The 144,179-nt window shown below is 33.1% G+C and overlaps 7 protein-coding genes across 15 annotated transcripts; 1 reads left to right on the forward strand and 6 right to left on the reverse strand.

Annotated features, from left to right (window-relative positions):
• Positions 1 to 21,243: 21,243 nt before the first annotated feature.
• On the forward strand, positions 21,244 to 28,888 carry LOC18040677 (diacylglycerol kinase 2). 7 transcript variants are annotated; one of them, XM_024184245.1, is made up of 10 exons: positions 21,244 to 21,499; positions 21,757 to 22,880; positions 24,773 to 25,148; positions 25,228 to 25,304; positions 25,811 to 25,930; positions 26,752 to 26,916; positions 27,883 to 28,020; positions 28,099 to 28,191; positions 28,388 to 28,497; positions 28,634 to 28,888. In XM_024184245.1, exons 2-10 carry the CDS (start codon positions 21,786 to 21,788, stop codon positions 28,743 to 28,745), a joined length of 2,286 nt encoding a protein of 761 aa, XP_024040013.1. In that variant the 5' UTR covers positions 21,244 to 21,499; positions 21,757 to 21,785; the 3' UTR covers positions 28,746 to 28,888. The 7 variants fall into 7 exon arrangements, 6 of the variants coding, with proteins under 6 accessions (XP_024040013.1, XP_024040015.1, XP_024040016.1 ...); XM_024184247.1 differs by having other exon boundaries at positions 21,780 to 22,880; XR_002905386.1 differs by lacking the exon at positions 28,634 to 28,888 and having other exon boundaries at positions 28,094 to 28,191; positions 28,388 to 28,472.
• A 190-nt stretch (positions 28,889 to 29,078) lies between these two features.
• LOC112098364 (protein KOKOPELLI) lies at positions 29,079 to 36,391 on the reverse strand. Its single transcript, XM_024184514.1, has 4 exons — positions 36,159 to 36,391; positions 30,865 to 30,973; positions 30,694 to 30,771; positions 29,079 to 30,584 (listed from the first exon to the last, which is right to left on the reverse strand). The coding sequence occupies exons 1-4, from the start codon at positions 36,269 to 36,271 to the stop codon at positions 29,265 to 29,267; spliced, it is 1,620 nt and encodes a 539-aa protein (XP_024040282.1). The 5' UTR covers positions 36,272 to 36,391; the 3' UTR covers positions 29,079 to 29,264.
• Positions 36,392 to 36,748: 357 nt separating this feature from the next.
• On the reverse strand, positions 36,749 to 49,010 carry LOC18040678 (CBS domain-containing protein CBSCBSPB3). The gene is made up of 12 exons (XM_006432009.2): positions 48,316 to 49,010; positions 47,746 to 47,916; positions 46,136 to 46,214; positions 45,899 to 46,012; positions 45,693 to 45,759; positions 44,119 to 44,224; positions 43,976 to 44,034; positions 41,082 to 41,188; positions 40,867 to 40,997; positions 40,042 to 40,124; positions 39,837 to 39,926; positions 36,749 to 37,337 (listed from the first exon to the last, which is right to left on the reverse strand). Exons 1-12 carry the CDS (start codon positions 48,749 to 48,751, stop codon positions 37,158 to 37,160), a joined length of 1,623 nt encoding a protein of 540 aa, XP_006432072.1. The 5' UTR covers positions 48,752 to 49,010; the 3' UTR covers positions 36,749 to 37,157.
• Positions 49,011 to 51,563: 2,553 nt separating this feature from the next.
• Positions 51,564 to 57,534, reverse strand: LOC18040382 (filament-like plant protein 3). Its single transcript, XM_006432010.2, has 4 exons — positions 56,929 to 57,534; positions 56,550 to 56,721; positions 54,353 to 55,809; positions 51,564 to 52,162 (listed from the first exon to the last, which is right to left on the reverse strand). The coding sequence occupies exons 1-4, from the start codon at positions 57,040 to 57,042 to the stop codon at positions 51,962 to 51,964; spliced, it is 1,944 nt and encodes a 647-aa protein (XP_006432073.1). The 5' UTR covers positions 57,043 to 57,534; the 3' UTR covers positions 51,564 to 51,961.
• Positions 57,535 to 63,292: 5,758 nt separating this feature from the next.
• Positions 63,293 to 73,068, reverse strand: LOC18040383 (fatty acid amide hydrolase). Its single transcript, XM_006432012.2, has 20 exons — positions 72,780 to 73,068; positions 72,309 to 72,418; positions 67,261 to 67,327; positions 66,797 to 66,969; positions 66,546 to 66,675; positions 66,230 to 66,307; positions 65,990 to 66,137; positions 65,738 to 65,850; positions 65,484 to 65,559; positions 65,315 to 65,386; positions 65,186 to 65,237; positions 64,981 to 65,052; positions 64,764 to 64,844; positions 64,547 to 64,650; positions 64,356 to 64,448; positions 64,192 to 64,260; positions 64,010 to 64,074; positions 63,828 to 63,889; positions 63,640 to 63,735; positions 63,293 to 63,461 (listed from the first exon to the last, which is right to left on the reverse strand). The coding sequence occupies exons 1-20, from the start codon at positions 72,889 to 72,891 to the stop codon at positions 63,399 to 63,401; spliced, it is 1,836 nt and encodes a 611-aa protein (XP_006432075.2). The 5' UTR covers positions 72,892 to 73,068; the 3' UTR covers positions 63,293 to 63,398.
• Positions 73,069 to 80,610: 7,542 nt separating this feature from the next.
• Positions 80,611 to 87,361, reverse strand: LOC18040309 (alternative NAD(P)H-ubiquinone oxidoreductase C1, chloroplastic/mitochondrial). 3 transcript variants are annotated; one of them, XM_006432015.2, is made up of 11 exons: positions 87,138 to 87,361; positions 86,829 to 87,013; positions 85,746 to 85,841; positions 84,335 to 84,401; positions 84,025 to 84,208; positions 83,553 to 83,646; positions 83,218 to 83,430; positions 81,793 to 82,200; positions 81,571 to 81,647; positions 81,101 to 81,204; positions 80,611 to 81,013 (listed from the first exon to the last, which is right to left on the reverse strand). In XM_006432015.2, exons 1-11 carry the CDS (start codon positions 87,184 to 87,186, stop codon positions 80,874 to 80,876), a joined length of 1,617 nt encoding a protein of 538 aa, XP_006432078.1. In that variant the 5' UTR covers positions 87,187 to 87,361; the 3' UTR covers positions 80,611 to 80,873. The 3 variants fall into 3 exon arrangements, 1 of the variants encoding a protein (XP_006432078.1); XR_002905589.1 differs by having other exon boundaries at positions 80,876 to 81,013; positions 81,101 to 81,367; XR_002905588.1 differs by having other exon boundaries at positions 80,921 to 81,013; positions 81,101 to 81,256.
• Positions 87,362 to 129,547: 42,186 nt separating this feature from the next.
• On the reverse strand, positions 129,548 to 130,737 carry LOC18041259 (protein DOG1-like 2). Its single transcript, XM_006432017.2, has one exon. The coding sequence runs from the start codon at positions 130,551 to 130,553 to the stop codon at positions 129,690 to 129,692; it is 864 nt and encodes a 287-aa protein (XP_006432080.1). The 5' UTR covers positions 130,554 to 130,737; the 3' UTR covers positions 129,548 to 129,689.
• Positions 130,738 to 144,179: the final 13,442 nt, after the last annotated feature.

A 144,179-nucleotide genomic window follows, 5' to 3' on the forward strand; every position in this document is an offset into this window, starting at 1 on the left:
ATAGACCCCAAACTTATTGTCATTATTTTCACAATTACAATTATAAAATCACCATCATGTCATCAAAAGGCATATACCCTATTGTTGTGCAAATTTAATGTACTCGCAAGCGCACGAATCTATTGTAGTATAGATCAATGGTGACGAGTGTCGATCCCACGAGGAGGTGGATTTTAATTATATGTAGAATTAATTTTATAAATGGGTGGTTGAAATTGTGGTGGAAGTGATTTAAATTATCCTAAAATTGGAATTGAGATTCTAAAATTAGAATTGCAATGGCGAGAATAAATTGAAGCGAAATCTATTGAAATGACGTACTTGGGTATCTGGATCCGTATCAACATGCATCATGGGCTAAATAATCCGTATTAATGCCAATTAAATCATGAGGGGGGAATCCACACCTCATGAACCACGCTCTAATCAATATAGTGCTAAGGGCTTATCGTGCCAAATAATAATAACCTTGTACTAGAGGGCCGGTGAAACCAAGGCGGTACTAGACAAGATTAGTATTATTTGTCGACGAGAAGTCAAAACATCCACAAAAACTAGAGAGGAAGAGAAAATAAATTTACCAAATAAAGCCCATGACACATGTTGAGACTTCACCTTCAACCCAAGCTTGAAAGAAAATTAGCCACTCATAATTGAACTAGGGGCAAAATGGGAATTTATTAAAATACGAAGAAAATACAAGATGGAGAGGGAATTACAGAAAATGGATCTCAAAAATGGATTCAGAGATGTCAAATTAGGGGGGGAGGCCCCCTTTTTATAGATACATAGAGTAAATCATGGCCATCGGATTAAAAATAGTTTGGACGCTCAGGATTGCGCCACGTCATCAGTCAACAGTCCACGGTTTGACCATGCGGATGAACAGTAACGCGGTTTGACTCGGATGAACAGTAACGCAGTTTGGTTGAAAATAATCCTGTGTGATGCATGTACCTTACGCGAGATTTTTCATCCACTGATATGCTGCCACGTCACCATCAACAGTACATAAGAATTTTAGCCCAACAGGATCGTGACACCTCATCAGTCAATGCCACATCATCAGTCAATGCCACGTCATCGATCCGTCTATGTGAACAGTGTTGTGAACAGTAACGTAGATAGTACCATACACGTGAATAGTACCGTACATATGAATAGTGCCATTTTTCCTTTTATGCTCCTCCTAAGGTTTTCGACCGTCCTGAGTTCAAAAGTGATGTCTGTTTTGCCGTCTGATCTCTCCTTTATTGTGAAATGACTATAATGCCCGTAAAATACATAAAATACTTAATTAAAATAAAACACATGTAATTAAATCACAAGAAGGTTAAATACATAAAAGTAAGGGTTGTTAGTAAGACTTGAAATGTAAAATGACAGCTTTCTCCTTTATAAATATGCATTTTTTAATACTCAACACACCCCCCAACCAGCTTATTGCTAGTCCCTAGCAAATAAAGCGAAAATAAAATTCAAATTCAAAATAATTTTTTTTTAATAAAAACACTCGTATTTATTCCATCAGATTAATGATAGCAATCAAACAAAAGTATAAGCATTATCTCCAGTCTAAAGCAACATCACACCCACATCAACCATCCACATGAATCAGCCCAGTAGACTTTGTTATAGCTACTTTCAAGAATGACATGTCAAACCCCAAAATCTCACTGGAAGTAGTGACACTCTCACAAATAAATTAAACCCAATAAAAATAGTCACTCCAATGAATGGTAATTGAGAGAGAAAATAATAAAGAAGTGATATCACATGCTCTCACCAAGATGAAATAAATATGCCCTCGGCTTAGAAATAATACGATCTCAAGTCAAATAAAATGTTAGTCAACCCACTTTATTTATCTTTCTTTTTTTTTTTAATTATGCATCACTACATCTTTTTAGCCCATATAACTAGCTTCTACTTCGGACTATAGTTCCCTAAAATCAAGAATGACTTTTATTAGGACGTAACGTAGGCTAGGGACATGGTTAACAAAGAAGGAAAATAAGGAAAACAAAGTGTATGTTTGAGAAAAATGCAGAGATTTTTTTTTTTTTAAGAAGATGCGAGGTGGATTTCACCTATTGTTGTTATTTTTATTCTTTTGAAACAACAACTTTTGTTTTGTTTTATTTTTTTTTTTTTTTTGCTTTTATTTGGCATAACTTCACTGAACAAAATAATTATTTACATTTTCTCAAACATAAATAGGTGATGGAACTTATAAGGCATCGGGTAATACTCCAAATCAGAGTAGGTCAAGATGATAAGTTGAAAAAGAAAAGGTTTTTTTTTCTTTTTTTTTTAAAGGCTCAAAAGGGTTAACTATGGATATTTAATAAAAGGGATGGCTTGAAAGGCTCAAACGGATCAAAGATGGCCTCTCCATCGTCTTTTAGGGCTCTAAATAATCATCCATATCACTAGTTAGATGGGCCTCCCAATGTAGCAACACACTTTTTTTTCTTTTTTTTCTTTTTTTTTAATTAAGGGTTAACTCAAAAAAAATCTAGAGATCGTGTATACAATAATAAACTGTTAAGCTGTATAAAGAATGGGCAAAAGGATTACTCTCCAAGAAAAATGATAGGCTCAAAAACTCACTTGGTACTTATTATGACATGTTCATTCCTTCAAGCAACTCATATATGTCTCCGACATCAACATGTAGAGTAGCAAACATAATGTAACATCACTTAAGACCAAAGATAATACAAATACTAAAATTTGAAATTAATCATGTCATCCAATGTTAAAACAAATCACACAATTTTTATTTATTTTTTATTTTTTTATTTTTTTAAACAACATTCTACCCCCCAACCTATTCTAAACATGAAAGGAAAAATATGCATGTAGGAATGTGAAAATGATGCATAAAAACTAATTAGAAAAGTTACACTTAAAATGATAGAAAACGAAAATGGTTTTTTTTTTTTTAACTTAGAAGATGTGTTTCTAGAGGCACTACTCTCTATATTCAGCCATCTTCGACTCAAAATTTTGAAAATATATATTTATAAGGAGAAATTAAAAAGAAGAAGAAAAATAAACATCAAAACATAATAAAGAAAAAGAAAATGTCTGAATTTTTTTTTTTTTAGTTTTTTAGTTTTTTTTTAATTTTTTTTTTAAAACGATGAAGATGCGTTTCTAGAGTCACTACACTCCATATTCAGCCATCTTCAACACAAAAGTTAGCAACAGTTAGTTTCTACAACAAAAAATTAGTAAAAACTTAACCAAAATTCCACAATTGTCGACTATTTCCTCCCCCCAACCAGAACGAAACATTGTCCTCAATGTTTGAAACGAAAGAAGTAGAGTTTAGAAGACATCACCTGGGTGGTGCAACACAGAAGAAAATATTTACAGGCGGAGAGTTAAATCTAATTTGTACTTCTTACTGCCGCTACTGTTACCATCATTATTTGGACGCTCCAACACAAAGGTCCAGGGGTCTGGCTCCGGTTTATAAGCTTGTAACAGATCAAGTAGCTCATTAGCAGTGTGAGCACAAATAAAAAGTTTTTTCACATTAGAAGGAATGAAATAGTTTTTTATTGCATGGTTAAGAAATGCGATAGAGCCATCATAAAAGTTATTGACATTTAACAAACCGATGGGTTTCTGGTGAATGTGCAGATGGGCCCAAGATGCTAGTGTGATAAGTGCCTCTAGTGTTGCAAGATCTCCTGGAAGGAAAATAAAAGCATCAGCATGATTAAGCATTTCAGTGATTCTTTCTTGCATACTTGAGACGACTAACTCTTCTCCAGTTGATGAGTCAGACGAACTGCCCAATGGTTTTAGGACTCTTGGGATGATGCCTAACACTTGACTTCCTCTGATAAAAGCTACTTCTGAGACCATTTTTAATAACCCTCGGTTACCTCCTCCATACACCAAGTGTAATTTTCTCGCTGCTATGCTTCGACCAAGATCTATGGCTTCCTCAACGAACTCTTTATGTTTGCCATAGGTAAATCCGGAAAGCACACAAATGTTCTTGAATTGTCTATTGGGAGTAGCTGCCATTGCGATACTTCTCAAAAACAATTTGTGAGTGCTTGACAAAAGATATCACATTTAAGAGTCTTGGTGATAGTGGGTCATGGTTGTGTATGAGGTAATATGTCAGTGTCAAATAACGCGTAAAGCACGTGGCTCGCAAGTCAAAAAGAAAACAGTAAAAAGGAAAAAGCAAACAGTAATAAAATTATTAAAGACAATAATGCAAACAATAAGACAATAGTGAAATAAAATAACAATAAAGTAAAAGGATATTTATAGGTAGTTGCGACTTTGGCTCACATCTTCCTCTGGTTTTACGTCCAAAAACAGCTTGAACGCCCTCTATGGGTCGAGGATAGGCTTCCTATCCAGTTTTCGTATAAACTGGCAAACAGGGTCGTTTATAGTCAGATTCCCGAGACTATATCGTACATGCTCTTTCTGGAATAATGGCCATAACTGGAGAATCGCTCCTTGCACATATCCACTGGGATACGTTTCAAGAGACAAAAGGATATCATCTAATGACTCCTTATTCAAGCCATCCCTAATGAATTGAATCTTATCTTCCCTGTTATCAAACATCATTCCTAAAGAACATGGGTTTTTATTGTAACTCATTCTGGCACACTTATGACAAGCAACAGAAATTCTTCGAGCTCGTCGTTTTCTTGCATAATTTCCTTTACCACAACCAGGCATGTATGCAATAAATTTTGGAGGTAACTCACCTGCAGATCGTACTTTCGCCTCAATTAACCAACGGATATCAGCAGGTATGTTATTCCTCATGAGCAATTGCATGCGTTCGGACCGAGCTTTATAGATCGTAAGGAGGGCATTTTGAGGAAGTGAAGGGAATCGCTTGTGAAGCTTCGCTAGAATCTCGTTTCTGTCCATACCTTCGCCTTAGAATATCAGTTATTATGGGAAACTGAAGTAACCGACTTGATTGTCACGGAGTACCATTATTCGCCACTTCACCGGAGTAACAAACTAAAGCACACAAACAGAAAAACAAATTAAAACACACAAAGAAAATTAAAATCGTCCTCTTATTGAATTTACCTCAAGCTCCAACTGGATGTCGCAAACACTTCTCTCAATGTCTCTGAGTTGGCTTTCTAAACCCTCAACATAGGCTACTAACTCTGGTGGTTGTAGAGCCCAAATGCGATGTGTTTTACAAAATTGAATCTGCCTTTTGAGATGAGTTTTGACACGTTGAAGTGGTTTAAGAATGTTCAGGAGGAACGGTCTAAGTAAGGTACTCATGATTAAAAACGATAAAAGATTAATAGTTAAACAAACACACTTATGCAAAAATAATTTCAATTACCAGAAGAATAATATAAAGAAAGAAAAAAAAATCAAATCAACGAAAAGAAAAAAAAATCAATTCAAATCTGGTGGGTCACTCAAATTTATTTCGGTGTCCTCTCCATGTGGTTGGTATTCTAGATATGGCTTTAATCTTTGACCAATAACTTTAAACGCGACACCATTCTTCGGGTCCTTAATTTCAATTGCCTCATGTGGAAAAACAGTATGAACAATAAATGGGCCAGACCAACGAGAGCGTAACTTACCTGGGAATAGGTGCAAGCGAGAATTGAATAAAAGCACTTTCTGACCTAGAGTGAATGATTTTCTCATAATTTGCTTATCATGGAAGACTTTCATTCGTTGCTTGTAAATCTTGGCATTTTCGTATGCATCATTGCGAATTTCTTCAAGTTCTGCCAGCTGTAATCTTCTTTCTGAGCTGGCTTGCTGCATGTCAAAATTAAATTTCTTGATGGCCCAATATGCACGATGCTCGAGTTCCACAGGTAGGTGGCAAGCTTTTCCATACACTAGCCTGTAGGGTGACATCCCAATCAAGGTCTTGAAAGCCGTTCTATATGCCCATAAGGCATCATCAAGTCTTAATGACCAATCTTTTCTGTCCGGCCTCACCGTCTTTTCTAATTTGTGCTTTATTTCTCGATTGGAGATCTCAACTTGGCCACTGGTTTGGGGATGATACGGGGTCGCCACTTTGTGTGTGATTGAATACTTTGTCAAAAGAGCTTTGAATGCTTTGTTACAAAAGTGGGCACCACCATCACTAATTATTGCTCGAGGGAATCCAAAGCGTGAAACAATGTTGCTTTTCAAAAATCCTATCACCACCTTGTGATCATTGGTCCTACATGGAATTGCTTCTACCCATTTCGATACGTAGTCAACAGCAACCAATATGTATTGATGGCCAAAAGAAGGAGGAAAGGGTCCCATGAAGTCGATACCCCATACGTCAAAAATTTCAACCACTAAAATTGGATTTAATGGCATCATGTTCCTTCGTGTAATGCTCTCCATTCGTTGACACCTATCACATGAAGAACAAAAAGTGTAAGCATCTCGAAATATAGTTGGCCAATAGAAACCACATTGTAAAACTTTAGTCGCTGTTTTCTTAGCGCTGAAATGGCCTCCACAAGCTTGTTCATGGCAGAATGAAAGGATATTCGGAATTTCACTTTCTGGGACGCATCGTCTAACAATTTGGTCTGCACAATACTTGAACAAATACGGGTCATCCCAAAAGAAATTCTTTTTTTCTGCAAAGAATTTAGCCTTGTCTTGCTCGGTCCAATGCTCTGGAAGTTTACCTGTAACAAGATAATTAACTATATCAGCATACCAAGGTAATACTTCCACATTCATTAATTGTTCATCTGGAAATGACTCATTCAATGGTAATGATTCTGTAATTGTGTCAAAATGGAGACGAGAGAGGTGGTCCGCCACAACATTCTTTGTGCCTTTCTTATCTTTGAATTCTAAGTCAAACTCCTGCAAAAGTAACACCCAACGAATTAGTCTGGCTTTTGCATCTTTCTTTGTGAGAAGATATTTAAGAGCAGCATGATCCGTGAATATAATTATTTTACAACCAATGAGATATGATCAAAATTTTTTCAATGCAAACACTACTGCTAGCATTTCTTTTTCAGTAGTTGAATAGTTCAACTGTGCATCATTTAATGTCATACTAGCATAGTAAATAACGTGGGGAATTCGATCAACTCTTTCTCCTAATACTGCTCCTACTGTATAATCAGATGCATCACACATTAGCTCAAATGGTAAGCTCCAGTTTGGGGCCTGAATGATGGGTGATGATGTCAACAACTGTTTTAATTTTTCAAACGCCATAAGACATGAATCACTAAAGATAAAAGGTACATCCTTAGCAAGTAAATTGCATAAGGGTCTAGAAACTTTGCTAAAATCTTTAATGAAACGTCTATACAAACCAGCATGCCCAAGGAAAGATCTTACTTCTCTGACTGTTTTGGGTGGAGGAAGATTAGAAATGAGATCCACCTTGGCTTTGTCAACCTCAATACCTTGGCTCGAAATGATGTGACCGAGAACAATACCTTGTTTTACCATAAAATGACATTTCTCCCAATTTAAGATCAAGTTCTTCTCGATACATCTCTGCAGAACTAGTGTTAGATGATGTAAACATTGATCAAACGAGTCACCAAAGACAGAAAAGTCATCCATAAAGACTTCAAGGAATCGTTCAACCATATTAGAAAAAATGCTCAACATGCATCGTTGAAATGTAGCAGGTGCATTGCATAATCCAAATGGCATTCTCCTATATGCAAATATGCCAAAAGGGCAAGTGAAAGTAGTTTTCTCCTGATCTTTTGGTGCTATGGGGATCTGATTGTATCCTGAGTAGTCATCTAGAAAGCAATAAAATTCATGACCTGCTAATCTATCAAACATTTGATCAATAAATGGTAAAGGAAAATAGTCTTTACGTGTGACAGAATTCAACTTCCTATAATCAATGTATACACGCCATCCTGTAGTCACTCTAGTGGGTATCAATTCATTATCGGCATTGGTAACTACTGTGATTCCTGACTTTTTGGGGACGACTTGTACAAGACTGACCCATGAACTATCAGAAATTGGGTAAATGATACCTGCATCTAATAGCTTAAGGACTTCTGTTCTAACAACTTCTTTCATGTTAGGATTTAACCGACGTTGCATCTCCCTAGTAGTTTTAGCATTTTCATCAAGGTGAATGTAATGCATGCAGTCTACTAGGTTTATACCTTTAATGTCTGCTATGGTCCATCCTAATGCCCCTTTGTGCTCTTTCAAAACATCCAACAACTTACTTTTTTGTTCGTCATTTAGGGATGATGAGATGATTACCGGCAGAGTACTTTCTTCTCCCAAAAATGCATATTCCAGAGTGTTGGGTAATAGTTTGAGCTCGAGTTTCGGTGGTGATTCTGATGATGGGATGAGTTTCTTCTCTGATGGTGCTAGTTGCTCAACTCTTGACTTCCATTTATTAGTGTCCATAAATGGTGCTGAGTCAAGCAGGGCGTTGACCTCATCGACCGATCTGTCAATATCAAAATTCAAACCAAAGTGAGTTAAACATGTTTATAAAGGATCATCACTAAGGTTTGAAACAAAAGTATCATCAACTAATGCTTCAATTAAATCCACATCAACAATTCCATCATCTGCACTGTGAGGTTGTTTGGCAATGTTGAAGATGTTCAGCTCCATAGTCATGTTGCCGAAAGACAACTGCATATTTCCAGTCCTGCATTGAATGTGAGCATTCGCAGTTGCCAAGAAAGGTCGGCCTAGAATAATGGGGATGTGCTTCCTTGAATCCTGTATTGGTTGAGTGTCAATTACAATGAAATCAACAGGAAAATAAAACTTGTCTACCTGGATAAGCACGTCCTCCACAATGCCACGAGGTATTTTCGTGGACCGATCTGCAAGTTGTAACACCACTGGAGTTGGGTGTAATTCTCCAAGTCCAAGTTTCACAAATACTGAATAAGGCAACAAATTTACACTAGCTCCTAAATCCAACAAAGCATTCTCAATTGTGTGGTTCCCTATGCTACATGAAATAGTAGGGGAGCCTGGGTCTTTGCATTTTAAAGGAATTTTATGTTGGAGGATAGAACTAACATTTTCTGTTAAAAATGCCTTCTTTTGAACATGCATATTTCTCTTTTTAGTACAAAGGTCTTTAAGAAACTTGGCATAAGATGGAACTTATTTAATAGCATCAAGTAAAGGGATGTTAACACTTACCTATTTAAAGATTTCAAGAATCTCACCTGTGGATTTTCCCTTCTTTCCTTTCGCTAACCTCTGAGGAAATGGAGCTTTCAGAATGTATTCTTGTGGGTTGGTTTCTTCTTTCTCCTCCGGTGATGAGTCGTCAACCTTTACAGGTACAATTTGATTTTCTTTTGTCACCGGCATCTCCACTTTGTTGTCGACTTCTTTTCCTTTTCGCAAGGTCATGATTGCTTTGACCTTTCCATACTGCTGTGGTGAACTAGTACTTGCTTCATGTACTCTTTTAGGATTAGGCACTAGTTGACTTGGAAATTTGCCTTTCTCAACAGTCATTGCCAAGGTTTGAACTGAAGAGGCAAGTTGTCCCACCATCTTCTCGAGGCTTGAAACTGATTGGGCTTGTGAATTGAAGCCTGCTCTCAACTCATTTCGTAGTCCATCAATGGTGTGGTTTTGTTGCTCAATTGTGGAGTGAGTAACATTCTTGAGATTCTGGAATGCATCCTCCCATGGTCTGGGTTGAGAGTAGTTCTGATTCTGATTGAATGGTCTAAATGGGGGCTGAGAGGCTTGAGGAATTTGTTGCATTGGTGGAGCTGGAGCTGTTGGTCCATTCTGTTGGAATCCTTGAGACCATGAAAAATTGGGGTGGTCTCTCCATCCAGGGTTATATGTGTTGGAGTATGGGTTGTAGTTTGATGGCTTTCTCATTATACCTATGGCATTGGCTTGGTCTGGATATGAGTCATGGTCATGTGGTTCTGTTGATTTTGCAGTCGATAACGATGTTATTTGTCGAGCAAGACCTTCAACCATCTCCTTAACTTCTTTAATTCCCGAAGTTGACTCGCCAATTTGAACCTCATTCACTCCTTTAATTCTTCTAGTAGTCCTGAGTGATCGACTCCATTGTTGGGAATTATCTGCTTGTCGCTAGAAGAATTCCCAAATCTCTGATGCACTTTTTGACATTAGCTCTCCTCCACTCGTTGCCATTAGCCATTCTTGCACATTCGGCAATAATCCCTCCAAAAAGTATTGGCATTGGTGCCATTTCTCGTACCCATAATGTGGACACTTCAAGAGTAGCCCATTGAATCGCTCCCATGTTTCGAAAAATTGCTCGTCCTCTCTCTGGGTAAACTCCGAGATTTCCCTGCGAATAGCATTGGTCTTATGCACTGGGAAATATTTATTCAAAAATTTAGTTACCATTTGTTCCCATGATGAAATGCTATTAGCAGGTAATGTATTAAGCCATGAGCGAGCTCTATCCTTTAAAGAGAATGGGAATAGTCTAAGTTTAACATCATCGTCTGAAAAATTCTCGTATTTAAAAGTTTGATAAATAGCATGAAAATCATTCAGATGATTATATGGATCCTCATTTTCTAGGCCATAGAATGTTGGGAGACAATTTAGCACACTAGGTTTTAATTCAAAACTCCTAGCAGCTACATTTGGGTATCTTATGCATGATGTGCTCAAATTAGCTAAAGGACTGAAATAATCCTTAAATGGCCTCTCTTGTGGTGCTTGTAAATCCATTCCAAATTTATTTTTAATGTGCTTTTGTGTGCGAAGTGTTTTTTCTAGTTCAAGGTCTATAGGTTCAAGATTAGGAAATAATGACCTACGACCATGCATGCAAAACAAATAAAATAAAAATAAAGATGGGAACAAAATAAATAAAAATAAAGAAGAGGGAGAAATTACGATACTAACCTTATTGCGCTATTAAAACCTTTCTATAAAAATACACAAAAACAAATATGTGAAATAAATTAACTAAAAATAAATTAATAAGATAAACAAAAAAAAATTCCAAAGAAAAATAAATTGAAAATTAAATTACAGAATTTTAAAGAAGAGAAAAAGAAAAGAAATACTAACCTTTAAATATAGATTCACTTTTTTTCTTTTTTTTTTAAATAAAAAAATACAAGAAAACAATTAAATGGAAATATTCACAAAAATTAATTCTATGAATTAAAATTACTTACCTCCCCAGCAACGGCGCCAAAAACTTGTTGTGCAAATTTAATGTACTCGCAAGCGCACAAATCTATTGTAGTATAGATCAATGGTGACGAGTGTCGATCCCACGAGGAGGTGGATTTTAATTATATGTAGAATTAATTTTATAAATGGGTGGTTGAAATTGTGGTGGAAGTGATTTAAATTATCCTAAAATTGGAATTGAGATTCTAAAATTAGAATTGCAATGGCGAGAATAAATTGAAGCGAAATCTATTGAAATGACGTACTTGGGTATCTGGATCCGTATCAACATGCATCATGGGCTAAATAATCCGTATTAATGCCAATTAAATCATGAGGGGGGAATCCACACCTCATGAACCACGCTCTAATCAATATGGTGCTAAGGGCTTATCGTGCCAAATAATAATAACCTTGTACTAGAGGGCCGGTGAAACCAAGGCGGTACTAGACAAGATTAGTATTATTTGTCGACGAGAAGTCAAAACATCCACAAAAACTAGAGAGGAAGAGAAAATAAATTTACCAAATAAAGCCCATGACACATGTTGAGACTTCACCTTCAACCCAAGCTTGAAAGAAAATTAGCCACTCATAATTGAACTAGGGGCAAAATGGGAATTTATTAAAATACGAAGAAAATACAAGATGGAGAGGGAATTACAGAAAATGGATCCCAAAAATGGATTCAGAGATATCAAATTAGGGGGGGAGGCCCCCTTTTTATAGATACATAGAGTAAATCATGGCAATCGGATTAAAAACAGTTTGGACGCTCAGGATTGCGCCACGTCATCAGTCAACAGTCCACGGTTTGACCACGCGGATGAACAGTAACGCGGTTTGACTCGGATGAACAGTAATGCGGTTTGACTCAGATGAACAGTAACGCAGTTTGGTTGAAAATAATCATGTGTGATGCATGTACCTTACGCGAGATTTTTCATCCACTGATATGCTGCCACGTCACCATCAACAGTACATAAGAATTTTAGCCCAACAGGATCGTGACACCTCATCAGTCAATGCCACATCATCAGTCAATGCCACGTCATCGATCCGTCTATGTGAACAGTGTTGTGAATAGTAACGTAGATAGTACCATACACGTGAATAGTACCGTACATATGAATAGTGCCATTTTTCCTTTTATGCTCCTCCTAAGGTTTTCGACCGTCCTGAGTTCAAAAGTGATGTCCGTTTTGCCGTCTGATCTCTCCTTTATTGTGAAATGACTATAATGCCCGTAAAATACATAAAATACTTAATTAAAATAAAACACATGTAATTAAATCACAAGAAGGTTAAATACATAAAAGTAAGGGTTGTTAGTAAGACTTGAAATATAAAATGACGGTTTTCTCCTTTATAAATATGCATTTTCTAACACTCAACACCTATGATAGTTGTGACATTAGGTTTAGTATTAGCAGCCTTTAACTTGTTGTCATCTTCATCACTATTAGTTTGACTAAAAACATTATCCTATGAGTCATTATCTGGAGGTATTGTTGCATTGGTGATAGGAATATAATTAGTATTTGAGGAATTGAGCAAAAGATTAAAAGCTAGATACAATTATGATTTTAGGTTAGGTTCTGTATTGTTGGTTTTGATGGCATTCCAAGTAGGATGGGAGATGAATAAGGCTACTTTTGATGGATTGCCACATGCTCAATCAAAATTGGAGAAATGTCATGAGACAGAACAAAGTTTTACTTTTTTTATCATTTTAAGTATGGCATTGTTATACAAATCTCCATCATCAATAACATAAGTTCAAGTGTGTCTATTGTAGTGATATAGTTAGATGAGTTTTGCTAACAAGTTGGAGTTCTAAAGTAGCTATCAAGGAAATCCTCAAATAAATCACAATTGGTTGTATTATGGTTCTTAATGCTGGGGTTTTGAGTATGGTTCGAAGCTTCAACTTTAACTATTGTTGACTATTATTTGGTGTAACCAATTTCACAATGATGGTAATGTTGGCATTTAAGTGTAGTATCAGTTTGTAAAAGGGTATGTATAGCAGGGTTTGATTTGTTTTATAATGGCAGGTGGTGGTAGTGCAATAGGGTTATTGAGATTTACGGTACTTGGGATGGTGGGTTATGGGTTAGCAAATATGTTTAGTTCTGAAGTGTCTGAAGACTCGAATAAGGCTCTCTTTTTTTTTTAATGATTCATATGATGTGTTAGTTGATCAAGATGGAACTGCATATAGTGGAATATCAACTTGTGATGCTCTTTCAATTGGAAAAATAGATCTTTGTTATCAAAGATTTCAACATTTGTAATCACCAAGGCACTCAAACAGTGAGTTGAAACTGCTCATCAAACTTCATCTTTCTTCCATACAGTCTCACAAGTACTTTGTTGATTAAGGATACCCTATTGAATCTATCTGGATATAGAACACCAAGATTATGTGTGGTGTTCTTAAAAGTGAAATACACGATTGTATCATCTTCATCATTCATTTTCGCTAGAACTATATATTTATTACCAAATTTTCTACTATGACAGTTAGAGCAAGAGAATGTACTTCATTCTCAAATATTGATCATAATACAACACTTAATAAATAGTGAAATAATACTTTTCCACCGAAGTCCATTTTTCCTGGATTTTATGCTTAAAAAACATAAGCTTCTCTAAAAAGCCTAAATCTTAGCAAATAATATCCACATGCATGCCAACCAAATGCCTAATCGAGGCATCTAGGCATAATTTTACACAAGAAATTAATGGTGTGTTTACTTCATGGAAAAAGGAATGGGAATGAAACTCATGTTTACTTGGAAAAATGTAATTTGGGAATGAGAATAAAATGTGTGGGTCCCACACAATTTGGGAATAAATATGAGAGAATGTTAATGAAATATATGTTTACTTTTGTATCCCTCTACTTTTTTCATATTTCCCAAATTACCCCATTCAAATCACAATTAATTTTATTATTTTAAATGTCATTAATAATAATAATAATTATTATTATTATTATTAAATTTTATTAACTTTATTATTTTAGCTATTATTAATTACTGTTAATAAAATTTAATAATAAATGTTAATAATGATAATATTAATAAAAATAATATTAACAGTAATTAATAGTAACTAAAATAATAAAGTTAATAAAATTTAATAATAATAATAATAAATGTTAATAATTATAATATTAATAAAAATAATATTAACAGTAATTAATAATAAATAAAATAATAAAGTTAATAAAATTTAATAATATTAATAATAATAATAAATGTTAATAATGATAATATTAATAAAAATAATAATAACAATAATTAATAATAACTAAAATAATAAAGTTAATAAAATTTAATAATAATAATAAATTTTAATAATGATAATATCAATAAAAATGATATTAACAATAATTAATAATAACAACAACAGTAATGATAATATTGTTAATAATGATAAATTAATTATTTTTATTAATTATTAATACTTAGGGTATTTTGGTAAATTGATTCTCATTCCTCATTCCCATTTATTTTGCCAAGTAAACATTGAAATCTCATTCTCATTCCTCATTCTCATTCCAGCCCATTCTCATTCCCAGCCCATTCTTATTCCCAACCCATTCACATTCCACCCCATTCTCATTCACATGAAGTAAACGCACCATTAGATCAATATAGAAACTAAAAAAGTATTTACCCTTACTTTAAATACAAAATTCGCATTTTAATCATTGATATAATTGTAACATTACTTTTCTAAAAATTAAATTGATGTACTTTTTAGTATGATTTTCTTCCTATAAATTAAACTTTTCATTTTGACAAGAACGAAAAGGCAAAGGCATATGCTAATATTATGTTTTTTTTTATGCAATTTGTAAATTGTGTTTCTTTAATTTATCGATTAAATTCCAACTGTAGCTAGGACCTTAAGGGAATGCTATAAGACAGTGGTAACACGATACTAGAAGGAAGCGCTGGATGAAAACAACTTTCGAATAGCGATGGTAATGGGACATATATGGTTTGGATCTACTCTGCTCTAAATCTAGATCCATAGTAAAAATTGAGCTTCGTATATGCTCTAGATCCACCATAGATCGATGTTTTTTGCTCCATATCCAAATTCCCCAAAAAGGAAAAAGAACAAGAATTATATCTCCTCCGAATCTAAAAAAATAAAAGCCAAATCTCTTCTAGATCTGTCATTAATTCTAAAACTAAATAACAAAAGAGCCATAAATTTTTAGAAAGAAAATTAAAGACTAAAACTATAGAATTTATCTAAAAAATCGAACACATACATCAACGTCTGTAAAATCAAGAGATCCAAAAATCTGATTTAGATATGTGACCTAAGTGCTTGTGCCATAATGAGGCCGAATTTTCTTTCTCTAATTTACTCTTTGTACCTCTAGAACTAAAATGCGGGTTTTCATTGTAACTTGAAATGGTTTCTAGCAAATATGGATTGTCATAAGCATTAAGCAAACCAATTCCAACAACATTAGAATTGATAGATAAACTAAATTGTCAGTTTACAAATGAACAATAATAACCAAATTTGTCCAAAACAGAAACTGAAATCAAATTCCATCTAAAAGACGACACAACAAAAGTATGTAACAAATCCAAATAACAATCAGTTTTCATAAGCAATCTAAAATGTCTAATTGTTTCAACTTATACCGACTTGCCATCTCTGACATAAATACATGTTTCAGCATCACTTGGCGGCCGGTAGCTCAGGCAACCCTACATTGAAACACAAATGTGAGCAGTAGCCCCCGAATCTATCCACCACGTGTTTCTTGGTATCGAAGCTAAATTAATTTCAGAACAAACCAAAGTAAAAAATGCACCTTTCTTCACGCGCCATGCGTGATATTTTTTACATTCCTTCTTCACATGTCCAGGCTTACCGCAGAAGTAAACTTTGATAAACCTGCTGAACGAGGCCACACAAAAAAAAAACATCTTATTAAATCGCATGCACAGTAAAGTTCTGAATACAACTTTAATTGTACTGCTACATTTTTCCTACTGTTTAGCTATTTTGCGGATTTAAAATTGTTGTTTTTGTGGCTTGTTTGGGTTTGCATTTACTATTTTCAATTCCCTAATATCGTAAGAATTAAAGAAAAATTTTGAGTTAGCATCAGTTAAAAAAATAAGGGTACCATTTAATTTCATTAATGACACATGTCAACGGATCCTTAAAAGCGTAGGATGGCTGGGAGAGAAAATGTCTAAGAGAGAATTATTCATTATATAGCATTACTGCCCATGAGAACTATATTCTGCGCCAATTATCGAACAAAAGAGAAAATAAATTGTTTATTTAAATTAAAAAGTGGTTCATTAATTCCACAACTTAAAGAAATATACTTATTCCATTCTCACAATAGACATTCTAAATTTTATTATCTAGGAAGTTTTAGAAAAGCTGGTAAGAATAGTAGTAACATCATGAATATAAATTCTTTATCTATGTAGTACCCTTCCTATTTTGTTTATATATAAAAATAAAGTACGTATTTTCAGTCCTTATTACAAGCCACCAAAGGGGCGTGGCATATTATGACCTACTCCAGGGCTAGGCGCAAATTCATCATCGGTTTCTTCCATGTTATGAATTGCATTACTTGTTTCCATAGGGCTAGGAATACCATGACCTTCTCCAGGGCTTGGCCCAGATTCCTCATCTTTGTTTACCTCGTTATGAGTTGCACGGCTTCTTCTAAGAAGGCTTGGCACGCCATGGCCTTCTCCCGGGCTTGGCCCAGATTCGGCATCAATGTCTTCCTCGTGAATTGCATTGCTTGTTCTTATAGGGTTCGGCACACCATGACCTTCTCCGGGGCTGGGCCCAGATTCAACTTCAGTATCTTCCGCGTTATGAATAGTATTTTTTATTCTACGATGGGTTGGCGCATCGTCACCTTTTCCAGGATTAGCTCAGATCGATCGACACTTTCATTTTTGTTAGGACTTAAACTGTTTGCAGTGGTTAAAGCAGCAAGTATTGCGATGATAAAGAAGAAAGATGAGTACTGCTTGAATGTGACGAAGGCCATTGCGACAAGTGAGAGTCGATGACTTGATGAGGACATGGAGTGCATGCATGCATGCATCATTTATAGTCTCCAGTTTTTTCCATTTATAACTAATTCTATTTGTATAATAATTTCAATTGGATTTTGGCTACAGCTGAGGAACAGATTTGTTAGTTCACCGAAAAATATGCATTTAATTGTAATAATCAAGTAACGTTAAACTAAAAGCATTAGGTTTGTCTCTCTTTTTTTTCTTCTTCTGTTCCGTAGTTATATATATTGGAAAATACCGATTCAATAATAATAAAACTGTCAAACAACATTTTCAAAACATAAAGTCTTGTTAATGATAAATTAAAAATTTTAATTAGTAGAATTATATTATCCACCAATTTTGTCTTTTTTTGTTACATATTTGTTATTTAAAATTGAAATTACATTGTATTGTCGTACAAGATTAAATATGCCATGCCTTAAGAAAATCAATGTCTACGTCCCTGATGGCTGTGACAGTTTTTGTATTATCATTAATGTAATAAAACATACATATATATCAGTTGACACATTATTTTAAAGGGTAAGTATTCGTTTGGGGACTACATTTTGAGTTAAGTATTCATTTAGACCCTATATTAAAAAACAAAACTCAAAATACTTTTGTGGTTAAATATGCTACATTCTTTTTCTTTGGTTTTACAAAAATACCCTACAGCAATGTTCTCAGGAACAATAATGCAAGGAAAAATATGATAATTTAAAAAATTAACCTCGAAATTAACATGTAAATTTACTCAATTTGTTATATTATTTTTTTACTTTTAGGATTAATTATGTATATTAATTTTTTATAAAATAATTATTAATAAGATTGTTGTAAACACATTAAACATTACTTTAACTTACATGATACCAATTTATTTATAAGTAATAATATAGCAAGATTGTTGCACAAGTTCAAAAATCACAAGTTCTTTTACACTGATAATTATTGATTAATTTGCTAATTAGCTTCTTTATAGTTAAAATAATTAATGTTAAGAATATAGTTACAAGGATAATATCATAGAAGAAAGAAAAAAGTACAGTTAAGAATCTAAAAAATTCAATTACGGGTGTGTTTTCAGTTATTTTTAAAATATCAAAGTTAAACAAACACTTAGATCAATATAGAAACTAAACAAGTATTTACCCTTACTTTAAATACAAAATTCGCATTTTAATCATTGATATAATTGTAGCATTACTTTTCTAAAGATTAAATTGATTTACTTTTTAGTATGATTTTCTTCCTATAAATTAAACTTTTCATTTTGACAAGAACGAAAAGTCAAAGGCATATGCTAATATTATTATTTTTTATGCAATTTGTAAATTGTGTTTCTTTAATTTATCGATTAAATTCCAACTGTAGCTAGGACCTTAAGGGAGTGCTATAAGACGGTGGTAACACGATACTAGAAGGAAGCGCTGGATGAAAACAACTTTCGAATAGCAATGGTAATGGGACATATATGGGTTAGATCTACTCTGCTCTAAATCTAGATCCATAGTAAAAATTGAGCTTCGTATATGCTCTAGATCCACCATGGATCGATGTTTTTCGCTCCATATCCAAATTCCCCAAAAAGGAAAAAGAACAAGAATTATATCTCCTTCGAATCTAAAAAAAATAAAAGTCAAATATGTTCTAAATCTGTCATTAATTCTAAAACTAAATAACAAAAGAGCCATAAATTTTTAGAAAGAAAATTAAAGAGTAAAATTATAGAATTTATCTCAAAAATCTAACACATACATCAACGTCTGTAAAATTAAGAGATCCAAAAATCTGATACCAATTTATTTATAAGTAATAATATAGCAAGATTGTTGCACAAGTTCTTTTACACTGATAATTATTGATTAATTTGCTAATTAGCTTCTTTATAGTTAAATTAATTAATGTTAAGAATATAGTTACAAGGATAATATCATAGAAGAAAAGAAAAAGTACGGTTAAGAATGTAAAAAATTTAATTACAGGGGTGTTTTCAGTTATTTTTAAAATATCAAAGCTAAACAAAATTGTTAAAATAATAGTCATCCAAAAAGCAACAAATGTTATTTACAAGATCATGAATCCCAAAATCACGAGCTAAATTAAAGCATGCTAATAGTATCAACATAAATCTTCAAAAAACAATTCAAAAAAAATTATTGAAATAAACCTAGAATAGAATGAGCAAATAAAATTAAAATAAAGATTTCTTTTCTTCAAATAAATAAGATCTAACACACAGCATATTAATTCAAAGTATCTAAAGTTTAGGCACTTGAATAGGAAAGCACCGACATAGTGTTCTCTTTCTCTTTACAAACAAAATCTTTATCATTCAAGCATCCTTATATTACAGATATTTTTGTGGTGGTAGTGATGAAGGTAAGAAAAGGCACCAAAACCAAATCCTAAGGTTACTGTCAAAGTTTGGTTTTAACTCCAAACTAGAGAAGCTGTTGCTATTTTTAAAAGAAATCTCAGTGAAATGATGCATGCTATAGTAACCATCATTAGCACGCATCTTGAAATCTTTTTTTTTTTTTTTTTTAGTATGGATGAAATTTCAAATTTACCTTGGCATCGTTACATTTGACAATTAAATTTATGGTTTGGGATTTTAGATTGAAAATGTTGAAACAAGTGGGTGTGCAGCAAAAAATGTCAAAAGATTTGAGGGTAGGATAGAAATACAAAAAAAAAAAATTAGGGCTGGCCATGGAGGGTGGAGAACTAGAGAAGTAATGGCTGAGAGAAGAGAAAGAAAGAGTGGAAATGAAGAGGTACAAAAATTAGAGCCGATGTGCCCTAATTTTTGTTATTAAATGAATCTTAGACCAATGAATTGTATTCGATTTGTTTATGACTCGTTTATTAAACAAATCCTAAAAGAATAAATAAATCAATGTCCTTAAACTCAAGCTCAATTTATTTATTTAGCGAATCGAATCGAATTCAATTCATTTAAATTAATTAATTTTTTGGAATCCAAACCCGTTTATTCGCATTGAATCAAATCAAATAAGCAAATCATAACCCAGATTGTCACTCATAATTAAAACCACATTTGCATTAACTTGTAATTTGTTATTACATTAAATTTTGTAAAATTATTTTTGTTATTTATTTTTACTAATTATTATCTTGAAACTAATGGTCAACAAATGCAACTCCAATTCAACATTGTTGTTATAGCCACCGCTGTCCGCTGGATTAACGTGTCCATTAGAGTTGATTTTAGTATTTTTAGAATCATCATCGATTAAGCGTTGCAAAGATCATGTTTCATAAACAATGGTTCCACTCACTGTAGATCTATTTAAAATTTTGACCAAAAATATATGGTGAACAGAAGCTCGGTTACTAGTGAAACATGTACTCTTGCGAAGCTCTATCAATGAGCATTTTAGGTGTACGAAATATAATGTCAAATAACGCTTAATCTTATGCCGGCGACATCTCATGATGGTTGATGGTGACTGTGGCAACCATTGGTAAATATTGTAGTCTTATTTTATAAATTTAATTAATAAATTAATGTATTTAAACCTCATACCATTAATAAACATATGCAATATATAAGGTAATAACTACTTTGCAGCTGCTCTAAAGTAAAGTACAAATCACAATTACACACGCAAAGTAATAAATAATAAAAGAATGATGATACAACCACAAATTCTTGTACAAACTTATCTTATACAAATTGACGTAGCATTAATCATTGATTGAATGAAAATATAAAATAATAAAAATAAATCATGTAAGCCAAGTGATATTTAATTCAACTAATCTTATCATACCATTATGAGTAATGATAGAACTATAAATTTATATAAAAATTTATAGTTCTATCATTACTCATAATAAAAAATACATTATAATTTTAATCATATTATTACGAAGGCGTCCTATACTTTAAAGTGATTTCAACGTAACTGCACCTAATATATTATACAATATATCCAACATTAAATAATATAATACTTGAGTCAGCCTTAAATAAACAGAGGACAGTTCGGTAATTAGAGGGAGAACAAACAGAGACATGAGGTACGATCATTCCAAAAAGCAAGGCGTGTATATTTATTCCAAGGAAAATCCCGCCCATTTTCCTTTTTGTTGTCTCTGAATTGGATTGCTGAGTCAATCAATCCATCCCCCATTGATCTCCCTTCGTCTCTCGTTTCAAATGCCGGTTTTCAATTGCTAGGGCTTCTCTTTCAGATCTACAATTCTGCTTTTTTTTTTAAATTAAGGTCAGATCTCAAGTTTGTCTTTTTTATTTCTCTTTTCAGCTTTATTTCAATTAGCAAATGTTTGTTGCGCCTAGGCTAAGAAAGGAGAGAGAGGTTTAAAAACCTGAAACGTAGATATAATAGAAGAGGTTTTCATATTAGAATTGAGCTAATAAATGTTTATGGAATTGATTGGGATTGCTTAAAAACTGACTTTATATTGTTATTATTATTATTATTTGGTGTACTTCCATTATTAATATATTTGATTTTTGTAGACATAATGAACAAAATTTAATAGGTAGCAATGATTGAATTGAGCACTTCACTCCTAAGATTGCTAACAAGCTCCAATGTCTACGGCTATGGTCCTTTCTTTTTTGGATCTTTTGGGCTACTGGCAATCTTGTATGCATCTTTTAAGTGGCAAAGAAGAACATCTCTAAATTGGATTAAAGATGCTGCTAGAGCAAAGAAGAAATTCTGGAAAAAACTTAATGTCCCTCTTTCTCATCATACGTGGATGGAGGATTTTTCTAACGGCGAACAACCGTCCACATGTTGTGTTTGCTTGACTTCTTTGGTTTTACCTCAAAGTGTAGGAGCTCATTTTCCTGTTCATCGCTGCGCTGTTTGTGGAGTTGCAGCTCATTTTTTTTGTTCTGAGTTCACAGCAAAGGATTGCAAGTGTGTGGCTCAAGCTTGCTTTAGTCATGTTAAACATCACTGGTCAGAGAGATGGGTTAATATGGATGATAATGCGGAGTTGTCTGCCTTCTGTTTCTACTGTGATGAACCATGTGGTGTTCCTTTTATCAATGATTGCCCTACATGGCATTGTTTGTGGTGTCAGCGTCGTATACATGTCAAGTGTCATGCTATAATGTCAAAAGAATCTGGTGATGTTTGTGATTTGGGTCCTCACAGAAGGCTTATCCTTTCTCCACTATGTGTGAAAGAAAATGAAGAGAATATTGGAGGTCGAATGTTAAGTTCTATCAAGGAGGGAATCAGAGCTTCTTCTGTTCGTGGGAAGATAAAAAGAAAGCGTCATCAGGGTAAGGCTGGAAAAAGCCATTCTGTGAATGAAAAGTTGCAAGATACCACATCAACCAATTCTGCCCTAAAATACATGTTCAATGGGTTTGTTGGATTGAAGTCTAATAATGAGAAGAATATTGAATGTTCAAAGGTGGATGGCAGCATACACAGTAATAGCACCCACAATGAGTCTATACAAAAAACTGGTGGAACTGTCATCTGTGGTCAAGTGAAGAAGTACAGTCTGGTTGATGTGCCACAGGATGCCAGGCCGCTTTTGGTGTTCATTAACGCTAAGAGTGGGGGTCAACTTGGGCATTATCTTCGGAGGAGACTAAACATGCTTTTGAATCCTGCCCAGGTGATGATAAGAGTTTATTAGAAGCAATGACAGGTTATATGAATTATAGTTACCCATAAGTTTTAGAACTAATAATTGAAATTCCTAATTTTCCCTAGTATTTTTGTTGTTAAACTACTTTGTTGCTCCTGCCAGTTGTAGTCCATGACACATATTATAGTTAATTAGCTAAATTGAAAAATTGATGAGTGAATAAATTATAGGTCAAGTTTGGATGTATTTCAAGGTTTGCCTGTTATATTCAACTGTCTTTTCACGCTAAAAATTTTGGCTTTCTTTTAGTCCATTATTCTCAACTGTCTATTTAAGCACTAAATATGACTTTAAACGTTTTTAATTCATTTTCATTTTTCCTTCATCTTTTCTGTTACATTAAGGACTGATTTTTTTTTTTTTGGTCTTTTACTTGGGTAAGCTTACGGAAAATCGCTTGACTGCTACTTGATGACACTTTTTCCTATGGAATGCTTTTACCTTCTGTCCCACTCCTCTTTCCAACCCCATAAACAAGTGCACACTGACAAAATAGTTATAGGATCCAAATTTGAAAATTAATAATTAGTCAATTCGAAGAAATGAAAAGATAAGTCATTGATTGCTCTAATGGGAGCTTAAATGGAATACAAATTTTTTGGTTGTTTGATCATGGTGTTAATATACTTCCAGAAAATGGTGATCAGCTCGGATTATTGTCAATTTGCTGACTTTAGCAGTTCTTGTTTTCAGATTAATTATTCTAATTTGGGCCTGTAAATTTTCCATTTTGTCAACTGATTGTCTGCTTCATAATTTATTGAAAGCTTCAGTATTGCTAATGGAGTTGGATTAGCATAGAAATCTTGTGCGTGCTAATTTGTGATTAAGAATCCTACAATTGTCACATTTTTTTCTAGATGCAAATTTGATGACCTTGAGTTTTCTATCTTTCACTATCTTGTCGGTATACAGAAGTATTAACAACGAGTCAAGAAGAGCTGAGCGGCAGCTTTTGCTTTGGTTTTCCTCTGGTCTGTTTTATTTTTTTCAATTTTTTTCTGTTTTTTTTTTTTTCTCTCTTTCCTTATTTGCATGGAAACAAAATTCAGGTTTGTTTGCAACTCCACTGGATGTTGTTGAAACTGAATAGGCCATCTAGATTATCAGACTTTGGGTCAGTTAAAGTCCAATCCATATTAATATTCCAATCCACTGGAAAGCCAAAGGATATTAGAACTTTAGTAAGAACACTAAGCGAAGGGATAACTTTTCACTAGCTAGGCATCCCCAGAAGGAGAGATCCCATGGAGTTCTTCCCCCAAAATGTCAATCCCACAAGCTTCCCATTCTGGTTTGAATTATATTCTTTTTCTGACCAAATTTAGGCTCTAGTTCAGTTCATTACTTACTTGACTTAATTGACTGGTGCAATTTATCCTTTTATGTGCATCCGCTCCTCTCCCTTTCTACAGAGGCTGGCATTGTGCAAGTATCTTCAAACAGCCTAAGTGTGGCTATGTTAAGTTGATAAACTATATGTATAAGACTGCAGATTCTAATTTAGATCTCCCCTTTCTAGGAATGATTCCAGAAAATAGATGTTTGAATTTATTGATTTATTCACCTTACCTGCTCTGCTATTTTTATCCGAATGCTTTACATGCTTTTGAAACTATTGTCATTACTTCTTATGACTGCTTTTGGACTTGTATCATGCTTCAAAACTGTCGTGCTAATTAAAGAAAATTATTCAGTATAATGAAGAAAATCCTCATCTTCTCTTTCCCTTTTCTTAATTGTCAATGACTGCAATCTTGTGTTCAGAGGCCAATGAGAATATTTGGTATTGCTGTATTTTCTTTGACCATAACTTCTTTCATGTGTGTTTGGCTGAATATAGTAATTTACCTCTGCAGGTTTTTGAACTCAGTGCGTCCCAGGGTCCTGAGGTTGGTTTGGAGTTATTTAGTAACTTCCAATATTTTAGAGTTTTGGTTTGTGGTGGAGATGGCACTGTTGCATGGGTCCTTAACGCGATTGAAAAGCGTAATTTCGAATCTCCTCCACCAGTAGCTGTTCTCCCACTTGGCACAGGAAATGATATGTCAAGGGTTTTGCAGTGGGGAAGAGGTTTCTCAATGGTTGATGGACATGGTGGCTTAAGCACAATTTTGAATGACATCGAGCATGCAGCAGTTACAATGCTAGATCGCTGGAAAGTAAATATCAGAGAAGAAAACTCAGAATATGATCAAAGAAAAGAACAATCCAAGTTCATGTTGAACTATTTAGGTATATATTTTTTTGGAAGTTATTGATGCTAGTGATTGTTTCCAGGAACCATTAACCATCACTGTTTTTTATTTCATAGGGATCGGATGCGATGCAAAGGTTGCATATGAATTTCATGTTACTCGGCAGGAGAATCCTCAAAAATTCTCTAGTCGGGTACTTATTTTTCTTTCTGGTCATTCTATTTGTTAAAGCCTTTTGTCCATGCCAGAATAATTATAGTTATTTGCAATATATGTTTGTTTTATGCTGGAATCATTTTCCAACCTATAGTTATTTGATTGCATTTCTATTGTTTCATCTCATTTCTTATAAAAAAATAATTAAATAATTGTCTTATTCCAGAATCCTTTTTCCAGTTTTTAGACAATCATGTTTTTCATCTACTTAATTTTTGTACTTCCACTGACTCACACAATCAAAGCATTTCTTGTTTCATTACTGAGTGGTGGAAGTGGCTAATGGTCATTGAGAGAAAATTCTGGCCTAATTTTACTAGTTTTAGAATTTAATCAAATGCTAACATGTTTTCAGAATTAGATCCATTAAAATCTCACTTCTAGATATAGAAGTGCATATATATGTGTGTGTACAAGGTAGTTTAGGAATCGCATGCTTTCCTGGATTTTCCTTTTACGATTTCGGCATTCTGTTAACTGTAGTTTGTGAACAAATTGCTATATGCTAAAGAAGGTGCTAGGGATATAGTGGATAGAACATGTGCCGAGTTACCATGGCAAGTTTGGCTTGAAGTTGATGGAAAAGGCATCGAGATTCCCAAGGTAGGATAAGTATAATACTTCATTATTCACCACCAATTTTTGTATTTAAATTGCTGGTTATGCTTGGGTTAATTCACCCCATCATTTATTCACAAACCTCAACATGCCCCAACTTTTCTGTATGTCTACAATGCACTCCTACTGTTATTCTCTATTATAAATTTAATTAGTTTAGGAGTAGTAGTCCCTGTATTACTTTGTTAGGGAAAGTATTTTTAACTAACATTTTATTGTTTACAAGATATTTCGGTTTTGTTTCCTATCAGTTATTACAAAAATGAAAAATACCATTGCAAAACCATTTCATTTCGCCTGCAGCTGCACTTGTCCACCATTGACCGTTATTGACCGTCATCATTTAATGTCACCATTGACCCGCATCATTTGAGGTTGCTATTGGCACCTTTGGATTCCTTGTTGGCTACTCTTCTCAACCATGCAAATATTAGTTGATGACCTCAATCAAAGACAGTCAATTGAAGCTAGTGCTCGTCAATGACAGCTTCTGTGAAATGATGTTGTCTAATAACATTTGATTAACAAGTAGAGGATATATATTTCTAGTTTTCTACATCGAGCTTATATCACATCATGGGAAAAAATGTTCTATAAATGGTCATCCTTGGAAAACTATCCTTTTTAATGGCAGAGCAACAGTGTAAACATTTTGATACATTGGTGGCACTATAAGGTGTGTCAAAAATGATGGGGCACCCTGTAATTAACCTGTTAATTTTGATGTTTTAAATGCATTTTTTATTTTGTTTCATCATTAAATGCTTTTTTAAATTTTCTTTCTTTTTTATTTTCTATGCCTCCAGGATTCTGAGGGATTAATTGTCCTGAACATTGGCAGCTACATGGGTGGAGTAGATCTTTGGCAAAACGACTCTGAGCATGATGATGATTTTAGCCCTCAGTCTATGCATGATAAGGTGCTTGAGGTTGTATGCGTCTGTGGAGCATGGCACCTTGGCAAACTTCAGGTTTAAGATTTTCTGCAACTTTTCTTTTCTCTGCCTGTTTTAATGCTTTGATTTTTTGTTGTGATTTTCTTTCTGACTTAACTATTTGAAGAAGTCAATATCCACTGCCAACTTGTTAATAAACACCATAGGATAGAAAAAAAGAAGAGTCAATTAAAGTGGAATATAGGTACTTTCCCTAGATCCTCTTCCTTTAGGCGAAAAAGTTCTTAAGAGATGCAAAAATGAAAATCTTGAGGTTCTACTCTTTTTTGTTCCTTTTTTTTTTTTTTCAAGAAAGCTCCATTACCTATATATTTTTCTTTTGATTCTGTGCAAATTTATTAACTTAAATAGGACAATCCTGAAGATGATTGATCATTGTTCCTTATATTGGAAAAAAATTGGAGGTGGTGGCATTTACATGTTGTGTTTTGTTGAAGCTCCAATTTTTTTTTATTGGTGGTGGATTTATCTCTTAATTATACATCTATATTTAGTCCCCATGGGGCTGTGCCCTTTGTATAAATTAATAAATTATTAATTTATTTATTCCATAGAAGAGCACGTGATTTAGTCAAGTTTGTAGTCTCAAGGCTATAATCAAAGTATTTGACCAGCATTAAAAGATAGTCAATGTGCTTCATATTGTTGGCATGTAAATATTGCATATATTTATATTCTTGGCATAATCTTTTTATTTTAGGCTAGAATTGTTCATGCTTATATTAGTGTAATATATTGTGCACAATTCATAAATAGTAAATCATCCTTTGCACTTAGGTTTTGTTGTATCATGAGATACTACATGCTTCACTCAATCTAGCTTATCATGTTGGCCTATTGCTCATGTACCTGCAATACGGTGGGGGAGTTTTTCTCAAGTCTTAAAGATCATCTCCACACACACCCCCCCCCCCCCCACCACCACCACACAACCCATACTGGCAATTGGGAATTTTAGTTTAATGCTTGATTTTTGTGCAGGTTGGACTTTCACAGGCTAGAAGGCTAGCCCAGGGTAAAGTAATAAGAATACATTCTTCCAGTCCTTTCCCAGTTCAAATAGATGGGGAACCATTTATACAACAGGCTGGATGTCTAGACATAACACATCATGGGCAGGTATTTTACTCATTGTTTTCTATACGATCTGAATTGTTATGACACATTATATATATATTAGTGCTTATCTCAGAATAGTTGTTTGCTGCTGCTTGTACTTTAATGATGAGTGCACGTACACCGAAGAAACTAACATTTTTACGATCGAAAGTTAAAGAAGAAAAAACAGAGGTAAAAGAGAAAAACGACATTATTTACTTAAAAAAGAAAAAAAAAGGAGAAAAAAAACTCGCATTTATACAATGGAAATGGTTTCATCTCCATGCTGCAGCAACACTAGTCAACTCATAGTATGTTGCAACCAAACTTTCAAACTAACTAGTGAAATATTAAGTTTTTGTTTGTTTGGTTTGCTTTGTTCGTTCAGGTGTTCACATTGCGTAGAGCGCCAGAGGAGCCCAGAGGACATGCTACTGCAATTATGACAGAGGTCTTACTAGATGCTGAGTGCAAAGGAATTATCAATGCATCTCAAAGGAAAGTCCTTCTGCAGCAAATTGCCCTCCAGCTTTCATGATTTTAATTCTCGAAACAGTTCTGTTTTTCTCTCATATCCACAAATCTATCACAACTAACATTATTCATTTTTCTTCTTATTCCTGGGTCCTTGCAGGCGCCTTTGCAGTTGTGTCCATAAGTTTTCTGATTCTGTAACTCAATATTCTTATCATTCTTGTGAATTACGAGATAGACTAATAGAGAATGAATTACACGAGAGCCACTAACATAGGACTAAGGGATTTTGTAGAGAGGTATTATGTGATTGTCAGGGATGATTGGTTCAATACTTAGATGGGTGTGATTTGGGTCTAAATTTCCACTGTTAAGCACTTAATTTTCTATATAGCAACCACATTATTACTGATTACTGGAGTCTCTCTGTTTTTTTTTTAATTATAACTTATTTATTGAATGAAATTAGAGAAATTCTTCAAGTTTATTTCATTGAAGGTGTGCTAGAGAGTTTTTCTTTCTTTTCTTTTCTTTTGTAATTCGTTCTAAAATTATAAAATTAACAACTAACTCTACTTGAAACTAAATTTTTTTTTAAATAACATAACATTGATTGCCCTCTCATATGTTTATTTAAATTACTAGATTTTATGTAAAAGGAATGGGGCTCCCCTAAGTTAGTAGTTTCATGAAACCACATACCAAACCACTAAAGGGTAGCTAACTGTCATTTATTTCAACCAAATAAAAGAATGAGTGAGAAAGTGTTAATCGACTCAACCAGAAGAGTATTACTTCATCTTAATTGTTCTAGTTTTAGGACCCAACTTTAGTCCACGACGGCGCTTAAACATGTGCCACCAATGCAACTTCTTTACCACAATCCCTCCCTTTGGCAGCTTTGATTTCTTGGAATGTCTAGCTTGCCTTCTCAGTAACCCTTGCACAAGTGTACGAAAATAATTAGCTTGCTGCTGCTGCTGTGTACACCTAGTCGCCGCGAAGTATTGTTTTCCACAAATCTCATTTTTGTGTCTCTTATTTTTATGATGTAACATATTCTTCTGTATGTGCTTCCACATAGTATGACTGTGGCGTACCTTTGAGAAGTCACGGTCATGATCATAGTGATGGTGATGGTGATGATGATGATGATGATGAAAGATGAGAGCCAGCTTGTTCTTGAATCTCCTCAGCCTTCCTATTGCTGGTTTATCTTCTTTAGGATTTAATCTGCTACGGCTAGTCACAAAAGAAGAAGAAGGAGAAGAAGGAGAAGAGTTGCCGCTTCTCTTAGTGTCAGTTTCCGAGTTACTCCCATAGTCTCCATTCTGTCCATATGCAAAACTTGCTCCTGACAATGACTTTGCCTCAGTACTGTCAGTGTCCGTGGTGTTCGTATGCTGAGTTGTCCAGCTTGCTGAAGCTGAACTACCATTTCTTTCATCCGACTCTGATTCTGATTCTGATTCTGGCTCCAGCAAAGTAGGCCTCACAATTACTTGGCGGCGTGGTGGTGGCAGCCTTTTCTTCGCGGATGGTACAGGCCTGAGCCTACTAAGCCTGACTGTCTCTTTTTGAGCCATTTTCATGGAAAGTTGATCGACTAGCTGCTGCTCTTTATTATTCTTCTTCTTGTTGTTGTTGTTGTTGTTATTATTATTATTATGGCAAGGTGAGCATTCACTAGCTGTCGCAACCCCAACCCCCTTCCCACGTCTCGAATTAGCACGATCCACATCCGAAGCACCGCACGCAATCCTTCTGATTGCCATTGCATTACCCACACGCGAACCAGGTGCAGCTGCAATGTGATTGACATCCCTACTTTGAACATGATTGATTCTTTTCCCCCGCCCGCTACTTTTTACTGACTCTCTCATTTTTTCATTTTCTTTCACGCATCCATTAAAACGATCGCGTCGCTGTTGCCCATCATGTGCACCACTTTTGCTTGGTGCAGTCCCTGAGCCCTGCTGCTTCGTGCCCCTTCGCAAATCATCTCTTGAAGTGAACTTGTTATGGCAATTGGTGGCGTCTTTTTTCATGTTTGGGGCAATGTTGAATTGTTGTTGTGCCATAGACACACTTGATTGTGCTGCTGTAATGATCTGTGAGTTGAAGAACAAGATGATGCACTGAAATGAAATGCTTAAAAATTGGAAAATTAATCACTAATGATACTTCATCAATTAAAAAAAAAACTTTAATTGACATTACCTTCGTATGAGTTTCTAAAGCCTTCTCCGTAGCGCCATCGAGTAAATTCTTTAATACAATCTTCGCTCTCTCATCCAACTGCAAGTTTTACCAGCAAATTACTGATATAAAAATTTCACAAATTAAATATATATATATATAAGAATCAAACTTTGCTTGAAATTTTCTTACTTCTTGTGTGCCATCCTCGCTGCTATTTTGAAGGAGGCCATATAATTTTCTTAAGGCCTCGAGATCGGCATGTACATCTACAAGTTCCGTAGCCATTCGTTGGGACAGCCTGCAAGTATCAATTCAAATTTAGAATGGAAATTTAAGCTTAAAGTCCAATATCATCTTCCACTATTATCATGAACAAAATCTCTACATATTAAAAATGAAAATTAATATACGTGTGTGTGTGCGTGCGCCAATGATTTTGTAAATAGAGATCAGATTATGGAATAAATACAGAGATGAAATTCTTTTGCTGATAAACATCACTAGGTTTGTTAATTACAATAAAATTTGCATTATGGAATGAACCTGTCTCTTCCAATATGAATGAATAACATATAAATTTTGCTTTTATTTTTGGTTTTTTCCCCTCCTACTTGTCTAGTTTTTGGATTTCTTCACAAACGAACCAAAGTCTCACAGAGATCTGTACGAGTAATTGGTTTTGAGGAGTTTCGGAATACACTGTAAATGAATAAAATCAATTCTTTTTTATCTTTTATTTTTTTTAAAAAAAACACTGTTTCATAATCTATAATAACCGTTTATAACGATTTCCTATAACTACTTGTGCTTAAAAGTAAATAACAAGTAATAAAATTTTAAAAATAAAAAATTCACGACAATCAACAAATTTAGATATGCACGAGCAGGAGCGAATGGGAAACTTTCAAAGGCCATCCGGATTTTGGAGAATTTTCAATTTTACTTGACGGGTTTCACATTTTCACTTTCGAAGAAGAGAGAAAATATTAAATGTAAAGAAAGATGAGAGAAATAAAGATGAAAAAGGAAGAGAGAGAGAGAGGGTAGGGATGGCAAACAACATGTTTGGGCCAGGCTTTTTCAAGTCCAAGTTCAGGCTCATTGTCAGTTAAGCGTACGGGCTTGGGTCGGGCTCAGGCCGGATTTGGACTTTATTTATTTATTTTAAATTTTTTAAATTATTGTAAATTTGAAATAAATTAATAATCAACAAGCTATTACAATAATAGATAAATTAAAGAAAATGAATATTTTAAATTAAAATAATAAATAAAGCAAATAAAATCTCATAACTTTAATTTCTTTAATACTGGATTTTCTAATTCAAACGCTCTCTTAATTAATTGATACAAAAGAGAGAATTTAGTATCATAATTTTAACTTTTTTGAATCATAATTGATTTATAAGTTAAGAATTTAAGTTTTTTTTTAAATTACTTTTCAATTTTAATTATATTATTCTAATTTATAAAATTATTTTTTTAAAAAAAGTAGTGGACCTGAACTTTGTCCAAGTGTTTTTTTCTTGGGCCCTTGTTCAGGCCCTCATGTGTGAGGGCCAGGCCTAAGCCCGCAGGCCGGGCTTTTTTGCCACCCCTAAGAGCGTGGATACAGAGAAGACAAATTCTCTCATCTCTCTACATCAAGCACAAGTCATTAATGATTTTGTAAGTTACATAATTGACTTTTTTAATACATAATTGACTTTTTTAATACTTAGAAGAGGACGGCTACGGTGCAAGGACTCAAAGTTCTTGTATCATAGATTGAGCCCTCATTGGCAGCAACTGGTTTTCGAAACCGGTTGTTGCCATTAATTTGTATTTTTAATTAAAATAATTAAAATAAAAATTTTATAAGACAAATAATTTTTTTTAAATATTAATAAGAAGAAAAAAGACAAGTAAAAATGAAAAAATATTTTTTATTTATAAATATTATGAAAATAAAATAAAATGAGTGTTCACAAAAAGACAAAAGTTTAATTCATGTTCTATAAAATGTGTCTCATATTTAACATTTAAAGTTTCATATATTTTGTTATATTTTTCATGTAGCATATTCTAAATGCCCTCAAAAAAAAATTTTCCCCGTTTCATGTTTAGATTTAAGTTTCATTTTGTCAGTTTAGAGTTTCATGTTAAATGTTAAATGTTTTATGTTTAATGTTACAAAAGTACTCATATTTTATATTCATTATTGCATATTTTAAGTAAAGTATTTCATGTTTATTATTCTATCTTCATGTAAGCCCGCGGGCCGGGCTTTTTTGCCACCCCTAAGAGAGTGGATACAGAGAAGACAAATTCTCTCATCTCTCTACATCAATCACAAGTCATTAATGATTTTGTAAGTTACATAATTGACTTTTTTAATACATAATTGACTTTTTTAATACTTAGAAGAGGATGGCTACAGTGCAAGGACTCAAAGTTCTTGTATTATAGATTGAGCCCTCACTGGCAGCAACTGGTTTTCGCAACCGGTTGTTGCCATTAATTTGTATTTTTAATTAAAATAATTAAAATAAAAATTTTATAAGACAAATAATTTTTTTAAATATTAATAAGAAGAAAAAAGACAAGTAAAAATGAAAAAATATTTTTTATTTATAAATATTATGAAAATAAAATAAAATGAGTGTTCACAAAAAGACAAAAGTTTAATTCATGTTCTATAAAATGTGCCTCATATTTAACATTTAAAGTTTCATATATTTTGTTATATATTTCATGTAGCATATTCTAAATGCCCTCAAAAAAAAATTTTCCCCGTTTCATGTTTAGATTTAAGTTTCATTTTGTCAGTTTAGAGTTTCATGTTAAATGTTAAATGTTAAATGTTTTATGTTTAATGTTACAAAAGTACTCATATTTTATATTCATTATTGTATATTTTAAGTAAAGTATTTCATGTTTATTATTCTATTTTCATGTAATTATTATCCAAATACTTCGAAATTTTTATTTTTTCCCCTCGTTTCATGTTTACGCTTAAGTTTCATATTAAAAGTTCTGAGTTTTATGTTTAATGTTACAAAAGTACTCATATTTTATATTTATTGTTGCATATTTTAGGTAAACTATTTCATGCTTATTGTTCTATATTTTATATCATTATTATCCAAATACTCATAAATATTTCCCCCCATTTCATGTTTGGGTTTAAGTTTCATATCACAATTTCAGAGTTTAATATTTAATATTTTATGTCTAGTGTTACAAAGTACTCACATTTGATTGTTACATATTTTAAGTAAGCATTTCATGTTTATTGTTTTATGTTTCATGTAATTATTATTTATTGACCCCCAAATTTTTCCTTTTTTCCCCTGCTTCATTTTTCTGTTCAAGTTTCATATTACAAGTTCAAAGTTTTATGTTTAATGTTTTATATTTAATATTACAAAGTACTCATATTTTATGTTAATTGTTGCATATTTTAAGTAAAGTATTTCATATTTATTGTTCTATATTTCATGTAATTATTATCTAAATACTCTTAAATTTTTTCACCAACTTGAATAGTACATTTATTACTGTATTTATAACTCACTTTCTCTTTTTCAATTAATGTCATTGTCCCTTCATAAATTAAGGTATTTATTTTTTCATTTTTCATTTTAATTATTATTAAAATCATTATTTCAATGAATGCCCCCTTCCCACCATAACTCACTCACCTTGGACCAAGTTTCTGTTTTGCCTCCATTGTTGATGCAAGTGCAACTAAACGTTGGTGAAAGATTCTAGTGTTGTTCCTGATGTAAGTGTTTTACAGTAAAATACTTGCTTTTTTCTTTACACTTAAGTTCTGTTTTTATTTTTTTGTCATGTAAATTAGATTTTCATTTTTCTATACACTAGTAGGACACTATGCTATAAATAGAACAAGTAGAGCAGTTGTGCATCAATGACAAAGTATGTAATAAATTGAAATAGCTTAAATGTAAGAAACAAGTAAAAAAAATATTACATTTTTTCCAATTAAACATACTTTTAAGAAAAACATGCAGCCACTAAAAAAGCTCACTTTATTTTCTTTAAACTTTTGCACACCTTCCCATAAAAAATAAAGCACAAACTAACACAATTTTTTTCTCCAATAGAATTTATATCTTTCAGTATACGAAGATACAATGGATTAATGTTTGTTGCACTTACGGGACATAATATGGTTCGCAACACAAAAAGACTAAAAAATATCTTAAATTCATCATCAGAACTTGTACTACTCATAAGCCTTTTTTTCACCTCTAGGTCCATTGTTATACATAACACACAAATCAGTTATATCAATAGCTTGGTCATTTAAATCCACACGTGTGCCTCCATTTCTAACCCCCATTGTGGTTGTAAAAGTTGTAGGACTTAAATTGTATTATTTCCCATGCAGGATTATGTTTTTCCTAGCTATATCACATTATTCAATTAATGCTGCACATAACTCTTGTCTTAGACGCCCTCATTTTAGATCGAGTGGACTTTCAAAGCCAATTTATTTTACTGTTGCTTGTTAATCAATTGAGAAAGATGAAACTACCACTGAGAAAGAAGCTATAAGACAACGAGCATCAGACTTGTCCTCATCAAATTCCTCAATATTTTTACTCACACCACTATTTTAACCAATCATTGAAGTAGAGATCTCATTCATATTACTAAGCATCCATTGATGTCTCTCCTTAGGAGTTAGTTTCTTGTGATGATAATATATATATGTTCAGTGGCATATTTTTTTAAGTAAGAGAAAATGAAATATCTAGAAGGTCATAATTAGATTACATATAGTTTTATCCACCTTTTCAACCCTTAATAACCTTAGTCGTTTAGTTTCTGCCTTACTGTAATTAATATTGAAAGTTACATTAATAAAAAAAATTAAACCTTTAAATATAATGGGTATATAAATACATATAATTTATATTTTCAAATAGTATATCCATGATTTTTTATCCATTCCTTGCTTTTTCTGTCATATTGATTTTTCTTTCGATTTTTTTGTCTTGCCATCAATAGATTCCATGTCTTTCTGTAAAAGTTACAAGAAAGCAGTTAATAAAGAACACAATTACTGTCCATCACATTTGTGTTTAGTGCGACAGGTGTCTATCGCACCAGAGCATAGCCCATAGGTGCAATAGATATCAATCGATAAGCATCTAAACAAAGGCACGCATGATGTCTATCGCACCACATGAATTTATACACCAACCCACACAAAACTACCACACTCAAACGACCAAATCTAATTTCTATTCATTATAAAATTATTATTAAAAAAAAAACACAGGTGCAACATTTTTTCAAACAAAAAGAAGGCAACCTAGAACCTTAAAAGAAGAAACCAAATAATTTTTTGTGGCATTTCATCAACATTGTGTGTGCATTATATTTCTACACTATATCATTAACAAATCATTTTCTCCATACACAAATCTAATAACTTTGATAATTATAAGATTAAGTTTAAAGCTGAGTAACCTTAATGAGAAGAGCGAAAGTGAGAGTCGGGAGTAAGAGCAAGAGTGAGAGCGAGGTAGAGCGTGAGTGTGAGTTTGGACCAAGAGCAAGAGCAACAGTAAGAGTAGAAGCATGAACGGGAGTGTGAGCAAGAGCAGGAGAGTGAGAAAGAGCAAGAGCAAGGCAAGGTGTGGGCGATCGAGAGGGAGAGAGGAGGCTTTTGTTTTATGACCCAAAGGGAGAGAGAAGACGATTTTGTGGTTATGATCCAGAGCGAGGGACAATTTTTTTTTTTTTTACTTTTATCCATTTTTTTTATTTTGTTAAATTTAAAACCCCAACCGTTGGATTCCAATAAGCTAAATCTAACGGCTTAAGGGCACCTTCTGCACCATAGAGGGGTTTTTAATCCCTGCATTGTAGCCACAGTCTACTTAGAAAGTGTAACATCATTCACTTCTAATTGATAAAACGGAACATAACTAAATAGTGTTAATATATAATTTAAGAAATTTTGACTAAGGACAAGAACTTGCCCTCAACAATAAAGTAGAAAAAAATAAGTCTTTAATTTTAAAAAAAAAAGGAACAGATTAAGATAAAACTACTGATTTTAAGAAGGAAAAATTATTATTATTATTAATGATGATGAAGAACAGATGAAGGACATCATATAAATCAGAAGATATCCAGTCTACTCCAAGATTGAATAGCTTCGGCTTTTTGTCTCATCAAAGTTCTCTTAAATGAGAATTCAGTTACAGTACATCTGAAACACAGATACAATATATGTTAATCCCTTTTCAGCTAAGACATGACATTCATTCTGCTACCGTAATTGTACTCATTTATCATTTGTATATACCACTTCAGGTCTCTATGGTCATTTGAAATGAATTAGTTTTTCAGCTTCAGCTTTCCAAAAGCTCGGCCCAGCAAAAATCTCCAAATGGAAGTGGAGACCTTGATAAGTCAACTTGATGACCTAAATATCTTTCCTTTTAGAAAAGCAGCATGACCTCATACCCTAGAGCGCTTCATGTAGACCAACAGCCCGATACTTGTCAGAGCAACTGCACCTACCAAGATACCAGTGTGGAAAGATGACCATCCTGTTCGCTGGACAGTGGCTGTACTCAAACTCGACTTGGATTTGTTTTGCTGGCTTGATTCAGAATTGTCCAGGTGCAGCCTTAAAACCTAAAACATGAGAAACAGAAAGAATAACATATAATATCAGCCACATAGGATAATCTAGCATTAAATCTCAATAATGAGTTCAACCCAGATTCAGCTCTTATAAATCATATCCCATACATGTGCTTTCTGTGATAGTTGGAAATCTAAAAGATAGCCAAATATGAAATTTACGAGATAAATTTTAAAAGAGAATAATCAATGGAACTGTTATATAATGCTTTCGAATATCAGCCACATAGGATAATCTAGTATTAAATCTCAATAATGAGTTCAACCCAGATTCAGCTCTTATAAATCATAATATCCCATACATGTGCTTTCTGTGATAGTTGGAAATCTAAAAGATAGCCAAATATGAAATTTACGAGATAAATTCTAAAAGAGAATAATCAATGGAACTGTTATATAATGCTTTCAACTTATTTCAGATGACTGATAGAGTTTGTAGGATCATCACTCAACACCCCTTTTATAAAAAAGTCTCATTTGTTTGAGAAATTATCAAACACAGTTGTTTGATATAAAATTTGCATTTTAGTACAACAGCAAAACTTTTTGTTTTTTCACTTTCCAAATAAATGCGGATAAAGAGCAAAATTCTGTTTCCTGTTTGTCACATTCTGTAAAAGGGGCGTGAATTTAGCAACCGTATAAACTTGGAAGGGACTAGGGCTGCCATCCAACTATTAATATGAAAAACCAGAGCATTATGTGCTCTTATTAATATGTGCTTTTAGTTAAAATATTACTCGTTCAACCATGGCACAAGGATGGTTAAAATAAGGATGTCAAAATCCTCCATGGATTTGGAGTCCCATGGGCCCCACCCCAAATGGGGTGAATTCTGAATATTTTTTAGAGAATAGGGTGGGTAATGAGGGAAAAATGATCTCCGTTTCTTAATGGGGTGGGTTTGGAAGAAAAGTTGTTAAACAACAATGAAATTGATAAAACAAAAATTAAAAAATATTCATATATAATAGGAAATGGGGTGGGAGTAGGGTTTGGTTCTCCCCACCCCAACCCCAACACCACCCCAATCCCAATACATATGAATTTTTTTTTCTAATTTTTGTTTTATCAATTTCAATGTTGGTTAACAAATTTTCTTTTTATTTTTACCTAATATAAATAAGTTATACCTAAAGAAAACCCTACATTATAATTCTTATTCAACCCTAAAACATTGCTATGTTTTCTTTTCTCTCTCAAGGTGCTATTCTCTTCAAACATTTTTTAATTTTGATATTATTTCAACCTTTTAGAGATTTTTTTAAAAATAATTTAAATACTTTATAATATAGTAATGATTTTATTTAAGTCTCTATTTTTTAATTTAGAGAAACCATTTATTCATACTTATTATAAAATAAGTAAATGGGGTGAGGATGGGGAAATGATTTCCCCACATGAGGATTCCCCATCCCATCCCCACCCCACTAAATTTATTGGGGCATGGGGTGGGGAATCGAGGTGAAATTTTTAATGAGGTGGGCAATGGAGTAGGCCTCCTCACCCCCACGGCCCCACCCCACCCCACCTCATTGCTATTCCTAGGATAAGAATAATTCTTGATGACTTGGGAATAATGTGGGAAGGAACCATGAAATCTATTGTGGCAATAAATCAGCAATATCTTAACCTGTCCAATATGATCCAACAAAGCATGTTGAAGTGGATAGCCACCTGATCAAAGAGAAGCTTGAGAGTGGATTGACTTGTACTCTTTATATTTGAACAGATGGCAAACTTGTAGATATTACAACTAAAGAAGATATTACCAACTTATTAGGAATGGACCACTTAATCAAAGAGAAGCTGGAGAGTGGATTGACTTGTACTATTTCTTTGAAAAGACAGCCAACTTGCAAATATTACGACCAAAGGCTTAAAAGTCATTCTTTTTAAGGCATTACTAACAGTGGAAAGGAAAAAATATACTCCCCAGAGAAATCAGAATATTGGAAAATCCTATTTCATGATCAATTAGCCAGTCTTTAGGAGCATAGTTTGTTTGATTTGATAGTGCCTTTCAAAATTTTAACATAATTATTCTGTTTCAGGAGATTTTTTTACATATAACTTCACATGTGATGATTCAGGAGTAAGAGAAACTCAGTCAATTTTTCTCAACAGTTCCCTTATCACACACATTTATCTTAGGTCAATTATCTTTAAGTAAATTATTACTGATGGTGGGATCTTTGGTTTCAAAGAATCAGTAGTACCAAGCTACATATAATCTCTTCTTTCATGTCAACAACTCAATTTCTATTTTAATTTTAGTTACCTAGAGATCAAGCCTTAAGGTGCGGAACATGATAGAGCTTGACATATTTTAACTAACCGAGAAAAGCTAAGCTTCAACCAATACCCCTATATTTTGTCAAAATAACGGACTTCATGAAAACTCACTAAGATCAGAAGTCTTGAAAGAGAAAGAGCCCAAAAAGAGAGAATAAAACTCAAAGAGTATAAAAAACAAGGGTAATTAATTACCTTCAGTCCCACCGATCTGGCATGACTGATTGCACCAACAAGATCCGCGTCAGTTGCAAGGAGTACTTTATCACCCTCGTCATCTTCATACTAAAGGAAATAAAAGATATTTAAAGAAAATAAATAGATAATAAAAGAACTCCAACCAATTACTGTTACATCAACAAGGAAAGCACATCTGACTTAAACAATACTAAAGACCAACCAGAAGCTGAGGGCGGTCTCCATCATTGCCAGCACCAATCCTTTGCATGACGGTAGATAGCAGCTCGTCTACATTCTCAGTACCTGGAGAAGAAAGATGAGAGATAACTTATAACTCAGGGAGAGGCATCCATTCTGTTTTTCTTACATCTATATGAACAAATTGAGATACCCATATCAACAGATATATCAAATTTAAAATACAGGGAAATTTCCTAAGCAATATTGCCAAAACAAGTTTCCCTATGATCTCAATTTAGAAACTTAAGGAACATTATACCACAAATTTTCCATGGTATTTGTTAACAAATTTAAAATTTTAGTCTCTACTGCTTTAAATGAAGAAAAACAATAATATTTTTTCAAAGGAAATTTTAACTTTTCAAACTTGCTAAACAGAAAAAATAATAATAATAATAACATTTAAGTCACACAGTGCAGGATAAATATTGGTATGACAATCCTGAGAGTCCAAAAGATGTTTTAATTTGAGGGCATAATGCGGCTAGGGCATCCTTATCTTGTGTTGCGGCCAATTAACATGGATCATGTTGTCCTCACACAAGGTTCAAACCTTTGAAGTACAAACTCCTACACTTAACAATCAAGTATATGGGAAAAAAAATATTAAAAATATTATATTTGGTGTAATATAATGCCAGAACGCAATGAATGCAATTGTTTAGTATGATAACCGATATTTCAAACGATTAGTAAGGTGATATTTAAGAAACTACTTGTAGTCTTCCAGAACATATATGATATCAATAGTTAGTATAGGAAGATATGAAGGTAAAGGTTCAGGACCCAGGTTCTCACAACCCACCACAATTGAATCGATGTACTCGACCCTTACGATCCTCAAATTTGAAGGCAAATGAGTTTCCAAGACCAAGAGACGGATATGTAAACTTCCCTTGTTCTGTTCCCTCGGAAGTCATCAGTCCAGACATTTCACTGAAATTCACATCCTAATAGAATTAGGGATGGAATTAACCAGGACAGCATACAATACAGTAATAAAAGCAGCAACAGTTATACCTGTGAGTGTCATAATCTTCTGGTGGCTCTAACGCAAGAGCTGAATCCCAGAACTTTTGCATCATTGTGTTTGCCATATCATTAACAGCTCCAGAACCACTTTCAACCTAACAAAGATCAAAACAACTTGCTCGAAACTACAAACCACTTGCTGTAACATAAGATGAAAGCTATTAAAACAAAATGATTATACTTGCATTATAAACTTGGCTTGCTATCAATTCTAGGTGAGGTTTTCCCATAAGTATTTTCTAGTTTGATATTTTTTACATGTATTTGCTTGATGATATCCCTAGCATGAAAATACTTTCAGATTTCCCAAAATCGTCCACGAATAGATGAAAATGCACGGGCATAGTCTGTGTCAAAAGAATGGAAATGATGCAGGACATCCTACAGACCCATGTGCATACTAAACTTGAGGCAAAAGACTCGGTATTTGTTAGGATGTCTTGAGACATATTATTGTAATAAGCTATCTTTATGGGATATTGTATTGCTAAAACATTAGTTTTTGGTTTACTATTAAAACAAATCATTTTCTTAAAGGCCAAAGCTTTAATTATAATAATATTTCTTTCTAGGATTTTTTAACTTATAAAAAATAATTCTCGTTTCATAATAGGTAAGTTCTCACCCCCCCCCCCCCAAAAAAAAAAACATATATAAGAAGCCAGTGAATGAATTAAATTTTGATTATTTCCTTCCCGTTATAGATTTTCTTTGAATTTCCCCCATTTCTTCTCTTCTACCCTTTCACAGTATCTCCCTTTCTGTATAAAGTTCTTTATTTTTATAGAAACATTTAAGTTCGTTCACTAGATGCCTTGAAGTTTACAAATGTCCTAAACCCATTATACAATTATACACAAATAGATTATGACAAAAGGTGTTGAATCCGTGGCTATGATCATGATTAATGTACTCCAAATTGAAAAAGCTTACCCATGAACCTATATCTTCAAGTAAAACCAAGATTCCCAACTTCACTTTCAGTTGGTCAGTGAAACATTGAGATATCTTTGTAATCAATTTCACCAAGTAATGAACAGAAACAAATATGACACTGTTGCACCACTTCAACCATTCCGACCAAGGCAGCCACCAACAGCAGAAATTCACTTTTTTTTTTAATGACTGAATAATTACTTTATACCAATGCTTCATTGAAATACCAAGTTTCATTCTATTCCAATGTTTAAAATGCCCACTAGAAAAACAAAGAAAGCAAATATCTACTATGGGATTAAGTTGAGAGGTCAAAAACAGAAAAGGAATAAACAAGTTACCACATATAAGACACAAGTTTCACTATGGTCAAAAAACACAAACATAAGAAAAGAAAGGAGTAGCTGTCACACTTATGAAGCATTAGAATAGTCATCTAAGTGGGACAGACCATTCTCACAGCAAAAATGGTCACACCAACAACCTCATAAATGAAATAGAAGAATTCTTTGGAAAAAGTCTTCACCTTCTTTCATGCTAACCTACAATGTACCTTCATAGGTCCTGCTTGTGATTGATGTTGGACAGCTCTAACTTAAAAGCTATAGCACTAAAGTGTTTGGTAAACACTAACTGTTGTAGCCTGAAAGCTAAGTTGATTTGATTTTACACTTGTATGATGAAAAATCAATTATATCTTTACTAATTTTGTTAAAATTATTAAAAGCTCTAGCACTAAAGTGTTTGGTAGACACTAGCTGCTATAGCCCGAAAGCTAAGTTGATTTGATTTTACTTGTATTATGAAAAATCAATTATATCTTTACTAATTTTGTTAAAATCATTATTTAAAAATTGTATTTTACTACATAAACTTTTTTCTATAGCAACTATAGCTTAAAAGCTACAGCACAATACCAAATAAGGCTTTAGCAAGGTGGTAGAAACAACAAGTTAGATCTCTCTCATTACAATAATGCCACTCATAGCACTTAAACATGTATAAAAATAAAACAATTACTACCAAAAAAAAAATGCAAAGTGAAAATATAGGAAGCCGCGGCTCCCTTTTGGTTGTTAGTCCAACACTGCATTCAACAAGTTGATCCAACACGGAGGCCATCATTCAACCTAAATTTTATTGGTAACTTCAAATAATTACATGAAATAATCATTCAACTAGTTTAAGCTCCTAAATCACCTAATCAACACCAAAGTTTTTGCTCAAAAAGAGCTGCAACACAACAATGAAAACTTGATTCATCAGACCAAGAGGATTTTAAATTCCATTGATGAGAATACAGAAATTTTTCAAGTTGCTGATTTCTAATAGGTCCCTATGATTTAGGATTGGCTTCAAGTAGGGTTTCCATGATGTGATTGTATGTTTGGAACCATAGCTGATCTTTGAAATTTGTCAAACACTATCAATACATATTTTGAATAGAGCAGTTTTACATACAGTAAAAGAAAGAAAGTCAGAGATGACAAGATTTGACATTATTAAGTGAATTTACTCAATCATCTCTTAATTTATTTTGATATTATATCCCATAATGTGCTAAGAATAGTGAATTGCGCACCGAAGATACTAATATGATCTATGTTTGGTCATAAATGTATAATTGGTGAGGATGACAGTTAAAAAGGTGGTTGAAATATTGGGAGAGAAAGTGAAGGGAGATGGACTTTTATTATGCCAAGATAATTTTGTTCCAAAAATATGTATGATATATATGAAATGCAGACACCTTTCTATCTTGTTATAATATTATAAATTTGTTCATATTGTTATTAATGCTTTACTAAATTGGCAATAGATATATTCCTTTTAACTTCAGTAGCTTCATCATTAAGTGAGATTTAACTTAAACATATCTTGTTCCATTTCAAGACAACACAAATGGTGACTGCAAAACCATTGCAACAGAAATTAAATGACTTTACCATAGAGATGGCAGCATGAGTTATCTGAAGAACATCTAAACAAGCAGCAACTCCTCCATCTGACAAATTGATGTCAGGAATCAAAACAATAGTAATAATAACAAAAGGCTATTCTGGACCATATTTCAGAAAGCATTGCTCACCTTTGTCTATCACTGGAAGATGTAAAAACTTCCCATCATGCATTATATGCAATGCATCAAGGATTGTTGTTTCCATTGTTGCACATTCAGGGCTCGACGTCATTACCTGAATCATCGAGCAGAAACACAAGAGCAATCATAACGAGCACCAAAATTAAGGTTTTCTGGAGACTCAGCCACACTACTAACAGATTTGGGTATATAGAGGGAGGAGAGAGTATCCATTATAGGCCAAAGATCACCACCACCACAGGAGAGAAAAGAAATCAAACTGACTGGGCATTTTTGTAAAGAATCATGCATTTTGATGACATCGAAAAGTAGATTCGTAAGTGGTATTTTAAGATAAACTTTTGGCTTTGTAAGACTCATTAGTAGTTTTAAGATTTTTTAATAAAAGCAACAGGTTTAATAAAGGGAAGAAAAGAGCAACATAAACCACATGGATTAGCCAATTCATTTAAGGCATAGAGAGATAGGGAAAGATTAAAAAGATAATGTGATCTAGGGATGAAGGATTCAGATACAGATCAATAAAACTCAGGTAATTGAAAAAAAAACACGAGAATCAGTAATTTACATTCAAATCAGAGCAGATCATGGTGATTAAGCATAACAAACAACACATTTGAGCTTACCATTTCTAAGAAATTATGTGTGTCCTAACAAATTCTCACCACATGTGATTTCCTATCATGAAAGGTTCAAAATTCGACCTTATGAGCAAGCTCTATTTTCTAAAATGGTTAGTTCTCATGCATAGGAAGGAAAGGTAACAGGGGCATTGCAAGTTTTGTTATTCATAAATGAATGAAATCAAATGACAATGAAAAATCATTAGCAGCTACCAATCCCTGCAGTTTTAAACATAAATGGTGAGTTCATATTCAAAAACCCTGTTCCTCCTTCAAAATCCATCCATATGAATTTCATGGTATTCCCAGTCATCGATTCTAGTTCTCTCGAATGCATTTTTTTAGGCTCTAAACAGCATTCTCGTTGGCAATATATTAAACCGTTGACTTACTTTGCTCGAATCTACTTAAAACAATGGATGAGTGAGTTCTTATATAATGCCGACAGTTGGAACCATTTATAAATGCAGGAACATGTCAACATAATTGTAATCTCTTACTATGAACAGAAAGAGCCTCATAAGTTGGAAAATGCCAAACAGTTAAGCCTTTGCATTTCAATTTCATATGATACGAACAAGATGGGCCATATGGCTTGAACAGGGTTTTAGTTGGCCATTCACAAGGAAAGGTAGTGTAAAATTCTAACTATAAAGAGCAAAGGCTTTTTTAAACAAGAACAGTCATGAACCAATTGATCCAACATTGAATGCTTAAAAGAGAAGAACCAAAGTATGTCTAAGTTGCACATACATCTCGTCCACAAGAATATAATACAAAAAACCAAGTACAACATAATATTCAATGAGAAAATAAACTAAACATTGACATGGTGTTCTAAAAAACCAGACTAATGACCATGTAGAGAAGTAGAAGAGAATTTTATTTCACATAGAATAAAAGAGGAACAAACTTAAACATTAAATTCTCATAATGAACCTTTTCCACCAGAGTCAACTCAGGAGAAAGATTTTGTGCCACAACTCGCATAAGGACATCTTTTGAACTGCAGCACAAAAGTAAAAAACAACAGTAATCAAATACTATATACCAAAAGAAACGGTAAATGTCACTTTAAAGACATTAATTTAGAAAAATATTCAAAATATTTACTTATAAAAAGCCTGTGAAGACAAGAACAATACGTTAGTATTCCCTGAATTTTGCTTCCTGTCACAATGAGAGCTGAATTACTTCTAAATTCCCGCATCTTTTTTGCAGCAACAGCTACAGGGTCTGATGGAGATACAATGGCAACCCTGAGAAAATAGGAACCCAAAAAGAGTGAAAAAAAATGTAAGAAAAAAACCAGCCAGACATCTAAATAGAAACTTTGTTTCTTCAAAAAGAAGAGGCCAACAGACAACTGAGCCAGAGATTACTTGGCATTTTCAGTGATAATAGTTGACAAGGACGGCTTGAACATCCGCTCCCTCAATGTTTCAATGAATGCATATGGAGCTGAAATAGAGAAAGAGGGGAAAAAATATTAAATTCATACCGCAAGAAGCATAATAAGAGACACCACAACATATATTCAAATAAAACACTTGATAGAATGCTGATGAAAAAATAAATAAATAATTAACTAACCAGAGCAGATACTTCTCTAAAGGAGCTGTACTTATTAATAGTTTTTGCTAGTATGTCATATTTTGAAATCATAATTTGAAAATTGATTTCTAATTAAAAGGATATCCAACTACTCTTCTTCGATATTTCTAAAGACAGTGTTGCTTAAAATACAAAACCATCTTAATATAAAATAGAAATACCAGTGCAAAGAAAAGAAGGAAGAACAAGCATTTTGATACTATAACTGAGAATGATGCCTTCTTCTGTCGATGGTTTCTCCACTTTTCAATTAAAATTGTTTCTTTGAAACAAATTTCAGAAACATTGAACCTCCTCCTCTTTCACAATACTGAGAAACCATGTCCCATTTTACCAAAAGTAATTTTGTCTTACTATCTTCTCTTCCTCCCACAAGAAATCACTCAATTTTTAATCATGTAAGACATCAATAAACTGTATAATATTTACGATAAAAATTAATTCTGCCCAAGGAAGAACGCGCTCCACAAATCTTCATCTTTTCTCCACTTTTTCAACAATGGGATCTCAAAAACCCAGATCATCTCCCAAAACTACAACAAGAAACTTCAAGGCATCCAATGCAACATCCATTCTCCATGGAATAGAAGTACGCTCTTCCTCCGGAGAATTTCTTTCTGTAATTTGCTCTATGTGCCTGACCCGCTCTTTATATAATTACAATGTCCTTTAGTCATTTAATAACCAAAGCTCATAAACAACTCTATGAACCATAAAAAGTCTTAGTGCCTATTTGGTATAGCTTATCTAATGGTTATAAGTGCTTATTTAATTCCATAAAAATTTTTGTTGCTGGTTTTTTTTTTTTTTTTTTGAGTAAAGCTTTTAAAGATTAAATAAGTTATTTTGCCTTTTTTTTGTGAAAACTCTACTTGTCAAAACTCTACTTAAATAAGTTCCATTTGAAAAGCTATACCAAACGGAGCCTTACTTTCACAAATTTTACCCCTTTTGCTATCCATAGCCATGTCTAAAATTTCCAAACCAATTAAAGCAATTTCCAGTCACTGGAACTCAAATTGCGTTAAACCACAAAAGTTCCTAATATAGAAAGCGCAGCCCACCATCCAAAGGTACGTAAATTGGCTAGTCTGTGCCATTTCATATGAACTATGAGACTTTAATGTCCTTGACAATTACTTAACATTTTGATAAATACCAATTTTTTGTACACAACCTTCCCATTCAAGGAAGACTAGAAGACTACGATTTCAGACACATATTCATGGTCAAAAAGGAATAAACTTGACAACATAGAGCATACTCATTAAATAATAATTAAGAAACATCTATGAATATTTTTAATAAAAGCATTCTTCAATCAACAACTATACAAGCAGCAAATGATGTTACCCCAAAGTAAAACATAATAACTAACCCGAAAAATTGCTTCCCCACTGGCGTTCCACCCCTTCAACTGCCGCAGCAATAGCACTCCCCTGTTCAGCAGCCTTCTCCATTCTTGATATGGCATCATAAAGGCACTTTGTGATATCCAAAATGGCAATAACTTCACCATTCTCTACAACAGGGAGATGCCTGAACTTTCCTGTCGACAGAAGGAATCAATTGAAATGCCACCTAGATGATTTGGAATTAGTGCATTTGCCACATTGCAGCATGATGTTTGCAAGACAATCTCGTGATATGTCACATCATAATCAAGCAATATTTTGAATCATTTTACTCAATTTAATTGAAAAGAGAATTAACTATTAGAAAACGTTAGAAACTAGCATAATAAAATGTGAATAAAAAACAAATCACTCAACTTCAAGCTCTTAACAATTTATCAACGAAAACTCCTATAAGCACTAATAACCACCAAAACGACAACAATGAGCACTCAAATCCCCTACAATATAAAATACAGCCACAGTAGCAACTTGTCCAATCAAAATAAAAATAACTAAAGGTGAAAAAGCTATCAATTCCAGCTGTAGCTAACCTTGTACCATCTTCTGAAGCGCTTCAATGGCCAAAGAATCAGAAGTGACAAAGATAGGATTGCGGGTCATGATCTTAGAAACGACTGTCTGATCAGGTCTCAAACCTTCGGCTATAACCCTGGTGGTAATATCCTTGTCCGTGACAATACCAGAGAGCAAAGCATTAGCATCAGTCAACAAAACCGCATCCACACGACGAGATGCCATTCTCCTGCAAGCATCCGACACAATTGTTCCCTCCGGAATTGTGAGAGCTTTCGACAGCCTCAACTTCTTCACCGTCCTCTCCCCGCCGGCCCCGCCAACAGACGACGACGATTCGCCCTGTGGAGAAGGAGGCTTCGACAGATTTCCTCCATTTTCGGACGACGACGTCCTTTTGGACGTGGATGGCGCTCTCTTCTGGCTCCTTCGACTACCCCCTTGACTACTCATTTTCTCTTTTTTTTTTAATTATTTCAACAAAAGAAAGAAAACCTAGAAGAAGAAAAATGATTTTGATGATTTGGTTTTCTCTAGAGGCCTGGAGGGGTTAGGGTTTATTTAGCCTCTTTTTTTGGCGGATAACGCTTGAGGCCTCCTCTCGGTCTCGGGCGTGGGAATGAAAGAATCAAATCCCTCTTTTCCCACCACCTCGCCTCTGGTTGTGGTTTGGTTTTTATTTGAATTAGAAAAACATTCATGATAAAATGGATAATAATTATCTATCCTGCGAATAATAACCAATAACTACCTCATGCCTTCGTGGGATCCACTCCTCTTGTTTTGCTTTCCTTTGCATTTGTATTATTAGTATTATTATTACATGGCGCAATTAAACGGGATTCTTAAGGCAATTGGGGAGAATTGTAGACAACATAAGGCATAATACAATTAATAAATAAATGTGTCACATGTGTAATTTAATTTAGTATATCCATCACTTATATTATTGTATAAAATATAAAGTAGTCAATAAAGCGCGAGGTATTACCCCCAATAAGTATGCTCTCCCAAGAATAGGGAGTAGAAATTCTACCCCCAGTGTTCCATCCTCAGGATTGGGGCCCCAGAAAATATGTTCCCCCAAGAATGAGGGCAGAGGTTTTACCTTCAGGAATGGACCCCAGAAAGTGTGTTCTCCTAATAATGAGAGCAGAGATTCTATCTCTAAGAATGAGCCCCAGAAAGTGTGCTCCCCCAAGAATAGAGAGCAGAGATTCTACCCCCAGGTTCCACTCCCAGGATTGGGGCCCCAGAAAATATGCTCCCACAGGAATGGAGAGCAGCGGTTCTACCTCCAGGAACGAGCCCCAGAAAGTGTGCTCCCTAAGAATGGTGAGCAAAAGTTCTACCTCCAAGAATGGGCCCCAGAAATTATACTCCCCCAAGAATGGAGAGCAGCGGTTCTACCTCCAGGAACGGGCCCTAGAAAGTGTGCTCCCTAAGAATGGTGAGCAGAAGTTCTACCTCCAAGAATGGGCCCCAAGAAGTATGTTCCCCCAAGAATGGAGAGCAGAGATTCTACCTCCAAGAATGGGTCCCAGAAAGTGTGCTCCCCCAAGAATGGAGAGAATAGTTTCTACCTCTAAGAATGGGCCGCAGAAAGTGTGCTCCAACAAGAATGGGGAGCAGAGGTTCTACCTCCAGGAATGGGCCCCAGAAAGTGTGCTCCCTCAAGAATGGAGAGCAGAGATTCTACCCCCAGCATTGGGACCCTAGAAAATATGCTCCCCCAAGAATGGGGAGCAGAGGTTCTACCTCCAGGAATAGGCCCTAGAAAGTGTGCTTCCCGAGAATGGGGAGCAGAGGTTCTACCTCCAGGAATGGGCACAAAAAAGTGTGCTCCCTAAGAATGGGGAGCAGAGGTTCTACCTCTAGGAATGGGCCCCAAAAAATATGCTCCCCCAAGAATAGAAAGCAGAGATTCTACCTCCAGGAATAAGTCCCAGAAAATGTATTCCCCTAAGAATGGGGAGCAGAGGTTCTACCTTCAGGAATGAACCCTAGAAAGTGTGCTCTCCCAATAATGGGGAGCAGAGGTTCTACCTCCAGGAATTGACCCCAGAAAATATGCTCCCCAAGAATGGGGAGCAGAGGTTCTACCACCAGGGATGAGCCCCAGAAGCCATGCTTGCTAGTAGGAATCATGTTTGCCCAGGAACATGGAGCAGAAGTGGAGGATGGCAGAAGTCATGGTTCCAGATAGCCCTTGACCCAGTTTTAGATCATGGATCGCATAAGAAAAGTCAAGTCCAAGTAAATGAGCTATCGTTGAAGGACAATAGAAGGGCATTGCTTGGCGCATAAGCAAATTAATTAGAGTTTGACTTGTATACAACTTATGAAAAGGTAGAGATACTTTGTAATTAAAATTATAGAGGATAGAGGAAAGTTAAATAGAGTTCAAATTAGAAAAAGACTTTATCTATAGAAAATTATAAAAGCAGAGGTCTCTCAGAGTGTAGAGGATCGAAAAAAAAAAAAGATAGCAAAGAGAGAGGGAGTCAAGTTGCAAGTGCAATCTTAATAAAATATTTGCCTTTTTTTGCCCGTGGACGTAGGTCAAAGGCCGAACCACGTTAATTCTCTGTCTTTTCGTTAGATCGCCCCCGCTTAAATTAATTTTCTAAGTTGACTAGAAATCTGCGTCAACATATATGATAGTTTTTTAATATAAATACACATAAGTCATAACATCATTTACTTATTTTATAACTGACGCAATACCTTTTAATATTCTATAGAAATTCTCTGTAATTAGAATTATGAATTTTTTTTTTATGGAAGAGGGGGGCATGGGATCCATAATATGTGAGAAAAGCACCTATTTCATCGAGTATGCTGGCAATAAATTTTTACCTCTTCTTTTAATGTGTGCTTTTGCGGGCATAGGCATGTAAAAAGGAAATTTGAGCTTAATGCAAATGGCTAAAATATTTTTTGCTTCATAAGATTATCAATCAAACAAAAAATGACTCCATGTATCAATTCTTATATCTCCTACAATAGTTAGAGTGATAATATTACTATTGTACTAGGCTATAATAAGTACATCGCCTCATTCCCAACTCTAGTCGTAAAAGAGATGAACCATTTTTGTATATATACATATATAGATGGGTCTCACCAAGTTATATTTAATGTAACTTACAGTTAAGTAAAATTTGTTCATTAGTCCACTTAATCCCATTGTTTTGTTACTCACATTTGTACTGAAATATCTAGTTATAAATTACAATAAATGTAACTTAAAAATAAATCCATATATATAATTCTCGTGGGATTCCCTGTATACATAACGTGTATTGTATTTCATGCAAAAACGGAACTGTACATCCTCTTTTTGCAATATATGCAGGTGTGTCCTCGCTCCTCAGCAGTCATTATTTACAGTATGGTGGTAATGGAATACAAAATGCTGATTCGCCGATCAGTTTTGGCAATGCCAGAAATTCCCTTGCTTGACAATTATAAATAAAACCTATATTTAAGTACTTTGTTTCAATATGATCATTGATTTCCGCGATGAATCATCCTTTTCTGAGGGGAAAAAAACCTCAAAACCCATTTCAACTTCTTTTAAAGGTAATGCTGACGCGAGGCCGATGCCCTCTTAAGGACTTATATAGGTCAATGGCAAACATTTTTAAGTATCCAAGATCTTTATGCCACGAATGTAAATTCAGTAGCTTGCAAATTCCATGATTCCCCACCATTTTTCCCTTCACCTGTATGCTCCAATGGCTTCTCTGAATCAATCAGGAAATCATCCAGTGTAACAAGAGATCTTAACTGCCGGCCAAGTGAAGCAATAGTCTTCTGGCACTCTGCAAATTTACTGGCAGCCACTGCTAGCTCCTCCTCCTGCAAATGCAAAATACCATACAGTAGAAAATTTCCAACTACTTTTGAAACAAACATTATTTACTGCCTGTAATTTTTCCAACTACTTTTTTTTTTTCTATGTCAATAATTTCCTTGGGAATAATCTTCATATGCAGATTGCAGAATCAATTTTCTTGCTTCCAAAGGAAAATTTGTGATGAGTGCATTTATGATAAAGTAGTAATTCAGCTATACCACAAATAAAGAAAGGGAAAAAAAAAGAAAAAAGGAAAAACAGCAGGCAGCTCTTTGCATTTGTCACTCATTATCAAAAATATACATTCCAAATTAGGGGAATTGTTATGCGACTACTCCAATTGTTGTTTCAGATTTGAAATTAAAAACATTATTTACTGCCTATATATTTACATGTCCTGATAAGAAAAGTAGCTCAGGTCATCATCTTTTAAAAGTGAAGACAATAAAAAAGTCGCTAGATTGACACTCTAGTTTAATTCTTATTTTTTTGAGTCCCATTTCCATTTGGGGTAGGCCTATTATCCAGAGCCCAATTCAGTTAACCCCATCAGTGATCAATTCTTACCTATCACAAAACACAAGAAGGAAAAGGTAACATCTAATGTTTATAAGAAGCTAGGACACAATAAAAAGGACAACATCAAAGATTACCCAAGTAAATGATTCAGCGCTATTGTTTTTCTCTCTACAAAATTTCTCTGCTCTTTGTTTACTTTCTCCTTAAATTCCAAGAGTTGCGACTTCAAACTACCAGACTCCGTTTTACCCAGTTTCAACTAAAAGGGTGAGGGCCACCAGAGACTGGCAGCGCAATCAAATTCACCAAGTGCGAAAATGCTAGACAAAGTGGGGGGTGTTTCCCAATTTTGTTTCGCTTGCTGGTAATAGAATGTTTGGTTTGAATACGACTAGGTTGCTCGCTACATATTCTCTCATTTAACCTCGTTCCTCTCTTAAGATGTGAATAATGTGACAAAACGTCATTGGCATCCGAAAATATTCCCACTGGTTCCATCCAAAAGTGTGAAAGGAGAAATGTAAAATATTATTAAAGAAGGGCCAATATACAATACAAAATGGATATATTATGTGTATCCATTCACGCACCATTACATTGATGTATTATGGATTATATAGAACAATCCTTATACGAATCAACACAATAATCTTCACAATGTTATACACTAATTGTGTGTGAATGTGTATTGTTGTTGATCAGAGATGGTGAGGTGCATATGCATGTGTACATGTACACGTCAATACACATATGCATGTGTAATACATCTATACACACCCATTATTGACTTATATGTGCATATAAAAGGACACACTAGTGCAAACAGTCTCTCCTTGAACAACATAGAAAAGAATAGCTTTTGGACAATCTTCAAGCTTCTAGACCCTCAGCCTTACTTAAACTAAGAGTCATTGGCTCCAGAATCTTAAATAATTACATCTCATATCAAGGAGCTACATACTCCGAGTCCGTAATAATTTAACACTTTAGATCACATCATCCTTTATATTTAGTTACTACCACACATTAAAATTTATGAAATCTACTTTCTGAAGATTCAAGAAACAGAATTTCATTTTCAAGACTTCTATTTACTATTTCTTCATGTTTTTTAATTGAACAAAGACCAAAGTTATTGTGCGCGTGTGTGTGTGTTAAAAGACCAAAGTTATTTAGTATAATGAGGATGGTGTGTCAGGAATGCTCAATTGGGAGAGGAAAGCACTGGATAGTCTTGAGTGATCCATTTAAACATAGTTCCAACCATATGATATCAATACATGAGTAACAACTATATTAGTTTTATCAAAGTTGCCTCCCTGAATAAATAGGCTACGTCCCTGACAGCTTGTTTGAAATATATTCTTTAACTACCTGCTAATTTCCTAGGGACTAATGGCAAACTATTAGCCCTAAGAATCCTGATAGTTACTTTTTAAGTGATACCTCACAATAGGCTGTTTTAGGGACATCTCAATCCACTAAGGCAAGAAATCTCTGTTGTTTCCTAAATGCAAAACATTACTCTACTTCAGTGTAAAATATAGCAAGAACCAGCAACCAGTTGGCCAGCAATTACATTAAAATAAACCTTGGTTTTCTTCCTACATAATGATTTGAGCAATGGAATGAACTTATATGATTCAGGTTAACATAAATGACAAGCCACTGACCTGATTGATCTTCAACTCCTGGTTAGAGCCAGCTAAATACTGGAGCTTGACCTCATGCTGAAGCTCGATTTCCTGTTTCACTTTTGAAAGCTCATCTTTTGATTTCTGAAAATTAGCAATGTTTTCTTCTGATAGTGCACGCTCCTTTTCAACCTCATCCTCCAAGGAAATAACTTTTGAGCGCAAAGTTTCCATCTCAGCTTCAACAGCTCTGAGTCGTGACTCCGCCGCTTCCTTTTTTGATTTTGCAGATTTCACTTCTTCCTCCGCAGCTTGCTTCGATTTGTTTGCAAGAGCTAGCTGAGTTTTCATCTCTGCTTCAACAACACTCAGTTTTGACTCTGCTACTCCTCTTGCTGCGATTGCAGCCTTCATTTTGACTTCAACAGCTTGTTTGGATTTGTTTGCAAAAGCTAATTGAGTTTCCAGCTCTTCTAGCTTCAACTCAGCTTCCTTTAGCTGATTTTGTGAAGTTTCCAGCCGCCTTTGGGATTCTTTCAAATCCATCTCTAGTTCTGATTTTTCTTCTCTCATATTTTCTAACTCTTCCTCCAGTTCAGCAGTCCTGTGAATCAAGACTTCAAGTTCAGCTTTTATTGAGGTTTCATCAGCATTTGGTTGGTCAGATGCTGGTCCCACCTCCACACAAAAGCTTCTACTTTCAGTATCTGGCAGTGCTGCGAGCCTTTCCATTTCAAGAAAATCATCCATGAGATTAATATCTACAGAAGGGACCATGACGTTTCTTCCAACAGCCTTCACATCTATGGCTAAAGCAGAAGCCCATGAGGTTGAACTGTTTGGCTCACATTCATTCACTTCCGAGTCACTAATCTTGCAGTTATCCGTTTCATTTCCAAGTGGTCTCTTTCCATTATCTGACTGACTATCTGTGAAAGACCCAACATAAATGGATGAAGGAGTGAAAGACTTGTTTTCAGTATTAGGGGATGCTTTGCGAACCACAGCTTTAAGCCTCAGGCATTCAGCCTCAACCTTAGCTAATTTCTTAATACTCTCTAAGTGTTGCTTGCTGGCTGTTTCAGCCGCTTTCGTGCTTAGGTCCCTCTCAACGATCCTTAGTTCTAGCTCCTTAACTCGAGAAAGAAGCTCAAGCTTAAGGGCCGAATTCTGTTTCTCAGCAGCCTCAAGTTTTGAGCGGAGATCCCGATCAGCTGAGGCAGCGGCTTCACTTTTGGCAGTTTGCAGTTTTTTTTGGAGATCAACAAGCTTACTCTCAAGCTCAGACTTTTTTGATTCCCATTCTAAATTTTGCTTAGAAACAGTTTCCTGGATCCTCTGCTCTTGCTCTTCCCTAGCTTGCCTTAGTTGCCTTACACATTCCTTGAGTGCCCCATCAAGATGACTAACTCGATTTTCAAGTGCTGAATTCTTCTGAGAAGCAGCCTTAAGTTGTTGCTTTAATGTTGACAATTCATTTTCAGCCTTCTCCCAGCCTAGCATTTGAAATGGCAAATAAAATAAGAAGCTGATTACCCACTTATGAAAGCAAGCATGGAGATGTCCTCATCTCCGAAAATGAAGACAAAGATGTGAGAACAGCATATAGAATCACAGCCATAAAAAACAACCCTCAGAGCAGCAGCTGACTATATCCATTGAAGTAAAGGAAAACAGGATTTCAATGACTAAAATCACTTACAAGTAGCTAAGAGCAGTATGCAACTGAAATTAAATTTAAAATTTTTAACCATCCATCAGCAAGCAAACACATGCCTATCAAATTTTATACCAAGGAAACCACTTAGATTTCAAAAGACTCAAGAGGAGAACAAATTGACTTTTTTTTTTTTCGTTCTCTCCTTTGCAGAACAAAAGAACTACTATGTTGACAATTGCAGGAAAAGAAATAATCCATTGACTAACACCAGAAATTAAAAAAAAAAAAAAGTTTATTCTCCAAATAATTTTGTGGTCTTGGATAAATTCATTGCCTGCCCTCAGAAACAAGTCATAAGCGGAGCTAATGATCTCATTTCAAAAAGGAAAATCATGAACCATTAACAAATTCGACCATCGTAATGCCATCTACATACATGCTCCTTTTATTAAGCTAATTACCTTAAGGTCCCTTAAGAACCGGGGGTTACACCAGTTAAGCATCTTCAACTAGTAGTAGCATATCATTTTCCCATTGAATTACGAAGGAAAGTACAAAATAAAAAAGTGAGAAAACCTGATACAGCTTCTTCGGCAACTTTAGCATGCTGCTTTACCAAGTCTTCCTTGGCACTGACGTTGAGAAGAGCAGCGGACAGTTTCTCTGTTAGAGTCTTCACACTGTCATTGACTACTTCATCGAGAGGTGGCGCTTTAGACGTGGCCTCTGATGACTGCGAACTATGAGTCTGTAACCACAAAGGAACCACGAGATTTTCTCAGCAAACAACCAACTTCTGAGGATCTACGTTCAAATTCATGCAATGGAATAGAATTGACTCTTTAAACACTGAGAGCAAGCATCACATTACTTTACTGGTCAATACGGTGGTATCAGTATTGCATAAAAAATAACAAAATTTTGATTGAGTATCACGGAAAAGAGAAATGCTGACCTGATCATCGGAGAACCGTTCAGAAAGGGAAGAAACGGAGCCGGAACTCTCAGTTTCGCCGCCAGCGGCACCGCCACCGGACTTTCTTCGCCAAAGCCAACTACGACGGTCCATCTAATTTCTAATTTTCTAAATTATAATTTAATCTAAATCTAGACGAATATTGATGATCACACACACACACACTCACTCAATTCAATCAATCTCTGCTTTCGATTGAATCCCAAGTAATCCGATTGCTTGCTTCAGATACAAAATAAATTTGTCAACATCTAACTGGCGCTCTATGTAGCTCTACCACCAACTCAATCCCCCAAATTTCACGCCATACAATACGAAGACAGAGACACAGGACCACATAACATTATTATCACTACGTGGATGATTATGAATGATATTATTAAAAAATAAAATTACGAAACAAATATTCTACAATATCTCCAGAAGCAACCGCACGTATATTTATTTATATATATAGGAGACTAAATTCAATTAAATTAAAATGAAATTCAATGCACAACACCTTTTGCAGGGATAGACAGAGAGAGATTTTAGGAAGAATGTCTCTCTCCTGTCAGTCTCAGAGGATATTTTTAGATTTTTACAAATAATGATTTTCTTTTACTTTCCTTATTAATTTAATACCCATTATATACCTCATCTCTCACATCTGTCTTTATTTTTTTTATACAGAAATACTATTAAGTCATAATTGAATAAAGTTGGTGGTCAATTTACTATTAGATTATATGACTTAATAAAATCCGTATTTAATTTGTTATAAAGTTTTATAATTTAATAACATAGTTGAAGACATTTCTACCTAAAAATTTCTTTCATGTAATAATAATTTTTTAGTGAAGATATTTTTATTTTAATAAAATGAGAATATTATCAACAAACAAAAAAAATACATATTTTAATATATTGATAAATAAAAAATAATTTTTAATATATTAAAATTTATATATTTTTTAGTGTTCAAGTGAGAAATCTCTCATTAGATAAATATATATACACACACACACACATACAGTAGTTTTTTTATCTAAGATTTTAAAGAGCGAAAAAAGTCAGAAAAATTTTAAAACCGTACGATTTTAAAAGCTTATATTTTTTAATTTTTAAAATCATACGATTTAAAATTTTTTCTAGACTTTCTCGTATTTTAAAATTTCAAGCTGTAATATTTCTATATATATGTGTGTGTATGTATGTATATATATATGTATGTATGTATATGTATATGCATGCATGTTTATATTTAGGCAATCTCTATCTTACATGCATGTAAGATACATTCCCCTCACATGAATAGTGTATGTATGGGACCCACACACTATTCATGTGAGAGGAGTGTATCTTACATGCATGTAAGATAGAGGGACCCATTTATATTCCAATCTAAGATGTCAGATTTATTAAAATTTTCATATAATAATTGAAACAATTATTATGTTATATAATTTAATAGGGCAAACATTCTTAAATGATTGGAAAGCAAGTCCAGATACCTTTGCCACATGTGAATGCCAAGTGTCAACCATTGAGCTGTGTCTTTTTTTCGCATTTTTCAAACGGTGATGGCGTTATTCCCGCCCATTGTCCGTGGGATGTTCCTGCCTTCCCTGCTTTCGAGTAGCAATAATAATAATAATGCGTATAAGCGTATTTGTGGAAAGGGTAAATTGAAAGTTCAGAAGCGGAATGAGAAAACTAAAGTGAGAGGATGCCAGTCAGTAGCCATCTCACTGCCTGAAAAAATATTTAATAAATAATAAAAATATCTAAATTTTAATTTATCCAATATATTTATAACCATTCTCGAAGTATTTTCATATATTAAAAATAGTTTGTTATCATTTTTAGAACCCTTGTGAACAACTGCACAGCCATTGCCTAAAGTTATAACTCTTGTTACGACCAAACGAGACATAAACTATACCGACAAATATTAATGTGAAATTTAGATAAATAATATGTCCCCTAAAATGTTTTATCCAATATTATACACAGTATGCTCTTGCTGAGTGGTTAGATGTTGCCAAACCCATGGATGAGACTCTCAGCTATTAGATAAGAAACAATTTGGGCTAATTTAATAATACTATTTTTTTTTTAAATACTGATCCTTTTTTATCTTAAAAGAATTGACGACAAAAAAAATGATGTCAGATTCATAACATTTTCCTTTCTAAAAAAAAATTTATTGTTCTCAATAATTCTAGTAACAGTTGGGAAGTTTTAAAAATTATAATTATTTAATTTTTATTTGCCACATAGATTTTACAAAAGTTATTACAATAATTCATATTTATATTAAAATATACTTATGTTTTTAAATCTAAATTAATTTGCAGAATCATGTTATCAAAACTCAAATATTAGACATAATTTTTCTTTTTTTTCTTTTTTTTTTTTTGTGAAGGATGAACATTTATATGGTGTTCCATTTTGTAAATTTCCAAATAAACTTAAAATAATTTTGGTTGTGTATAATCCTTTGGTGGACATGTATATTTTATAGCATCAATAAATATTATATAGACATAAACTAGCGCAATTTGTGTCAAATGGTTTCTAATATTTGATGTAAATAGTATTAAATAGGTATTAAGCGGATTATTGGGTGATACAATTAACTAATTATTAAATGGGTGTATCAGGTCACCCATATATTTTTCATGCCAGGTTCAGGTTTTAGTATTTTGACACGACTGTTAAATGAGTTATATTTAAGCTAACCTAAATTTGACACGATATAAAACTAGCGAACACGACTCAATAGACCGTTTTGCCAACTCTAACTGATTTCATATGTATAATTATGTGCGTATTTATTCTTTCTTTTTGAATATGTTGTTAAACATGAATATGCTTTAAATTGATATGTTTGAATAAAATATCCCATTTAATAATTGTGCATGATTATGATATTATTAAAAAATTAAAAATAAAACAACTAAAATATCTCCAGAAACTACAGCATATTTTTATATAGACTATGACTACCTTGGAATTGCTCTAAGGTAGAGCACAAATCACAACCACACATGCAAAGTGATAAATAGTAAAAAACTCATTATAATTTTGATCGTGTGGTTATGAAAGGGTGCTCTACTTAGAGTGGTTCCAACATAGCCGAACCCTTTTATATATCAGATTAAATTCAATTAAATTAAATTGAAATTCACCGAACAACGCCTTTGGCAGGCATAAAGGGGAGAGATTTGAGGAAGAATGTCTCACCTCTGTCAGTCTTGGGGGACATTTGTAGATTTTTACAAAAGATGTTTTTCTTTCACTTATTAATTTTATATATGAGTTTATTCTTAAGTGCGGATGCAATCATTTTTTTTTAAACAAACACACTATCAAGTTATATAGTTTAGTAGAGTCAATTTTCAATTCATTATTAAACTATATGGTTTAACAAAGTTAGTATATAATTAACTATAAAACTATATTACTTGACAGCATGTACGCACAAAAAAAAAAAAAAAAAAATAGAGGCCGTCTACACTTGACAAATATATATATATATATATATATATATATATATATATTCCAATTTAGGATCTTGAATTTCTTTAAATTTAGGAAAATTATTTAGTCATATATTTAAATGGTGTAATGGTTAGAAAAACTAGTAAATCATATTTTAATAAAGTTTAAGATCTTAGACCAAATCAATTATAATATCTATATAAACCGTCTTTCTCTAGTATAGGCGCCCTTTTATTATACATATATACTTTTAAGGCGTGCGGTTTAATAGAGTCAGATATTAATATTATTAAATCACACGGCTTTATAATGCATTCAAAAATAATTCTATTAAGCTGAATGGCTTACCAACATATTCGCATTACAAAAATGAGAATATAATATAATATGAGAATGATGTGTATGTATAATATAAATTATATAAATAAGATAATATAATATAATATAATATCAAATGATTGGAAAAACAAGTCCAAGTAGCTTAGCGGCTTAGCCCCATATGGATATCAAGTGTCAACTATTGAGCTGTGTTTTTTTTCGCATTTTTCAAATGGTGATGGCGTTATTCCCGCCCATTGTCTGTGGGATCCTCCTATCTTCCCTGCCCTGGATTAATAATAAGGCAAATGCTAAGTTACAATAATTGTAACATATATCCCTCATGTAAACCACACAAATTGTTAATTCTATAATTTTGTGTAGTTCACATAAGGGATGTATGTTACAATTATTGTAACTTAGAGGCTCCCTAATAATAATATTAATAAAAATGCGTATTCGGAGAAGGTAAAATCAAAAGTTTTGAAGCAGAATGATAAAATTAAGGTGAGAGGATGGGAGCCACTATCTAAATTTTTTTTTGATAAATAATAAGTACTGAAATCTTATAATTATGCTCGATATGTCTTCATTTGTTAAAAATATTTATGGATTACATCGTTGTCAATATTTGTTGAAATTATATTTGATTTTGGCTAGATGTTGCCAAAATCCGTGTATGACACTCTCAACTATTGGATAAGAAAACACTTTGAGCTAGTTCGGTGACACTGTTGTTTTTAAAATACTAATGCTATTAGCATTTCTTTTATTTTGTTATCTTAAAAGAATTGATAAAAAATGATATTAAATTCATAATATTTTCGTTTTAAAAAAATATATAAATTCACTGTTCTCACTAATATTATTATTAGTAAGAAGTTTTAAAAAATATAATTAATTTATTTTAATTATTTGTTACATAGATTTTACACAAGTTGTTATAAGATGGTCACAAAGTATTAGTATTATTATAATCATATAGATAATTTTAAAGTTACAAATATATTAATATTATTTTTTTCTATTTATTTTTAAAACTTTCCTTATATAAAGAGGTGCTTATGAATGCATATCGACATAGTTTTGATATAAAGAAAGAAAGATATAAATACATATACTACTCTCAAAGTTATTTTACTTTTTGGAAGCCGTTTTTATCTTTTAATCAGTATTTTTTGTTACTTGTAATTGTCTGTAATTAATACTAGAACTGACAAAATTTGACTCGATCCATTTACTTGACACGAATGTTACACAATTAGATAGGTTTGAGTTGTGAAAATTGACATGATTATTAAATTGATTTGGTTTGGGTTAATAAGATTTTTTTCCGTGTCAGATCATAATTTAATTCCTTGACCTATTTACTTGGTTAATGATACGATTATTAAATAGTCAACCAAAACTAATTTATATTTGTATTAAAATATACTTATGTCTTTAATTTTAAATTAATTTGTAAAATTTTATCATCAAAACTCAAATATTTGGCTCTTTTTTTTTTGTGAGGATGATAGGAAGATGTGAATACATAGTACTTTACATATACTATTGTCAAAGTTGTTTCACTTTTTAGAACCCGATTTTTTTCTTTTAATTATTAATTTTTGTTACTTGTATTTGATATAATTGATACTATGCTAATAAAATTTGACATAATCCATTTACCTGGCACGAGCATGATACAAATAAATAAGTTTGAGTCGTAAAAAAATTTGAGCCAACACGATTTTTTTCTATGTCAAGTTAGGATTCACTTTCTTGACTCATTTGCTTGTTTAATGACACGATTATTAAACAGTTAATCAAAACTTATTCATATTTCCATTAAGATATACTTATATTTTTAATTCTAAATTAATTTGCAGAATCCTATTATCAAAACTCAAATATTAGACATGATTTTTTTTTTTGCGTGAAGAATGAATATTTATATGGTGTTCCATTTTATAAAATTCTAAATAAACTTAAAACTTCAATTTTATAAATGTGTATAATATTTTGGAAGACATATATATTTTATAGCATTAATACATAGTATTATTTACATATAAATTAATGTAATTTCTGTCAAATAATGTGTAATGTTGTTTGATATAAATCGTGTTAAATAGGTATTAAGTGAATTATTGGATTGTATCATGTTGGGGTAGCACGATTAACTAATTATTAGATAATTGTGTCAGGTCACCGTTTATTTGTCGTGTTGAGTTTGGATTTCAAAATTTTGATATGATTATTAAATTGGTCGTATTTGAGTTAACCTAAATTTGATAGAGATGAAGCTAATACAATATAACCATGGCCCGATGACCCATTTTCCTTGCTCTAAATGATACCATATATATAATTGTGTCTGTATGTATGCTTTCTTTTCGAATATGATGCTGGACACGAATATGCTTTAAATTAAGATGTTTGAAGAAAAATATCCCCAACAGTGTCAACCTAAATGTCTCGTGCCAAAGGCCAGAAGCATTCCAAACAGAACATGACAATGGGAAAACAGGAAAGTAATTTATAAAACGACTGGAAACAACCATCATTAAAGATATATCGAACATATAGTTAGAACAATTAGGCTTCAGATAAAAAATGGACTATAACTCTTCATGCATTGATGAGTCTCCAGCCGGGTGCATTTATTCTTTGTAGAGCAGATCATGGAAAACCTTAGGCTTCCTGAATTCTGAGATGCACAGGGCCTGTAAAGTAGCTCACGCATCAGAAGGTTGCTTGATCATTTCATAGAAACAAACGAATATTATGCATCAATAAGCTTAGGGACTGAGTGCTTAAGCGTGTGTGTGCGTGTGTGTGTGTGTGCGCGAAAGAAATTACATTTTAGCCAATGAAATTTCAGATCATCTAGCTAGTAGCTACCTGCATTGCAAATGCTATATGCATTAATGTAGGTTCAGACCATGGCTTCCCTATAAACTGAAGGCCAATAGGCAAGCCTGCCGTGTCATATCCAACCTGTCAACGACACATGACAACGGGTCAAACAAAGATGATGCTTTGGTTTATATAGCTGGTTAATTAAAGACAAGGGAACGATAAGATCATACCGGAACAGTCACTGCTGGCAATCCCAAAAAATTTCCCGCTATCTGATACCGAACAAGTGCAGCTGAAATGGTTTGATCAAGTTCCATTGTGTTAGTTATTCTAAATTCTAATAGTTGCTTAGCTCATATAACGAAGGCTTGGAATGCACAGCAGACATCTATTTCAATCGTTCATTTCATACCTCCATATATGTAATCAAGTTCTCCGGTCTTCAGAGCATCGTCCTTAATCTCGTAGGCCGTCACACTGTAACATGCATAAGATATTACAAACCTTTGGACACCATTACTGGACTAATACAAGATTATAAGACCATATATGTTTCTAAATTATGTAAAAGTCAACCAAGAGAAGAAAGCTGACCCTGTTGTAGGAACAACGATGACATCTGCTTTGGCGAATATGTTCCGGTGAATCTGCATCTGGCGATTCCTGTGGATACACAATTTGGGAAGCCATGCAAACTGAATAAATGAATATCATAAGTTTGTTGGTTGCTGATAGGTGCCAGTATCTAAGGGTAATACCTGATTTTCTGGGCCTTAATATACTCTTGGCTGCTGAAAGAACCATAGACACTAAGGGCTACCCTGGCATCCCATCCTTGATCTGAACAATTTCTGTTTTGATAAGTTTGAGTATTCAGTGTCCTGACCTTAGAATTACACTTAAAAAGACAGCAATGAAAAAGTGGAGGCTCGGAAGAAAATCAACGTACATTTTTTGCAGATAAGAAGAGAGCGAAGTGCTACACTCAGAACCAATAGTCAAATAATGTGCCAGACGCATCACTTCTATATTCGGGATAGTAACCTCTACAACCTTACAAACGACAAGGCGTGGAATGTTAGAAAGTAATAAAATCGAGTGCTTATTGATGTCCAAATAGTGCACTGATGCAGGGTGAAAAACGAAGCATGCTTTATTGCATATACCTTCCAGCCATAACGCTCGCAAAGCTTGTCCACTGCATGAGAGCAGCATACTCTTATATCGTCACTGCAATCGTTGAACCACTAATTTGTCCCAATTAGTGGTTTGAGAATTGAAAGAGAGATTAGAAAAAGCCTTACATAAGTGAAATTTAAATTTTATTGTACACAGAGTAATATGGATACATATGTATTACATATGAACCAGTGTAGTACTAACCGCATCATACTTGGCCAATTTGATGGCTGATATTGATGTTGCAGACTTCAGCAGTGGGAACGATACTTTTGGCTGGTACATTATCCCAAGAAAAAAGAGAATTAAATGAACTAAAATTTCCAAACAGAGATTCGGTTGTTCTTTTTGTTGCTACTACACCTTATGATAGATAAAGAATGGTTGCGTAGATAGAAGAAAATCATACCAATGAAACAGTGGGCTGTTGGGAAGGAAGTGGACCATTAATAGCTGCATAACTGAATATGATAACTATGTAAGAACTCATAGTTTAGTGTTTGATTTAAAAATAAATAAAAATTCAGAGAACACTTACACAACCAATGCATCTTCTACAGTGGCTGCTAAAATTCCAACCATTCCTACTGTCCAGTTCAGTGGAAGAACACTGAAAACAGTATCAATTTAGCAGTTCAAAAAAAAACTTGAAACATAAAGGATTTGGAAATAATATTTCGGCATGAATGCAAACGATCATTTCTTACCCAGAAAGAGGTATGCGCCCGAAAGTTGGCTTAAAACCAACAACACCACAGAGAGCTGCAGGCATCCGCACGGATCCTAGACATACATTTTTATTTTAAAATATTATCTTGCAGAAACTTAACCTTAATGCCTTAGTAAGTGAACAATTTCTATAAAACACTGTAAGTTCTTTATAACGATAATGTATTTCCCGCATAAGCTAGCTACTTTATATAAAATTAGTTTATAAGAAGAGAATATTATGTAGCATTACCTCCTCCATCAACACCAAGGGCGACAGGGCACAATCCTGCAGCCACCACTGCTGCTGATCCACTAGAAGAACCCCCAGTGATTTTGCTGGGGTCGTATGGATTTCTAGCGACCCTATAGCATTCAGGAAACAAGAAAAGAACCATTGAAACTGCTTTAGTGGGGATTGTGCCAAGAGTACCAAATAGTTCAAATGACACAAATTTTTGCTTTAGCACAATGAAACGCAACTAGAGGGGAAAAAAAGGCTCACCCATAATGAGGATTTATCCCACTTGTTCCAGCCCCGAGCTCATGCATATTAGTTTTCCCAACAAGTATGGCGCCGCACAATCTGAGGCGCATAACGCAGCATGCATCACCTGTGCAAGGTCTAACTTTATGCAACCACTTGGTGCCTCCTAAAAGAACCAACGTCAATGTTAGTGAACTGATGAAATAGGTCATCAATAAATAAGCCTAGTGAAAATGAAATAATAGAACATTAGACCACCTGTAGTTGGGTAAGGAGAACAATCAATTTCATCCTTGACTGCAATTAGGACTCCATCTAGAACCGATATTGGCTCTCCTGGAAAAGACCATAATCAAAATCGGATAAATTGGACAAGCAGAATTATCAGATGCTAGCTAGCTCTAGGAGCACCAATTTGAAGATTTTAACATGTTAACATGCTTAATTTCTTCCTTTAGACCCCTAGCATCTATGTCTAGATAAGATGCTGAAAATTCCCAATGCAGTTAAGAGCTGTAAATAACTAATTACAAGAGGACTACAGAGCATTTGTTGCACTATAGTTTGATTATACCTTTTTTATACCGAAGAGTCGACTCTGTAGCTTGCTTTAGAATATCTTCTTCATTGTTGTTAATGAAGAATGACATTTTCATTGGAGGGTTTGAAGACTCACGTACTGCGGTTATAAACCGCTCTGCTACCTACACAAACCAAAAATCTATGTTTATTAGAGAGCAGCTAGCCGTGCAAAGTCCAACAAATTGACTATGCATGCACCGGAAAGCATGCCAACAACAAGTGATCACATATACAAAAGCTTACCATACGAGGAGTAATATCTCCGGAACTGTAGGCTTTTGAATAATCTAATACAGTCCAGCGATGGAAAAACGGCTGCTTTTCTGAAGACAGAGGCAGACAATCTATTGCCTGTTGAACTTTTTCAGGTGGAGATAAATCAGAATCGATGTGTTTGATCTCTTGTTCTTTAAGATCTGCAAGAGTGTTTAAACTGAATTTAGTTAGCTTAGAAGACAAGCTACTGAAATTTTAATGTATTCTTAAAACATGTGGTTTTGGTGTGGAATCAAACATGAGATGAAATTAAGAGACGTGCATGCACGGCGTATTCTTGCACACTGCCTGCCGAATGCATGCAATCATATCTTATTTAATCAGTAATACCAAGTTTTCTTCATTTCAATTAGACTGTTATGGTGCATGAAAAAATAGTGGATCTTGTACTAATCTTAGTTGTGGATTCAGGCCTGCATTTGTAATCAAACCTTCAGAATCATAGGGATGTAAGGGAACATAAAGCGGCGAGTCTTCCAGCTCCGCATATGAAATAAACTGCCAAAGTACAAAGCCTATATATATTAGTGTTTATGAGAGAAGCAAAAATAAAAAATATTTGAATTAATTCTTGAACAATCGATGATGGTTCAGCAATATCTTGAGACATGGAATATGTAAGATCTATGATGGGATTATTCTATTGCACTTGATTATTTGATTACCAAAGACTTGGAATGAGATTTGGTCAGCAAAATGTGATTGGAGTCTATAATCTTGGTGAATTCACAGGCTTTGAGTGAATAAATTGATGCCTTGATAGCGGTGCGGTATGCACGACTAAGTTAATTAGTAATGGAAAATTCAACAACATTTTGCAGCATTTATAACTGCAGAATAATCAGGGATTGAAGAAGAGGAGCCCAACTGGCTAACTACTTTAGCTGCTGGATGATCGAGTTATAATCTACTGAAAACAGTATTCACTATTCATTTTATGATTAGCGACAGTGTCACGTGATACTATGTGAATAATCTACCGTTTTAATATTATTCATAAAAAATTATTCTCTTACATATCTAAGTAATCGCTACAGATCAGCCTCTGGTGCTCACTAAATCATCTTTTACCGGTGATAATAGCCTAATAATTTTTTTTATTGGTTGCTTTTTGCATTTTGCTTTTCCAAATTTGCGTCACATTTGAAAAGAATGTGACATTTTTCTTTTTTGAAAAGAATGCGTGTCACATTCAGTCATTAATGACTCCATTTATTTTGAATATCAAATTCTCAATCAAGGAAAGCGCTGTATCTCCTACCGGCGGTTAAAGAGTTCCTTTTGAGTAATTATTATAGTTAAATTGTTAAATTTTACTAATGGATAATAACTTCTAGTTCCCTAACTTTTTGAATAAATCACATATAGAACACACAGTTTGCAAATTTCTTCTTACGGATCCCTATTGTAACTATAGATTTTAGAAGAAAATAAACAAAGCTCCCAATATTATTTTCCTTACTTTTTCACTTGGGACTTCAGTTTACCTTTTTTTTTTTTTTCGTTTGAAAAGAAGTCTCAAATATATCACTGTTATAGTTACTTCCGAGTCATTAATTATAATGCAATTACTGAGGTTTTTGCATAATTAGAAATAACTAAAGGAACTATTGTATTAGAAAAATGAACAGCTACAAATAACCCATCAGTTCCGTTAATTCAGTCTTAAGTCTTAACAGTGCAAGGGGAAAATCATTTTTTTTTTAATTTTGTTTTTTGGATTATCATTACTCAACTACTTAATTTTTTTGCATAATCACAAAGGATAAAGAGAAGATTCTATTCCAATCTCAAATAGCTTGTCACTCTTCACTACCAAAGTTTTCAAAAATTTTACACAACTATAAATTTTGACAACTCCATTTAAGATTTTGTATGGTTAATTTCACATTTTCACTTTTGCTGTCTACATATGAAATAAGTAGTCATTAATGCACTATTTCACCTCTAAAAATTCAAAGATTAAAAGTTATATTTTCACCCCTCAAATTGTGTAAATTCACCCCACCCCAAAAAGATAATTAAAAAAGTTTACATTTTTTTTAATGATTTCAAATAAAAAAGGAATTTGAACAGAAAAAACATACAGCAAAAGATATTTACAGAAGAAATAAAGAGAAAAGTGAGCAATTTAACCAAAGAGAATGAGTGTTATTTACAAGAATGTGTGTACAACAGTACAATAGAGTTGTTTATACTTCAACATAAAGCACATAGTTCGGACAATTTAGCTATTTTATATCACAAGAAAAATAGTCAAATTACAATAACATTAAAATAATTGTATCGATCAATAATGGTCAAGAACTTATGTAAAGGTAAAGATCTAGTCAGTAAATTATTTACATTTTTTTCATTATCTTAAAATTTGAAAATATAATGTAATTTTTTTGTAAAATAAATTTTTGAAATGGAGTAAATTATAATATCAAATTTAATGTGAATGAATTAACCAATAATAAAAGAAACCAAACATTTTGTCCGTATATAAATATCTATACTATTTAGTTTAATTATAGGTATTACACCAAACATAAGACAATATTAAATATAATCTTATCTTATCTCATCCTATCCATCTTATCTAGCATACAAAACAAACTCATATAGCATAAAAGCACATCTGTTAGACAATCTGGTCATTTTATATCACAAGAGAAAATATTCAAATTAAAATAATAGTATCGGTCAACAATGGGCAAGAAACTGATATAAAGGTAAGGATCTAATTAATAAATTATTTAGAATTTTTTATTATCTTAAAATTTTTAAAAATAATATAAATTTTTGTACAATAATTTTTTGAAATAGAGTGAATTTACGCAAATTATGGGTTGGAAATATCCCCAAACAAAATTTAAACATGGTCTTTCTCAAACTAAATTATCAATGAGGTACTCATAGTCTTAATAACTCAATCAATAGGACACATCTTAAAATCAAGTTGTCAAGTTCAATTAATAAACCAAACCCGAAGTCCAAACCCAAGAATGAAGGTCTCCAATTGTCGATGGTAAAGAATACAACTATGAGTCTATGATTAGAAAAAATGATTATGATTTATTCTGTTGATGGCGGAGAGAAAAAAAAAATTGAAAAGGAGGGTTTTATCTCTCTACCGTAAAGACCAAGTTTATTGAACTGTAAATAGTTAATATTTTCGAAAGATTTTCGTGGTGCATAGTGTCTTTATGGACATGACGGAGTGATTTTTAAAATTTTTTTTAACTAATCATGTAAATTCAAATTCTGAAAAGATATAGGTTAAAAAAATTAATTTAGAATTTATTCATCCCCAAATGTAAAAAAAAAAATTTTTTTTTTTAAAATATAGGAACTAGATGAATATGTAAATCAACATATAGGGACTAAATCACATTAGTAGAACTTAAGTTAATGACAAACAAATCAATCAAATTTATCATTTGCATCTACTATTCTGCTAAAATTTATAGTTATGTGTTCCTTATTTTGAATTATGAATTTTAAATGATTACTTATCTTTCTTATTTGTTATTGGAATTTTATGTTCAATTTTTTATTAAAAAAATAACGAAGTCGATAAAGTCCTATTTAATTTTTTAACTATTACTTTATTTGAAATTCAAATTCACGAAAATAAATAAATAAAATTATTTTAAAACGGCTCCAACAAAGCTTTCTTAATAGTAAATGTTCTCATTAAAGTTTGCGAAAGTGGTATGGACACCAAATGATTTGCAAAATGGTCAGGAATACCCCCATTATTTTAAAAATAACATGGCCCATGTCCAGCCAAACTCTGGTGTATGCCACGTATGCGTGATCATTATTAAGTACCAAAGAAGGTCTATGGAAAGATTTCTACAAATAAGGGCCTCTATGACAATTTCATCGAACCACACGGGTGTTGGAGTGTTGCTATCAATTTTTTCATTGTAATTTACTTTTTATATATCCTTTGGAAAGTATTTAATTTACATTGAAGATTGATATACTTGTTACCCTTGGACTTAAAAATTTAAGATAACGATATTTCCAGCCCATTATTTATATAATAACTCCCAAATTAAAATACATGTCGCTAATACCAAATTTATCCTTGTTTCTTTTCAATTTTCTTATTCACTCACACCTGATTTTTCGGTTCATGAAAAGGAAATATTCATTAAAAGAAAAAAAAACTCACGAAAAAGAAAAGCATAGTAAGCAAGAAAGCTTCTCAAGTTTCCCAAAACTCTAATGCATGAGGAGACAATGTCATTAAACTACTGCAACACAAGAAATCATATCAATGATTTAAGATATGCAAAGAGAGTAAAAAAAAAAATGTCGGATTTGCAGCGAAGTGAAATGAGAGAAATTGACTTTAGACGTTTAAAACTTTTTAACCAAAGAAATCATATCAACCAATTTAACTAGAGTTGGTTGGTGTGAGTGATTCGGTATTCTCACTCCTTAAGAGAGGTCAGGGGTTCAAGCCCCGCTCTCATATGAAGTCACCACTTTGGCCAGCACTTTATTCCTTACGGGCCGACCCGGTGCGAGCAGGGATTAGTCTGAGTTGTGGTACGAGCTTAAAAGTGTCTCCCATAATTAGGGCCCACTCAAGACCACCTCGTGATTCAAACAAAAAAAAAAGAAAAAAAAAAAAGAATGAAGCTGTTGTTTGAGGATAAAATTGTAAATGCCAAAAAAAAAAAAAGTCGTAAGTGGGATGTCACTATACTAAAAGTGGGGGTGTTATTATCTCACCCAAAAATCTATTTATAGGACCCCCCACAACAAACACCTTGTTGGTAGTTTGGTACGTCCTTCCTTCACCACATAGAGTCAGAACACCTGGCCGATGGCCTCCGTCCAGCCAGCCACCGTTTGCGTTATTAGCTTATAAACAATAATCAGATTCATTTATTGAACGTTACTTAATCATCCCTGTCAATTATCTTAAAATTTTCCATTCGGCATAAAAATCGTATAAATTTATTGAATTTTAGGTCGGTATAATATCTGAAATCTTGACGAGTTTTCAATTTTTATTAATTGGGGGAGAATAGAATAGAAAAGAAAACCAGAAAGTAATTAGACACCAACCACAGTTCCTAATCAGTGAATGCAAAGCAAATAATTATCTACTAATTAACCCACCTATTGGTTTATTGAGGTCAGCTTAACTACATAGTAACCAAAACTAAAAGGAAAAATAATATTCAAATACTAGCAAGACAGAAACGACAATACTGTGTATAAACAATGCGTCGTTTTAATGTATCATAGTGTTATCCTATTTGACGGACGGACGGTAAAAATACTATTTCTATCATCCTGGTGGGCTTTTTTCTTTTTCAAATATCAGTAAAAAAAACAAAAAAAAACATGGAATTTTAAAGAATAAATCAAGATAAATAAATATCTATTTTCTTGGAGACGGTGGTATCCGTGAGTTATGAGAAATTAAGGAAGAACAATATCAGCACGTGAAGGATAAGGATGCAAGTACCTTGTGAATTAAATTGTTTCTCTTCAAAATGTAGAGCAGCAATCCTCCGAGGATGGGAGACTCCAATAACCAGACAAATACTTTAACCAGAAATCCCGCCATGCGTGGAGCTTAATTATAAAATTAAACGAAAAAAATTAATTAATTATTCCCGACTCGGGGTCTTCAAAATTAATAAATTTTAAATATATTTATGCCCGCACGCACACACACACACACGTAGGGGTGCTGTTTTTTTTACTAAAAGAATAATAATAAACAGTACAGTAATCATTGTTGTTCAGAAAGGGAAAATTAAAAGAACGAGAAATAACTGCGGCTAGCAGAAGCTGTGCGTGTCAGAAGAAAACTAAAAGATATCACATTTGCATGTGAAGACAAATTGACCCAAAAATTAAAAAGAAAGCAAAACATTTGATGACTGATGATGATGATGAATTGATGATCAAATTATATGCATGTATATTATACCTTTGACATTGGCTGTAAGATAAAATTGATTGGGTTGAGGAGGAGGAGGAGAAGCAGTGTCAGTTTCCTGAACAGGCTTATACACTACACCCTCTGCTCTGAATAAACCCATTTTTTTTTATCTGAATTTTGGCCACACACCACTACTCTTCATATCATCTCTACTCTATCTACCTATATCTATTTATATACATGTCATCTGTGCATATATATATATATATAAACAAATAGATAGATAGAGAGAGAGAGAGAGAGAGAGAGAGAGAGAGAGAGAGAGATTACAGAGCGGTGGGCGGATATGGCAAGAAAAACAAAATGGGGCTTGTACTGTATTTATTGTTATTGTTATAAATTCAAAGCTAACATCAAACTGTTTTCTTGCTTTCTGGTAATGTATTGATTTCTCCCATAAAAAGTTTATAAAATTAACGAAGGAGTCCTTTTCATACTTATCGTTCTTTCATTTCAATATTTACAGGTAAAACTTCACGTCTAATTAATTCATAAATGTTAATTAATTAATTAACTCTTCTTTGTTATTCACTATCCAATCATTTACGTAACTTGCAGTTTTTGGTAACTTAGTCTGTAGTGTAGCTTACCGACAAAATCAATTAAAAAACAAAATTACCTTCAAATAAACTGTTTATAATTAGAATAAATTCTTCCGCCTAATAAATTAGTGTTTTAGATTGAATATCTAAAAATCTTTAGTCTAACCCCGCACAATGAGTTTTCTTCACCAACAGTAGCTATAAAAAGTTTCGAACAAACGAGTTTTAATTCAGATTACAGCACACAATCCAACTATATTTTCGTGCTATATATATATATATTAATAAAAAGCATCCAATTGCAATTAACTTTAGGGTTTGTCTGAGTTAAAATGATTGTAACTTACAATCAAGTAAAGCAATACAAAAAGAATTAAGGGAGCAAAAGGGCCAAGTGGGCTAATATATAGTGAATTTTTATCTTACTGTAAGTTTGATTAGATATAACTTAGGGAGACCGTAATTTAATATTGAAACATTAATGAGCAGTGATCAAATTATAATCATTAATGTAAGTGTCTTTGAAATTGATTGATCTGAAGCTTAAGGCCATAAGCAAGAGTTGTCATGGTGCATGTTAAACGATAAGTCTTATCATTATAATTCATAGCTATAACAACAAACGATGATGTGTGCGTCGGGAAATTATCAGCGGTAGCGAAAATTTGAAAATAAACAAAATATTTAGAAGTTATTTTCAGTCTACGTAAGTCCTGTAATTTTCTCAGTGAGTCAATTTTTCATTAACTCGATAATAATATTTCAAGGAATCTTTGCAAAAAGACTATTATGCCCTTGAAAGTGTATCATTATTATTATTACGTGAATTGTAGGAGACCTTGATGTGTACTCAATAAAACTTTCTCTAAAAAAAAGTTCCCAGGTGATAATTTTCACTCAAAAAGGAAAAAAGAGTTTTGGTACGTAATCAGTATTTCACCCCTACGACCACGGCATTTAATGAAGGTTACTATAAACATGAACCAATGACATAATTGACAAACATTAGGTAGATCTGGATGATAATTTTTAAAGCTTTTATATATTTTAGTAGAACTTTTACTAAAAATTAGGTGGACTGTTAGTAATTTCCTTGTAAATTATATATTTACACCATACCAATTGAATAGTGAAACTAATTAAACTCCAAGCTTTATAACCTCTTTACATTTACTAGAATTTGTGTTTGGTTTTAGAAAATTTTGAGATTAACGTTGGTCATTACTATAAGATTATGTTGTATACAAGTTATTATAAAAAAATACATGGGAAGTCCTACTTAAGTGATAATCAAGAGTTTATTCTTCTTAGAATCAAGGTCTTGAGTTCGAGCCTTACAGAAAAAAAAAAAAAAGGGGGTAAAATCTAATGACATTCTTAAATGCAAGGAAAAAACAAAATAAAGAAAATAAAAATTCAAACTAATAAAAAATGACAACACTCCGATAGTAATTGATGTGATAATTCAAGAAAAACGTCGTGTTAATTAATTGTACATAGAAATCTATATACACCTTAATTAATTATTTAGATTGTTGTCAGATTAATTATGCCTTTTATATCAACTATCAAAGTGCTCCACGAATCGAATGATCTAGACATCTAGTAGCTTTAAAGTCAAGGTCTTGAGTTCGTGTCTCACAAAGAAAACTGAGAGCATGACCTTCTTAAATGGAAGAAAAAATTAGAATAAAGAAAATAAAAATTCAAACTAATAAAAGATGATAACGCTCCGATAGTAATTGATGTGATAATTCAAGAGAAACGTCGTGTAAATTAAAGTACAAAGAAAACTATAAACACCTTAATTAATTATTTAGACTGTTGTCAGATTAATTATGCCTTTTATAGCAACTATCAAAGTGCACAACAAATCGAGTGATCTAGTAGCTTTAAATGGATTGATTAGCCTTTTCAGGGGCTCTAGAAAGACCATTAATTAAGCATATAAATAAGTACATGGGAGTGGTGGGCGCCCACGAAATTATTCCATAATCAATCACTCTTTCAAACCAAATTATGGAGAAGATGAGAAAAGCCTTGATCGAATTGAGGGAAAAAGTAATTAGTCGCACCCAAACCTATACTTTTTAGTGTTTAATGAAATTTTAATTATATAATTTAGGGTTGCCAATTGTAGTGATGACTATTGTCTTCATATATATATATATATATATATATATATATATATATATATATATTGGCAATTTATGAGAGAAGTAAAATAATTTTTGATTTTGTAATATTTAGTTTTATTTAATATAATTTTTTTTTAAATAAGAAAATATATTATAGAACTTTTTTTAAATTTTAATTTAAGTTTTATCCATCAATTTTATTTTATGTATCTAAATTATAAGAAAATGAATAAAAGTTTTTGAAAATCATATAATATTATAAAATTATAATATTAAGGGGATAATTATTAGATTGTGATTAATCACGAGGGAAAGTGACAATTTCCCTAAAAAAAGAAATTAATGAATGCAGGCATCAAGCATTAAAGACATCCACACTATGTCATTCCCGCATCCCCACTAGGGATGGCAATGGGGAGGGGAGGGGAGGGGACCAATCTCCCCGTACCCATCCCCGATATTTTGCGTATGTCCCCGTCCCCGTCAGAATTATTTAAAAGAATCATCATCCCCTCCCCGAATAATAACAGGGGATTCCCGAGGGTTCCCGATCCCCGAATAACTAATATATATATTTTTTGTTTCGATTTTGAGTTAATCATATTAAAATAAAAAATTCAAATAAAAGTCAAGTTCGAAATATATCTTACATTAATATCCATTACAAAAGTCACATACATTAAATTAGTAAGTAACGCAGCATGCAAGGGATACTAACTATCATGAACAAATTAATAGTCTAATACAAAATTGTTACAAATAAAATCAAATTTAGATTCGAAATTAACTTTTCAATGGTGGCGTGAACACTTTATAAATGTGGACTATTTTTTTTACAGCACAATAGTTAAGTCGAAACAAATCAAGAGCAAATATTAAATTAGATTAGATATTAAAATTATGATTTGCTGTGGGCAATTATAACATCTAAAAATAAATAAAAAATAGATTTAAGTTTTAAATATTTAATGAATATTAAAATTAAAACAAAATTTTTTGGCTAATAGAATCTATCCGGTCTTTTTAATGTCCTAAATAAAAATTTAAAACTTTAATTAGTTAATTAGGCCTAAAAGTTTAATAATATAAATATTTTGATATTTTTTTATTTTTACCAATACTTATAATTTTATAATTCAAGTTTTATTATTTATTTACTAGTAATTTTAAAAAATAAAAATTAAATTAAAATTTAAAATGGGGAAATGGGTAGGGGATGGGGATTCCACCTCATCTCCGTCCCCTCCCCGAATAAGAAATTGGGTAAAAAAATTTCTCCGTCCTTTCCCCGAATAAGAAATTGGGTATGAAATTATCCTCATATCCTCCCTGAATAGGGAAAATCCCCAAGAGTACCCGTCCCCGTGGGGATTTTTGCCATCCCTAATCCCCACCCACTCCCCCCCCCCCCAAATGAGTTATGAAAAATCAAGTTGATGGAATATCTTTCCTTCTCGATTTAAACTTAATCATGTCTTGTTTGTCAACTTAATCATCTAATTGCAAATTACATGAACATGGATTAAATAAGATTAATGCTGATTGCAACTTAGCTGAAGTCCACATGTACGTTAAAAATCAGTAGGAGTAGGAGGTTTGGTATTACGTATAATCAAATTTGCAAGTTTCCTAAGCAGAAGAGAAAATTTACATTGATTTTGTCTTGGGTGGTTATACCCAAAGTTAATCAAAGGTTGACTAAATAAATTGTCTTTAAATAATAAGAAATCTTGTAATTAATTTTTCAAATTAAATTATGATTAATCTGCTAGTAAATTATTATTATTTAAATAGCAGCCATGCTTATTAAATGGAAGTGAAATGGGCCGTTGTCCATCTTTTGCATCTCGTTTTTCAAACAACTCTCCATTCAATTCAAAGGTCCTACCAATACAAGTTGTGGAAATAATTGGGCCTTAAAGATTTTGTTTTTTTATATGTATGCTATAACGTAACGGCACAACATTTAAGCATGATTTTACTGCGTCTGCACGGCGGTCCTGGTGGATTGGGACCATTATTAAATGTTGACAATTTGTGTCGACATTTGGGGATTATTCTGTAATTTCAACTTCACCGTGTGAATAAATATATGCTACTAGTACAAAAGAATGTGAAATACTACCAACATTGGATGCATCATGCATGTGAGCTCGTAAGTTTGCATTTAAAGATACTAGCATCACATACATCACTCATAAGTTATCAATAAATAAATTTTAATATTTGTGTCGTTGATGTGCGGGTGGTAAAATAATAATTTTCAATTAAAAATAGCTGGTTATATTAAAATCAGAGATAAATTAAAAAATTAAAATTAAAATCAGAGATAAATTAAAAAATAAAAAGACACAAGTTTAATATAGTATATTTTACCTTATAGTATACTAAAATTTGTATTCTTTTATCTTTTAACTTATCCTTAATTTTAATATGGTTGGAAATCTCTAATTACAACTCTCTCTCCCCCTATATGTGTGTGTGTGTGTGTGTGGAGACAGATTCAAGGGATACAATATTAAAGATAATTTTAGGCATAATTTTTAACCATTAGATAATTTAGATTGAGACCAAATAAACTGTGAAGATTAGATATATGATTTAATCATATTTCTTAATTAGTTTTCTCTTTCTTATTAAAACTCTCTCACACATTTTACCCCTCTTTTTTTTCTTGTCCTAAATTACAATTTTTTTTTCCATTTTACCCGTTTTTTTTTTTTTTGGTCCTAAGTCCCATTTTTTTTTCTTCTCTTCCACCACTCGTTTCTGTACGACTCTTGAACTCATGCTTATGATTATAATCAAGTCTTTTTTTCCCCCAATAACCAAGAGTATGAATAATCACTAGGTTTCCCCTTGGCTTTACTGGTCGATTGTTGTTTGAATATTTAGGGTTTGTTTGGGATTAATGTTAGACAGCTATATCTTAGAAGTTACCGCATTGAAGTGTTTGGTTAGTTGTTGTAGTTTAGAAGTTACGTTGATATAATTTTATACTTGTGTGATGAAAGTTCTATTATATCTTTAATAATATTGTCAAAATTATTATTTAAAAATTGTATTTACTACATATTATTAACTTTTATTTTATAGTTATATATTTTTTTTACAATAATTGTAAATTAAAAGTTACAGTACCTCAATCTCAAATAACCCCTTAATATAATAAGCCACCATAATTTAAGCTCTGGTACTGGTAGAGAGAAGGAGCGACCAAATTAAAATTAGACAGCAGCAGCTAAAATTCTTAACAATTTAATATAACAGGTGAAGCTTGCGAATGAAGTATGCGTAATGCCTTTGGTAATTGAATCTGATACGATAAGCACGGTAAAATAAATTAATTGGGAGACTAATTAATCTCTAGCAAATAGCAATTGTGGAGTGGAACTCAACATGCCTTTTCCAAATCTTGTGATACAGCAGGCCACTGCTTGGCATATCAAATCTTATCAAAAGCAGTGTGACAAGTTTTGATAATTTGTCCGAATACGACATAAATTGACTCACCATTTAATAAGTAAACTTAACATAGATAATTTTTTCTTTTTATTCTAATTAAAATGGACGTTTAAACTGTAAGAAAATTATGCAACAGAAGAAGGTTTTTGCAGTTGGAACGCTTTTGGGAAAAAAAAAGGTCAAAATAGGTTTGAAGTGATGGGAGAGAGAGGACATTTAATAAGGCCAGGTCCACATTAATTAATTAATTTTTAAAATTATAAAATTATATATCAATTTTAATATTAACCCTTATATCAGTTATAATTCAATGATTAAAAAGTTGCATTTAAAATTGTGGATGATATATATGTATATATATATATATATATGTGTATGTATATTTTCAGTTGTAGGTGCTTTTATTTTCATGTGGATATACTATTAAGTTATATAGTTTAAAAGGGTCAATACATATAAATTATTAAGCCAAATAATTTTATAATGAATTGAATACTGATTCTATTAAAATATATGACTTAGTAATATATCTGTATAAAAAAATTAAGAACACCTGCATTTAAGAATTTTGATATATATATATATATATATACATACACGCACAAACACAAATAGAAATCAATTAAGCCAAAGTGCGTGTGCATGTGCGCGTGTGGGCTTAGCAGATTTTAACCGTTTTGAAGAAATGTGACCTGGCGTGAAAGCAGTAATGAAAAAGCTTGGCTCTTGATATGGAATTTGTTTCGAGCGGTGCTGCTACCCCACCTTCGAAACCCACGTGAAATCATTTTCGTTTGTTAAAACACCTCATTTAATGATTGTTGGCATTGGCTGCATTTTCCAGATCAATATCTTGACTGAAACAGCCGTCAAGACAGCTTTCCTTCGTTACGAATTTCAAGAGGTGCGTAAACCCTATGTCAGTTAAAATTCTTTGCCTATTTGGCACGACGAAGAGTCAGCAAAAAGAGGGTCCACTGCCAAGCTAACCGAAGTTTAGTTATAACTAACTTGAAAAATCTGGAAATCTAGTTTTTATAAAATTGGTAAGAAATTTTTGGGAGGCTTATGCTAGTTTCTGGGAAATTTTGTACGGTTGATACCTCTGTACGTTTCTTTATCATAAAAGCTAAAAGGGACAAGCTGTGTTTTAGCCGCGGATGTAGATGCTTTATGTACTGAAAAACCACATAAATTATTTAGAGGTATAAAAGAAACTATTTGTGGGTTATTGTGTGTTACGATTAATTTTTAGTTCAAAAAACAACATATTAGTATCGGAGCCTGGGGCTCAAGACTGTCCAATATGTCAGGGTCTGAGTTTCATTTTGACAAGTTTAACGGAAATAAATGACTTTCACCAGTGAACGCAAGATTCGAACCATTTTAGTGCAGCAAGGCCGTGAATAAGTCTTGGAGCCTGCATCCAGTTTAGGCAAGAAAGTGGGTGCATCCAGCAGGTCCAGACTTCAAACTAATGAAGTTTGGAGGTCTTTTCCTAAGAATCAAAAGGGCTTTATGTCATTTTACCTAAACATTAGGGTCCAACTACCAAATACCAATAGTCCTTTTGCACTTCATTTATCTATAGATCCAACAATTTCATCTAATCGTCGAAGTATCCTTTCGCAGGCAGACACCACAGACCAAACTAAAGATACCAACCTTGGAACAAACCAAAATCTATTTTACTATTTATTGCAGTTTGTGGTCAATTTATACATTGTTAAAATGCATATTTGGGTTGATTAAATCAAAGAAAAATAATAGAATTAAAGCATTTGAAACACATTCAATTTAAAAAGGTACAAAACAAAGAGAAAAGAGCTCCGTACAGGACATCGACTTTCGATATTCCATCGACAAATTGACAGGAAGCAGTTGTCTACGAAATACAACAAAGGCATGTGCTACTCGGCCTCGTCTTATGAGAGAATCTATGAGCTTGATAAAACCTTTGTTAAGGTGCTCTGTAATAAAGCAACTGAATCTATGGCAGACTTGGTGAGCCAGCTGACTCCAACTTTAAGCCGGTGCTCATCGGTCGGTAATCTGATCAAGTATGCTAATTTCCTCGCTACAATTAAGGAAAAATTAGTTGCTAAGAATATAATGCCAAAGAAAAGAAAGAGAATCAAATGTATGAGGACACGGAGAACCTTACCGCTGTGACCAATAGGGCCATCTAACGTTACCCCCTCAACAAAACTTGGTGAGACAGCAGCATCGTTTCTACCAAGAGTCATCATCTCCCCTAAATTTTGAAACCTGGAAATTGATGGGCAAGGGTGCAAGGCCATGATGACAGATGTTTTCAGAACTGATCCAGTTGGCGTAAGTTATGAACAAAATGTGCAGCCATTCAAGATATCAACAATGAAAATATTTCTAACACCATGTTAGGATATTGCTCAAAATAGCCAGCATCCCACTGGGAAAATGACAAGAGGAAGATAAAAGTTCATGAGAAGGTAGTTCAAATCTTTCCAATCTCACATTAAAGTTCCAAAGCATGCAGTTCCATGCTAGTGATGGCTACCAATTCTATCTAGTATAAGTTACGCAATTTCATTAGTTACTACAAAATAAACTCAAGTAGTGCCACTAATTTAAGGAAATTCCTTGACCACCAACCTGAAGGGTAACAATGGCCGATCATTGATTGCTGCCCACAGATTCCAACCAGCAAAGTCAGCCTGTTGAAAGGCAACCTGAGAAGAGCATTTAAGCAAGTCATCAAACTGAGGCAAGTGGAAAGATGTACATAGCAAAATGAGTAGACAACCTCAGTTTCCCTGGTCATCATTAAGGCATTGCAAGTTCATCATGTATGAAATTGAACCAAGAGCATTATACCTGTGCGGTTGCTGGAAGAGGCCTTCCACTTGAATCTCGTAGAGCAGAAGAGTCACCAAGTGCAAATATACGAGGATGGCCCTTAACACAGAGAGTTTCATCTGTTTCTGCTTGTCCTCGAGCATTAAGGGGAAGATCATGGAGTCTGTTATTGGGTGGCTCCACATGAGGAAGAAGAGGTTTGGACCCGACAGTCCACAGTACCAGGTCTGCTTCAAAAATTTGACTTTCTAGCCCCTTTATGGCAGGTTGAAGTTCCAGTATATATTTATCTGAATTTTTGTCTGCTGCAATGTTCGGAATAGCTCCGCTCTCTGGCTGCTTCACTGAAGCTTCAAACTCACCCACTCTCCTAATACAGCGGACAAAATAACCCAAAACAAGTTGAACTTTCCTGGCTGAAAGAACCTGAAATCAGTAGTAAACATAATATAGATTAACAGTAGTGGCTAAAATTTTAAAATATAATTTCCTCAAGTAAAAGGTGAAAGCATCAAACAAGATGTCATGCGCTGTAGGTTCAAACATTTGGACATGATGTTTAAAAGCACCCTAACTTGTCAAACTATTAAATTCATAGGTCACATGCTTCCTGCTATTAAAATGTAACTGTTTTTGTTAGTTGAGAACAGATAAAAATAAACATTTCATACAGTTTTCACTAGAGATGCAGACAACCTTCCGTAAAACCCAAATCCCTCTCTAGCATAATCTTCAGCACTTTCCTTCCAAAACCAAGGAAAAAAGGAGAAAACCTAAATTTTGGTCAAACATGTTAACTAAAAATATAATAAGTTTTATATATATCCCTTCTTTCATTATTTTCTCCCTCTTAAGAAAAGCTTTGGTCCAACATATACCTACAACAAAAATCAAAAGCCAACATAAGCAATTCAAATATAAAGAAAATGCCTATGACTGTTATTCTCTTTGACATTATGCTTTCTCTCATTTTTTAAATGAATACATTTTCGTCAGCCATTGTTAACTAGGTTTGGTTACAAGAAAATCAGTGCACTTCCCCTTCGGGTCTTCGGACTCACCAGAGCAGCTGACATGGTTGGGAACCAAATTTTACTCAGTTTCACTAGGTCAATTTCACCAGAAATCAAACTGTGAAGTTAACATATGAAACTACTATCAACCGAGGTAAATGATGATTATAAAATCATTGTCGAATTTTAAAAACCACAAACCAACTGCATTTGGTAGGACTCTTAGATCTTCAATTCGGCTACTTATAGAGGGTACCTACTATATCTACTATAAATATATTTACTTAAGGAGCATGAATTAATAAAATGACGGGAAAAAGAAATGGAATCACTTGATATAGTCTTAGAAGAATGCATAAAAAGGTTATTGTTAAAACCAACAAGAATACCATGCAATAACTGTCTGTGAGCCAGCATCTAGATTTCTTACCTTTAAGGCAGCTTCCCTATTGCCTGGGGTACCAGTTGGGCAGATGGTAGTTTCTACATTAATAGCTTGAACTATTCCTTTTTCTTCCAGTCTCTCTGATACAGTTGCAGCTAACTCAACTCCAGAGTAACCACAGCCAACAACAGCCACGCGAATCAGAGAGTCCTTACCAAAGTTCCTCCGCTCCAATTCACTTAACTTTCGATCAACTCTCTGCATCAATGATACAAAAATGGAGAGGAAGATAACAATAAATCTGTTGCAGTATTGAGAAACCAGATCTGTCTGCATACAGTATGATAGAAGGGATGTATTTTATCAAGTCAAGCTCTTACACATGCATCTTCCAGAGTAGAGAAAGGGAATGCAAACTCTGCAGCACCTGGTACAACATCAAGTTTAGGTTCAGCTCCCAAAGAAAGAACCAGCCTGGCTGCCCAGGGAAATAAAATAAATTAGTTGGGGATTCTTAATTAACTCAAAGTCCAAAAGCAAGGTAGTTGATATGCTTAGAAGTCTGAAAAAAGGAACCATACATAATAGACATATCCTGCAAAGTCTTATTTAACTTTCCACACCATACTTCTGTAGGCAGAGTCAATAATCTCAGTACAATCTGATGCACCTATTCTCTTACATATTTTATGAGAAAAAAATAAATAATATTATGACAGACATCAGCCAAGGCCTGATAATAAATTTTTGTGATATGTATTTAGTTTTATTATATTATTTTATTTCAACAAGAAACAAGAAAAAGCTATATAAGTAACAACTGAAAGAGGCCTGGTAAACTTCAAACTATACCAGTCATATTCAACGATAAGGCCACTCTCAAGCAGAACAGTCCCTCCACGGGTACATGTCATTGGCCCGTTTACACCCAAATGGTCAGAAGGACATAGCAGTTTTACCCTGTCTTTGAAAAACTGCACACCAGTATTTGCAAGCAAATCTGCAAAACGAGGAGCTATCTCCCACGCATCTACTTCTGCAAGAAAAGCACTTCTTATTATTTTGGCAGCCATGTAAAATATTTCTCATATGATAAAAAATCCAGTTAAATCATCACTAGAACCTAGGAGGAAATATCAATATAACTGTTAGTACATCAGACCTCCAGAGAGAAGCTCATACAACATTGGTTTGAAAACAAAGCGCTCAGACTGATCAACAAGAAGTACCTGGTCCCACACATTCAACAAAAATTTAATGCATTATGAGTATGATTTGAATGATAAAATGGAACTGAATAACTAATCAGACAGCGTCAATGCATGAGAAATCACTGAATTAACATCCAATTCTGTGGGTATCAGAAACGTTTAGAGATTTTCGGTGTCAAAATTGGATCGTTTACTCAATAACATGGCATCTGCTTAAAGCTAATTCTTTAGAATTAGTACACATCCACCAAGATCACTTCTTGATAGTTGGTACATATGGAACTATTCACATAAGGGCATCAGTTTTCAGAAAAACAAAATTGGACACGTATTAATTCATTAATTCATTGTAAGCCATTGACAATGTATAATAAGTAGGCGATTAGATTTCTGTCAAAATCTCAAACCTTCAAATTAATGATCTTCCACAATAAGTTTTTCTTTTGAAAAATAAAACCATTCTTCAACCTCTTCAATTTAATTTCATGAAAATATCATTTTACATTACCAAAAAAAATTAAGAAACACAGCAGGTCCCTACCTAAGGAGCAATCTGATTAAACAGCATAGATGTAAAAACATACTATATTTTGTCTTGGTAAACTCTTAATAACAATATCAATTATATCATGTATTTCAGTTTGCAATAGAGGAATACTAATTGCTGAACAGCACTTGTCTATATGAAACCTGCAGATATTTATTGTTTATGCTTTATTAAATAAAATACTGTTCTTTCAAACTAACAAAGTCCTTGCAACAACCAAAGAAGGAGAATCATTAATGAAACAGAATGTAATTTATGCCTCCAAAGAAGCTGATGTGCATTCGAAAAGACTAATGGAGAAGTTTAAAAAACAAAGCTTTCAACTGCACGGCACATGAAAATAGCTTAAAAGTCTTGATCCTGGGAAGTATGAGGAAATTATGACAATCTCGAGGATGTTAGACAACTGAAGACAGAAGTTATCAAAAGGTTTCTTCACTTCTTTTATGCAATCCACACCAAAGAGAAGAGAGACACATGAAAGGAACCTTTGAATCACTTCTCTGCAGTTAACTTCACCTTGTACCAAGGACCAAACATAGACTTAAATTTGGGAAAAAATTCTGGCCTCCCAAATCATAAAGGTTTAAATTCACCGAAAACAACATTGTTTATCAACCAACCAAATAAGATTCCATGAGTAGTCTTATGCCTGTAACAACCAGACTACATCTATCTTCTTACAATTCATCAATGACAGCATTGCCTATCAAACCTATAATGGATGCAAATTTTTGATGGAAGAAATATACCAAAGCAATAGGAGAGAGAGAAAATAAAATTAACAGCAACCAACAACAATAATAACAACTTACTTGCGGCTTTTTGTCATCTTGCCATACAAGTGATTCTAGTCTTAAAGCAGTATACAAGCCTCCAAAGCCACCACCTAATATACAAATCCTTGGCTTCTGTAATAAAAACTTGTTGCTGTCAGTATATATGGTTCCTAAGAACTAGAATTGCTAATTGATCTCTCTGCAAGAGGAAAAGGTGCCATAAACTCAAGCCATAAGGTGGGGATTATAGGAAAGATAAAATAAAACTAACATTAAACTCAAGTGTCCTATAAAATTTAACAATGCTGTAATTTTGTCTCTACAAAAGGCAAAAGAACCAGAAAAAAGAACCAAAAAAAAAAAAAAAGAGTTATCTTCTTAATACATAAATTAAAAGAAAACAAAAGACTTAATTTTTTTTTACCAACATAAAATAAAATTACATAATTACAAAAGATTTGATAGGCATCTCCCTTTCAAGAGAGATTTGAAAGATTAAGTGTATCTCCATTTCATGGAGAAGTCAGGGGAAATGGTTGTTGGCTTGGAACACTATGGCAGCAGGGGTGATTGATTCATCGGTCGGCGAATAATTTATTTAGGCCAAAGTTCTGCTAGTAACTAAAAAGAATGGTGATCGATAAGGGTGAGGGATAAAACTAGTTTTTGGAAGGAATTCCATGGTCTCTACGAGCTTTGTAATCTAACTTGGCGCGTATTTGTTAGTGGAATATTCAATCTGGTAACATTTGCTTTAGAAAAATCTGTGCATGCAAGGGTCACCTAGAGTGCGCAAGAGTTCAAATTCAATGGTCTAACTAGGGATCCCACCTTAAGGATCCAATTCTGCATGGAAGATATTCACTTGGTCCAATCTGGGAGTAACTCTGCAGGTGTATAAACATGAAACCTTAACTACTGTTACTTCTAAGTCCTAACAAATGCTCCATTGTTTAAGATTCTATTGCTGTAGTGTGGGAATCAAAGCATTCGCTATCTGAACTCATGTCCAGAAGCATCTCGCTAAATTCCAAATCATCAAATGCATCAGTTGTGAAATCATTAACTTAAAAAAAAAAAATTACTAAGCACGAGATTTTGAGAGGAAGCCAAACAAACCTTCTTATCAGGCCACGTGTACGTTTGAGAAGCTGATTCGTCTTCGGATGTCACTACTAAATCGCCATTTCTACCCGATGAGTTCGAAGCAGCAAAACTAATAAATCTATTCTTCCGACAAGTTTTAAATGACAAGTAACTTTTTGATGAAAAAGGAAATAGCTTACTCCACGCACCCGAATTTCCTGATTAAAACGTTTAAAGGACAAAAAAAAAAAAACAAAATTCGATTCGACTTAATTTGAGAAGAATTAAAAATGAAACCTCAATTGGATTTCATTTGAAGCAAGAGAGAGGAAACAAACTTACGTTTTAAAGGTAACAGCGCCGCTGAAGCAGATAAAGCAATGGAGGCCATATAAGATGCTAGTAATGCTGCTTAATACAGGTCTCGAATCCAAGTAATGCTGCTCAATACAGGTCTCGAATCAGATTTAAATTCATAAAGTCTGATGGTTTGTGAATTTTCTGACCCGTCTATGGCTCCATTTTTTCCACGCTGCTTGCCTACAAGCAGAAAAGAAAACAGTATTATCGAGAATGAGCTCGCTTGCCTCGTTAAAATATTTCGGGGCCACGACTTAGTTAACTTACAGCCATCAAATTTCAGGCGTTGGATTTTAAATTCATCCATCCAACGGATGGAAATTACTGTATGCTCAAAAATATCAGTGGGCAATCAACCGAATTGACGATGGTATAGGCACAAATAAAATGGTTAGACATATTATCAGATTATTATCATTTTGGGTTAACTTTATTTTGTCCCCTATTTAGATTTACAAACTTCAATTTACTGATGAAAATTTTAATTTATTGTCAACTACCGTTAAATCCCTATTAGTTTTAATATCCAAAACAATAAAATTATATTTGAACACATACTGTAATAGTCATTAGATCCCTAGTGCATGTTAATTCAACGTCAGCATCTCTCCACATGTCATATCTAACCCTTAATATTTTATTTTATATATTTTAATATGTTAAATCATATATTTTTTTGAACAATACTGATGTTTTTCCTGGGTCAAATCCCGAAAGTTCAACAAAACGACGCCGGTTTTTTTTTTTTTTTTTTTCTTCTCCATAAAACTTTGCCATTTGACTTAGGCAAAAGCAACAATAGAAGCCAGCTGTTTTTCTCTTCCTCTTTATTTCACCACACACTTGAACGACAGAACCCAAATGCAGAATCCTTAAGCTTTATCTTCCTCCAAGGCCATAGGATTTGGCTTAGATAAGGCAAAAACAAAAGCTTGAATAAAGATGACTTTTGGCATTGTCCCTTAAAGATGAGTTTCTACATTAACAGTAGCTGTAAATTTTTTCTAACAGAAGATTGAGTTTCGGCATTTACCCTAAAAGTTGAGTTTCGATTCTACGTGGCTTTGCATAAGCTAAGGTATTGTCTTCTTTGGCAGCATATTATTTTCGAAGCTTGAATTTTGATTGAATTTGGCAAAATCAATTTTTCTTACATACATTAGGGAAAGTAGTTAGCTGTATATTCTTGATCAGTCTCATTTATGTTCTCATGTTTATATGAAACTTTATTTTGGGTTTATTGGCGAATTATATGCTCACGTGTAATTTCTCGGACTAACTATTAATTAGATCTATAGATGCCCTATATCACGCATATAGGCCAAGATTTATTCATTAACTGTTTGTATTTGTCAATTTTATGAGAAAGCCGTTTGTTTGATTCACAAGTGCCATACAAATGACCTTTGGGATTAAAATTTAAAAAGCTATCATTTTTTAGTATTGAGTTAAGATGGAAATAAACACATAATGAATGATGGATAATTTGCAAATTTAGCATATGTAAAGTATCAGCGCCAAATCTTGCGAGGCTGTTTGCAGTTGCTTGTTTCCAAGAGTCTCACACTCTTCGCAGTTGTAATGAGACTGCATTGTACTTCCCTTGGTGGTAGAATTTGCAAAGAATTTGTTGTTTTATTTCGTGAAGCGATATTGCTGCTATTGTTAAATTACGTTAATATAATGGGTAATAAGCTAAGTATTTGTTTATATATTTCATTTTGAATGTAGATTAATAAGCTGAGCATTTGTTTGTATATCCCAACCTTATGCTGCAATGCTTTTACAACAAGCTTGAGCTGTTTCAATTTGAATCTTGAGCTGTTTCATTTTGTTTTTAAATTATTGTTTCTAAATTTAATGAATTTATGATAATTAATTAATAATATATTGAATTATTTTAATTTGCAGTAGTTAATGGACAATTTGGAACAAGTGGAAGGAGGTTGATGAAGTTGAGGAATTGCATGATTTACAGAGGGTTGATTTTGAAGAAAATAATGAGGAATTAGTGGAAAAAGTTGTTAAGCCTAAGGTTGTGATGTCTTTTAATAGTCATGATGAAACGTTTGAATATTACAAAGCTTATGTCATTTCCAATGATGTAAAAATCTTATAGAAAGGGGGGGGGGATGATGGGAGTTTGAGATATGTGACATAAACTTATGGGCGAATCAGCAAGTCAAAAGCCAAATCCACTAATGTTTTGTGGCTTCAACCTAACCAAAAAAATTAGATGCAATGCTAAACTTGGAGGACATTTAGATTTTGTTAGCAGAAAATGGGTAATTGGAAATTTAAACCTTGAACACAACCATGCCGTGAGTCCGAGCAAGAGTAGGTATTACCGATGCAACTGTACCACTAGTCCTTTTGTTAAAAAAACAACTTGAAATAAACGAAAAAGCTGGAATTAAAATGGCTCAAAGTTTTAAGTCGATTGTTATCAAGGCTGGTGGCTTTGAAAATGTCTAATTCTTAGAAAAAGATGCTAGAAATCATATTGACAAGGTGAGGCGATTAAGGCTCGGAGAAGGGGATGTTGTTGTAATTCAAAGATATTTTAAGAAAATGGAAACAAAAAATGATGGGTTTTCTTTAGTCTTGACTTGGATAAGAGGGTCGATTAAAAAATATATTTTGGGCAGATCCAAGGAGTAGGGCAGCCTATAAAGACTTTGGAGATGTTGTTACATTTGACACCACATACCTTACAACATGCCATTTGCTCCTTTTGTAGGAGTTAATCATCATGATCAATCAATTTTGTTAGGATGTGAGTTGATTTTGCATGAGGACACATAGATGTTTACGTGGTTATTTAACACATGGCTATCATGTATATCTGGCTCTCCTCCCCTTGAAATCATTACAGATCAAGACAAAACGATGAAAAATGCAATTAAAATTGTTTTTCCAAATACTGGGCATCGATGATGTTTATGACATATACTAAAGACGGTGCTTGAGGAGTTGAGAATGTATGCAGAATATCAAGACATTAGAGTTTCATTTCACAGACTTTTGTTGAATTCGAGGGAGCTTAGCATGACATGTTAGATAAATATAATATTGGTAATTATCAATAGTTAAATGATTTGTATAAGGAAAGAAATCGTTGGGTTTCATGTTTCATTAAAATTACTTTTTAGGCTAGAATGTCAACCACTCAACGTATTGAGAGTATGAATGCTTTCTTTGATGGGTATGTTAATTCGAAAACAACTTTGAAGCAATTTGTGGAGAAATATGAGAAAGCAATGGAAAATAAAATGGAGAAAGAATGGCAAGCAGATGCTAGGTGTTTTAGCCAACAGATGCCATGTTGTACCAGTATTGCAATGGAGAAGCAAGTTGAAGAAGTGTACACTATTTTCAAGTTTCAAGAATTTCAGCAGGAGCTAATGAATAAGATATATTGTGAGGTTTTCGGTTGTGGGGGATCATAATATAAAGTTATTGAAAACAATGGAAAAAGTAGAAAAAAGACTTTTAAAGTCATTTTTTAAAAAGATGAGGGTGAAATTCGTTATGTGTGTTTAACGTTTTAATATAAGGGTGTTCTTTGCAGACACGCCATTGCAGTGTTGTCACGTAACCTTATATAATTACTTCCTGAAAAGTATATTATACGAAGATGGAGGACATATGTACGGAGATGCTACAGTAAAGTCAAAGTCAGTTATGATGCGAGGAGTTCGAGTATTGAACATCAACGATATAAAGAGGAGTGCATTACTTTTTATGATGTTGCTGAGGTAGCTTCGAAAAATGAAGAAAGCCATAAAAATATTATGGGTTGGATCGAGAGAGTAATGAAGGATGTATCTCTTAATATTCGATGTGACGGTGATGATAAAACCATTGATGGTGGATCAGGAAGTTGTACCGAAATCATACATGATCCAATAGTACCTTGTTATAAAGGTCGTCCACATTGTCAAAGAAAGCAAAAGCAATTTAAAAGGTCAAAATAGAAGTCGAATAATGTTTAGATAAGCACAACTGTAAAGGTAATTATATTATATCAAAGTAATTTAAATTACTTTAATACATTCATTTTAAATTAATTTAATATATATTTTAAATGTGTATTGGTTGCTTTCGTAGGACTCGGAAATACAAGATTTATCTTCTCAAGTGGCTACTACAATCCCAACATAAGAGAGCAATATGACCATAGTAATATTTTTTAATTTGTTATTTCCATTCATTGTCATATGTTTGATAATTTGCGTTTAATTTTTTTTTTAGTTGTACAACAACTAGCAAAGCAAGCACTCCCAGAACATGCATTTTTTTCCTCTTACTATCAGTCTTGGATAAATTACAGCGGATTTCATCACGTAAACTTCTAACAATTACCACAACAAAATTTCAAGGATGCCAATCGGAGGGAGTTTTCAACTAATGAACCAAGCACATGATCGAAGTTCATTAAAATTGGCTTGATGAATCAATCAAGTTAGCTTATGTTTTTATGTATTATTGTAAAGCTAATGTAATTTGGTGCATGCATATTTCAGCATTTTCAAAAGCTCAAGATACTCTTTATAAACCTTAGACAAATCATCATTTTTCATGAACTAAGGTTTTATGGTTTTTAAGTAAATGATTTTATTAAAATGGATGTTTCTAAGATTTGAGGACCAATTCTATTTTTCAAAATTCTGAAAATGGATCTATTTGAAAAATATTTAAATGAATTGGGCCATAGTATAATTTTGAGAAGTATTTTTTTGGGTTAAATTCTAATTTCAGAATACTATGAATCAATTATAGAAAGTTAGCGGCTAACCAGCTATACAACAATTGTGGAATATTGATTCTAGAGAGAGTTAGCAGCACAATTTGAATTTAATTTCTAACTCAGTTAAGTCAAACAACTCAAAAACTATAAGTATTGTGACCACATGAGAATATATATATATTATATGTATGCTCTACAAACACTATAAAGGAAGCTGAGCTACCCTAGTTATTTATTTTTGATTATTTGGGTTATATTTGCCATATGGATTGAAGATACTTCATTGCTCCTGGTATACTTGCTTACTTCTTGATTGAATGAGACAGAAGCTAGTGTTGTTGATTAGTACACCAAAGGTAGTAGAACTCTGCAACTACTAATTCATGGGTATATAAGTAGATTGAGAATTCCTCTCTATAAGGGTAGGCAAAATCGGGTTCGGATCAACCCGATCAGATTTCGAGTTGATCGGGTTGGAGAGAAACTCATCTGAACTCAACCCAAATTTTAGATCGGATTGGATCAGATTTAAAATTCGGGTTGAGTTGGGGTCAATTCGGGTTAAGGATAATTTTGAGTCATTTTTGTTAATTTTGGGGTTGTTTAATAATTATTTAATTATTACAAAATCACTTTTACGTGATTACTTCATTTTAGTCCGTTTCCAGTGATTGCCATAAAAAAAATATAAACTGAAATAAAATTGAAAATTTTGTGAGCTTGGAGGACTTGGTGAATCTTAGTCTTGGTCTCATTGGAACAACCGTGGGTGGCTTCACGCGGATCAAGCGGTGGCCAATGAATCAAGCAGCAATGGGTTTCATCGATGGCTTCACGGGTTTCGTCGGTGACTACTAGTAGAGCAAATCTGATCGAAGTGAAGTGGAGCAACCGTCGATGCAGCAGCAAGCAGATCTTGTCATCAATGCAGCAGATCCAGTTGAAGTGGTGTGCTACCACTGGCCCGCTGTTGTGCTGACCTGCTGTTGTTGCTTGTAGTTGTTTGTGTGAGTTGTGAGAAAGAAGAGAAGGAATAGAGTGAACAATGAAGTGACTTCTAAACTTCATTTTTATAATTTACTTTTGTCTTCTTTTTTCTAAAGTGGAGCTCTGGTGTTTGCTTGGAACATAGAGAGTGTTGGTGTGAGCCATGGTGTTCGTAACTGTTTAGTTTAGCCATTTAGGTTTAGTTTTTTTTTAAAGCAACCTGATCAGGTTTTTGGATTAGATTGGTTTTTACCCGACCCGATCAGGTTTACAAGATTTTATCCAATCTAGTTCTATTCACAACCAGATTCAATCTGAACTCGAAATTGTTCGGGTCGGATCGGGTGTTTTGCCCACCATTCCCTCTCTATATCAATTGAACACAATATAGTATAATCATTGTTTTGCATAATAGTAATGTTTTTGTGGAAGAAATTCTATGAAGATTTGCATAGCTGAGATATTTTAGGACAACTGAGCTACACCTAAGAGGTATGGATAGCATAGCTCAAGGAAATTCACTCCCTCTCTCAGGTTGTTTAACTAAAATTTCAATGGTCGTTGGTAATTACTTGATGATAGAACCACAAATTTTATACAAACTAATATGACATTAATGAACTAGTTAGATAAAAATAATAGATGATCCATATAATTTGCTTTAACCAGTGTAATTATAAATTGAGCAGCTCCACATATTCTAAGTTTTTTATTCCAAAAACTACCCTAAATCATGTGGCGTTATCAATTAGTTGATGATATATAATACAATTAATTTTCTTGGATCTTTTAAAAAATTAGCAATCTCTTAGTTAATGACACATCATTTGAGATTAAATGCATGAAAAATTAGTGATGCTATCATTACTCTTATAAATGTGTACAAAATTTGTGGTCTATCACTATTCTTTTTAAGGTCATTCTATGATGCCGTAATTAAAATTACAGTATCAATGCCGTAAGGGACGTAAACTATTAGATTTGAATGAAAATCACCACCATTAATTATAAATAAATAGGCGACCTGTTACCTAAGTAGCAGGTAATTACTATTTTTTATTAAAGTTGTAAGTTACATTTACTAGTCTTATGTGTAATTTATAAGATTAATGTGTTATTTGCCACTTAATGTTGATTTACAAGTTTTATGCGATATTTTACAAGTTTTTATTTTATTTATAATTATGAAGATCAATTTACAACTCCAACATTTAGGGGTGGGCAAATTCGGTTTGGATCGGTTTGAGACATATTATCAAACCGATCCAAACTTATCGGTTTGAAATATTTCCAAACCGATATGGACATAAATTTTCTGTAAACCGAACCGATCCAAACCGATTGGATTGGTTTGGATCGGTTTGGATCTTCGGTTTGAGCTTATTAGCAAAATGTCCACTTCTTTTGTATTGTTGCATTTAAATTATTTGTTATTTTTTGTGTCTGTCATCCAAATTGATATTGTTTTTATATTTGTTCACAACAAAATACATTCTAATAAAGAAATTCTCCCCATGTTCAATCAAAACGAACTCACAAAATTCGTTGACAACAGAATACATTCTAATAAAGAAGTTCTCCCCATGTTCAATCAAAACAAACTCACAAAATTAAAATAAACTTGAACAACATTTGACAGTCAAAATATTGTGCATCTTGTCGTCAAAACTTATGGCCCAATTGCTTTTCATTTGTCAAAATCTGCATAAAATGACAAATATAATTAGTTAGAAAAATAATCAAATAAATTATGATCAATTATACCAAAATCCATTTTAGCTTTGACTAAAATTAAATAAAACCGTAGCAAGAAAAATAAAACCAAAACATACCTCAGGGCTCAGGTTCCGATTTGTGAAATTATTGCAATGAGACTTGAGAATGAACGATTGAGATTGAGAGAGTTGGGAACGACAGGAGGTGAGAGCTTCTCTAATTAATAAAGATGAAAAAATTAGTTATGTAATTAATTAATCAAATAAATTATCATTAATTATTCCAAAATCCATTTTAACTTTTGACTAAAATGAAATAAAATCTTAGCAAGAAAAATAAAATCAAAACATACCTCAGGAGACTTGAGAATGAGCGATTGAGATTGAGAGAGTTGAGAATGATAGGAATTAGGAAGCACTGGAGGTGGAGGCGGAGGCAGTTGTGAGTGTTGGAAAATTAGGTTTGTGTTTTTGTTCTTATAGTAAGAGGTATGCTATTGTGTATGAAAGTGTACATTTCCTTTGTTATTAATTCAATACTAAATTGACACATCATATATCTTAAAATTTTTTAAATTTTGGATTAGATCGGTTTGAATTGGTTTGGAATCCTTCCAAACCAAAATCCAAACCAAGTGATGTCGGTTTGCAATCCAATAAACTGAAACCAGTGTTTTTACTGATGAAACCGATCCAAATTGATCCAAATAGTCGGTTTGGATCGGTTCGGTTAAAATATGCCCACCCCTACCAACATTAATTTACCATCTTTTCCATCAATTTACTAGTTTTATGTGTGGCTTACACATTTTTTGTCTAATTTTAAACTTAATGTCAATTTACAAGTTTTATGTCATTTTTATAAGTATTTGTTTGGTTTACAATTTTTTTCTGTAATTTACAACTCCAACATTAATTTACTTAATTTTTCATCAATTTACTAATCTTATATATGGTTTACACATTTTTTTGTTTTATTTTAGACTTAATATCAATTTACAAGTTTTATGTCATTTTTCTAAGTTTTTGTTTTCTTTACAATTTCTTCTTGTAATTTATAACTCCAACATTAATTTACTCTCTTTTCCATCAATTTACTAGTTTTATGTTTGATTTACGTATTTTTTGTTTTATTTCACACTTATGTCAATTTACAAGTTCTATGTCATTTTTTTAAGTTTTTGTTTTCTATACAATTTTCTTGTTCCAATTTGCTACTCCAACATTAATTTACGCATTTTTCTTCAACTTACTACTCTTATGTGTAAGTTACAATTTTTTTTGTTTCGTTTCATATTTAATGTCAATTTACAAGTTTCATGTCATTTTTCTAAGTTTTTTTTTTGTTTACAATTTTCTTGTTCCAATTTTCGACTCCAACATTAATTTAACCATTTTCCCTTCAATTTACTAATCCTGTGTGTGGTTTATAAAATTTTTTTTCCTTTCACACATAATGTTAATTTACAAGTTTCATGTCATTTTTCTAAATTTTTGTTTTGTTTATAATTTTCTTGTTCCAATTTACAACTTCAACATTAATTTACCATTTTCCATCAATTTACTAGTCCTATGTGTAGTCTACAAATTTTATATTTCATTTCACATTTAATGTTAATCTACAAGTTTCATGTCATTTTACTAATTTTTTTTTTACAATTTTCTTGTTCCAATTTACAGCTTCAACATTAATTTATCTCTTTTTTCCATCAATTTACAAGTCCTATGTGTAGTCTACAAATTTTTTATTTCATTTCATATTTATTGTCAATCGACAAGTTTCATGTCATTTTTCTAAGTTTTTGTTTTCTTTAAAATTTACTTGTTCCAATTTACAATTCCAACATTAGTTTACCCAGTTTTCGTTCAATTTACTAGTCTTGTGTATGATTTATAAATTTTTTGTTTCTTTTCACACTTAATGTTAATTTACAAGTTACATGTCATTTTTCTAAATTTTTGTTTTGTTTACAATTTTCTTGTTGTAATTTACAACTCCAACAATAATTTACAATTTTTCCATCAATTTACTAGTCCTATGTTTGGTCTGTAAATTTTTTATTTTATTTCACATTTAATGTCAATTTACAAGTTTTATATTATTTTTCTAAATTTTTGTTTTGTTTACAATTTTCTTGTTCTAATTTACAACTCCAGCATTAATTTACCATTTTCCCATCAATTTACTAGTCTTATGTTTGGTTTGTAAATTTTTTTATTTTATTTCACATTTAATGTCAATTTACAAGTTTTATATTATTTTTCTAAGTTTGTATTTTGTTTACAGTATCTTGTTTCCATTTACAATTCTAACATTAATTTATCAATTTTTCCATCAATTTACAAGTCCTATGTTTGGTCTGCAAATTTTTTGTTTTATTTCACATTTAGTGTCAATTTACAAGTTTTATGTCATTTTTCTAATTTTTTTGTTTACAATATCTTTTTTTCAATTTACAACTTTAACATTAATTTACCCCTTTTTCAATACATTTATTAGTCTTATATGTCGTTTGTAATTTTTTTTATTTTATTTCACACTTAATTTCAATTTTCAAGTTTTATGTTATTTTTCTAGGTTCTTGTTTTCTTTACAATTCCAATGACCAATCTACCACTCCAACATTAATTTAACCATTTTTCCTTCCATCTATAAGTTATATATGTGATTTAGAAAATCTTTGTCTTGTTTCACATTTAATTGAAATTTAGATTCATTAGTTTAGTGGGTTGACTTAACTTAAATCCAATGTGAAATTGGTTAAAGAGTTCATTGACATCCTTTTGAAAGTCTTTGATAACCTTTTTGTGTTATTACTTTTCTAGATAGTATGATATGGAGGTGGACATGAGTTGGGTTGGATAGGGTTCGTGAAAATCCAACCTAGTCTATTATTAAATGGGTTGAGATAAAATCCACCAAGCCTAATTAAATAAACTTGTTTAACCTAATTCAACTCAAACCTTAAATCATCAGGTTTGATTAATTGGGTTGAAGGTCAGATTAAAATTTTAAACTTGAAAAAAAAAACAATATGAAGCTTGAAACAAAACTTATTAAAATCAAATATAAATCTATTAGAACATGAAAATTCCATTCACTATCTAGTGTGAAAGCTCAAAAAATTCGGGTCAAGTCAATCGAGACAAAATTTTGACTGGGTCTTTTTGCCATGTATACATGTTTATATCTTAATTTTTATTTTTATTTACCAAAAGTAGGTATGGTTCATTCATATTTCATTTTTTGGAATTTGGATATTTAGCAGAAATAATTAAATATATGATAGATTAGGGAAAAAAATTATATCATACAAAATCTTGTATAAATTTATTTTCTACAAATTGATGTAATATAATTTATTTGGTTGGATCAAATAGCTATTGGCCCACATTACTTGTTTTTATTATTTTGTAATTTCATTCAACCAATAAACTTAGATTACATTAGTTTGTATAAAATAAATTTATACAATAGTTTATTATCACTCATCAAACAATGTCAGATGAAACAAAGAATGAATTAAATAAAAGTAATGAATTAAATACAAAGTATCATTAAATTGAAAAGAGTGCAATATGTTGAAAAATGTCTCATCATTAAAGATAAAAATATTATAATATTATTTTCAAAACCAATAATGATAGAGGCAAAAACAGTTTTGTACAAACTAACCTAGAGAAACTGATGTGGCATAGAGGTATTTGTTGAAGAGTGATAATTATTATTTTTATTATTTGTGCTTATGTGGGTTCATGATGGTCTATATATATTTTAGGTGTATATATGCGTGTGTGTATATATATTTTCTAATAATAAAATCGTAAATCTATCAATTTTTTCTCACCTTCTTTAATTAATTTTAAAAAATTATGTTAAAAAATGATGACATCATTAACAACTAAAAAAATTCATGACAAAAAAAATTACTAAAACAACATCGTGATTATCTTTTTTCTTTTTTTTAAATAAAATTATTTTCCTTAAGTTTCAATATCACCTTAGACTAATGAAAAAGAAAAAAACAATTCACCGTCTTTGACCTTCAATTCCCAAATTTGAGTTTTACCCTCAATTCTCCTAAATGCAATGCCAAGATCCACCAGATCCGAACCCGAATCTACTGGCACGAGGCCTATACTCGATCGCAATCTAGATCATTGGGCGAATAGAGGTGACATCCTAATTGTTTGCGGCTGATTTTGGGTCAATGAATAAAAAACCACAAAACCAACCCAAGAACAATAAATATATATTTTTGTTGGGGAGCGGGGTACCTCGCTTGTTCGGCACGTGCGGGCTGTTTAGGGTTTTTTTTGGAGTAAAGGAGGATTGAAATGGAGGCGGATATGGAGGGGGTTTGACTTCGGGTGCGGAGGGCTAGTGAAACTCGTCTTAAACCTGCGAAACAACCAAAAAAGAGGTCAGAGGTGGAGCCGGGGGTGGCCGGCAACCACACTCCAACGCTCAAGTCAGATTTGGGTTATCTCAGGTTAGAGAGCTTGCAAGCTCTCGGTAATAGAGGTTTTGAGGTTGAAGAAACCCTAGTTTTTGTGGTGTGTGTGTTAACTTACTTGATAAAAATTAAACCTGAGTATTTATATGGTGTACCCTAGGTCACCGTGCCGCCTGACGTTATTTTAGTGGCGTTCCCTGCTGTCATGTCAGGAATATTCTTATTTTCATGTGTATGGTGGCTTAGGCATTTCAAAAATATACGTGGAGAGCAAGTTTGTGGCGTATTCACGTGCTAGGCTTAGTGGAGTGGTCCCACGTATCTCTACAATTCTGTTGTAATTTTGCAAGCGTAGCAGGAAAAGCTGGTGGTCCCAACTGTCATAATATCAAACTTTTGGAGAATTTGCTGGCGTTACAGATGGCTGTCTCCTCTTTTGTAGCACAAGATTTGCTCACGTATTCAACCGATCTTTTTGAGATTCGGGGCCTGCATATCCCTTCACATTTTTAAGAAGGCTTTTTGTATCCTTACATGGTGTACCCGAGATACCCCCAAAGTACTTAGGGTAGCCGGGGTACCTAGGGTACCTTGGGCAAGGTATCCCAGATAAGCCAATTTCTTAAATATTGACACATGGTGCTTCATCATTGGCCCCATATTTCCTTCCGGAACAACATCCCCCTAGTTTCTTTGTGGCGAATGTAATTGAGGCACAAGAAACACTTGGAGGAACTGTGTGTGATAGGTGGCAATATTTACTTTTTTTTTTTTTACAAACATTGAATTGATGTATGTTTTCACGTCTCTCCAGCTTTTCTTGGGGAAATGGTAACCGCCTGACACATGATTTGAATTTGAAAAAACCCTTTTGCAAAATTATTTAACCTCTCACTTCATGAAGTACGATTTGTCAGGTTTAATTAAACATTTTCCACTCCTTTTATGTTATCACTTTATTTTAAAAATCCCAAAAAAAATCTCCCATCAAGTTTAATTTCTTCCAGTGGCTTCTTGCTTGCTCTGGCTTTTGAATTTCAAAACCAGTCAAATCTTTTCAACCGCAGGCTTCACATTGTTTTCTTCATTTTTTTTCTTTTTTGACAAACCATCTTTTACGCGTTTTCATTTCCACTTTATTTTACTCTCTTTCATTTTGCAATCCCAAAAAACTTTTTCTCTTCCTCTGCATTCTCTAACGCCTCCTCAACTCCTTTTTTTTCTTTTTTATTTTGCCTTTTGCTTCTTGTTCCTTCGGTTTTATTTCTCATTACTTTTTGGCTTCTTGTCTTTTTCTTGAACTTGTTTTCTCCTGGGCTTCATTAACATTTCACATCCAGGTAAACAATTTTCCTTTACTTCTCTTTTTCCTTTCTTCTTCTTAGCCCACCACCATTCTTTCTTTCTCTTTTTGCTTTTCTCTATTGTTTCGGTTAACTCTCTTTTTTTTTTCTTTTTTCTTTCTCTTTTTCTTTCCCTCTCTGTTGCACTTCTTTTTGCGCATTTCTGGCGGGCTCTCAGCGGTTACAGCGACGATCTCCGGTGCCCGATCTGTCCGGCGCGCAGCCGCGGCTCGCGGCTTCCAACGAGGTCTCCTTTCGGTGGGTTGGCGCGGTGCTTCTCTCCCCCACATTCACTTATTTTTCTTCTTCGCTCTTTTCTTCCTCTACTACGTTTTCTTTGGCTTTTATTTTTTTATCATCCTGACTTCCTCTTTTTTTTTTTAATCATCTAAGCTCTTTTTTTTTTATATCATCCTGACTTCTCCCTTTTTTTTTTATCATCCAAGCTCCTCCTCTTTTTTCTTTTAAATAATCCTGACAGCTTCTTTTTTTTTTTTTTTAGAAAGACTCCCTTTCTTTTTTTTTTCCATGCTTACTTTTTTTTTTAATCCAGGCTCACACTTTTTTTTTTAATCTCTAATGGATTTCATTGTGCCCATGACAGCCTCTGCACAACTTCATCTTTCAAGCTTGTCTTGGCGATCCGTGACTTGTCTTGGCGATTTACAGTTTATCCATCTCCAAACTTGCTTTTTCCGGCGACTAAAATTTGATGCTTTCGGTGAAATCTAGGTATGAATTTTTATACCTATTTTGGTTTCTTTATTGTGGCAAATACTGTTATGGTTTTGTTTCTAGTTTTCATGCAAAGTGTTGGTATTTTTCTTTTTTGTTTATGCTTTTATTGGTGGATGTTGGTGTTTGGCTTGTGATGGATGAGGTCTGAAGTTCTGGGGGCATGTTTTAATGTGGAGGCTTTCTTTTTAAACTTGTGTCTTGTGTTTTTAGGGGAACAAGATAGGGAGAAAAACTATTGGGAAAAAGGGTCGTAACATGGTCAAGGAGTCGGGGGAGACGATTGAGGAGGCTCCTCTTTTTGATTCAGCACCTTATATATCCCTTAGTGACGACAATGAGTACCTTTTAGCTAGTCTCAAGATATCTCGAACCAACCCTAGCAGAAGATCAAAAATTAAAGGCAAACAACCAACCAAGCCAGCCCATAGAAAAACCCGTGCAAAGAATTCTAGACCTAAATCTCCTATTCCTGTTAGTATTCCTGAACCTCCCCTGATCTCCCCCTCTATCTCTGTAGCTCGTAGGCTCTATGCACTAGGTGGTAGGCCAGCTACTCTGAGAGATTTAGAAAGAGTTAGAGCCAAATACAACATACCTCATTCTGTCCACTTTAGGGTACCTCGCAAAGGCGAGCGCCCTGAGCACCCTCATTCTGATGGTGTTGCCCTTCATATTGACTTTTTTTACTTAGATCTCCGTTTACCTCTTCAGTCATTTTTTAGAAAAATGTTCATTGAGATGAAAATTGATCCTGGACAGTTATCCTTACCCAGTTGGAGATTGCTCACGGGTCTGGAGGTTCTATGGCTAGATATATTTGGGGATGATATTTCTTATGGAGATCTGAGGGGGCTTTATCAATTGAAGAAGCTTGCTGGTTTATCCGTAGCTTATTTTGCTACTTGGGGGGTTCATGGTAATTTGGTGAGACCGGATCCCTCGCTGAAAAAGGGCTACAAATATGGGTGGTTTGTGGCTGAGGGCGAGTGGGGGAGGAGTATTCTAGTGGGGAATGAAGTGTTGCAAGTTCGAAACTTCTTCAATGAAGATAGTATGTGTTTCTTTCCTCCTCTCTCATTTTTTATGTATATATATATTTCTTGCATGAATTTTCTTCTTATTCGTTGTTTCTTGGGATTTTTACAGACATCACTTGGTCCAAGGGAACATGCCCAATTCATGAAGTGGGGAGTAAAGTGAGTGGTGTTATAGAGAAGTTCCAATTTTTGCAGAGTGAGGGTGATGTTCTCAGCACTACTCAGCTGGCGAGAGCTGGTTTGATTTAGGAGAGTCTTCCATCTTCTTCGGGGAGCGATTCACGTATGACTATGTGGTGTTGCTGGGGTACCCTGCCTTCATTGGTTCACTGGGGGTGCCCCCACTATTTGAACAAACTTTTCTTTTTTTTTTGTTTTGGTGATCATCTCTTATTTTTTCTTAATTTGCCTTTTTGCCAGTGACGACTCTGATGCTTATTTTTCTAATTCATCTCTTTCTGACCATTTTTTTTGTTTGCTTGATATTGGATAGGTATGGACCCTTTTGCCGAAGATTTCGACGCCTTATTCAGTTGCATGAGTGGCAGTTCCTCTAGTACCCTGGGTACCTCTGCAAAGGGTGATCGACCTCCCATCGTTCTAGACACCAAGGGTAAATTGCCCGTCTCCTTTCTTGGGGGTTCCCGGGGTACCTCGGCTACCCACAAGAGGAAGTTTGGCCCCCTTTTCATGGTTATAGGAGATCTTATAGAGGGTGAGCTGGACCCGGTGGCAAACAAACAGATATGTCACCTGGCCGATTGCTTTCTCCATTCCTCCGAGTGCATTTCTCCAGACATGGCCATAGAGGCAGATAGATTTGACTTAAATGAGCACTATAGCCGAGCGCTCAAGGTTTGTCATGGTGAGAGTGCCTCATTCTCTTTTTTTTTGTGTGTGTGTCACTCATTCTCTTCTTTATTATTATATTTTTTTTGTAGGCAGCCTTCTACCTTAGCCACGGTTTTCATGACTTTAGTGGCGTCTCGGCTGCACAGACCGAGGTAGAGAGGCTGCGATGTGAGGTTAGACTCGGCCAGTCTCGGGAAGAGAAGCTTGGAGAAGAGGTCAGGGCTTTACAGAGGCGCTTGGACGACCACGCCCGGGAGAATAGCCGAATGTCCAAGAAGTTAGAAGAGGTGGAGTCTAAGCACGGTGAGCTACTATCTCGCCAATAGGAGATGATGTACACAACTTTTACTTTTATCATGACTGAGGTCTGGAGCATTAACCCAAAGTTGGTGGTACCCTGAGTGGAGAAGTGAGTGGACAAGTCAGCTATCCTGAAGGCGATCGAGGACAAGAGGGTAATCTAAGCTCCACCATCTGTTAGCCCACAGCGGTCTTCTGGGGTACCTCTGACGGATCTCCCCTCTGTTAGCACTGTTCATAAAGGTAGCAGCTCTTTGACCGCGAGTGTTCCTGTTGATGCCCCCGTTGAGGGGAGCGGTGGAAAGGATGTTCCCCCTTCCGCGTGATCCTACTTGTTATTTAGAGTTCATCCCTAGAAGTTTTAGTAGCCTTTTTTCTTTGCTTCTGTACCTTTTGTAGTATGGTATCCCCCCTTTGATGTGTTGGGATAGTTGTCTCTTGGAAGGTTGCCTTGGCAATCTTGCTATTTTTTCACATTAAACTTCCGTAATAGACTTGATTTGGCATGCCATTGAATTCCTCGCTTATGATTACTTTGTGCAGACTTGTGGGGGTTCCTCGGGTACCTCAGGTACCCCCTTGATGTGTTTTTGGCGCTTGCATGGTGATTTCCGTAGATATGCTCGCTGCTCGTCTTAATAAAGATTATGGCGTATCTCAAATAATTTAATAATCTATGCATAATCATAATATAAAATAAAATTCATAATTGGCGCAACTAAAATGTAAATAAAGGTTATGGCGTATCTCGAATAGATTTGTGGAGTTTCCTTGGGTACCCCAGTTACCCTCTTTTTGTTTTTTTGTTCGGGGACCTTTTTGGCCCCCTTTCTTGCAGAAATGGTCAAAAACATGCTAGTTTTTCCATCTGCTTCTAGTTAATATTTAATGAAATAATGCGAATAGAGGTGCATGCTTGCCTACCTCATTTCTTTTAGGCATCCAACTCTTGTGATTGCCATTTGTCTATTCTTTACTTGGCTCAAGTTAAAGAATAGAGGTGTGGACGTGTGCATACCTTAACGGTGTCTCATGGTGCTAGAAAATGCTGGTTTACCTCGCCCTCGGGTCTTTTCTGACCCTCCCTTTTTAAATTTGTTGTATTCTTTCTTATTGGCTTTGACCTCGAACAAATTAAAGATGGCACAGTAAGATGGAGTCACATTAATGGCGAAAATTTAACTACAATCACATTCGGTAATAAAAAAAGAGAACACACATCATCTCATAAAGTAAAAAACATACTTATAAATGATAGAACTAAGGTCATTACATGATAATGTTATGTTATCTTAAAGAAATGAGGGATCCTGATATCACCATTGTCATTAGAGACTTGGGGAATTGAAAAATGTAACTAATCAGTTTAGGGTACTCTGGGTACTCCGCATGATAAAGTACACCACACAATAGATCAAATATTATAAACGCATAAGCATTGAAGAAAAATAAATAAAGTAAATAGAAAGAGGTAAAGTGCTTCCCTTTATTAGTAGTACTTTCTCAGTATGACATCATTTCACAAGTGCTTTATAATTGTTCTTTTCATTTAGAGTAACCTGTGTGCTCCTTCCTTTTCTTCCTTCGGCACCCGGGGATCCAGGGATACCTCTAACTCTTCGACTGACACTGAATTAGAACTTTGGAGTACCTCGAGTACATCATGCATAACCGCATCTACCTTCATTGGCCCTACTCTTTTTTGTTTTAGAGGACTAGTTGTCTATAATACTTTCCAGCGCGCAGCTCTCCATTATCTTGCAAGCGCCTAATTAGTAAGGCGAATAAATGCCATTGCATTGTTGGGGTACCCCAATGGTAACGGGCAAAGTGATGATGCCCTCAAGGATGACCATGTCCCTTCAGTATCTTTTTCTATAAAAAGGATTGGGATGAGATAAGATAGTTGGGTAACCGGGGTACCCTAGAGTGATCTTGACCCTCGAAGTTGACTTCCTTCCCGAGGCGATCCAAAATCGACAACTTACTGTAATGCTTAATGGCCAATCGGGACTCTCTTGCCAGGGTTAGACCCCCTGCTATCATTCAGACGTAAACTCATTTCTTAGAACCCTAGGGTACCCGGGGTACACCAGCGATATTCAATCGTTTTCCACGTGAAGTTGGACGAGGTGGGCTATGTACCCGGGGTGCTCGAGAGGGTACCTGAGGTACCTCGGCTCTCTTGGGTTTCTCCTTACTTTTCACGACTTCGGCTATGTCTTCATCCCGCTTTAAGTAACACTTATCGTCCATTTCCATTTATTATAGAGCTCGAGAATGAGCTTCCCCATATGAAAGAGGGCGGTGCTTTTGAAATGACCGCCATAACCTCCCCAAACGCAAATTCTTTTCAAAATGAGTGAGAGTATGTTGGTGACCAAACGTACCGGTACGCAACACGTCTTGTGGAAGCGAGTTACGTACTCGGCTAAAGACTCTGATTCCCATTGTTTGATGAAAGCAAGCTTGGAAGATGCTATATTTTGGGAGGAAGCATAACCAAACTCATGAACAACATCTTTTAGGAGCTGGACTAAAGAGGATACACTACCTGCTTTTAACGATCGGAACCATGATTTAGCTGGTCTGGTGAGGGTATGTGGGAACATCCGGCACATAGCATTGTCGCCCACTCCTTTAATCAGCATCTGGTCACGATACAACTCAGCATGTTCCACAGGATCCGAGGTACCCAAGTATTACTGTATTTGAGGCGTGGTGAACGCTTTCGGGAAAATCGCTGTTCGAATCTCCATGGCGAATGGCGAGTTATACGCTGGCGCTAGAGCATTGGTGGGAATTTTCAGAAAGGAATTTCACTTGAGTTTCGAGGTACTCCATTTTTTCCATGAACTCGCGGGGCACCCCAAGTGCACCCGAGGATGCCGTAGTTGTTTGGGAGGTTCTTTTGGTGTTCAACTTGTGCCGAAGATCTTCATGAGCTTTTTGTTTATATTTGGTACCCTGGCTACTACGGGAATAAGAAGAGGCAGTGGAGCGTTCTTCCCGAGAGTCGCCGATTTGAAACTTTGAACGGGTGCCCGATGGCCCGTGCTTTGGTCTACTTCTCTCAGGTAGTTTAGATCTTGGTATGATCTGTTTCTCACCGCGTGGAGGCGGGACATCTTAAGTTATCGGGGAAGTGGTTGTCTCGGGTACCCGAGATCCTACTGCTTTAAGAATTGCGTGAGTTAAATCCTCAAAGTATTTTTTAGTAACGGGCTCCTCGTCGGGTTGAATACCAGTTGATTGCTTAACTGATTTACCTTTCTCTAGGTGGGATACCCTCCTTGTCGAGTCACCCCTCTCATCACTGTCGTGGTCCTCCACTCCATCATGACCTAGGATTTGGTTATCAGCGGGTACGCCGGGTGCCATTGTTGCGCAAGCACACGTATCAACAAGCTTAACACCGTGTGGAGGCTTTTTGTGCATTCCCCACAGACGACGCCAATTGTTTGCGGTTGATTTTGGGTCAATGAATAAAAAACCACAAAACCAACCCAAGAACAATAAATTTATATTTTTGTTGGGGAGTGGGGTACCTTTCTTGTTTGGCACGTGCAGGCTGTTTAGGATTTTTGTGGAGTGAAAGAGGATTGAAATGGCGGCGGATATGGAGGGGATTTGACTTCAGGTGCGGAGGGCTGGTGAAACTCGCCTTAAACCTGCGAAACAACTAAAAATGAGGTCAAAGGTGGAGCCGGGGGTGGCCGGCGACCACACTCCGACGCTCAAGTCAAAGTTGGGTTATCTCAGGTTAGAGAGCTTGCAAGCTCTCGGTAAGGGAGGTATTGAGGTTGAAGAAACCCTAGTTTTCGTGGTGTGTGTGTTAACTTAGTTGATAAAAATTAAACCTGAGTATTTATATGGTGTATCCCAGGTCACTGTGCCACCTGGCGTTATTTTAGTGGCGTTCCCTGCTGTCATGGTCAGGAATATTTTTATTTTCATGCATATGGCGGCTTAGGCATTTTAAAAATATACGTGGAGAGCAAGTTTGTGGCATATATTCACGTGCTAGGTGTAGTGGAGTGGTCCCGCGTACCTCTGTAATTTCGTTGTAATTTTACAGGCGTAGCAGGAAAAGCTGGTGGTCTTAACTACAATTCCAGCGACCACACTCCTACTTGAAATATCAAACTTTTAGTGGATTCCGGCGACCACACTTCGACGCTCAAGTCAGAGTTGGGTTATCTCAGGTTAGAGAACTTGTAAGCTCTCGGTAATAGAGGTCTTGAGGTTGAAGAAACCCTAGTTTTCGTGGTGTGTGTGTTAACTTACTTGATAAAAATTAAACTTGAGTATTTATATGGTGTACCTTGGGTCACTGTGCCACATGGCGTTATTTTAATGGCGTTCCATGCTGTTATGTCAGGAATATTCTTATTTTCATGCTTATGGCGGCTTAGGCATTTAAAAAATATACGTGGAGAGTAAGTTTGTGGCGTATTCACGTGCTAGGCGTAGTGGAGTGGTCCCACGTACCTCTGCAATTCTGTTGTAATTTTGCAGGCGTAGCAGGAAAAGCTGGTGGTCCCAACTGTCATAATATCAAACTTTTGGCGGATTTGCTGGCATGACAGGCGGCTGCCTCCTCTTTTGTAGCACGAGATTTCCTCACCTATTCTTTATTTTTTGACACGTATTCAACCGATCTTTTTTATATTCGGGGCCTACATATCCCTTCACATTTTTATGAAGGCTTTTTGTATCCTTACATGGTGTACTCGAGGTACCCCCAGAGTACTTAGGGTAGCCAGAGTACCTAGAGTACCCCAGGTAAGCTAATTTCTTAAATATCGACACGTGGCGTTTCATCATTGGCCTCATATTTCCTTCCCAAGCACTAATCATCTTTCAGCTTCAGGAGAATCTAAGTTTTAGTTTTGTTTATAATTTATTCTTGTAATTTTCAACTTTAATATTAATTTACCTCATTTTCTATCAATTTATTAGTTTTATGTATGGTTTACACATTTTTTATTTTATTTAAGACTTAATGTCAATTTACAAGTTTTATGTTATTTTTCTAAGTCTTTGTTTGTTTACAATTTCTTCTTGTAATTTATAACTTCAATATTAATTTACTATTTTTTTTCATCAATTTATTAGTTTTATGTGTGGTTTACAAAATTTTAGTTTCATTTTACACTTAATGGTAATTTATAAGATTTACGTCATTTTTCTAAGATTTTGTTTTGTTTACAATTTCTTCTCTCAATTTACAACTCCAACATTAGTGTACTATCTTTTCCATCAATTTACTAGTCTTATGTGTGGTTTACAATTTTTTTTTTCATTCCACACTTAATGGTAATTTACAAGATTTATGTCATTTTTCTAAGTTTTTGTTTTGTTTACAATTCCAAAGAGCAATTTATTGCTTTAATATTAATTTTACCATTTTTTCCTTTAATTTACTAGTTTCATGTGTGATTTACAAGATTAATGTGTTATTTGCTACTTAATATTGATTTATAAGTTTTTTTAGAAGAAAGTAAACCTTTCCATTTAAAACAACACTAAACCAGAACATTCATCACCTCTGCTGGAATATGGTCTACCCAGACAGCAAGCGTATTTGCTCCCACAGCAAATTTTGCTAGGGAATGAGCACAAACATTACAGGTTCTAGGGATATGATTAACAATTACATTACAAAACGTTCTTTTTTAGTTCTGGGTCTCTTCAATTATCCACCATAGTCCTGTTTTATTGCTCTTCGTGTTGTTTACCAACTCAACCACTTCTATGCAATTTGACTCTATGATCAAAGTGGAAATAGCTACCCTTCTAGCTAGCTTTAATCCCCATTCAATGGCTTCAGCTTCTGCATAGCTGACACTCTCCTTCATACCAGTTTGCATGATTCCTGCAGCTACAAAATTGTTCTCTGAGTCTCTAATAACAGCTCCTAGGCCTGCCATTTGACTCTTGTTGTTTATGGCTGCATCCACATTAACTTTGAAGACATTCTTCGGAGGAGGCTTTCACTTAAGCTACGGTACTTTGCTGTTAGTATGGATATGAGTGGCTCCATGGTTCCTAGCTCTTTGGAAAGCATCAATCACTGCTTTAGCTGTGGAGAGCCTTGGGTCTATCTTCTTACCTTCAAAAATAAACTTGTTTCGAGCATACCAAGCCACCCAGCATAGTGAGATCAAAAGCTCGAGATCAGACTTCCGCATGTTGGAGGGCATATCTTGGATGATGCTGAGGATGCTTTGGCTTGGAATATTCTGAAAATTGGGCTGGAGAGAAGCATGAGTCCAGATCTTCTTCGCTGCTTTACACTCCATCAGAGCATGGTGAATGGTTTCTACACTCCTGCAGCACATTTTGCAAATTGGATCTTGGAGACATTTTCTTTTCCACAAGTTTTCAGCTGTTGGAAGAAGGTTTTTAGATGCTCTCCACATGAAGATTTTGATTTTTTCAGGCAAATTAAGAGACCACAGATTATTCCATCTTTGGGGGGTGGGGGGGGCTAGCTGAGCTGCTGGCCTGATTTGGAAATTTAAGCTTGAGAGCCACCTGGTAGCCACTTTTTACAGTGTATTCCCCTCTTTTGTCAAAATGCTATAGTACGGAATCCTTTTTATGGCTTGGGGGGAGGGAAATTTTGAGTATAGCTTCTGTGTCCTCCTCAAAAAAATGGTGCTTTAGCTTAGCTTCATTCCAATTGCTGTCCTCAGTTATCAACTCGGCCATTGTTGTATCCATGGGCAATGTTGGAGGGGATATCGGTTTGAAAGTATCCAGTCTTGGCAGCTAACTATCTTTGTACACCCGAATATTGCTCTCATTCCCAATTCGCCATCTTGTCCCTTTTTTTATGACTTACCTACCCCAGAGGATGCTTTTCCAGATAAACGAAGGATTAGACCCTTCCTTTGCATTTAAGAAAGAGGAGTTCCTATAGTATTTGGCTTGCAGCACTTTGGATACCAGGGAATCCGGAAATTGAAGCAACCTCCAATCTTGTTTAGCCACCATTGCTTGATTGAAGCTTGTGAAATCTCTAAATCCCAGCCCCCTTCTACTCTTTGCACAACTTAATTTCTCCCATATCGACCAGTGGATTGCTTGCTTATCTTGATTTGAACCCCACCAAAATTTGGCAATAGCTCTTTGGATGTCTTCATAAAGCCCCTTCGGAAGTTTGAAAACGCTCATGGCATATGCTGGGATGGCTTGAGCGACTGCTTTAATCAGAACTTCTTTTCCTCCACTAGAGAACATTTTATGGTGCCAGCTGGAAATTTTGCTTAAGACCTTTAATTTGACATCCTTGAAAAAACTCATATTCTTCCGCCCTATCATGGATAGGAGGCCTAAGTATCTTTCATACTTGGGAACCACCTTGAGCTTGAAAATACTCTTAATCGCTGAAATCTGCCCTTCAGAAAGTTTACCACTTAAAAACATAGATGACTTTTCAAAGTTAAAAATCAGCCCCGAAGCCTTTGCATAAGTATCAAAGAGACCTTTTAGATGCTTGCAATCAGCCACTACAGCTCTTGTGAAAATTAGACTATCATCCGCAAAGAGGAGATGGGAGATAGTAACATCTTTTGCAAATCTTAATCCCTTGATTTGCTAATTTCTTTCTGCCTGGGACAGTAAGTTGGAAAAGACCTCAGCACATAAAAGGAACAGGTATGGGGAGAGTGGACACCCTTGCCTAAGCCCTCTTTCAGGAAAAATCAAGCCTCTTGGTACTCCATTGATGATAACTAAGTAAGAAACAATGGTAATACATCTCATTATTAAGCTTATCCACTGATTTGAAAACCAGATTCCTCATAGTGTGCTCCAGGAAATACCATTCTACTCTGTCGTAGGCCTTGCTTATGTCTAGCTTAAGAGCCACCAACCCATTTCTTTTGCTGTTGCTATGCCTAATCTTGTGAAGGCATTCATAACCAATAATCACATTGTCCGTAATGAGTCTATTGGGAATAAATGCACTCTGAGTCGGGGAGATGATTTGGGATAAGGTTGGTTTCAATCTATTAGTTATTGCCTTGGCAATGATTCTGTACACAACATTACATAAGCTTATTGGCCGAAATTCAGTGACTTTTCGGGGCTTGGCAACCTTAGGCACAAGGGCAATGTGAGTATGGTTAAGAGAATCTAGGTTACCTTTGTCATTGAGAATATGCAAACAAGTAGTTATAACTCCCTCTCTGGTTGATAGCCAATGTTTTTGGAAAAAAAGCAGCCGGCAATCCATCTGGACCTGGGGCTTTTGTTGGACCCATCTGAGCCAGTGCTTCCACTATCTCATCTGATGCGAATGGCTTATCTAGCTGGTGGTTTATCTCTGAAGTTACCTTTGGCTGCAGCTCTGATACGGCTTCTTGAATCTGAACATAACTTGGATTGGAAGTTGTGAAAAGATCTTGAAAAAATTCACTAAACTCCCTGTCGATATCTTGTTGGTCCTTCAGCCACTGACAATTATTGTCTTCAACTCCCCAAATTTTATTTTTCCTTCTACGAGCTGAAGCCTTCGCATGAAAAAATTTGGTGTTTCTGTCACCCTCTTTTAGCCATTCTGCCCTTGCTCTTTGTTTCCAGTATATCTCCTCATCCATTAGCATGTTGCTAATTTGATTCTCCAGCTTCCTAATTTGCCTCTCATCCATTGCATGGCCCGAGCTTTGTTTAGCCACCTTCAGCTGCTCGATTAGCTTATTTTGTTGCTTTTCCTGGTCTTTGAATTCTGAATTGCTCCAAATTTTGAGGTTGGCTAGGGAGCTTTTAGATATCTTTTGGAATTGCTGCACTAGATTTGCCTTCGATCTCCCTCCAAACACAGCATTCTTTGTTAACAATGTTTTTGCAATCTTCGTAAGAACTCCACATGTCCTCGTAGTAATTTCGGCTAAAGGATTTATTTTCGTACTTCGTGGCCTTGTCTCTTTCTTTCACCTCAATTAGAATTGGGCAGTGATCTGAAACCCAGTTCACTAAGCTTGCAACTGTTGAGTCTTGAAAAGTTTCAGTCCAATTTTTGCTACAAAGAACTCGATCAAGTCTTTCCTCAATGAATTGGGAATCGTATCTCTTATTTGACCATGTATACTTGTATCCACTATAGCCAACATCCATCAAATTACATGCCTCAACTGCTTCTCTAATGCTAGCTACCAAGTTTGAGTTTCTATCCCCCCCTCCCCGATTTCTCATGCAAATACAATACTTCATTAAAATCTCCCAAACAGCACCAAAGAAGAGAAAAAAATACCTGCCAGCCTCTTCAAAAGTGTCCAGGTGTGGTACTTCTGAGAAGTTTTAGGGTGGCCATATACCCCCGTGCACCTCCACACTTTTCCACTGTCATTGTGAACCAAGGCGTTAATGTGATGCTTTCTAAATGACTTTATTTCAACCTTGTCTTTAGCATTCCAAAACAAAGCTAGACCTCCTCCCATTCCATCTCTGTCCACCGCAAAACAGTACTCGAAGTTAAAATTTTTGCCTTCTACATAAACCTTCCTAGCCAGCATTTTAGTTTCGCAATAAAAAACGATCTCTGGCTTATGCAGGTGGAGAACTTTCTTTATGGCTTGGCGCGTTCGAGGCTTCCCTAGACCTCGAACGTTCCAGCTTAGGACCTTAATGATTGCCAGCGGGGCTGGCTCCCAGCTCCCGCCGATATGTCCTCTTCCATATGTTCCAATCCCACCACTGCATCATGCTCTGTATCAATTAACTTCAGTTGAAGCTTTGCTTTGGGAGAGCTGAGGAACTTCCTCCTGTGTGGTTGCTTCAAAAGGCTTAAAGTTTTAATGCGTTTGCTATCCGGGCTAGGCCATGTCAGCTCACTATTTGGTCTTTTTGTTCCTATCTGCCCAAACACGTTTCCACTTTCACCTCCTGAAGATCTTGCTTGCTTTTTCCACTTTTTGATTTTGGGCCGAGGTTTGACTTTGTTTGGCCCATTGTCCACTCCTTCTCCATCTGACGTTGACTAGTCCTCTTCTAAAATATTTGAGTTATTCTTTTTCATGATTTTTTCCCGCTTGTTTGCACTTCCCGCCTGAGGGCTCTTGGTTTTAGTGCTGCTATTACTGCCATTTTCCTTACTCTGCACCTTACTGCTTACGTTGCCCATGATTTGACTTTCCGCTGGTAACTTTCCATTTGGGTCCTTAGTCAGCTGGATCGATTCGTTTGCAATGTCAAGCTTTTGATTTGTGGCTCTTGATGCTCCTTTGTTCTCCTTCTCAGTTACCATGGTGCTTAACTGTAGTTTTTGGGATTCAATCGGATTCAGTTGGTTCTGAGTTGGTTTTGGGACATTAACTACTGCATTACTATCTTTGGTATTGACTTGTTCTTGAAAGCCTTTCTCCCTCGTTCGATTTAGTTTTTTTTTTCCGATTGTGTCATTGCTCTCATCCAGCCTCCATAAGGAAGCTCCTCTTTAGATTAACCTTTGTACTTCAAACACTCCCTGTATTGGTGGCCGATGTGAGCACAGCTAAAGCAAAAATCTGGTAATTTTTCGTATAGAACCGGCATTGGAATTTTTGTCCCATCTACTTGCACAAAAACTACCTTCTTCAAAGGTTGTGTAACATTTATGGAGATTCTAACTCGAGCAAACTGGCCAATGCATTCCCCTGCCTCATCCGTGTCAATTTCCTCTACCTTGCCAATCTTTTTCCCAACCTCTGTGACAGCTTCCTTGTTCATGCACATGATGGGTAGATTGTGGATCTGAACCCAAAATGATGTGAACATGAATGTTTGTTCCTTTATATTAGCCACCCCATTTGGCTCTGTTAATACTAACAGTGCACGATCGAAGTGCCATGGTCCTCCCATCAGTATTCTTTTTTTCTCCTCCTCTGAGCCAAACCTGAATAGAAAGACATTATCACCCATGCTTTCTACCTTGATTTCTTTAACCGTTCTCCAAGCTAGTTGCATAGCTGCCTTTAACCCTTCCTTGTTGACCCCTCGTGTGTGAAGGATTTTTCCCACCAAACTATTTACAGCAGTTTTCTCCCCTTTTGTCTTCATCCTTCCCATGAAAGTAACGACATCCTCTTCTTCCTCTTTTAATGCGATTGCTTGACATTTCCTGATTAGTTCCTCTGTATTCATTCCGAAGATTAGAGATAAGCCAACTTTAAAGTTGCTTAACTAGAGTTGCCTTCTACCGATTGCTTGACCCTTGTGGTTTCTAGATTGTAGACGTAAAAGAAGATTAAAAAGAAAAGAGATAAAGGAAGATTAAAAAGAGAAGAGATAAAGGCTAAAAGGAGGCGAGAATCAAAAAAGAAGAAGAAAGAACACCCAATCTTGGGGTGACGAAAGTTAAGCCATGATGGCTTAAAGCAACTTTCATTCAAGCACCTTTTTCAGAGAAAAAGGCACTGTAGAAGAAAGAGTTTATTCATAAAATCTATATTGATTTATAAGTTTTATACAATGTTTACAAGTTTTTGTTTTGTTTACAATTCTGAAGACCAATTAATAACTCCAACATTAATTTATCTTTTTTTTTCTATCAATTTACTAGTTTTATGTGTAATTTACATATTTTTTTGTTTTATTTCATTTTTCTAAGTTTTTGTTTTGTTTACAATTTTTTTTTTGTAATTTACAACTCTAACATCAATTTACCTCTTTTTTCATCAATTTACCAGTCTTATGTGTGGTTTACACATTTCTTGTTTTATTTTAGAGTTAATGTCAATCTATAAGTTTTATGTCATTTTTCTAAGTTTTTGTTTTATTTACAATTTCTTCTTGTAATTTACAACTCCAACATTAATTTACTCTCTTTTCCATCAATTTATTAGTTTTATGTGTGGTTTGCAAAATTTTAGTTTGATTCCACACTTAATGGTAATTTACAAGATTTATGTCATTTTTCTTAATTTTTTTTTTACAATTCCAAAGAGCAATTTGCTACTCCAACATTAATTTACCCCATTTTCTTTCAATTTACTAGTCATATATGTGGTTTATAAATTTTTTTGTTTCATTTCACACTTAATGTTAGTTTACTAGTTTTATGTCATTTTTAAAAACTTTTGTTTTGTTTACAATTTCTTATTGTAATTTACAACTTACACATTAATTTACCATTTTTTTCATCAATTTACTAGTCTTATGTGTGATTTACAAAATTTCTATTTCATTTCATACTTAATGTCAATTTTTAAGTTTTATGTCAATTTTCTAAGTTTTTGTTTTATTTATAATCTCGAAGAGTAACTTATCACTCTAACATTAATTTACCCATTTTCTCTTTAATTTACTAGTTCTATGCGTGATTTACAATTTGTTTGTTTCATTTCACATTTAATGTCAATTTACAAGTTTTATGTCATTTTTCTAAGTTTTAATTTTTTTATTACGATTTTGATGATCAATTTACCTCTTGCCCCTTGTCCTTCAATCTACTAATTCTATGTGTGATTTAGAAATATTTTATTTTATTTCACACTTAATAATTATTTTCATTTATTAATTTAGTTTGCTTGACCCAACCCAAATCAAGTGTAAATTTGGCTAGAGTATTGGACTATTGGCATCCTTTTGAAAGTCTTTCAAAACCTATTTGTATATTTTATAATTTTAGATGGTGCCAGATTAAAATGATAGTAACAAATTTATAGTAAGTATGAATTTGACTGATAAATTCATGATGAATCTATAGTAAGCACGTTCGCAACTTAATTTATATTTTTATTTATCTAAAGTAGGTAGGTACCATTATTTATCTAAAGTAGACAAGTATTTGCCCTATATATCATGGATTTGGAAAAAAAAAAAATTCATATCATACAAATTCTTGTACAAAATTTTTTTCTACAAACTTATGTAACATAATTTATTTGTTTAGATTAATTAGCTCTTAGCTCGCATTATTTATTTTTATTATTTTTTAATTTCATCCAACCAGTGAATTTTGATCACATCAATTTGTATAAAAATAATAACTATTTATTTAATTAAAAATAAAACTTAAAAACATGGCATTACTACTTACTGATAAACTAATAAGTTACAAAATTAGTTTTATATTATATTTTTTTTATTTGATTCGTTTGTGAATTGAACATAATTAAAAAATTTTAGCCCGCAAATCAATTCGTAACGGGGAAGGGATGAAGGGGATTGACATCCCCGTACACTTGCTCAATATTTTGTATATGCCTCTGTCCCGTCAGAATTGCTTAAGGGGATCCTTGTCTCCTCCCCTAAATAATATCAAGGGATCCCCGAATAACCCTTGAATGACCGATATGTTTTTAGTTTCCGAATTTGATTTAATCATATTAAAATAAAAAGTTTTAATAAATGTAAAGTTTGACAATATATCTTAGTAAAGTTTGGATGTTATAGCTTTAGCCTTTTACTTTAGTTTTTTTTTTATTAAATAAATGTTTAAAACAAAAATTTTGGGCCAAGTCCTTTTGAATAAGACTTGATCAAATAGTAATTCAGGACACAACTAGTTAACTAAGCCCGAAAGTTTCATAGTATATTTATATAAATATTTTGATATTTGTTATTTATACTGATATGTAATATTTTATTATTTAAATAATTAATAATTCTAAAAAACAAAATTAAAAATTAGAATGAATTGGGGAAGGGATGAGGATTCTAACTCGTACCTTTCCCTTCGCCTAAAAATAAATTGGGCAAAAAATCGACCTTGTCCTTTTCCCGAATCAGAAAGGGGGTATAAAATTATAAATTTAAAATTGAACTAAAAATCATAAATTTGAACCGTAAAAACATCATAACCACAAGTGGTTCTATATATATTACACACACACACACACACACACACACACACTCTAGTCTCCATTAAGTCAAAATATAACGATCAATCCCATTTATTTTGAACATACTTATCAAGGTCCAAAATTATGAAATCAACCTTAATTCCTTATGTCCGATTTTGCCTGTTGAGTATAATTGTAAGTATTAAAATAGTAAGAGGATTTTTTTTCACGTGCTTATATGTGTAGGAGTTCGATTTAAGATTATTCAGATCTGCTATGAACTTTCTAGCCTGGGATTGATAGAAACTGGGTTAATATTTCAAATTCGATTTATATTTTTCGTTTTATTTCAATTATTAGCTTCCTTCTTTCTTTCTTTCTTTCTTTTTTCCCCACTAACTAGCTTTTTACCCAAAACAAAATTTAGTTTAAATAACAAATAGAAAGAAAATGGTTTTCTTTTTTGAAATAATTGGATTACTATGGGTGAATTGATATTTTCTAAAAATAAAAATGAGAATGAAAATTATGTTTTGCAGTTGCTAAATTTTGAATTTAAGCATAAGTTTGGTATTATTTTCTATAACTTGTACTTTAAAACTGAAAACATTAATATGTATTCGGTAGACATTATTGAAAATAATTAAAACAATGAATATGTGTTCGGTAGAACAATCCTATAAAAGTAAAATTTTAGTAAATATATTATCTTAACATTTAAATATAATTAATTTGTTTTTCCATGCTATATGATAAAAAATTGTAAAATTTTGATCATTCAAAATTCTTTTTTAACTAGTCAAACGAAGAATCATAATGAATACAAGCAGAATTTTATACAAGATAAAGTTAGCTTATAAGATTCAGTATACATTTTATAATAAGTAAGGGCAAAACAAAGTTAAGAAGAACATTGTTAGTTATCACCGTGTTACTGAATCCAGGAAAAATTGAGAGCAACCAAAACAAAATCCAAGTTACTCAATGGGTCACACTGTATAAGTGTTCAAATTAATCTATCATGAGTAGTCATCCATTCTTTTGCTTCTTGATATATCACATGGTCTAACTTGGATACTTTTTGTTACTTTCATCTTTGTAAAAATGCCCAAACATCTGTTTAATAATCCCATTAATTTGAACAAATAAAACTAGCTAGCTCCCTAAACACCCATTGAGTTTGCAGTATTTTCATGTAGCAACAGAACCAAATTTTATAGTAATTTCTTATTTTTCTAAAGTAATAGTTATTTCCTATTTTTTAAAGTAATTTCATACGTGTTTAATTACATTGATCTGAATTAATCAACTGTAAGGTGATTTAAGAAGATGAAGGAAAAAAAAAAAGGAATTTACGGAAGAAGAGGCAGAAGAAATGGTCAAAGAAGATGATGAAAAGAAGAAAGGATGAAGAAGATGCGGTATAAAAGAAATGAAAGAAAGATTTTTATATTGTTTATTTTTTATGTCTTGAAGTTTGTTCAGGGAATTGTTTTGTAGAATGAAGAAAACGTGCAAATCTTTTTTTCTTTAAATTTATACCTGCAAAAATTTTATTTTTTAAAACAATATTTGATCGGCTTGTAACCGGTTAAATATAATTTAATTAAATTTTTTGTTATATTAAAATAATTATGAATCGTTGATCTAATTTAATGGCCCATAATAATTACTGTATTAATGCTGTGATTTTAATCACTAGCATCATAGAATTTTCCTTCTTTTTAATGTGGTGGTTATATTGAGTTGAGGATATTATTAGATTATTAATAGAATGATAATTAAGATCTTAACTATAATTCTAACATGACTCAGGGCTTGGATTAAATGTAGCTTCTTATGCAGAATTGTGATTGTAGAAACAGTGATGCTATTAGTACTAACACTATTTCAGAATCCTTACAAGACCAAGTTCTAAGTAATGACATTTTACCCTTGAAGAATTCACCAATGTGAAATTCATTAGTTTGAATTACGGTATAAGTGAGGATTAATTATAATTATTTTTAAAATTATTAGGTAAAAGGAGAGAATTAAAATCACTTTCACGTGTTAACACGAGAGCTAAAGATATTTGTTGAATAAAAATGGATGTGCTTAGAAGTGAGTGAGTTAGCTGTGTGAATTTCACTTAATAGATCGAGGGTTTAATAAGAATTTTGAAGGGCTGAGAAGCCTCACTCTCGTAGAATAGCAAGATTTCAAAAACCTCAGAAGGACTTATATACAGTGTATGTGTGCGTGTATATATGTATATGTAAACACACACACATACGGGCCAAGCTATGTTGGTCCACCTCTGGCCGAAGAGACTAACCGTCGCTAGCCATCAAGAATGTTTGCACGTGCGTTTAAGAGATAATGATGCCAATGAAGTTATTTCATTCATGCCGGGACTGACCACCGGCGGTGAATAATTGATGGATAAGATGCTTTACAAAATTTGAGAATCCAAGGACAATAATGTCCAAAAATCAGGATTTTGGCTAAAAAGAGTAAGAAAAAAAATTGAGGTTAGAAATATCTGATCGGATTGGGATTGGTAGCTTCATGAGAAATTTTAAAATTTCTTCTAAATATAATGTTAGTCATATAACAAATAAATAAAATTATGATACGTGTATATTTATTTTAAAGAATTTACTGATTATATAAAATTTAATTATACATATTATACATATATTAGTTATATTATCTCTAATGTATTTTTAAAATTCCTCCTGATCTGATTGGCAAGCTAACTAAGAAAAAAAAAATTGATCAGTTGACTAGCCCTAAACCTAATTTTGATATCTCGCCAACAATCACTCACAGCTCACAGCCGCTCTTCACCTCTCACCAAGCACCCAGCTCCACCGCACCAAGGGATAGAACCTTTCCACCGCAATTCACGGGATTTTGCCCAGCCCAAGTATTTTATCATTACTTTATTACATTTTTAGTTCCACCATCATTCAATCAGTTTCTCAGCTAATTTTGAACGTGAATTTTTTTTCAATTCATTATTATCTTATATTTTCCCACAGTAAATTCAATTACTGATGAAAGGGGAAGTGAAAAAAAAAAAATTGCATATTCATGATATCACACATGCTTCATCCACATGTCTATTCCCATTTGTTTCTTTCCTTGATGATTCTGAGCACCGAAAATGATAGATTCTCTCCTAATTGTTTAAATTTAGTGAAAGAAATTAGTTTAATTGTAAATGATATAAAAAAATTAACTTGATTGTAACATTTAAAATTCAACACATTCATATTTTGTCGATGTTTACCTCCAGTAAAAGAAATACAGATAGCAGAACATAGCATGAGCAAGATGGAACTTAGCATGCTAGTTAATTATTGTGGATGAGTATTTTGTACAGCACATCGGTACGATACTTTAACAACTCTTATCTGAAAGTTACTAAATAAGAATTGAGTTTCTCAAGTAAGTTAGCATGCTTGTGGAAGAGACGGAGAGAAAATAGAGCCATTAAGCTAAGAGAGAATTTATATCATTCACAAGAGAGTTTGTATAAATATCCTTGAGAGCTTACGAAATATATTTAGTTACTTACAAGTTGCTTGATCTAGAGCCTTTACATTGATAACAATCTCTAACGTATGCTTGTATCTATAGAGTTGGCTATTACTCTAACTTGAGCAAATATTTTCAACAAATATTCTAGCTTAATTAGTGGAACAAATCAAGGCTTACTACTGCTTTAAGGTAAGAATTGTCTAAGTATCATGAGCACCATACGAAATGTGCTGAACAAAATACTCATGCTGTGACGTAACTCTCAGTTTTTTAATGTGTACATGTATATACAGCGGCTCACACAAGACAAAACAGGGGTGCAATATAATATTATGATTGGGAATAGTGTATGGGCTGTTTAGCCGTAATTTCGGTTGAAGTGCCAAACAACAACTTTTTTTTTTCCCCGACATAAATCTCCTTCAAAATTATTAAAAAATATTGATTAATGTAGTTCTGACTTTACTGTTCACACGCCATTTTCTTCATTGTCAAGTTTCGTTCCCGTCGTCCTACACAATGCAAATCCTTGTACTTTTTGCTTGAACTGCTCTTTTTTCCTTTTTTATTAAATAGCTTTTTTTTTTACTCTTTTTTTTTATATTAAATATAGAAGGGAAGTAAGGATTTATTCAAGGTATCTAGTTAAAAGTAAGGATTTATTCAAGGCATCTAGTAAACTTTCGAACTAATGTATATAAAAAGGTCGAAAAATCTAATTTTTCCACCACCATCATATTTATTTAGTTTAAGGAAAATTATCATTCGTATACCCTATAAATGCTCTGTTATTAAAAATACTACAACACTTTGAAGGTGTATCAAACGTCCACCCTAAGTTGGCAAAATGTATCTGTCATCCACCAGACCGTAACTTGTTGTTTAAATAAGATAACATCGGAGGAGTAATTGGTCTTTTCATATGATACAAGTGATAATTTAAGGGTATACAAGTGATAATAAAAAAAATTTAAGGGTATACAAGTGATACTTTTCAAGAGTAAAATCGTCAATTTGCTATAATGTTGTTAACTTTCAAACGGCAACTAACGGTTTGATGGTCGGTAGATAACTTTTATTAATTTAGGCTGGACGATTGATAGACCCTCAAAGTGTTGTGGTACTTTTGATAATAGAATATCTATAGGGTATACGAATGAGAATATCCTCTCCTCACCTCATTCTTAAAATTTAAAATTAGGGTCAACCTATATGATTAGTGGGAGCAGAAATTTCATATTATATACATTGAGAGAAATTCTTCTAAACCATCCTAGAGGTAGAATTAATTAGTAAATCCAATATCAGACTAATTTTCGCATGTATCATTTGACTAAAAATCTTAAACATTAAATAAAGAAACTTGGATCCTCAGTATTTAATCTAACATCTCTAGAGGTTGTTAAAGATTTTAACACGTATGCCATCCAAATATTTTTATTAAGAAGATTTAAATTACTCTTATTTTTCCTTCTTAAAAAAATATTTTCAATCTTCAAAAAAATCTAAAATTAACGTACTACCAATAGACGTTAACTCCCCATTTTTTATTGTGGTCACCACTTCTTACCTTATTCTTTTTTTTTCTTCGAGCTAAGAGCAAATTAAATCTATGAATTTTTAAACGACATGTGTTAAGATCCCCATAGATCTTAGTAGATGTTAGATTAGAAGAGGATTTGACTATAAGCTTATAAAGTTGGGATATAAGAAAGTTGATACAAATGGCACTTGATGTGTTATCAATTTATTAGTGTTGTGAAATTATCTCATTAATGGTTTATAAAAATGATGAACGAAACTTTTGTAATAGAAATGCCTCCAATAGTCATAATTATAATATTGTGAACCTAAATTAATGTTTTATCCCCTTCCTCGATACAAATTCGGGCAGTCAACTAAATAAACATACTAGAAAACCATTCGCACTCGCATTCTTCATTGAGCTAATCATAGAATTAGTTAACTTCCTTTCTATTTTTTCAATTTGTTTTGATGGATAAATTCTCATTTAGACTCTATATTTTGACCTAAGTGCCTATTTAGTCCTTATATATTAATTTTAAACACATATTAATGGTTCTTGTTGGTAGAGAAAATTTTAAAACCCAATTCGCTCCTCTCTTAGGTTTTTTAGCTAAAAGTTTCAATGGTCGTTGGTAATTATTCGATGATAGAGGCATAACTTTATACAAATTTATTTTCTACAAACTAATATGACATTACTATATTGGCCAAACAAAAAGAAAAATAAATGATCCATATGATTTATTTTAACCAGTGTAATTGTAAATTGAGTAGTGCTATATATTCTAAATTTTTTAGTCGAAAAACTATCTTAAATGATGTGGATTTCATCAATTAGTTGGTGAGATAATACAATTATGGTGCATTTACTAATCAGTAATCGAAATTGGTTGGAAGAAAAATGGATGGGAATTGACTTAGGCTAGAATCGGAATGGAGAATGGAAATCAGAATAAATTGTTTGCTTTTAACTGTACGAATGAGAATGGGAATGAGTTGTATTGCCACTCACGTATTTACTTTATCTTGAAATCAAAATGAATTGTTGTAAGTTACTAAAATGACCTTAGTTGATTCTTGTCATAATTTATTATAATAATTGTGATTATTTTTATTCAAAAACTAATTATTGTTAATATCAACAACAATAACATAACAACAACAACAACAACAATAATTGTTAAAATTATAATAATAATAATAATAATTAATTTTATTATATTAGTTAATAGTATTGTTGTTGCTACTGCTGTTGTTGATGCTATTATGATGATGATGATCATCATCATTAATTTTATTATAACTAATTAATGATTATTGTTTTCACCAAATTCTCACTAGTATTCGATTTAAACCAATTAGGTTGTTCTCACCAGATCTAGTTCAAATCCGATTCAAACAAATTAATTCATATTTACGGGGAGCTTGTGCTAAGTTTGGGTTTACGTGTATTTTTCTTATGCTTAGGGCAAGTGGCATAGTTGAGGTACACTAGATGCTGATCTAAAGTGATCTGCGTGATAAGCTAAGGTGGGCATATAAGGAATAATAAAGAGATTTCAGGTAAGCTTATACATGAAAAACAATTTTGACCTCATATTGAAAATATAGTAAAACAAACCTAAATATAAAAAACACATAACGTTTACATGATTCTGTTTTTAGTTTACATCTACTGGAGTAAGTCATCATCAATCCACTATATAAATAAAATGTTAAATAAGAGTTTACATTATCCAAGATGAATAAGATGAATAACACAAGCTAGATAGCTATATAGAGATGCTTGGTGTGATAAAGATGAAGATGGTGGAGAAGATGATGAATGTAGAGAATAGAAATGGCCTCCTAAAATGAAGAAGTGAGTGATGATATAAAAGAAGGAGAGAGAGTGAGAGAGAGGAACCCCACAAATATGAGTTGAATAAGGCATTTATGAATGCTAGTTGTAAGAAGAGAGCATAAAAGTTAGGGATATATGTCATCTTTAAGTTAAAATGAGAGAATTTTTTTAGGACTGTGTATCATATTTAAGGAAACGAAACAATAATATTTCTTTTGTACTAAGTTTACTATTTCGCGTAAATATCTTAGAGTGTCCAAATTTGACCATTGATTTCCAAGCCCATCCAATATAGTAAATTTTTCCAAATGACATCTTTATACTACTTCAAGTATTTTATCCGCTTTGCCCTTGTAATTGTCCACACGTCATTCATTTCTTGATCTAAAAATATCCTTCCACATTTACACCCAAACAATTATTATTATTCTTAAAATTATTATCACCATTATTATTATTAATTTTGTTATCATTAATTATTATTATTACTATTAACAATAACAATAACAATAACAATAACAATAATAATAATAATAATAGCAGTAATAATATAATAATATAATATATTATTATTTTTATTCAGGACAAATGTGAAATTATGAAATTTGAGTGAAGGTAAAATGAGAAGGTCAACAAATGAGAATTTGATTCCAACCCTCCTCATGAGAATCGAGTTCCCATTTTTTAATGCCAAAATTATGTGGGCCCCACATATTTTATTCTCATTTCTACTTTTATTTAGCCAATACAAACTATCAATCATTCTATTCATTCTCCAATCTGAGATATAAACGCACCATTAATTTAATTGGATCTTATTAAAAATTACCAAACACTCAATTAATGATATATCATTTGGAATAGAATTTGAGATGTTTATCATTACTCTTAAAAATTTATACAAAATTATGGCTCTCAACTATAATGTGGTGGTTATATTAAATGAGACGATATTCAATTATAAAATAGAGATACTAGGGATCTCAATTATAATTCTAACATGAATTGGACTTGGATCAAATGACTTCTCATATGTGGATTGTGATTGTAGAAAGAGTGATGCTGCTAACACTCCTTTAGAATCCCTATAATACCTTCAGTTTTATTTGTTGATAATTTTATCCTTGAGAATTGCAATACTGAATCGTGAACACCCCACTTCTTCATTTTCAGATTTTTATTGATTAAAAAATGCTTGTATTGACATCCTTTCAAGAGGCTTCTTCATTAGCAAACAATAAAACTAATTGAACAGGATTTGGATCTTATTTCCAACTTTGATTGAAGCTATATATATATACGGATTAACAGCGCTCTAAACTTACATTTATTTTTTATACTAGTTTGAAACCATTAGATTTAAGACATATTAATGATCAAGATTTTGGAAAATTAATAACATAAATGCTTAACAACAATAGTAATTAATGTACTTTCTCTCTCCACGTCAGTATCCTTGTAAAACATGATTTCTCTGTCCTAAGTTTTCTCAGTACCTTTTTATGTTTTTCTCTTGTCATTGCTAAGCCTTTAAGTTTGCCCGTTGAATGTAAAAAAAATCCGCAAACAGGAATGACTTGCTTAGTCATAGGACGCTATTGCACAACAAGAACATATCCATCATTAAATCATTCACAAATGGATATTTGATTTCTCGACTTAAGTTCGTGTTCTTACATCATGTTTATTATAAATTGCTGATTGCCTAAACATTCACTGATTGTCTTCACTATTAAACAAAGAAATCAAGATAGAGAAAGAATAAGTATTTTTCATAGAAAGAGTAAATATTTTTCTTAAATTGAATAAATCTATTGCTGCTTCTTGTTTGCTTCTCGCTTATTCATCACCATTTGCACCCATAATCTTAAGAGTAATTTTGATTTTGATGAGGAAAGAAAGAACAATTAATGAAGAGAGAAAAAACAAAAGTGAAAATATTAGTGAAAAGGAGATAACAAATAAGAGAGAAGCAAAATCTTAATCAAATATTCATCACGTCCCACAAAATCTTGGCCGTTGATATGCATTAAATCTAATGGTTATAAATTGGTGTACAAATATGTGTAATTTTAGGGGGCTGCTAGTGTGTGTGTATATATATATATATAACCAAATGAGAGCTCATGATTTTTTTATCGGTTCAAATACATCCAATATAATTTGAAGAAATCATTAATGTAAAATTCATTAATTTGAATTATAGTAAAAGTGAGGATTATTTATAATTATTTTTGAAAATATTATGTATAAGGTGAGAGAATCAAAATATTATGAATGATGAAAGGGAGGTGAACAAAAAAAAAAAAAAAATGCATAGCCATGATATCACACATGCTTCGTCTAGATATCTATTATCATTTGTTTGTTTACTTGATGATTCTAAGTACCAAAAAATTGTGGATTAGGAGTCTCTTTTAGAGTTTTTTTCCTCTTAATTTTTTAAATTTAGTGAAAGAAATTGATTTAAATTTAAAATTTAATTTCGATCACTTATTTTAGTAGGAACGATTAATGGAGAAATAATACTAGGAAAGAATCTTTATCCAAAAATTATCATTTAAAACTTTTACAAAATGGATGATACAAGAAATCTAATCTGATTTTAACCTGAAGTCAATTAGATTGGATTGGATTGACTTCCGTTACCAAAATCAAGGAATTCGAATTAGCCTTCAAGAATATTAAATAAATAAATAAATAAATTATTATAAACCTCAATTTATATTATTTTTTATTCAAAAGACAAGCAACAAATGGGTGTATATTGACAATTTTTTTAATAAAAATAATGGATTGTTAAGATTTACAGTAATATGGGGAGTATTTTAAAGACTACATTTTATGATAGGGTAATCCAAAATTATCCCCCAAAATAAGTAAAATTTTCCTCTTTTTTGCTAAAAATAATATTTATCTATATTTGTGTCATTCTTCTCAAATAGATGGTAGTTCGCACGTTCATATTTTGTCAATATTTACCAAAAGTAAAAGAAATACAAGTAACATCACATGGCATCAGTAAAATGGACCTTAGCATGATGCTACCTAATTGTCATGGGATAAGTTTTTGTGCAGCATACTCCCGCGGTACTTAAACAATATTTATTCGAAAGTTGCCAAGTCTTGATCTCTTCGACTAGTTAAATTAGAATGCTTGCAAAAGAATCAAAAAGAAGTTAGAGCAATTGAGGCAAAGAGAGTTTGTACTATTAATTTATAAGAGTGTGTGCGTGTGTAAGTATGCTTGAGAATTTAGAGAATGCTTTGAATTGCTCACAAGTTGCTTGATCTTGTGGTGCCTCTACACCACTAACAATTTTTCGTGAGGTGCTCGGATTCAGAGAGTTGGCTATTACTCTTATGTGAGCTTGGTTGGCAGGTGAGTGCAAATCTTAACGCTAACATCACTTATTAGAAGATGAGTATTTTCTGCAAATATTGTAACTTAGTTAATCAAGAAGCTTAAGGCTTAATAACTTTTAGGTAAAGGTTGTTTAAGTACCCTACAAATGAATGTGCTGTGTAGAATACTCATGACGTAACATAATACTTGGTTTTTAATGTATATAGAGTAATGATACAGCCACAAACTCTTGTACAAACTTATTTTGTACAAACTGATGTGGCATGATAAGATTGGTTGAATTAATATCACTTGACCCACATGATTTGTTTTTATTAATTTATATTTTCATTCAACCAATGAATTAATACCACATCAGTTTGTACAAAAATTTATGACTGTATCATTACTCATGTATATATAGAGAGAGAGAGAACAGCGGTGCAATATAATATTATGATTGGGAATAGTAAGTGGGCTGTTTAGCCGTGATTTCGATTAACGCCAAACAACAACTTTTTTTTTTTTTTTTGGGTGACGTAAACTTCCTTCAAAATTATTACAAAATATTAATAATGTAGTACTGCCTTTACTGTTCACACGACATTTTCTTCAGTTTCAAGAAAACGTGACCTTACTTGCGAGTTTCATCCCCGTCGTCCTACACAACGCAAATCCTTGTAGTTTTTGTTTTAAACTTTTTATTCATTATTTTTTTTATATTTTTTTTACTTTTTTCTTTTTTTTTTTAACAAATCATTAAAGTAAGGATTTATTGAAGGTATATATTTCCTTTCAAACTAATATATATATCACTGTTGAAATATCTAATTTTTCCACCACCATCATATTTCTTTGGTTTAATAATCGATAGCTCTTCACCTCATTCTTAAAATTTAAAGTTTGAATCAACCTTTATGATTAGTGGGAGCAGAGATTTCATATTATCTACATTAAGAGAAGTTCAACTAAGCCATCCTATAAGTACATTTGATTAATAAATCCAATACCAGATTAATTGTTAGATATACATTTGACTGAAAATCTTAAATGTTAAATAAAGAAACTTGGATCTTTGATATTTTATCTAACATCTATAGAGGTTTGTTAAAGATCTTAACAGATACGTAGTTCAAATATTTTTATTAAGACGATTTAAATTACCCTTATTTTTCATTCTTAAAAAAAATTGTTTTCAATCTCAAAATAAAATTCTAAAATCAACTTTCTACAATAGAAGTTAACTCCCCATTTTTTATTGCCTTCACCTCTTCTTACCTTGTACCCTTTTTTTTTTCCCTTGAAGCTAAGAGCAAGTTAAATCTATAATTTTTTAAATGACATGTGTTAAGATCTCCAACAAAAATCTTCGAAGATATTAGATCAAAAAAAGATTTAGTGATAAGCTTATAAAGTTAGGATGTAAGAAAGTTAAGATAAAAAACTTGTATTTGTGATACTTTATGTGTTATTAATTTATTAGTGTTATGAAATTATCATATTAATGATTTATAAAAAATAATGAACAAAACTTTTGTAACAGAAATCCTTCGAGTAGTCATAATTATAATATTGTGAACTCAAATTAATTTTTTTACCCCCTTCCTCCCTAGTATATGAACTCAGGTGATCATTTAAATAAATATACTTAAAAACCAATCACACTCGTGTTCTTGATTTAACTAATCATAGAATTAGCTAACTAACTTTCTTTTTCTTTTTTAAATTTATTTTGATGGGTAAATTCTCTTTAATCATTATATTTTGACTTAAGTGTCCATTTAATTCTTATATATTAAAAAATACATCAAAACACCGTTGCAATTAAATATGTTACATTCTTATCATTACTTTTTCTTTCCTTTTACAATAATATCATTTCAGAAATATTCTTAATATTAATTAATTTATCTATAAAATTAATTAAAATGTAATCAATAGTTATTTATTAGTAAATTGATCAATAAATATCAATGTGAAAGAACTAATAAAGAACTAATATTTTCCATACTTGTGTAACCATCTTACTAACAATTATTTTATAAAATGTATAAATGTTTGAATAAATTTTTATGGTACTTTTAGGTTAATTTGATAATTTTTTTCATTATTATTTAAAAAAATTATTGCAAAGATATTATTGTAAAATAATATAATTGCATAAATATCCAATATGCTATACACACACTACCAATGATAACTTTTTAGTTTATATATTTATTTAAGCATAACCCAACTAGCAATTAAACAAGAAATTAAGCTTAAACAGTAGATTTAAAAAAAATACACATAAAACATTGATTAAGCTAGCCGCCTTTGCTTTATACCAAGCTTGTCGGTTAGCTGCTGGTAGTAGCACCGTAAAGATGCCTAGCATCTCTTTGTTTCCCCCAATCATGAAGCCTCAAGTGTAACTCAGCCGCAGCAATCAGGAAATGGACGGCCTGAATTGGAGTCAAAATGTCAATAACAGCTTTAAACGTTTTCAGCCGTAGATCATCAGCCTTGTGAAAGATCTCCTCCAACTTTGCCTCTTTAGTTACGAAATTGGACTCAATTTGATCATCCATAAGCCTGCGGTCGCTATCCTGACGGTCATCATTGGTACTCATCAACTCAGTGACAACATGTGATAACTCCACCAGGGACGAATCTGCAACCGTCTCTTGATACTTTGCCAACTTCTCAGACAAGTCCTTCTCTTCCTTAATTATAACCCGTTGTAAGCCATCAACTCGGGTGAGTTGAGTGGGAGAGAGGTCACCCAAGTCACCAGAACTCAACCCGCGAATCAAGTCATGGAGTTTGCCTTCGAGTTGTAAGCCGGATTTTGAGTAAAGCAAGTGAAATGCCATGCTGGGTCGCCAGCCACCAATCCAAAGAAAAGAATCCTCAAGCGAACTTCTCCATGAAGGAGTCAACATACCCAGCACGTCTAGCTTCACCCATCTTGACTTGGCTCGATAATACTGCTCGTAATGCTCAACCACGACACGGACTTGTTCTTCAAAATTGCTGCTGCTGCTGTTGTTTTCTTGCTGTTTGGAAGCAGAAATGAGAGCTTGTAGATGTTGGTTTTGCTCGACAAGCCAGCTCTCGAAGAATTTTTGAAAGCTTTCGCCATCAGAATTATTGTTATCACCGTTTCTGATGGCTGCAGCGGATGAAAGGAATGTGACTATGCTGCTTGGGAGCACGGACATGGACAAGTCTTTCGTTTAGTTCAATGAATCAGTAGAGAAAACGCCGCTGGCTTGGCACATACACTTGCGGCTTTTTATAATATATCCACGACAAAAGCGCTAACATGCAGTGGCTGAGTAGGTCGGTTACCCTATGAACCGCATGCAGCTAATTTAATTATAAAAATGGAAGCCCTTAACTTACAATTGGGGCCATACACTGTTTATGTGTGTGTAAGTTAGATGAATGTAATTTAGTAATTACCTATATAAATGCTTATTTAGTCCGTGTTATTGGAGTCAATTCCACTGCTGTATGTTCCGATTGCAAGATTTTTACGTTATATTAAACAAAAATATTTTATTTAATAATAAAAAAATTAAAATCTAATAGTTATAAAAGTTATTATAAGTATTTTTTTGATAATTTTTGAACGGGAAAAATTAATTGAATAGTTATAGAAGAATTTTTATTACTATTTATATGTATTAAGTGTTGATCGGGTCTGAGATTTTTTACTTTATTAAAGTTTGGTATATTACTATTAAGTCAAATGTCTTAATAGCTTTTACATAAATTACACTATTAAATTATATGATTTAATTATATTTTTAAGAGAAATTTCACAATACATCAAAATTAATACAATTAATTAATACATGTATGATATGTATAATTAAATTTAATATAATCACCACTTATTTAATGATCTTTTAAAATAAATACACATATTATATTATCACTAATGTGTTATAAAATTTCTCTATTTTTAGAATCTAACAAATGCATATTTTGATTGGAACATTTATAATATATAAATGTAAAAGAGATGAGATAACAAGATCTAGATATTTTAACTAGGGTACAGTTGGTGGCGATCACGTCACAAGAGAGGAAATGGACGCGATGATAGACGCTCGAAAGATGTAGAAGATGTCATTTCTTGTTTGTCGTTTTTCTCTTAAACAAACCAGGTTTTGAAACAATGGGCGTGGGTGCATGTGGTGTTAACTGATGTTGTTCGACGTGTAACTGGCTTTTACTGTTGTTATTAGTTTATTGTCCAGTTGGACTTGTCTCTTTGCATAATAGTATCTGCATTGTACAAGATACTGACATCATGTATAATTAATTTAAAAACTAAATGGATTCAATGCTCTAGGAGCCACGCGCGCGCGTGTGCACACACACATGTGTTCCAATTAAGAATCACGACTATATCAAAATAAGAAATAAAATAATAAAAATATAAATTTTAATGTACTGTATTTTATTATGCAACTTATCAAAATATGTAAAACGGTGTAAAATTTTAATAATAAAATATATTTTTTGGTAAATTTTAATACTGACATGATATGTCAGTAAAATTTTAGTAGTAAAATAATAATATCCCTTTATTCTTTAATGTAATTGGATATATCATCTCTATTCGAAGTTTCTGGCCACTCAAATGCTAATTTCACGCTATGTCAAAACTAAAAATTATAGAGTTGTTTTTTTTTCTTTTTTAACGCCAACACAACTTTCAATATTATCGTTTTTTTTTTATATTTTATTCTTTATTTTACATGATTTACAATCAAAATTACATCAAAATCTCAAAAATAAAATTTGTGATATGAAATTGAGATAATTGGATCTAAAAGGAGTTCGATTTACTATTAAATATTTGAAAGTAAATTGACTCTATGATATACGGGAGAAAACTCAAACCAATATCTATATAGGCTGTGAAGGAGTGAGCATATTGAGCCAATATTGACGGTAAAATTCTAAAAGCATAGAATTAGAAATTATATATGTACTTAAATTTTAAGGTTATATTACTTTTTTTCAATATTGATTTATTTTATTATTATAAAATTAATGTAGGACGTTATTAGAAAATTTTAAGAATTTAATAGTTTTACATTTTTTTGATATTTTTTTATTTTAATTCGTGTCTCATTAAAATGTATTTAGTATTTTATTTCAACTTAAATATTTTTTAATTTTTTTATTTAAATTAACTTTAAAAAATAGGTTTACCCTCCTTACGTATACATTAATTCAATGTATAGATATGCTTCCTCTTCACGTATACATTAATTCAATGTATATGACATGCTTTGTCAACATTAATTTATAAAGCAAAAACAACCGATAACTAGCTGCACATGCCACGAACAGAATTGGACCGCTAGCTAACGCTTAGCTTACCTTTCAATGAATCTCTCTCCACTTTCTTTACGCTGAACCAAATGCATTACATAAATATCTTGAAAAACTCTGCATTATACATATATATAAAATATTAGCAAGTGGGCAGTTTAGTCGATAGCAGCATTAAACAGGAAATTTTCTGGTGCTCTCTTGCTCGCAGTTGCCATTTGACGGAGCGGGCTAAGCGGAAGCGGTATTGATAGAATAGATAGCACTAGATATTATTCTAGTACGGAACCAAGTTAACGCGATTAATTTACACTCTAATTGAAATATGATTCAATTTTATTTTAACTCAAATGACTTAATGAGATTTTTAATAACGTTTAAAGCCGTTTAAAACAAGATTATATGATGCTCTAATTCAAACGACCCTACAAGAGAGATTTTAATAAATAATTTCAAAAAAAATTAGAAAATGAGATTTTATTGAATAATTAAAATTACAGTTATGAAAACAATAACAAGATCTCTCTATTTATAACACCTATTTCCCTAAGTTAACTTAAAAAAGGAAAGTAAACCACAATTATAATAGACATATAAAAGACTAAGACACTTATCATAATTGACCTTAATTAAAGCAGAAAGTGTTAAAATAATAAAAATTTCTAGAATCTTAAAATAACGTCCTACATTGCTATTGTATCAGTGAAATATATCACTATAAATTTCTATATATTCATAACTGATGCATCCTCATGAGCTCCTAAATTTACTTGAGGATATTTCTCTACATAATTGATTATGGTTATATGCTTATATTATTATATCTTTTACATATATACCTTAGTTATTTCTAAATTAATTCGCACTAAATTAAATTCTATTTTACAAATCCTTATCTTATTATATATATATATATGTATATATATAGTGAGGACATCCTTACTTTGTCAGTAAAATACAATAAAACACATATTTCAATATATTAGAGATTGTGTTTTATATCTGTTAGTGTATTGAAATCTATATATATATATATATATATATTTTGTATTTTACTGGCATCCTCACTTTGTCAATAGAGAATGATTATATATATATATATATATAGACTTGTAGTTTTTGAACTAGTGGATTAAGTATGATTTAAGGGTTGAGATTTTGTGTAAAATTTTGAGTTTAAAAAGAGGGGCTCCCTATATATGTTAAGAAAAGCAGGTTTTGAAATGTTCATGCAAAAGAGAGCCTAAAAATGATATTTATGGTGTGTTAACTTATTAGTAATGGGAATGGATATTAAGGAATGAGATTCAATAATTTGTTTGATTTCAAAATAAGGAGGAGGAATGAGAATCGAATTAGTGTTGGGCCTGCTAATTTAGGAATGATTAGCAGAGAGGAGTTAGGAATTAGAACTCCATTATTTGAATTGACCAAATTAGCCAACTGAAATCTTATAATTTCCATTCTATTCTCTATTTGACTATTTGAAAAATTAGAAAAAAAATGGATCTGCACAATCGATCTCGTTGCCACTGTTGCTCGCCAATGTCGTCGCTGAGCACTTGCCATCGTCGCCGCAACCATTGCTACTACCCGTTATCACTGTTGCTACCTATTGTCATTGCTGCTACTCGCTACCAATGCCATATGCTGCCATTGTTGTTGCTCACTGCCTACTGCTGCTGCTGTTGCTCACTGCCGATGCTGCCTGCCACTGTTGCTATTGCTCCCTGTCAATGCTGCTGGCCGCTATTGCTGCTCGTGTCGGTCATTGTTGTTATTTCTTCACTACCAATTGTTTCTGTCGATGATGATGATGATGCAATTATTATTATTAAAAAATTTGTTGTGATAAGCTTTTTTAATTATAATAATCACAATTATTATGACAAAAAAATAATAATAATAACAATAATAAATTCAGAGTAGTTTAGTAATTTGCTATAATTCATTCTGATGCCAAAAAAATAAAATAAACCCATCAATGACAATATAATTTATTTTGATTCTAGTTCATACATTTAAGTAAACATGTTATTCCGATTCTCATTCCTTATTCTTAATCCAACCCATTTTGATTCTAGCCTATTTCAATTCCAATGCATTCCGATTATTAATTAGTAAACACACCATTATTAGAAGAAAAATGAGTGGTCATGAGTTGAGCACAAAAAAAAAGACAAATGGATGCTTTGATTTGTGTCGGGGCTGCTTGTGAAAGATTAACATAATCTGAAGAACATGAGAATATTTTAAGAAGCCAATGATCTAAATCAAATTAGTCGTTTCAATGGTTAGCATTTGCAAAATTGAGTCTGGATAAACCTGATCGGATTTACAATTTGGAAAAGAGCCGTCCCAATGTAGTCTGAATCCTAAATCTTATTTGAACCAATGTTTGGATCATATATAAATTTTTGAATTAATTTACATTTCATCCAGATATGATCGATTTAAATTTGGATGACTTCATCAAGCAAACACATATAATCGAATACTTGATAGGTGTTATAATATAAATAGATAATAGAAAAAATTCATAACCAAACAAGATACTAAATATTACCTTGTTATTAAGCTTACATTAAGCTAATATTCATTGTTGGCAAAATAATGAAATACTATCACACATAAATATAGGGTTCAAGAGCTAGGGTGGGGGAGTAATATTTCCGATGTGGGATTTTTCATTCTTCTAAATGGTGAAAGTTCACCACTTAAGTTTACAATACTTCCCCTTTGAACTTTCTCATTTAGATACTTGACTAGGTGTGCTTAATACTGCCTCGTTAAAATCTTGCCAGTAAAACTCAGTGGAAAAAAAAACTTGGTTGAAAGAAAGAGTAAATAATACACATTTGTCTAATATAGTTGCTAGATTTCTTATCTTCAAGATATGCTTCCCCTAATGAAATATCTCCTTAAATGTCTTGTATTAGTTTGATAATTTGTTAAGTCAACACATGCTAATATTATGGACTAATTTCTCAAACGTTAATGTGGGCAAAACTTTAGTAAAAACATTAGCAAAATTATCAGTGGAGCGTATCTACATGACATCAATTTTCTTTTCTTACTGCAGCTCATGAGTATAGAAAAACTTTGGTGAGATATGCTTAGTTCTATCTCCCTTGATGTATCCTCCTCTAATTTGAGCAATACAAACAACGTTGTCTTCGTATATAATTTTTGGAATATCTGTGGCAGAAGTCAAATTACATGTGTTCTGAAGATGATGGATAATAGACTGTAGCCAAACACATTCTCTGTTTACTTTATATTATGTAAGGATCTCTGAGTGGTTAGAGGAGGTGGCAACAAAAGTCAGCATAGATCACCATGAAATTGCTATACCATTGTAAGTGAAAAGATATCTTGTTTGTGAACGGGCTTTGTGGGGATTAGAGAGATAGCTTGCATCTGCATAACCGATAAGGTCAGGATTCTTTATCAGTTGACTTCAATAAAATAACCCCAAGACCGATGTTCCACAAAGATATCAAAAGATATGTTTGATGTCATTCTAATGTTGTTGTGTTGGTGCTGAGCTAAATCTTGCTAAGAAGTTAACAGAGAATGCAATGTCTGGTTTGGTACATTGAGCTAGATATAATAAAGCAAATATTGCATTGAGATATGATACTTTTAGACTAGGTATCTCCCGATCATCCTCTTTAGGGCATAATGGATCTTTTTTAGGATCGAGAAACTAAACAACCATAAGAGTGCTTAGCGGATAAGCTTTATCCATATTGAAGCAATTTAAGATTTTTTCAACATAAGATAATTGATAGATAAGCACTTCGTTTATTTTTTGCTCAATGATCAAACTGAGATAATATTTTATTTTTCCAAAATCTTTTATTCCAAATTCTCTCTTTAAATATTTGGTAGTTTTTAGAACTCTTTAGAAGTTCCAATTAAGTTTATTTCAACATAAACTGGTATAATTGCAAATACATATTTAGATTTTCTAATGAATACGCATGGGTAAATATGATCATTTTGGTATATTTATTTAATCAAATATTGACTCAAATGATTGTAACATATGCGTTCAGATTTTTTCAATCCATATAAGGATTGTCATAACTTGATTGAACACATATTATGATCCTTTGATTTAAATGCTTCAGGCACTCTAATTCCTTCAGGGATTTTCATATAAATAGTAGCTTCAGGTAAACCGTATAGATATGCAGTCACTACATCCATGAGATGCATGTGAGCTCTTTCTGAGACTGCTAAGCTAATTAAAAGTCAAAACATAATGGCATCCATCACTAGAGAATATGTATCTTCATAATTAATATCTGGTCTCTGGGAGAAATCTTGTGCGACTAGTCGCACTTTGTATCTAGTGATTTCATTATGTTCATTATGTTTCCTTACTAATACCCATTTGTATCCAACATGTTTGACATCTTCAGGTATCTAGGCTACATGTTCAAAAACTTTTTGTTTAGTTAGAGAAGTCAAATATGCTTGAACTGCTTCTCTCCATTGAGGCCAGCCATGTCTTTATCTATATTCATCAACAGTTTTAGGCTCAAAATCATTTGTAATTTCAGTAATTATTGTGAATGAAAAATATATTATCGATGTTTATTTCATTAAGATCCCACATTTTCTTTGTATAAATATAAATTGTAGACTTTTCCTCATTTTTGTGTTTTCGTATCTCTTCTAAAATTACTATCTCTTCATGGACTTGTATATCTTCAGGGATCATCAATCCTTCTTGAATTGGTGCTTTAGATAATGTGGGTTCATTTATAGCTTGAACATCATTTTCATTAGGATCCTGGTCTTTTATTCTTCTCTTCTAGGAAGCACTGTCTTTGGAATCAAGTACTCATTAGCTGTTTTTATACTTGATTTTTCCTGTATGAATGACCACCCAGGCTCACGTATTAGCAGCTGGAGTATGTGACTTGGTTGCCTTTATTACATTTGTAAAACATCTAGTAGTTGATTTGCAATTTACTACAAATGTATTGTTCTTCGTATTTCATTTTCACATAGACTAGTATGAGAATCTAAATGAGGCAAAGTGAAAACTTTCCCAGAAAATTCATTCGTACTTTAAGAGGCTTCTCATTTTCCAATGATGGAAAAATTGTCTCATTAAAATGACAATCCACAAAATGAGCGATGAAAAGATCACCCGTCAAGGGGTTCAAGATATCTGATAATTGAAAGTGAGTTAAAACCGACATAAATCCCCAAACAATGTTGGGGTCCTATCTTTGCGCTAAGGGGTGATATAAGAGTATAAACAACACAACAAAAAATGCGTGGATGAGAAATGTTAGGTTTTTGACCAATTACAAGCTGTGATGGAGAATATTAACAATAAGCAGTGGGTCTAAGACGAACTAATGTTGTAACATGTAAAATAGCATGATCCATGCAGATATTGATAATTTTGTACACATAAGTTCTTGCAATTATCTGTAACCATTTAATTAATGATTCTGTCAATCCATTTTGTGCATGTACATGTAGAACCGAATGCACAATATTGATACTTACTGAGGTACAGTAATCTTCAAATGTCTTATATGTAAACTTACCAACATTATCTAGACGTATAATTTTGATTGGATAATATGAAAATTATGCCCTTAATCTTATAATTTGGGTAATGAATCTTGCAAATGCAACGTTGCAAGTGGACAATAAGCAAACATTAACCATCGTTCAAATGCATTAATCAAAACCATAAAGTAATGAAATAGTCCACTAGATGCATGAATTGGTCAACATATATCTCCTTGAATTCTTTGCAGAAAGTTGGAGATTCATGACCAACTTTAAAAGGAGATAGTTTAACCACAAATTTTCCTTGTGAGCAAGTGAGACAAACATTCTCATTAGACGATAGAATCTTCTGGTTCTTTAATCAATGTTCATGAAAATTTTCAATAATTCTTCATATTATTATAGATTCAGGATGTTCAAGTCGATTATACCATATAAATATTTTTGGATATATTAACTTCTAGTTCATCATTGTATAGCTTTCAATTGTATTTATGATTGTGTAATATAATCCCAATGAGAATACTTTGAGTTTTTCCAATGTGTATTTTTTCCTTAAGACATTTTTAGTAATAAAGAGATATTATGCATTATTTTCATTTAAAGTCTCAATATAATATCCATTTCAGCAGGTATCTTTAAAATTCAACAAATTCCTTTTAGATCTTATTGAATATAAAGTATTTTGGATTATTGATTTTGTTTCGCTTGCCAACAAAAGTATGGCTCCTCTGGAGCCTTCTATCAGGTCTATAGGACTAGATATAGTATTTACTTTTCTTTCAAGTAATTTTACCTCTAAGAAATATTTTTTATCTTGAAAAATAATATGTGTGGTTGCATTATCAGCCAAGCATACATCCTCAACTTTTGTTTTCAAAATAGATAATTTATTTCTAAAATCCATAACATTACATTAAACAAAAGTTCATGCTAGACATCATAATTAGATATGAACATTAAGTACATCTGATGAAACTACAAAAAATACAAAAGTTAACAAATTAGTAACTTACATAATAACGAGAGCTTTATTAATATAGACATCACCAATTAAGTGATCGTTTTCCTCTCTGTGTCTTCAAAGCAATAAGAGGCATCAAGATAAGCCAGATCAATAGGATCTGAGTTATGGACTAAATTAGTCTCAATCTTTCCTTTTTCATTTCTCGAATGCCTGGTAAAGGTCCATCAAATGTTTACCAATCCGGCAGGCGCACGACCAATGTGTTACTCCCAAGTATAAGAGTGTCTAATTATAATATAACCCGGTGAGTCCGGGGTCGAACCACATGGAATTTTAAATCCAGTAATCAATTTAAAACTAAGAAAATTAATTATGAGGAAAAAAATTATTTGAAATTAATTTAAAAATATGCTAAGGTTCGGGATTCACTTTCTGTATTCAAACTATAATTTTAATACTCTTTAATTTATATTTTGCCCTCACTTTTACCAGTTAATTATTATACATTTAATTTTGTGTGTGGATAAATATGGAATAAAGTACCTAAAGTGCCACATAATATTAATGTGTCGACATTATGTCAAAATACCATACAAATCTAAAGAAATTTATAAATTAACATGACATAAATAACTAGAAAATAATAAAATAAACTTAAAAACTCATTTGAGAAAATAATAAATTTAATAGTTTGAAACATTGAGCTTCACCTTTCACCCCAACTTAGTAAAATTAGTCACTCATATTGAAAGAAAACACAAAACTCTTTTTATTTGATAAAATTTTGAAATATGTTACAAGAAAAATTGATACAAAAGGAAACAAGAAAAGAAAAAAAAGAAAGACAAAAATTCTTTAGTTCCCTTTTGGCTACAACTCTCTCTCTTGGCTTAAACTTCTCAATCCTCCTCTCGCTTCCCGCATTTCCTTGCCTTCTATAGGCAAGGAATGCATTATCTTTATTTATTTTATTATTATTATTATTATTATTATATATATATATGTACATTAAAATGTGTAATGGTCAAGTTGCCGTCACGAGAAACCAAATTGCTTGGTTTTTGTTCTTTTGTTCTTTTTTTTTATTCATTTTCATTTATTTATTTATTTATTTACATCTCCTCAATAATGCTTCCAAATTGCTCCAGCAGTCCTTCCTTGTTCCCGCTTTCAATTTCAATTTATTCCTGAAAAATATTTATAAGATAAAAATTAACATATTGCGAATTAATTTAACACAAAAAATTATTTGGGGAGCATTCATATAATTTATAAGTTATGCACGCATTAATCAACACTTTAAGTGAAAAACTAATAATTTTATCCTTATTACACATACACTTTTTAGTGTTAATCAATACCATTCAAGAGGAAAATATCCCTATGATGTTTAAATCTTTCATTGAGGTTACTCCACAAAGTTAGTGGATCCTCCATCGTTAGATATTGAGCTTTTAGGCTCTCATGTATAGGGTGGCGAAAAAAAATCATGGCCTTCGATTTTTCTTGTAAAGATGTCTTCTTTCCTTCTACTATAGTGCCTTCCAGGCCTATAGCTTGCAAGTGCATTTTGGCATCCAATATCCAAGAAAGGTAGTTTCTTTCGGAAACTTCAAGAGTGAAGATTTGTAGATTCGTGAGACATGCCATTTTTCAAAAACCTTAATTATTAATGATCAAAAGAAAATAGAAATAAGTATCACAATATAAATATGAAGTATTAAATATAAACAAAAACAAAAATTATGAAATATAAAGAAACTTCATACATGTATTTAGAACTTTAGGTTCAAACTTAAAATTATAAATTAAAACTTCAGGTTCTAATTTTTAATGAGGTTAGAACTTCAAGTTCTCACCACTTCATTTGTGTTGCACACTTTAGGCTACAACAATAATATTCAAAGACATATATATGCAAGAATAAATCATAATTTATTGAAATTAAAATAACTTGATAGCAGTTAAACTAGTCATATAAGCAAATAACTTAAGCGAAATAGGTGGTTGAACCAACCATATAAATAAATTAAACAAGTCATGTTGACATAATAATAACAAATTAACAAAATAGCAATATAAAGATAATAACAGTATAGGCGGTATTATAAAACCAACCATTAAAATTATCATAAACAATAAACAATAAAAATAACAACATAATGAAACTCACAATATAAAAACATAATAATGATAAAAGCATAAAAGAAATAAGGATAAATAAACTCAAGCAGGAAAAATTAAATTGCCCACATCAAGTCAGCCATCATGCTGATAACATGTTTTAAAATAAATAGATAATAAAAAATTATTAATCAAAGTATTAAATAGTAGCTTATTATTATGTTTATATTAAGCTAATTTTGATTGTTGCCAAAATAATGAAATACATCACACATATATATAGGGTTCACAGAGCTAGGGTGGGGAAGCAATATTTCTAATGTGGGATTTTTCATCCTTCTAAATGGTGAAAGTTCACCACTTAAGTTTACAACAATAGTCTATTAGCTAGTTAATCAAAAACTACAAGTCTATAATAGAAAAGAGTAAAAATATCTGATAAATTGTATTCTAATTGATAAACAATACCATACTAGAACTGAAAACACTAAACTAGAGCTTTTTTTTTCCCACAAATATGACGCCAAATTTATCGACACCAACAAAAAATAAATGGAAAGAGTAATTATTATATGTTGAATGTTGGCTAAACGTTGACTTCAATGGCTCTGATTGGCTAGGGTCGTGTTCAGCTGTGGGTGGTCAGGGTTCGCTTATGACATTTTGTTTTAATTTGGGAATTATCGAATGTAGAAGATTACTTTTTGATTTTTTTAATTAAAAAGTATTTTCTTTTAATTTTTAAGCTCAATCTAATGAGATTGGTCAGATTTATTCGGTTTCGATGCAATCCACATCCAATACGATCAAAGTTGGAGTTAAATCCAATCAGAATCAGAACATAATTGGATTGGTTCGGATCAGATCTGTTCGAGTGAAATCTGATCTGATAAGCAGGTCTAATTTTGTATAATCAAAGTTCAATGAGCTATTCCTTTACAAAATAAACAAAATCATGATACTAGCGATCTCTTTAAATTTAGACTCGATATACATTTTCAAATATAGCTTATTTAAATAGAGATTTTATAAGTAGAACTTTTACAAAATATTTAATTGTTTAGCTTTCAATGAGAGAGTTTATTGAAAAAAATTGTAAAATTAGTTCTAAAGTTATGTTATTAAAGGAATGAAATAAGTTAAGGATATTTTAGACAATTTCATATTTAAAAAAAAGCTTTCTAACCTCTACTCTCAAAAACCCAAAATTTGAGCTTTTGTTAGTAGAATAAAATAGCTTACGTAATCACCAATGAGCTTTTGAACTGGTGGGAGAAACTTGCACTTACAATGGTGAGAGCAAGGGTTCGAGCCTCCATAAGAGCTTTATGGAGGTTAGTTTCAATTCTCCCTTAATTATCAGCTAATTGAGTAGAGAAACTTGCACTTACAATGGTGAGAGCAAGGGTTCGAGCCTCCGTAAGAGTTTTATGGAGGTTAGTTTCAGTTCTCCCTTAATTATCTGCTAATTGAGTAGAGATTGTCTCTCCCTTACGAAATGTGAGTGGAGTAGACACCTCTCGAATATTAGAGAGGGTTTAAAAATTTGGGCATTGCCTCAGTGGGTCAATATACACGCAATGCAAAAGTCCCAATTGTATAATTTGATGGTAAATAGTAATATTCCCAGCTGTATAATTTGATTGTAAATAGTAATATATGATGTAATATCAGTAACAATCTTTGAATAGGAGAAATAAAAAAAATAGCTTACATAATCCTCAAAATCTCTACTTAAAATACAATCACACAACACAAAAAATTGTGAAAAGAAATTTCAAAATTAAATAGGTTATACCAAACATGCATTTATTCATTTTATTTCCTAATAAAGCAAGGATAATCTTGGATTGAAGCATTCTATGTGAGATTATTTGGAGAATTGTATTAAAGATAAATTTTAAATTTAAAAATTAGATTTTGAAAACATACTCCTTTCATTCTTTTTAAAATCTGTTGTACAATGGGGTTACTTCGACAAAAGTAATTTTGAAAAAAAAATTAACAAACCTGAATTTACTCTTAGTTTCTCAAAATCACTTTGAATTTACTAAAAACAATCCTCAACTCTCTCATCTTTTCATCTTCTTTGAGCTCTAGGGTTTTCAAGTGAATTTTTCTTCACCCTTAATCACATTACTGACTTGATCGTTGGAATGCTGTCACCTACTATCAAAAAAAGGACTAAAATGAAAGTTTACTATTTATTCCAATTAATGTGAATGAACTAAGTTAAGTAATTTAATAAACCAACAACAAATATGTTAAATTTTAGAGAAATTTTGTCAAAATAACCATTTAAAAGTAAATTGATTAAAAGCAGCAATACCCAAATTTTATACATGCATTTAGTAACAAATTACGATTATCACGTAATTTTATAATCATGTTCTATTAGTTTGGTGGTAGTGTTAAATCCCATGTTTAGTATATGAGATAGGAAAACATTATTTATTTATTATATTGGGACCTGCCATTTATAGTTTTATACCAAACATTTGCATGGCCCTTGTGGGGCGAGTTACTTAGGACTATTTTGTTAAATTAAATTATAGGTTGTTTCTTCATTATATTAATTAATATTACAAAATACTAAAAATTAGTATAATAATTGAAAATTAAATATTAAGACTAATAAATAATTTTAAAAAAATTATATAAAATAAAAAATCATAATTTTAATATTATATTTAGTTATTAATTAATTAAAATTACTTTGAGATAATAATTTAAATTATTGGTGTTTAAAATTAAAAGTATCATTTTTTAATTCGATCTAATCCTATAATGCACTATGCACAAGCAATACTAATTATAGTCAAATATAATCCTTTCCTATTTTATCATATCCTAACAT

The sequence above is a fragment of the Citrus clementina genome, unplaced genomic scaffold, assembly GCF_000493195.1.
Source record: "Citrus clementina cultivar Clemenules unplaced genomic scaffold, Citrus_clementina_v1.0 scaffold_5, whole genome shotgun sequence".
Classification (NCBI taxonomy): Eukaryota; Viridiplantae; Streptophyta; class Magnoliopsida; order Sapindales; family Rutaceae; genus Citrus; species Citrus x clementina.

Bases quoted from the DNA above. Each gene is read 5' to 3' on its own strand.
- LOC18040677 (XM_024184245.1), top strand. From the start codon at position 21,786: ATGATTGAATTGAGCACTTCACTCCTAAGATTGCTAACAAGCTCCAAT. The intron at 22,881-24,772 runs GTGATGATAAGA...TTACCTCTGCAG, and splicing joins TGCTTTTGAATCCTGCCCAG to GTTTTTGAACTCAGTGCGTC. The intron at 28,498-28,633 runs GAAAGTCCTTCT...GGGTCCTTGCAG, and splicing joins ATTATCAATGCATCTCAAAG to GCGCCTTTGCAGTTGTGTCC.
- LOC18040309 (XM_006432015.2), bottom strand. From the start codon at position 87,186: ATGGCCTCCATTGCTTTATCTGCTTCAGCGGCGCTGTTACCTTTAAAA. The intron at 83,647-84,024 runs GTATAGTTTGAA...CTGGGCAGCCAG, and splicing joins CTTATCGTTGAATATGACTG to GCTGGTTCTTTCTTTGGGAG. The intron at 82,201-83,217 runs GTAAGAAATCTA...TACTGATTTCAG, and splicing joins ATAGGGAAGCTGCCTTAAAG to GTTCTTTCAGCCAGGAAAGT.
- LOC18040383 (XM_006432012.2), bottom strand. From the start codon at position 72,891: ATGGGTTTATTCAGAGCAGAGGGTGTAGTGTATAAGCCTGTTCAGGAA. The intron at 67,328-72,308 runs GTACTTGCATCC...GTACTTTGGCAG, and splicing joins GAAACAATTTAATTCACAAG to TTTATTTCATATGCGGAGCT. The intron at 64,075-64,191 runs GTCAGCTTTCTT...TGCATGTTACAG, and splicing joins ATCGTTGTTCCTACAACAGG to TGTGACGGCCTACGAGATTA.
- LOC18041259 (XM_006432017.2), bottom strand. From the start codon at position 130,553: ATGTCCGTGCTCCCAAGCAGCATAGTCACATTCCTTTCATCCGCTGCA.
- LOC18040382 (XM_006432010.2), bottom strand. From the start codon at position 57,042: ATGGACCGTCGTAGTTGGCTTTGGCGAAGAAAGTCCGGTGGCGGTGCC. The intron at 56,722-56,928 runs GTCAGCATTTCT...TTGTGGTTACAG, and splicing joins AACGGTTCTCCGATGATCAG to ACTCATAGTTCGCAGTCATC. The intron at 52,163-54,352 runs GTCAGTGGCTTG...TTGCATTTGCAG, and splicing joins AGGAGTTGAAGATCAATCAG to GAGGAGGAGCTAGCAGTGGC.
- LOC18040678 (XM_006432009.2), bottom strand. From the start codon at position 48,751: ATGAGTAGTCAAGGGGGTAGTCGAAGGAGCCAGAAGAGAGCGCCATCC. The intron at 46,013-46,135 runs GTAATCTCTGGC...CTATTTTCTCAG, and splicing joins ATTATCACTGAAAATGCCAA to GGTTGCCATTGTATCTCCAT. The intron at 44,225-45,692 runs GTTCATTATGAG...TCGATGATTCAG, and splicing joins AGTTGACTCTGGTGGAAAAG to GTAATGACGTCGAGCCCTGA.
- LOC112098364 (XM_024184514.1), bottom strand. From the start codon at position 36,271: ATGCTTCTACTCTTACTGTTGCTCTTGCTCTTGGTCCAAACTCACACT. The intron at 30,974-36,158 runs GTTACTCAGCTT...TGATACTTGCAG, and splicing joins CTTTCGCTCTTCTCATTAAG to GCTGTCCCAACGAATGGCTA. The intron at 30,772-30,864 runs GTAAGAAAATTT...TAAAACTTGCAG, and splicing joins GCGAGGATGGCACACAAGAA to TTGGATGAGAGAGCGAAGAT.